Genomic DNA, 143703 nt, shown 5'->3' on the forward strand with positions numbered 1-143703 from the left:
GGGACAATGTGGTGTGGCAAGGGGTCAGACGTCAGCTGCATGCGAGGTGTGGTCCAGGAATCCTGTTGGAGAGGAAGCGGGCCCAGTGTGAGCAGCGTGTCCCCTCTGGTCCTCGCATGGACACTGTTGGCTCACAGGTGGGAGAGTGAGGCCTTGGGGAGGAGGCGACTTACCCACAGTCCCAGGTGCAAGTGTGAGCCGAGTCCCAAGGACTGAAGCCCCAGACCGTCCCATCACGATGCTCCCGTCACGATGCTCCAGGGCAGCACAGGGTGGTGAGGGCCACACGGACATCCTCAATCACCTCTGTGAGTTGGACAGTGAGGCTGATGCTTAGGGGGAGGGGAAGCCCTAGGGACTTGGGACAGAGGTGACCTGGGAACAGCCACAGCAGGGAGGTGGCAGGCCGGTGTGGGGTGCGGGGAGACCCCAGAGGCCGCACATCTCCTCTGTAAGTACCATGGGTGCGGGTCACAGGGCCATCTGCACAGCTCTGGGCATCCTGGTGCAGGAGGCCTGAGTGGTTGCTCTGGGGTCGGGGACACCTGAGACCAGGTCATTCACAAGTGCAGAATTTTAGTTCTCATGTTCGGGGGGCCAGGATGCTCAGGATCGAGGTGTCATTCTCCAGAGAGTGCTTCTGACTTCCTCCCCTGGCGGAGGCAGAAGATCCAGCCGGCACACCTGATGCTCCATCACACCTGATGCTGGCCCACCCCCTCCTCCCCTCAGGTCAGGGGCAGCCTCGAGCTCTGGAGGGACTCGTGAAGCCTCCGCGGCTGGGCACCTCTCGTGAGGACTGCAGAGCTCCCGGGGACTTCCTCACAGCTTCGCGTCCCCTCCTCCTCCCCGCTGTGGGATGGGAGCAGCCCCAGACAGTCCCGAGCCACTCCCACACCGACAGGTCCTGAGGCTCCTCTCTCGTTTCCCTCCCAGACGACTTTGGCAAAGCCATCGTCCCCCCAACCCCATTCCCTCTGTCCTCTCTTGGTGCCCCAGTGCCAGCCTCCCGCCACCTGCTCCTGCTCACTGATGAGCCTGTCTGCGGCAGCCACTGCTGTGCATGGAGCCCTGGCCATGGTTCATGGGTCTCTGAGATTGGGTGATGGTCACTCCCCTCCCTAACCCTCCTCCCATTTCTGAGGCCCTGGTGGGGTCTCCCCTCAGGTCCCCAGGCATTGCCTTGGGGATTGGCAAGTTCTGGGCCACACTGCTGTCTTAAATCCCCCTGACACGGGACTCTCTGTGGACCCTCCATTCCACAGCCATCTGAGTCACAGAGCCCTGACTTGATGAGCCTTGAGGGACCATCGCTAGGGACCACTGCTCTTCCCTGGTGCAGTGCTTTCCCCAGGGGGCAAAATACCTAAGGACAGTGGGAATCAGAGCCATCCACCTGTGTCTGCCTGGCGCCCAGCGAGGGGCTCAGAAAGTGGGGGTGGGGTGGGGAGGGGTGGGGGATGGCCCCCCCGGCTCATTCACACTTTGCCTCAGCGGCTCAGGAGCCCTGGCCCCTGACTGAGGATCCACAGCAGAGAAGCAGGACTAGTGGGCGGCCACCAAGGTGGATGGACTCTGGCCCACAGGATTGGTGGGAGGTAGGGGGCAGAGGAGCAGCCTGTCCACGTGCTCAGGATGGTCTCATGTAGCGCCTGTCACCTGGAAGGCAAGGCCTGTGATGTCGGCGTTCTTTGCTCTCAGAGAGGGGACAGGGGACAGCTGGGGTGGAAGAAGGCATCGCGAGGAGTCGGAGCCCTCCCCTGTTGGTCACTGGGCAGCACGCCTTCACCTGGATCCAACCCACGAGCCTCAGGCGAGCACACCATCCCCGGTGCGTGCAGCCCCCACACTCTGCAGCTGCGGGACCACCTCGTCCACATCCACATTTTGGGTTCTGGGTTGCATGTTCTGCACCTTGGATTGCAGGGTCAGCCACCACCCTTTCCAACCCCACAAGCTCAAGGTGCACAGTGGGCTTCTGGCTGGCCCAAACCCCTGCTTCTCCTCCCCTGAACTTCCAGAGCTGGTACGCCCCTCACAGACAACAGGCTCTCCCCCTGACTCTGGGCTCCAATGTCATTTGTGCTGACCTTGCCTCCCCAGGCTTGGCACCCCTGCAGGTGGATGGGCCCTCCGGGGACCCTTACTTCTTCCCCTTTGCTTTTCCTTCCTGACCATCCACATGACTGGCCATTTCTTCCCCTACCTAGACACGTTTAGACCAGCTGCCAGCCAGCTGAGGGTCCGTGTTTCAGACACTCCATCCTGGGGCCGATCGCTCCCCAGCATCGTCACCACAGGAGAGAGGTGCCGGGTGCTTGAAAGCCAGTCTGCCACGCAAGGGTGACACCAGTGGGCACGTGCTCCGGCTGCCTCCTCCTGACATAGGGATGCTTTGGTCAATGTCCAGCTGAGGGATTCTGTGGGACTGAAATGGCTGTTTTTTAATGTGTTGGTCTGCCTGAGGAGCTGTCCCAATGTAACTGTTATCCCAAAAAGTCCACCCTAAAAGTTCTTTCACAGAGAAACATATGGGGGCTGGGACATAGCTCAGTTGGTAGAGTGCCTGCCTCACATGCACAAGGCCCTGGGTTCCATCCTCAGCACCACCAAAAAAGTGAAATATACTTAGCCCGTGACCACACATGGTGCCTGTAGCCAGGCAAGGCCTGAAAGTGCTCCAAGGACACTCCACCCTGTCCCTCCTAGCCTGTGAGCTTCCCATCTCTCAAAGTTCTCAGACAGGTAACACACTGGGTAGAATATTCAAGAACAAAATCTTTAAAACTCAGCTTTATTTGTGCTACCTTATAAGCTTCGTAATACATTCTATCTGTATTTTTAAAATTAAATTTATTTTTAACTGATACATAAAAACAAAATCATGTACACATGCCTGAGAAAACCCAGACACAACGTGACACTTGTGAGATTGTGTGCCCCTGTGGCCTGAGCCACCTTCCTGGGTGCCAACATCAGTGTTCTCTCCCCTTGGTGGATGAGAAAACAGGCGCAGAGTTTACAGCTGCCAGCTGCGCGTGCCCACCTAGTGGAGCTTCTACCCAAACAAGGCGGCTCACATTGGGTCTGGATTTTCTCAGACAGTGAAAGCCTGCAAGGCCACAGTCCTGCTGACCGGGCACCCAGGGAGTCCCAGACTGCACCTGCCCCATCCAGTGGTCAGCGCTGCAGCAGGACATGGTCTCCACCCCCCGGAACTGGAAACTGTGAGGACAACAGGCTTTTGCCAAGGACAGTGCTCACGGAAGCCTTCTCGCTTCTGCGGCCTCCATCTGCTCCTGCTCGCCTCAGCCCGTGGCCAGAGCAGCTGGAGCAGGGCTCTTGTGGGTGACATGGCTCCAGGCCTTATTTTCACCATCTCCTTCTTCACCGACGACCATTAAAATAAAATCCTGTGCCAATCTGGAAAGTCCTCCTCCAGCTCCTCGTTCCTAATTTAGGGCCTACTCCGTGTCTTCAGGGAATATTTCCCTGCTAGCCAAGCAGGGCATTGCCCACAAGAGGAGGTGGGGGGTCAGCTCCTAATCAAAGTCCATATATTGAAAAGGCACTCGTCTCTAACCCAGTACATGGTCACTGTCTGTGTCCAGTTCAGCAATTAAATATGGCAATTTATTGTGGTTTTTTTTTTGGTGCTTAATCAGTTTATTCATCTTTATCAGTTCTTTTTAGTCATGCATAACATTTGGACTCACTGGGACATAATGATAAAATCATGGAATGGATTTTACTTTGATTCAGTCCGCAGTACTTTCCCTCCCCGTCTCTTCCTCCCACCTCTGTCCCCTTCCTGGACTCTGCTCATCTTCTGCCGTGTGTTTACAGTTTTAAAGTCAGTGTCCAGTGCCGCAGTCTGCCTGGGCACGAATATCCGAGCCGCCACAAAGCCTTGTAGGTTCAAACAGCAACTACTTTATTTCAACTCTTACCAGCACTGCACGCGTGCTTTTCCACCAACGCCACCCACATGGCCTTCTCCCAGGACACACCACACACCAACCGGAAATCCCTCCTCCAGAAATCCCTCCTCTGGCACTTCCCCAACCAATGGGAACTCTCCGGGTATCCCTGCAAGAACTCCAAAGTAGCAGGTGCCCGAGGCAGCAAGAGCCACCCCATTGCCCGACAGTAAAGGTCAAATATACAATACAATCAATCCAGCATCACAGCAATTATATATAGCTTAACTCAAATCATCATCTCAATGGTTTCCTGGTGTCACCTTTCAAACATTCCCTCTGGCAAATGCCAGGAGTCATTCTGACCAGCCATGGCTCTCAACATCTCCCCCCTTCTGTTTAAACAACAAGCAATGTGGCTTAGGAACCATGCCTGTTAGGTTGTCCAATACTACATATGGTCCTTACCCATCATCGAATGAGCTGACCTCAAGGCGTCAGCCTCCTGTCTTAGGTTGGTACCACTGCAATTGGATCATACCCGTCACTGACTACTGGTCCACAATACAGTCATACTTGTGGATAGGCCTTTGCACCAGTGGGGGGGGGGGTGAGGTTCTTTGCCTCACCTCTGTTGGCCCCCAAATTTGGCCTTGGTGCAAGTGGGGGGGTGAGGTTCTTTGCCTCACCTCTGTTGGCCCCCAATTTTAGACCATCACTAGCAGAAGGGAGGAGGATACAGAAATGCCAGGACACCAAGCCAATTGAAAGCTCCTTTGGAAAAATTGTACCACCGGTGACACCATCAGCAAAGATACTCCAGCACTACCACAATTCGCTGCACCAACAGATAGTTCACAATGCATACAAGTGATACATAGTCCAGGCAAGTTCTGCAAGCAGTTCAAAGCGGAGGAATCTATTAATATGTCCATTTCCTCCCAAAGTAAATCGACTCCTTGATTGAGCATTACTTGTTGAGTTATTATTCATTGATGCATCAGTTTATATAGTTTGTTGTGATAAATATCCAGAAGCTGTAGTTTGGTTTTATCTTTGTCTTCACCGGCACTGGGATGAAGATAGGAATTCTGGCAATGATGGCTAAAAAAAAATTATGTAACATTCCAACAGGCACTAAAAGAAAGCAATTTTCTAAACAATTTAGTATCCTGAATAGAATTAGATATAATGAAAAGGAAAGGTGAAAGTAAACAAACGGATCTGTTAACCTCCTTATTTGTTCATATATTAAAACAATCCTCAACTGCTGTTTACCCAATTTAAATTAAACCATTTAAATCACGTGAATAATAAAAATATTTGGATCCATTTTTTCATGAGCACTCTTCATATATGATATATGGACATACGCACATACAGACATACAACACAAAACACAAGTGTGCACACATAGCATACAACACATAAGACAACACAAAACACAAGTGTGTACACATAACATGCAACACATAAGACAATAGTAAAGGCCTTGTAGCTTTACACAGGTGAAATCTCCATTGCAATGTTTAAAAACTCCACAGTCAAAAAATAGAACTGATCAGAAAATCATTAACCTAGGTCTGTATGAGCTCAAAAAATAAAATAGAACTTCATGGCATGGGAAAAGGCAATAATAAAATAGATATTGAAAAAGGCATCCTGGTTACCACCTGGGTTTGATTCTTCTCCGGATATCACATCCTTTTTCCTGTAACTTCCATAATGGGTCTGACATACCCACAAGCAAGCCCCAGGTTTTTCACATTTGAAATAGGCTTTAATGGTGTTCATTATTCATTAGCCTCCAGGTGTGGGAGAACCACTGTTGCAGATGTAAGAATAGCCAAGCTGGAGCTCTGGATATCAGCAGTTATGGATTTGAGTCAAATCATCTTCTTTTTGGTCTGTAGAAGTCACTTTGGTTAGTCTCTCTGGAATCCAAATCCACTGCTGTTCTCCCTGTGGAAACACACAAACAGAACTCCGACTCCAATCACTGGGTCAGGACCTTTCCATTGTCCTGTTAGAATATCCTTCCAAAGTACCTTGGGTTTATGTACATTTTTTGGACACATATGCCTTTCCACAGCACTAAGCCCTGATGAATCCAAATTTAAAAAGGTTAGAGTAAAAAGGGTTATTTTAAGTTTATCTTTGGGGGATATATACCCCTTTCCAATTCCCTCTTTTTGCTTTAATAAGTACATTTTAATAGTTTGATGAGCTCTTTCAACTATACCTTGTCCCTGTGGGAAGGTGAGAGAATGGGTGACCATTTCAAAAAACAATGTGTTCTTGTTTTGATTTGTTTTGTTTTTGTTTCAAGCTGCCTATCCCTAGAACTTTCTCAGGCAAACTGGGAAAAATGATTGGCTCAAGGTTTGAAGTTGTTCGGCCCTGAAGAAGAGAGAGATAGACCACGAATATACATTTCAAAAAAATAGGAAAATTGATACAACAATTTTTTGTTGTTTTTGTTTCGTTTTGCTTCGGTTTTGTTTTGAGTTATCTGTTTGAGTTGCGTTATCCTTGTAGCAGAAATATGGGGTCAGAAATTAGCAAAAAAAACAAACCGAAAGAATGTTAAGTAAATTGTTAGAGGAAGGAGGCACCCAGTAAAACCAAAAAGAGTCAGGGCATACGTTGATACAATACAAAAATGCAGCCCATGGCTTTTTAAGGAGGAGTTGTTGACTATATCACAATGGGACCATCATGGTGAAGATTGAAGGGACAGGGAAAGGAAAAGCCCAGGAACTCTGCCAGTTGGCACATTGCCATTGTGGGTGATGATACGATTTGGTTTGCCTAGTCCAAACCTTTCAGTTCAGATTATGGTAGAAGACATACTAGATCAGGAAAAAGAGGAGGCCTCTCGAGATAGTCAGAAAGGGGAAGAAAGTTTAGAGCAGAAAAATCCATCAGGGGAAAAGTTACAACAGGAGGCTGCTACTAACAGTTTTATTTTTTGTCTGTGGAGTTTTTAAACATTGCAATGGAGATTTCACCTGTGTAAAGCTACAAGGCCTTTACTATTGTCTTATGTGTTGTATGTTATGTGTACACACTTGTGTTTTGTGTTGTATGTCTGTATGTGCATATATCCATAGATCATATATGAGGAGCACTCATGAAAAAATGGATCCAAATATTTTTATTATTCACGTGATTTAAATGGTTTAATTAAAATTGGGTAAACAGCTGTTGAGGATTGTTTTAATATGTGAACAAACAATGAGGTTAACAGATCTGTTTGTTTACTTTCACCTTTCCTTTTCATTATATTTAATTATTCTGTTCAGGATAATGTAAATTGTTCAGAAAATTGTTTCCTTAGTACCTGTTGGAATGTTACATATTTTTTTTTAGCCATCATTGCCAGAATTCCTATCTTCATCCCAGTGCCGGTGAAGACATAGATAAAACCAAACTACAGCTTCTTTAATAGCTATCACAGTAAACTGTATAAACTGATGCATCAATGAATAATAACTCAACAAGTAATGCTCAATCAAGGAGTCGATTTACTTTGGAAGGAAATGGACATATTGATAGATTCCTCTGCTTTGAACTGCTTGCAGAACTTGCCTGGACTATGTATCACTTGTATGCATTGTGAACTATCTGTTGGTGCAGCGAATTGTGGTAGTGCTGGAGTATCTTTGCTGATGGTGTCACCGGTGGTACAATTTTTCCAAAGGAGCTTTCAATTGGCTTGGTGTCCTGGCATTTCTGTATCCTCCTCCCTTCTGCTAGTGATGGTCTAAAATTGGGGGCCAACAGAGGTGAGGCAAAGAACCTCACTCCCCCACTGGTGCAAAGGCCTATCCACAAGTATGGCTGTATGCTGGACCGGTAGTCAGTGACGGGTATGATCCAATTGCAGTGGTACCAACCTAAGACAGGAGGCTGACGCCTTGAGGTCAGCTCATCCGATGAACAGTAAGGGCCATATGTAGTATTGGACAGCCTACCAGGCAGGGTCCCTAAGCCACATGCTTGGTGCTTAATTAAACAGAAGGCGGGAGATGCTAAGAGCCATAGTGGAGTCGGAATGAGGCATGGCATTTTTGGTTGAAAGGTGATGCCAGCAAGCCATTGAGATGATGATGATCATGTTAAGATCTGCATTCAATTGGGTATTAGACCCCTGCTCCTGGAGAGTTCCCATTGGTTGGGGAAGTGTGGGAGGAGGGATCTCCGGAGGAGGGATATCCGGTTGGTGTGGTGTGTCCCGGGAGAAGGCCACATGCTTGACATTCGCGGGAGTTTGGGAAATAAAGTTTGTTCCTGCTTGAGTGGCTCGTGATTTTGTGCCCAGCCAGACTGCGGCAAGGAAGGCTGGCAGCAGGCTCTGCAGAGGGTCCTGTTTCCAACCATGGAGCCACCCAGTGACTGTAGCGACCCATCCTTCAGCAGCCGCCCCAGGGAGAAGGGGCCCAGGGCCCTGGCTGGCCTCTGCTCTCCTCAACTCACCTCACAGAGTGAAGGGTCACATGCTCAGGGAATGGTCAGGGGCAGTGCAGTGGCTTTTCCATGCCCGTCAGGGACAGCCGGCCTCTGGCTCCCCACTGCCTGCGCTCTGCAGTTACCCTGACTCCCTCCCCTCCCCGGCCTCTCTCTGTTCTCACCGATCCTCGATTTCCTTAAGGCCCCCTCCTGACCCCACATGCACTCAGGTACTGTCTGCCCGCGTGTGGGGATGCACCACCCCTCAAGGTGAGTTTTATATGTGCGCCAGTCCTCAGGTTCTGTGGGTTCTGCAGCTGAGGTTGAACCAACTGCAGAGTGGAAATAATTTTAGAAATTGCATCTGTTCTGAAAAAATATAGACTTTTCTCTTGCCGTTTCCTAAGTAACATAGCACCTGTGATGTAATTCATATTGTAAATAACCCAGAGATGATTTAAAGCACATGGAGGGTGTGTGTAGGTCACATGCAACCACTGTGCCATTTTATTGAAGGGACTTGAGCATCTGTGGTTTGTTTGTTCTTCAAGGGGTCCTGGGCCCATCCCCTGTGGGTCTGAATGAGTTGGTTGGGTTTTCATCACTATGGTAAACCCTGAGGCCTATCGAGAGGAAAGGCCTATTCTGCTCACAGTTCACAGGCGTTGGCCTGCGGTCTGCCGGCTCCGTGCTTTGGGGCCTGTGACCAGGCAGCCCCAGCATGTAGCAGCACTTGGCAGACCCCTCGCCACCTCTCAGAAGGTGAAAGAGGAAGAGCACACGGGGACCAGGCCCTCCCGGAGGCCCTCTCCCAGGGTTCTACCCCCCACCCAGGGCGTCACCCCATCTTCAACACAAGCACCAAGAGACAACTGAGTGATCAGAGTGCACATCCTGTGTGTGCAGAGTTCAAAGGTAGACCTGGCTTTTTGCAAACCAGTAGGAAATGTTGTTTTCATAAGCTAATGTCTAAGGGCCCAGCATGGCTACCCCACATGGAGCACACTGACTCCAGAACTTACCACCTGTCAAACAGCTGGAAGGCACTTTGTTATGCGGAGCAGGGTTTTGTCTTGTTGGCTTTAATGGTAATTCCTAGTATAAGCTGATTTTAAAAAAAGTCCAGTTTTTTCAGCCAAACCTAAAGTGGGTTTCCAACCATGGGTCTGTTTGGACAGTTGTGTGACAAATGTCCTCGTCTTGGCTTGACATTTATTTGAAAAGAACAGGCAGGCCTCCATCCAGGGAAATTGCAGTAGAATTTTTTCCCCTTGAAAACTCAAGATAGCACATTATTTTTGAGTTATTTTAAATGGCATTACCAAAGTTCTGAAGATTATAATCATGTATGCACCGTGTATTTTAAGGTCAAAATAATTGCTGGCACCAAAACATTATATTTCATGTCCTCCTTCACATAAAAACACGTGTGTGTACTGAAAAAAATGAATAAGCATATATCTTATGATGAGATTTTCAAGATATTATTTCTTTCTTGTTTTGGGGTGGGATTCTACATGTTAGGGTAAAAATTGGTTGAATAGCAATTGCTTTTGTGTCTTCCGGGCATCCTGCAAAACAATAGAAAAGGTGACTGGACTTTGTTCTTAAACCAGGACGAAGAGTGGAGAGTCTCAAGAGGTGGCCCACTTCCCAGGCAGCCTGGGGCCAGGATGACAGCACTGCTCCAGCCCTGAGCAGCCTCCCAGGGGCCCCTGGCTGTGGCCATGTGGCCTGACAAGGGCACAGAACTGAGGGGAACGGGTCAGGCTGAGTGCGGTGGTTCTGGGGCATAAGCAAGGCTGGAGTTGGTAGCAGAGCTGGAGGGACTGGGCAGGAAGCTGCCTGGCCTGCCATCTCTACCTGCCACCCAGGTACATGGTGGAACTGCTTCCTGGTGGCAGAGGGTGCCATGGGGGGTGCCTGGAAGTGGTTTGTGAGCCCCATCTGACTAGCGCAGTTCTGACCACTGTCCCTAAGCAGAGACTAGAATGTCTTTCCCTTTACAAGTTCTAGGGTACTCCTAAAGTCCTGGGGCTCTCCGGGGTCATCTGGGGCAGCTAACATGACATTAGCTTCTGTCTCTGTTTTAGCCAACACTGTCACCGGGTTTCACGCACAGCGGTGGGTCTGTGGGTGGCTCCACTTCCCATCCAGGATGACGCTCCCAGTCTCATCCTTGACCTTGACCCTCCCCGTGGCGTACTTGGTCTCCTGGCAGCCATTGCAGTACACAGTCTTGACGGTGCCATCGGGGAACTCCCTCCTCTTGAACTGGGCTGTGTGGATTTCTTTCTGCCCGTTGCTGAACAGGATGGTTTTGTCGCCATTCCTGGTAGAGGAGAAACACCCCGGTAAGCTGGGCAGTGCCCTAGCCAAGGCCACAAGTGTGGTACCTGCAGGAGAGTGGTGGCAGACAGGGTCTGGACTCCTGGCTTCCTCCTCCAGGCCCTGGAGGCCAGGACACAGAGGCACAGGAAGATGCCAGGGGCCTGGGGCACTGACAGGAAGGTGGGGAGTGACGGGATGGGCCACGATGCAGGGGGGCAGATCTGTGGGCAGAGAGCCTGAGACCTGGGCTGACAGCCTGGGAGGGAGGTGAGAGGTGTTCACCCAGGGAGTATGGTGAGCACCAAGAAAAGTGCCCCAGGTGATGGGAGATGTCCACTGCAGCAGACCAAGAGAACCAACAGGAGAACAGCAGGACTCCTGCAGCCTTGTGGACGCCAGGTGGAGGACAGGGAAGAGTTAGGCCACTGGGTGGACAGGCCTCGTCTCTGCTCTCCGCATACACCAGCACCCAGAGAGCAGACCCCAGCTGCACGGCCTCGGTACCCAAACTGCTCATCTCCACGTGCTCTACACTAGACCTGGGCTGGGCAACGGGGTCTGATGGACACTTGCACCTGGGACTGGAACTGTCCTGTGATTACAATTCAAGCATGGCAGCTTCAGGGAATTAAATACAGTCCTGTGTCACTAACAATGGAGACATGTTCTGAGCAGTGTGTCGCTAGGAGGTTTAGACACCAACACACAAAGCTAGGGCATCCCTGGGCGCTGCAGTCCCATGAGACCATTGCAGACAGCATCATTATGTGGCACGGGACTGACCCTGAAAATTCCAGTTCAACATTTATTCTCTATGAAGGAATTTGATCAAGGTCACAGGCAATTTCTAGGGCCAAGGACTTGATTTTTCTACTGTTGCATTTAAATAAACACTTAAATTTTGCCAAAACCCTAAACTAACATGAAGACACTGTTGAATACACAAATCAAAGACTGGGGTGCTTTGGATTCACATGGCCTGACATGATCCTGACCTTTTCACGATGACCACTGTCCCATCTGGAAACACGATCTCCTCACGCCCACCCTTGAGCTGCGTCACTGTCCCATCAGGAAACACAGTTTCTTTGGAGCCATCAGGGTGGAATTTTTCTGCAGAATACATTTTTTAAAAATGCATGTTACATTGAATGTATTTAGAAACCATGTTACATGTAAATGATCTTTATACAAGGTATTGTTGAGGTTCATAGAAAAGATACTATTTCCTAATTATAGGTGTTGATAACTAGGGTCGGCAGATATACTACAAAATGCCCATTAAACTTGAATTTTAGATAACTGAATAACTTTTAGCATAAGTAGAACGGCTTGAGCTATCTTTTTTGATTCTATGGCGATGTGGAAGTGATCCTCCTTCACGTACGAGCTGCGTGTGAATTCTGAGTCTTGCTCTTTCTGCAGGCCAACTGTGCACAGCACGACCCTCTCCCCGTGCCGGGCAGAGGCAGGGGCTGCAGCTGCCAGTCAGCCTGGCCCCGGGGCTACATCTGCTGCCCCTACTCATGAAAACAGTTCAAGGACTTAAATATCATATGGGAATAATCAAGACTCTTCCCCTGACACCCCCGTGGTGGGAGCATGCTTGTCAAGTTCTCCGTTGTAGCCGGGGCGTGAACAATGGGCACACGTATGCTGGCCCTTCAGCACAGTATCTTCCTAAACCAGGACCTTCCCGAGTCACTCGGCGGCTCAAATCTATTTGACAGTGACTCATTTGCTATGGTCTGGATGTTTGGGTCTCCTCAAAATTCATGTGTTGAAACCCTCCCCCTCAGTGACAGTGTAGGAGGTGGGGTCTTTGGGGAGGATTTGATTTTGAGGAGTCCTCAGGAAGGATTAATGCCCTTAGAAGAGTGACCACAGAATGACCTCCCCTCCACGGGAAGCACAGACACCAGCCCTTGAACCTGTGGGCAGCCTCCAGAGCTGTGAGCAATGGTTTCCTGGCTTGTCAGCCCCTGGGTGAGGGTTGCAACCACCCAAGGGCACCAAGACACCTCCATGCAGGACTAGGACCAGCTTCCAGACCGGCTCTGCGGACCACTCCAGCACTTTCTATGCATGTTGGAGCATCGTGCTCCAGGCAGAGTGATCGCCCCAGTCTCACCCCAACACAAAATTCAGATTCTCCCAACTGTGCTCAGATAAGCCTCCTTTACACACACGCACCAGGGGAAAGAAAGACCAAGGAATGCGACAAAATGTTAGAACCAGTGACTCCCAGCACGGGACACGCAGGAGACCTCCGTGCCTTCCTGGAAACTTTCTGTAACTTTGAAATTACATTAAAGTGAACAGATAAAAAGAGTAAAAAAAAATCTAAAGTAAGCCTAAAGCAAAGAAGTGGAACCACAGAGAGTTGGATCTTGTACTAGAGTGCTGGGTGTTGGAGGCCACGCCCCTCTCAGCACGCCTGCGTTTGAAATAGTGCAATCCAGAGGAAATGGTATTGTGTGACCATGCTTCCGAATACAGCATATGCACTAATTACCAATAGGAAAAAATTAAATTAACAAAATTAAAATATTATGGGCGATTATATAAAGATTATCTTCCAGTATCACATATATTTGGTATCCTTCTGACCCACACTCTCTGAAATGTTGAGCCCCAGGGGTTTCTCTGCCCACCCACTCAGTATTTCTACAGAACACTAGCTGGGCTCTACAGACCCAATCTGGTTTGGTTATCCATGTTTCCTAGAGAGAAAAAAGCAACATCAATTGTAAGGAAACTAGCCCAGGAATGAGCTGGAGCCCAGTGCAGGCTATTTTTTTAACCAAATGTAAAATGCTTTTGTGGCTTAAAGTCATGCAAACAGAACAACGTGCCTTCTCTCTTTTTTTTTTTCCAATTTTTTATGAGCTCTAATCAGTTATACATGACAGTGGGAAGTTCTTCGATTCACTGTACACAAATAAAGCAGAAAACAACCCAATCAATAAATGGGCCAAGGAGCTGAACAGACTCTTCTCAGAAGAGGATCTACAATCAATCAACAAATATATATAAAAAAATGTTCAACTTCTCTAGTAATAGAGAAATGCAAATCAAAACTTATCTAAGAGTTCATCTCACTCCAGTCAGAATGGCAATCATCAAGAATACAAGCACCAATAAGTGTTGGTGAGGATGTGGGGAAAGGGCACACTCACACACTGCTGGTGGGGCTGCAGATTGGTGCAGCCAATATGGACAGCAGGATGGAGAGTCCTTAGAAAACTTGGAATGGAACAATGCGCCTTCTTAAACAAACACACTGGTGCACGGTCACCTGGTGGGCTGCTGCTGAGGACCTGTCTCCACAGCCCCTTCCCTGGGGACTGGAAACTGGCTCTGAAAGCAGTTTCAGGGCCGTCTGCAGAGCCTGGGAGGGTATTTGGTGGGACTGGGTAGGCAGGATCATGCACCCACAGATGAGCGCAGTGCGGGACGATTTTCAAACCAACCTTGAAGCAGGAAGTTTTGCTTTTCCTGAGCCAAGAGGCCTATTCAGCCATTCCTGTTACTGCAAATCAGGAAGAAAAGTACACACATACAGAATCCAGAGGGTCAGGACATTTGTCACAAAGAATGCTGGCAGCTGGGCAGAGAACATCAGAGGGAGGCTGCAGAGAGAGTGGCATTCACCCAAGTTCACTACCAAGTTCATATGGCATTAGCTGCAAAGCATTTTCCCCCAGCTTGTTGGGCTGCAAGCTTCCTGGGCTTCCTTGGCATTACAAGTGACAAAACTCACTGAAAATGCAAACCCCAGCCACTGCAGAGGGTGGGAAAGAAGGCAGTGCTCACAGTGAGGGTCTGGCAGGCAGGAAGCCGGCCTTGCCGCCCCAGACCTGGGAGGAGAACACGGGACCCCCAGTGCTCAGGATCAGCTTGGACGTGGACAGTAAGAATGACCCAAAGAGAGTGCCACCCCAGTGCCACACCTAGAAAGTCACATCAGACCTGATTCACAGGTAGTTTTGCTGGTAATCAAGTGACCCCTTTGTTGGACTTTCGAGGGCCCTCATCAGAAGTCAACAACAGGCCTCCCTGGTTATTGAGCCCTATGGATTTTCCCAAACCTCGTGCCAGGGACCGTGTTAACACACAGTCCCTGAGAAGAGGCACCCTGGCATGTTCAGCATGCATGGGGCAACATGATAGTGCCTTGCGTCCCTCGCCAAGAGGTGCTGACCCACAGACTATTAAAGACCCTAAGAACCTCAGGAAGATCAGCCTCACATGATCCATCACTTCCCAGATAAATTTGTCAAGCCACAGAACACGTGTGCTGTTGCTGTCCACAGACTGAGAATGATTTGGGGAAATATGGATGTAGATTACCCATCACTGTCACGCCACCACCTGGGGACCAGTACACGGCCCCTTGTAGAGACTTGTGCTGTCAGACCATCACCACCAACAACACCTTACCTGTTTGCAACCAGTGGTGTGTCAGACACTGCTGAGCACCTGCAGAACCCTCAGGAGCCCTGGGGTGCACTGAGTGAACCCCCATGGAGCCCTGGGGTATCTGAGTGAACCCCCAAGAGCCCTGGGGTACCCCCAAGGAAACCCACCACAGAGCCCTGGGGTGCCCCGAGTGAACTGGCTCATGGGGGCCTCAGCAATGGCCCATGGACTGGTCCTCTGACTCACTCGCTCTCCAGGATGAAATGGAGGCAGAGGCGGTGACCTTCCCCGGGTCACCCAGAGGGGCTCACGGTGGTCCTAACGGCAGAGCCTTGGGTCGGCTCTCTGAATCTATCTCCCGCACGGTGCTGCCCTGTCGGATCAACTGTCCCCACCAATGCTGCTACAGCAAAAAAAGCCGCATGCTCTTGTGTGCAAAGTCTGATGTTACATTTTTGTTTTTATTTTGCTTTACAATTATATGGCTAGACTTCTTAAAATAGAATAAGAAAACTAAGGAATGAAATCCAGACCAAAATATTTATTTTCCAGAAATCACGCCACCTGCTTGATTAAGGAGACTTCATAGGAACAGCCAAAAGGGCTCCACCTACTGGTCAGAATGTGTCTGACCCCAGCCCTCCCGGCCGCCCCCTGAGGACTAGCTACCAGCCTGTGGGTTTCCCACAGTGGGGCCGAGCGCCGTGGCTTTCTGTGTTAAAAGGGGCCCAGCAGCTTCCTCTCAGGGAAATGTCCACTGAAGGGCCTGCCCCACCTCCTGATCTAAACGCCGGCCTTTGTTTTGGGATCTGGGCACTCCCTACTGCCCCTGCTTGCTGGCACTGGGCTGGCAGAGGTCAGTGTGGGGAAAGGGACTGCTGGCTGGGCCCTTCCACTGCTTGGCCACTTGGGGAGACAGCTGGTCTGTCACCAGGAGGCCACTCACTGCCCTGGCACCACCTTTCAGCCCACTAGGCACTCAGCGTCCACACGGAGATGCCACCGAGGAAGACGGCGACCCTGGGACTCTCCCGCGTGGTGACAACCACAGGCACATGAAGAGGTCAGGAAGAACCCATCTTTATTAAGACTCCCAGAGAGTGCAAACCCCAGCCAGGTCCTGGAGGGCGGCGGCGAGTTGATGGTGCTGTTAGCACTGAGTGTCCTCTGGGAGGGAGACTATCGGCCAGTTTGCACCCCCGGAGAGCTGAGTTCTGGGAGAGGACATCCACATCACTATTTTTAAAAGTAGAGATTCAAATGAGAGTGGAATTAAGTTACAAGGAGGCAAAGCAATCTCACAGAGCAGAAAACGAGTCCCCGAGGTCGGGGTTTCAGGGTCCAGGTGCTTCCACGGAGAACTTGGCGGCTCCAGGCGCGCTGAGGCCAACCACCGGAACCCCGCCCTGCGGCCCCCTGGCGTCACAGCCTCTCATACTCAGCCAGGAAACTCACAGGAAACTGCAGTTGAAACCTGCCCACAGGTGGCCCTTGTGAAGCCACCCAGGACAGGACAGGCACACCTGTGTGCCCACACTGCCGCAGCAGCTCGGAGCCCTTGGGGAAGTCCAGGGAAATGCACGCTGGGTTTTTAATGAAGAAGCTTAAACTTCAGATCACCTGCCTGACGGTTGCATGAGAAGCCACCTGGGCCTCTTGGGGGGCCACGCCACTCACCTGTCTGCTTGTTGGGAAACTGCACAACTTCCACACCGTTGGGGTAGGTCGTGTGTGTCGTCTGAGCTTCCGCGTAGTAATAGATCTGTAAGCACCAGAGAGACCTGCGTTGGGAGGAAGTGTGCACTCACTGCGCCCCTGGATTTCAGCGGGAGGGTGGCCGAGGTTGCCTCCCCACAGTTGCAAGGGCCCAGCACAATGCACAGATCCACACAGCCATGAGTAGAAAGAGGAGCTGTCACCAAGGCCCCAGAAATGGTGACAGTGCCACAGGTTATGGGATGGGGGTAGCTCTCACTCCTGCCCCTCAGAGCTGAAGCCTGTGGCCTCCAGGCCCCAGCACCTGTGGGTGACAGGAGCCACGAGCCACATGCCTTGCGTGGTGAGCTCCCCAGCTCAGGCCAGGGCTGACGCAGCTGGAGGGGCAGATTCGCCCCTGTGTGTTAGATGTCCCCACCCTGTGCCCTGAACTGCCACAGATGGCGAGGTTTCAACAGTCCCGATGCCTGGTGGTTCCAGAGGAGGAGACAGAGCGGAGGGAGCGGGAAGGGCCTCCCACCCCAAAGCAGGGGCCCTCAGCCTTGGTGACGTGGAGGGCCAGAGACAAACAGCAGCCAACTCAGTCACCAGCCTTCACAGCCAGGAGGCAGGAGGAGGACATTTCCCTGCTGGCCCGAGAGTGCAGCAGCCACCTCACCTTGGTCACCTGCGGTAGCAGAGGGGGCACAGGACAGGGCGTTGCCACCCGCTGGAAAATGCAGTGCTGAGACCCCAGGGTGGTTTGCCCCTAACTTTGGTGGCGTTCTTCTCCTGCGGATGCTGCGTCCAAACGCCAGGCAGGGTCAGGGAACGCTCCTTTCTCCACACTGCTCTAAGTCTCCCCTGTTCCCTGGAAGACATGGCTGGGGACATGGAGCCCAGAGGCTCCCTGGTGAGTGTAAGCCCAGGCGCCTCCTTCCCAGGCCTGCTCTGGGGTCCCGCTGTCTCCTGCAATCCTGTCCTCATCTCAGGGACCTTAGATTGGTCACCCTCTCTGCACATCTCCACCCCAAGTCTGGCTACCTGTTACTCTAGGGCAAGGGGAACCCGGGGCTGTGGTCGGTGAGGACAGGGACGCCACCTCCCGCTGCTCCTGGCCAGGACGTGACAGAAACCCCCCTCGGTGCATCTCCAGGCCCACATTTCCCAGCACAAACAGGGGACATAGGCTCACAGCAGGACAATGCGGGGGCTGGCAGAAGACAGTCCACACCCAGGGGCTGACACCACCCCAGGAAGAGCCAGAAGCCTCAACAGGGGCCAAATTCAAGCAGCACAAGCAACTTGCTTCTCATAAAAATGTGAAGCAGGGACAGTGGCCCAGAGGAGGCTGCGTCACTAGCCTGAAGCCTGGTGGAATAGGAGCTGGCCGTCCAGACCAGTTTAGCAACAATGGTCGCCTGTTCTCCGCCTGCAGACCCTCCCCTGGTCCCCAGGCCTGACTCTCCAGGACAGAGCGCCAGCTTCCCGGGTTGCTCAGCCTGCTCCTCCTGGCGGTCTCCACCCTGGAGACCCTTCTCCACACCTGCCGGCCCGGCTTCCCCACCCAGGCTCCGCGGACAGAGCTGACCCAGGGTTTCAAGGCTCCCCAGCCCAGGCAGGGCCCAGGTCTGTGATCTCCTGCTTTCCTCCACATTCAGTCACGGCCGTCACCACTCAGAGCCATGGTGACCGGATGTCAGGGACGGAGCCCTGGAGAAGCACAAGAGCCGGCGGGGGTCTCCCCACCTCACCTCTGCCGACAGTGCGGCTGGGTGATTCTCCTGGGCTCTGGGGAGGTCCAGCAGCATCCCTGCCACCCCCAGTATTGACAGCCAAAAGGTCCCCAGACACAGCACGTGTGGAGGGTCACCCCACTTGAGAACCGATGCAGAAAGGGAAAGCTGCCCAGAAGGCATGGCTGGTCTGACAGGGCTTCCTGCCCCCCAGTGGGGTGGCTGCAGCCCAGCACCTCTTCCTCAGCTGTGTGAGAGCTGGGCCAGGGGGAGGACCGAGCCAGCCCTCTGGCCACCTGACCTCTAGCCTGCACTGGCCCTGCTCCTGCCTACCTGAGGGTGTGCTGAGGTGACACTCCAGCTCCAACTCACTCACCAGCGTCTGTGCCCTTGTGTTTCCAGACAGTACCGTGGGGGCCGCTGAGGAACACTTTTGTCTATTTAATCTTCAAAACCATCTAAGTTAGGTCTTAATTAGAAGCCACGTTGACAGAGCCTTAAAAACACTAAATGAGCACTGGGAACGGGGTGGGTGCTGGTGAGCAGCACCCAGGTGAAAATAAGAGGTCTCAGATCATGGGGGCTCTCACTGGTCAGGTGCCCACAGCTGCAGAGCAGCCCACAGCTGCGGAGCAGCGGGTCTGACTGCAGAGCCATGGCCTGACCTTTCCTTCTCTCGTCCCCCAACACCCAGGGAATAAAGGGCACCCATGTCCAAAACGCTTGCTAATAATCGGGCTGATTTGAGTTAAGAAAGCACAAGACACACACCACTGTCTGATCTGGCTTCACCTTCTTCACATCACCATTATAAAACCTGGTGGTGATGGTCTTCCTGTCTGCGCTGATCTCCTTCTTGGTGCCATTGGGGAAGGTGACGATTGTGCGGCCGTCACTGAGTGTCTGTTCCACCTTCACAGAAGCACAGCAGTTCCAGAATTAGAACCTGCAGTCACCATCAGGTGGCCCCATCGCTTTTCCTTCCATTCAAAACCCCCACACATCCACTGCCCACTGGGCATTTCCCCAACACTCGCCCAAACCCCCTCCCTGAATCGGGCTGTGAATAATAAATACTAGGGCTTGCTCTGCGACCTGCTCTCATGAGGTCACGTGCTTTGCCCTCCACCCACATGGTGTGACACCGTGCTTGGTGGGGCTCAGGGCCGTGCCAACTGCGGGATGGCCACGTAACACACCCTCCACACAAGTGAGTTTCCTTCCCATGCCATCCTGCCGACCCCCATGCTGATTCCAAAGAAGAATCGTTAAATCGGTAGTTTCCTAGGCATGGTACTAGGCTACTGTCTCTAAGTGTTGAAATTCAGGCACGAGTATCTTTGTCCTCAGATGGAAACTCCTACTCACTGGATGATCAGAATGAGGGAGAAGGCCACCCAATAGGGCCTGCAGACTTGACTCATGGCATTTCTGATCATGCCGCTTGGTAAACCTCAGTACAGCTCAACTACCTCTGAAAGGCCTCCTGGGACCCCCAGGAAACCTGCTGCGGGGCTCCACCCCGTGGGAGGCGTGAACCAGGACCCTGGGTGCCCAGGGCATCCCGGAGGGAGTGGAGCAGGAGGGCACGGTTCAGAACTAGAAGGCCAGCTCTCCACCAGCAGGGCAACCACAGCAACGTCAAAGGGCCAGCTGCCTCCAGGTACAGAGAAGCCTGTGTGATTCCGAGGTCTCCATGCGTCAGCGACAGGCACGGCAGCCCCTCACCCGCAGGGTTTCGGTCAGTGCTAGACACAGGCACAGCAGCCGAGAGGACTGATGGAGCTGGAGACGGCCCCTGCCCTGGTGGCCTTGTGCTCATGGCACTGCATGTGAGGACGGTGGCACTGGCCTGTGTGGTTGCTGTGCTGGACGTTGCCTCACTGTTGTCGAAGGGTCTCCTTGCACTTAGAGAAGAGCCCACTGTCACACACCTGCTGTCCCCAGGTCCTGACGGCATCAGGTGCTAGACGGAGCCCAGTGGGTGGGTGTGCGCTGCCATGAGCACCCTGAGGATAAGGACTGGCCAAGCGGCCCGGAGAAGACGTCACTGCCACCAAGTGATACGTGATTGTGTAGTTCTTTGTATTATACAAAAAATCAACTAAACAGAAGAATTGAGCACCTCCAGTGTAGGACGCACAGGACACAGTGGCAGAGATCAGAAGTAGCAAGCACGGGACAGCAGCAGGTGGTGGGGAGCCAGGGACCAGACAGCAGTCACCCAGTGTAGGGAGGAGTGGTGCGTGCTGGGCTGGAGGGGTGGCCCTGCCTCTTGCATGTCCGCCTTTATGTTTCCTAGTGCTGAGTCACGCACACCAGCCATGTCACCCTCTTGGGGCCTGAGCTACTGAGATGGGAGGACGAGGCACGCCAGTGGACTCTGGTCCCTGAGGCCCCCGAGCGAGCACGGTGCCAGAGAGGGGCTCTCAGTGACTCAGGCTCACGGCACCAGCACTCCCTGACCAGCCCACCAAACATTGTGTCCACTTGCAAGAGCAAATTCCACGTTTCTTTAGGCCAGAAAACATTCAAAGAAGTCAGAAGGAGAAAGACCCTGCTCCTAACAGGGCCAGGAAAGAGGCTCCGACCGCGTGGTACTGGGCTGACCAAGGAGCGGGTGGGCACCACTCCAAGGCTCTCTGCAGAGCCTACAGACTGCCATGCGGCCACGCAGCTCTCTCCTCTTGTGGCCCTTCTGGGGTCAACAACAATGTCCCTGAAAATGGATCCTTCTGGAATACAGGCAGCCCCCAAGGTGAGGATGTGGGCGCAGGAGAGAAGTCTGCTCTCAAGCACGTGTGGAGACGCACTGGCTGTCAGCCTTGCCTGACGCTGCCTGGTGGCCCTCGGGTCAGCCACAGGCCACGGGGATCAGAGCACGGGGTGTGGTTGGGAGCCTGGTGCTGGGACACCCACCTTGCCGTCCGGGTACTGCTTCTCCTCCACTTCCTGCTCTCCTCTCGTGGTGTCCGTGGGGTGTGCTGCTTCTCCAAAAGGTGCTGGCTTTTCAGGAAGACCCTGCAGAAGGAGCAGAGCCAATGTCTCCAGAGCGGCCCAGAAAACCGCAGGGCACCGGCTCGGGGCTGGGACTACACCTGCCTTCAGGACGGGTGTCCCCTGGGGCTTCTCAGCTGAGGGCCAGGACCACCATGGTGGCAGCTGCCACATCCCACAGCCGATCCTGGAAGGCAGGTCGCCGAGGCCTGGAGCCCAGCCGCCCGAACCCCGGACACTGAGACCCAGAGGAAAGCACCGCCCACTGGCTGGACGAAGGCCTCAGAAAGGGGGCTGGAGTGTGGGTTCTGGGCCCCACTCCCGTGCTTCCTCTCCAGGCTCCTACTTCAACCTCGCAAGCTCACAGTCTGGATTTGCTCCTTGGAGAGACTGTTTCATTCTTTTGACATTTCTTATTAAATAAAGCGGAGTGGACCACTAGCTACAGCTCACTGGTAATTTCGCTCTATTTACCTTTGATTCCATTTATTTCCATTGAGAATAGTAGAAAATAATGTAATGAAACTTTGTGTTGGGGAACAACTAAGTCATAAGAACATGGCTCGGGTTCGGACTGTGCTCCCTCCCGTGGGGTCCCTTGTTGGCAAGGCAGGGCCAGCTGGCCTCGGAGGCGTTGGCACGCCGGGCTCCTGCACTCCTGGGGAAGCTGGGACAGCCTCTGGCCACCACCTTCAAGTCCCTGGGACCCAGCGGCTGACTTCAGAGCTGGACTCAACCCACCTACCTGCGGCCCCTGGATGAAAGGGCAAGGATGAGGGAGGCCGCCAGCGTGGCCCGCGATGGGGAGCCCAACTTCCGGAGTATCTGCAGTGAGCAAGGGCACTTCTGAAAGAGCAGAGAAGGTGGGTTTCCAGCCCAGGAGCAGCACTGACCCAGCCTGACTTCACGTCCTGCTGAGCAGAGAGCGCTCTCTTCTCTCCAGAGTGCCACAGTCAGGTCAGGGAGGAGTGGCTGGTCCTGGGAGGTGTGCAGGCTGAGTGCGTTCAGACCTCAGCCACTGGACACGTGCATCCAGTGCAGCACTGACCAGATTAACCCGAGAGAACCAGCATCTGCCCTGAAGCTGCCTGTGACCAACAAGGAGGTGGACACAGGAAAACTGGCCTGCTGGATACATGGAAAGAGACCAGGCAGTGGGGAGGAGCTCTGCGGGCTTCCAGGAGAGCAGGGGGCTGTCCAGGAAGGCCCCATTGGCTGAGGCCAGCCTGCAGGTTGAGGGCAGCCTTCACAAGGGTGGAGGGATTCCACAGAAAGAGCAAAGGCACAAACAGTAAGTGGAAGTGGAAGGAGAGCCCCTCGGAGAGCCAGGAGGCCAGGCCTGCCTGGACCAGAAGGCAGGAGTCTGTGCTGCCACCCCGGGGGCCGAGGTGTCAGCCTTGTTCCTGGAGGAACCTGTGGAGGACCAGCAGTGGGCTGTGTGGGGGGAGACGGAGACGAGGAGGGGGCCAGAGGCATGCAGAGGACCCTGCACAGGGTCAGATGAGCCGTGGCCAGGAGTCAGGGAGCTCCAAGTGCCCTGCATGGCCACGGTGCTTACCCTGGTCCTCTCCGGCCACCGCCTTGGGGCCCTGGAACCCGACAGCAGAGGCGGGCGCTGGTAACTGCCTGCCCCTGGATTTTTGCAGAAGGTGGTGCATATCCTGGGCATGAAGACACAAAGCTGCGAGTCATTCCCCTAGTGCTGGCAGGAGCCCTGGTCCTGCACGCAGCCGTCTCCAGCTGCCAGGGCTCTCCAGCCACAGCCCAACACCCTAAGCATGGCACTGGGCACTGAGAGGGTTTTTTAAATATGAGAAGAAAATACCAGCTACAGAGAATGGTAGAGAATTTTTTTTTAACTCTATTGACTTAGTTCATCTTTCAAGCATGAAGACATGGTTGGAGAAATTCAAGGTTTTTTCTATGAAAAACATAATTATTTTAAATAAAATCACCAGGTCTATGAGTGACCCACAGGTGGAGAACTCCTTCCATCTACCTGGAGGCTCATCTACATCTGAGCTGTGAACACGGCCCCTGTAAACAGTGCGGGTTCTCAGGGTCACCTTCCCCACCTGCGAGGGTGCCTCTTCCAGGGGACCAGCGGCAGTCCTGTCTTGCAGACTCCCGTGAGGAGCTCTGGGTCTGTCTTCCTGTGTTGCTGTTTTCTCTGGGTTGGTTCTTCCTAGTTTTATGCTTATTGGCTAAAAGTAAAGGTGGGTATTTTGTGTTAATAGCAATCAGATCATCTGAATATCTGAGTCAGTTCACGGTGCTGGCTCTCGCAGAATCCACACGATGACAACCCTGTCTTCATGCCTGCACAGTGTACCTCCCCCTCCCACCTTACAGCTGCCCGTGTGACCCTGGAACTTGGGGCCACTGTGGTCCATAGTGTAGGGAAGGGTCGGCACCACAGTGAAAGAAAAGGCTTAGCACTGAGTTCACCAAGGACAAGGTCAGCGAGTGTCGGCCTCTGTGCTGTTCAAAGCTGCGGGCCATGGGGAGTGTCAGGCACAGGGGTGTGCTGTTCCCACTCAGTGGCCGGTTACCTCCGACACATGCTTGCACACTCGTAGGTAGCCAGCTCAGTGCTCCCGTCTTCCATTCAGTGTGGAAGCACAAGAATCTACGACAGCGGAAGCCAGGAACCCCATGGGGCCCCTCCTCGGCCTCAGACACGCAAACCCCGCCAGGAACACGCCCTTCCCTGCTTCAACAGACACTTGAGAGGAGATTTCAGGCCCTTCTTCAAGGAGGGGTGTCTTCTGTTCCACGCTCACCCTGGGGGGCATCGCAGGAGCACAGGGTCCTGGCCAGCCCCCACAGCCCACAATCAGGGCCTGGATGGGGACAAAGAGATGTGCCCCCGAGGGTGAGGATGGCCCTGGGAAAGGGGAGCGCACGTGCTGGCCACAGACGGTCCCAGGAGCTCTTCAGGTACTTGGATGGTGGTGACTCCGAGCACAGAACCTCGGTGCTGTGTGGGATGAGACGGGGCGGGAGGGATGGAGAGCAGGCCCAGGGTCAGCTCACTCTGGACAGCCGTTCCCTCAGCTCACGAAAGTCTCCTGAGGACAGAGCTCTTGACCAAGATCCCTGGGCTCCTTTCCCCCGCAGGGAGCAAATGCCTCCTGATGGAGGGTCTCCTGTTCCATTAACGGGTCCCCACAGGAGACCTGTGGCCATGGTCAGGATGTCCCCACCTAAATTAGTCCGAGGAGAAAACCATAAGGTCCTCAGCCGCCCAGGTCGGCAGGGCCCATGGCGACGGTGAGGCTCTCCAGCCCACGCCGGGCTTGGCCTCTGCACTCCCCTCTGGTTCTCACGCTGCTCTGCACGCACCATGGCTGCCCACCCAGCCAGCCCGGGCCCTGCCCCGTGGGGACAGACAGCACAGCCAGCGGCCTCTGTGCTCCCCACCCTGAGACTCGACTTTTGTCTCTATTTCCTTGTGTTGTCCTTTTGTGTCCTAAAACCAGGGATGAACCATGATGTAGCAACCCCACCAAGCCGGGTGCTTTAGTGTCTTCAAACTGGTATTCCTTAAATCTTTGTCAAACTCACGTGTCTACCAATTTACTTGGACTAAGTACTTCTGGGTGCATGCTGCAAAGTCCTTCCGTATTTTCTGTCATTGGCCACCTGTCCTGGGACACATGCCCTTTGCATAATGTTGTGCTGCAGTGACAGGCCCTGGAGATCAGGACTTCCCAGCCTGTGCCTGTGTGTGAGGGGAGGGAAGCTATGCACGTGCCCTCAGGGATCCCCCAGGGCACAGGCGTCCATCCTTCCCCATCTCCTCGGCTGAGCAGAACAGGGCCCTGGGAATAGCATCAGGCCCCACCACAGACACACACCAAGAGCTGCCTCACCGATGCTGAGCTTAGTTCTTGGGGTCCAGCTTTGGGGGAGTCTCGGTGTCCGTAGACACTGCTCAGCTGTGGGTTGCAGAAGAGCTCAGAGATGAGGTGGACAGTGCCCATCCAGGTGGAGAAGCAGATCAGAACCTCCAGGGTGAGGGGAGTGCGGGTCTGAGCCCCCAGGCACGGCCAGCTGCAGCTGGGAGCCACAGGACTGCTGGCTGGAGCGTGAGCCTCCTCACTTCCTTTGGAGGCTGAGGGCTGAGAAGGCCTGCAGAGGGGATTTCCGGGGGAGCGTCTGCCCTCTGCCTGCTCAGTCCTCCTGCTCCTCCTTCACTGTGAAGGACCTGTGCAGGCAGCCTCTCGGCATCTGTACCCAGAGCACCAAGCCATCTGGACCACCGGAGCAGACGGCCTGGAGGGCTCAAATCCTTAGAGAATTGACTAGAGATGGGCAACAGGCCTGACCGGTCAGTTCATGCAAATGGCCAACAGGCATACAAATGCTCCACACCACCAGTCGGGGAAACGCGAGTCAGAACCACCGTGAGCCCTCACCAGGCTCCAGTGAGAATGGCCATTGCCAAAAAGACTGAAGGTGACCGCTGGCGAGGAGGCGGAGGAAAGGGGCCCTTGCACTGTTGTGGGAGTGTAATCAGCACAGCCAGCGTGGAAAACCACACGGAGATTCCCTGAAACACCAGCAGTAGAACCAGCACGTGACCCAGCAATCCCACTGCCAGGCACACGTCCAGAGGAGAGGATCAGTGTGCTGAGGGACACCGGCTCTCCCTGGGTCATCGCAGCTCTAGTCACAGAAGGTCTGAGTGTCCGTCAGCTGAGGGTGGACAGAGAAGGGGCGGGCCATGTGCACTATGGAGCACGCGAGTCGGCCACAGAAGGACGATCCTGTCGTGTACAAGAAGATGGACCTGGAGACACTGTGCCAGGAGAACTAAGCCCAGCTCAGAAGGACAGGCACCGCGAGATCGTAGTCCAAGTGTAAACTGATGAGGTTGATCTCTCGGAGCTGAGACCCCAGCTGGTCACCTCAGACGAGCTCTAGACATTGTTCAGCCAGACGTGGGGGTGAGTCTGGGGGGGGCGGTCCTGCTGAATGACTGGCACTCTCCTTCCCGTGATCCGAGAGGCTCTGTGGGTCCCTTTTGTAGTTACCTGGATATTGCCCGGATCCTGGAAGTAGCAGAATATGTCCTCAGACATAGGCGCGCCGTCCTGCAGCCCCAGGGTCGAATCACTGTCGCCTGTCCTTGTAACCCTGCCCCTCCTGGTCTTTTTTGATGGAACTTTCTAAGGACGAGGGTCCCCCCAATAAAAGCCCACTTCCAAACGTGCTCACTCACTCTTGCCAGCCTCTCGTGACTTTCCTCGCTCCCATTTGGGGAGCTTGAGGTCGAGAGCGGAGGAGCCGTCCTGGAGCTCGATTTAAAGGTAAAGTGTGTGTCTGTGTTTTATTTGGGGTCCCAGGAAATTCACACGAGTGACCTTAAGTTCAGCTGCCCGCACTGGTCGGGGGCAGCATGGGTGTGCCGGAGTTAACATGTGCTCTGTCCTCCCGCCAAAAGACAAACTTACAACACGGGGCCGCGTATCAGGGAGTGTCTGAGGACCCTTCACCCTAAAACAGGGTCCTGCCAGACTGCACTTACCAGAGAAGCCATGGCTGCCGTTTGAAGTGAGATTCGGGGACTCTGTTCTGCATCTCCCCGCTCCTTCTAAGCTTCTGTTGACACCGCCTCCCGGGCCGGGTCTCTGCTCACCCTCATGCTGTCCCCAACACCGTCAGAGGCACGGAGAACGTGAGGTGAGTGTGATGACTTCAGCCCTCAAGAAGCCTAGAGTGGAAAGAGACCGTGGGTGGCAGCAGGAGGACGTGGGCAGGACCACTGGGCAGGACACAGAGCAGCCGAGGGCACGCAGGAGGGAAAGGGGTCTCTGCGGGGCCTGCCCATGTAACCCAGGAGCCTGGGCTGGGGTCGCCTGGGCTGACCACAGGACACTGCTCTCCGTGACGACCGCATATCTTGCCCGAGAAACTTAGCTGCTTAAAGGCTGAAAGAGAAGATGCAGTTTCCGACCACTTCTGGAATCCAGAGGACGAGTCGATGAGCATTTTAAATGAACTCTGGGGAATTCTGTGGATGAGAAGCACCTGCTTCGGGGCCCATGACCCTGAAACACTTGGCCCCTGCCAGGAAAGGCCACGTCTGCATCGGCCATGTCCACCCAGCTGCCGGCTTAGTGAGCTCCTCTGGCATCTTGCAGACCCTGTTCCTGGCACGGTCCCCACAGACTCCAGTGTGCGCACGGCCGGCGTCTGGACCCTTGCCTCCTCTTCACCTTTGCTCTGTTGCCTAGGTCTGTTGTTTGCCATGAGAAGACATCGATTGCTTGTTTTACCCACAACTGTCTCTAGATCTGGACTAACGACTCCTTCTGGCAAAGCTCGGATGGGAAAATCTCACAGGACTTGCCTCAAGCACACCGTCAATGCCCTCCCTGGGCCTGTCCTCCTGGGCGAGAGCAATGCAGAATGGGGATCAGCTGACCCAACTGTGCTGTGTCAGGGAGGCGGGAATCTGGACCATGAAGCAGCTTCATTTGTCCTTTGGCCTGGGACAGGTCAGGGGGCAGAGCAGGATCAGGAGGGATGTGGGAGGGCGGGCAGTGGTGGGGTGGGCTCCCCTCTAGGTGAGCAGCCCCCTTAGTTCCAGTTCTCCAATGGTCAGCACACCACACTTTAAAAGCGGAAGCATTGTGAGACTCGTGGTGGTGTTTGAGAGCTGAGTGGGCGTGCAGGAGGCCAGGGGACATTGGCTGGACCTCATGAGTGGATTGGCCTCCATGCCGCTGACCAAGCCTCCCTGAAGCAGGGGGTTCAGACAAAGGAGCCCTGGGGTCTGCAGCTTGCCCCAGGCTCGTGCCCCAGGGTGAGCTGGCTGCGGGTCTCTGCTCCTGGTTGTGAATCCTTCCTTCTTCTCCACCTGGGCCGCCGGGCCTGAGGGTAGGGCTGTGCAGCAGCTGATTTAAGCAAGACTCCCATGAAGCCACTTTGTCCCCAGGGCAGGGTTCTCCCTCCAGGTTAGATGGGACTCCCTTCGCAGTGACCTGGGTGCTGTGAGACCTGCCCTGCACCCTGCTGCAGGATTCCTGCTGAGTGTCTGTGGCTGTGGCCATCTGCCATGGGGCCGGGCTGTCCTCTGTTGGTTAATCCCGTGTGTGCTTGCCCAGGCTCATTTCAGAAAGTCCACCGAGAAGCCCCACAGCTGAGGTGTCCATAGTGGAGATTTACAATAACGACATTTTTGATCTCCTGGCCAAAGAGGTTCCTGGAGCAGTGGTTGGGGTCAAGCGCGACGTCGTGACGACCCAGGAAGGATGCACAGAGGTCCCGGGTCTGACCTGCACGTGAGTTCAGGACAGAGGTCCCCTGGCCCCCGAGGGACAGTTGCCTCCCAGGTGCCGATCGGCCATGGCCCAAGCAGAGCCAGCTGTGCAGAAGGATCGGGCTGGTGGTCAGCGGGACGGCCACATAGGGTTCAGTGTTCAGTGCATGTCGCCCAATTTTTAGTTTAAGAATTTTTCTTCCTTCCCTCCCTCCCTCCTCCTTTCCTCCCTCTCTCCCCCTTCCCTCCCTTCCCTCCTTCCTTTATCCCTCCCTCCCTCCCTCCCTCCTTCCTTCCCTCCTCCCTTTATCCCTCCCTTCCTTCCTTCCTTCCTCCCTCCTCCCTTTCTCCCTCCCTTCCTCCCTCCCTCCCTCCCTCCCTTCCCTCCTTCCTCCCTCCCTCCCTCCCTCCCTCCTTCCTTCCTCCCTCCCTCCCTCCCTCCCTCCTTCCTTCCTTCCTTCTTTCTCTCTCATGGTGCTGGGGATCAAGCAAGCCCAGGGCCTTATGTGTGCTAGGCAAGCGCTCCACCACTGGGGTACACCCCCAGCCCAAAGTGGCCTTTTTTACTGGGAACTGTGCAGCGGTGACAGATATGTTAATCAGCTGGAATGCTGTGACTATGTCACAGTGTGTGAGTCTGTCAAAACATCAAGGTGTTCAATAATTTTATATGTTGATAATATGTTAATAAAGCTGTTGAAAATAAAAAACGTGTAGAGCCGGGTGGTGGAATGCCAGCCTGTGCATGCAGGGCCCTGGGTTTAGTCCTCAGCCCAAGAGAAAGAAATAGAAAAGGCTTTTTAAAAGGTATATAATAAATGTCTCTTTAAAAGTCTTCATCAGAGTCCATGGGAGGGTGTCATCCTGTCACCAAAGGGGCCAGGAGGGGACAGGGACCTAACTCAGCTTTTGTTGGCTCTTGACATTTGTTGCAGAAAAATAATTTGGGGACCTGTCGGGAAGAGGTATAGCAGAGATTCATTTAGGAAGGCAAGGGGCACTCACGGGAGGGACAGAGCGCAGGCCATCTCAAGAATGAAACGGGCCTCGGGCTCTTCTCTTAAAGGAGACTGTAAACAGGGAGCCCAGGCTCCTTTAATCTCGGAGCTCAGGGCGGGGGCCTGGTTCTCTTCGGGATCTCCAGGCTGACATTGTTGGGTGTTTATGGATGACTTTTGCAACATTCCCACCTCATAAGTCACTAGCAACATTTTTTCCCTTGGCTTTATTTAGTCTAAAGAAAATAGGTTGTGCAAGCTAGCAATGTGTGGGGGCGCCGGCTCACTGGGCCCGACACTCTGAGGCCCTGGGCTGCTTAAGACTCAGACCTGGGGGCACAGGCTGGGGAGTGCAGGGCTGCTCGTGGGGCATCTTGGGGTGAAGTCACAGCCCGATCCTGCTGTACTCCCCTGTCCACTGTGCTTGTGTCTTCCATCCTCCTCAACCCCACCTTGAAGGAGAGGAAAAGCAGATGAAGGGACCTCACTGCCCACGGTCAGACGAGGACCGTGAACTTCCTCACACTTGAACATCAGCATGTTATAGAGCGCAGTGACGCAGCGTCTTGTGAAGGTGCACTCCTCACATGGCCTGGGTTCTCCAGTTATTGTGAAAGCCCTGTGTGGGTCAGCACCTGCCCCACCACCAGGGAGTGACAGGAGGAGTTCCCACCTGAGGCCACGGCGGGGCTGCCCAGCCGGGGAGGACTCAGACTCAGCAAGAGAAGGCTGTGCCGGCGGCTGGTCCTGTTTCCAGAAGCCTGAGGTGCCAGGCATTTGGTGGTGACATGTTTGCAGAAGTAACCCAGACTCTCAGCTGTTGGCTGACGGACTATGATCCAAATGCAGCCCTTCCCTGCGGAGCCTGAGCAACAGCCCCATCCACGGACATGGGCTCTTATCTCCTGAGTTTAATTTGATAGAATATTCTAAAAACGTGGGTCCGTGAGGGTGAAATGGATGGAGGAAGATGGGAACTGGGGGTTACTGACCTTGGATTTGGTGAAACCACTGGTTATTTGTAATTGCTTATGTTCTGTTTTGCCTAAATCAGCTTCAGTCTCCTCTGGAATTGCCGTACCCATGTCTGGGAGCGGTGTCTGTTAGCGGTGGCCCGCTGTGTTGGCCTGGGGACAGCTGGTGGTACTTGCTACCTGCCATTGGGTGCCCTCTAACACCTCTCCCCTGCCAGGGCCGTCGCCAGCGCCGCAGAGCTGGTGGCACTTGTCCACGGAGGTCTGCAGCTCAGAGCGAGGCACCCCACCTTGGTGCACATGGCTTCTTCCAGATCTCACCTGGTGGTGACGGTGACTCTGACCGTGGTGTCCCCTCAGACAGCACTGGTGAGCTGCTATTGGCGCCGGGTCAGTTCAAGTAACAGAAATCCACCAAGAGGAAAAATCCCGGGGTCACCCGGGGTCTGCAGCAGGAATTGCAGCCACACCCTCCAAGGACCTGGGATCTGGGACCTGAACACAGGAGGCCCTAGGGCACAGGCTGGGGAGAGAGAGGGAGGTGGGCGGGAGGAAGCATCTGCTAGGGACATGGGCAACAGGGCATGCAGCACCTGGGGGCGCGGGACAGTGTCCTGAGGGGACTGCACAGTGGGAGAGAGATCAACTCCCGGCTTGTCAGAAAGGCCATGTAATACCACAGAGGCCCACGGCGTCCAGAGCAGCAGCTCCTGGATTCCAGTCACAGAGGCCCACACCTGCCTGCGCACAGGTGCACGGCAGGGCGCCAGGGGGCAAGGCAAGGCTAGGCCCCGCGTGGAGTGTGGAAGTCCATGGTGCAGAGGGTGTGTCCTGCAGAGCCGGCTCTGGCCCCGCCCCCATGCAGCCCCAGGGAATCCCTGCAACCTGCTCCAGCTCATTTCCTTCTTGCCTGGAAGGCCAGTGTAGACAGATGTGGTGCATCTTGTCACAAGGACACTCCACACTGTGGTCCCCGACAAGGGAGGTCGGGGGACAGCATACTCACTCCTCGAGCCACTCCACCAGCCAGCACACTACTGCCCGGCACAGGACTGGGCTCAGGTAGGGCCCAGGTAGCGCCAGGCACTCTGCTGATCCTGTGAGTGCTGCCACAAGACACAGACACAGAGGTGGCCTCTGTGCAGGGGTTCTGGGCTCTCCTACGAAAATCTCTGTGTTTTCTGTTTTGGGGGATGAGCATAAGCTCTCGAGGTCTCGTGGAGTCTGTTCAGGAACTTCGCAGGGCGAGACTTCAGACCCATGGACACAGCACTTCTTCGGGCTTCTGTGAAGCTGATGGATGGATTTCCAGGAGGGCATGGGTTTTCCCAGTGTTCCAGTCACCGTCGTCACCCGGACTACTAGGAAGCATTATTTAGTTTTCTTGGGATGGACTGGGCGTTCCTTAGACTTCCCAATGTGAAGCATGCTACCCGCCTCCTTTTCTTGTTATAGTCCCCTACAGAACCCACCGACTGTCCCTGTGCCCAGTTTGTTTCTAAGAGGAAGAGAGAGGCAGAACCAGCTTCTCGCTGGTGGGTGAGTCCTGGAGGGTGGAGCTGCAAGAGGCCTCCGCACTGACTCCCTGCCCGTCTGTCCTCTGTCTTCCCCTCCCACAGGCCAGCAGCACCATCCAGCCCCCCTGCAGGGTCACGCTGGGGCAGGGAAGGGGTGGAGCACCTCTCCCCAGGCTCCGCCTCTCCAGCCCCTTCCTGTGGACCACACGGGTTCTGCGAGGCAAGCGCAGGCCAAGCTGCAGCTGGTGGACCTGGCCGGCAGTGAGTGTGCAGGTGAGCAGGAGCTGGCCCTCACCTGGGGGTGCCCACAGCCAGGCTTGACCGGCCACCAGGAAGCTCTGAGCCTGGCACCTCTGCTCAGGTGACTCGAAGCCCTGTCACATCGGGCCATCAGAGGTCTCCCCAGGGCCATCAGAGGTCACGTTCTTCCTCCTCAGTTTCCAGGAGCAGCTCTGGCCCCTGGAGGAGCCATGCTGGCGCGATGGCGGAGTCCACTGTAAGGACTCCCAGGAGGTGCCTCCCCACCAGCTGCCGAGAGGCCCTCCCCCCAGAGCCTCCTTACTCGTAGGCGCTTGGAAGTGCAGGGTGGCTGAGGGGGCTTCTGTGCCTTGCAGGTGCATCTGGGGTGACTGGCCTGGCACTAAGGGAGACCTCGTTCATCAACCGGAGCCTCGCAGCCCTGGCAGATGTCCTGGGTGCCCTGTCGGAGCGCCGTGGCCACGTGCCTTATCGGAACAGCAAGCTTACCCACCTGCTCCAGGACACCATCGGTTCGTCCCCCTCAGATGAACCCAGAATAGAGAACACTGTGAGCTCCGCCTGGGGGAGCTGTCCCTGGTCCAGATTGTCCTTGGGGCCTACCCAAGTCTGCTGGGCTTCTGGGAGGTCCCCTCTCCAACGTCCCTGGCACTTGGTGGCAACTGCACTTGTGCCCTCCACAGTCTTGGGTAGGGCTGGCTGGTGTGTGCCTTCAGGGGTGCACCCCTGGCCATCCAGCTAGGCTCAGGGCTCCCTCCACCACGCTGGACTCAGCAGCAGCCAGGGCCACCTGCTCCATGGGTCCCCAAGCTGTGGGAGCTGCAGCTCTGCTGAGTGGGGTGAGGGCACTTGGTGCAGCCTCAGGGCCTGTATCAGCCACCTTTTTGGGGACCGCACTCTGCTCCAAGTGCCAGTGGACTTTGTGTAGGCAGCTGGACCCCGTCCAGTGCTTTGGGACATGTAGATGCCATTTGTCATGACTCCTACTCAGCTCACATCTTGTTCCTTTTATTTAAGGGGGCGATGCAAAGCTCCTGGTGATCCTCTGTGTGTCCCCGGGGCAGAAGCACGTGGCAGAGACACTGCAGGGCCTGGGGTTTGGGGCCCGAGCTCGGCAGGCTGAGCGGGGACAGGCTGGGAAGAGGCCTTCCTGCGCCCAGGTGAGGAAGTCGTGCGTGGGCTCAGCATCTCGATGAGTCCTCTTCCCCGGAAGTGTGCTCTCTGTCCCTGTTTTCTAGGGTGGGTGCCTGAGGAGTAAATGTGTTTGGATTTGATGAGCCTGTGGTGCCCCAGGGACCTGTGGCTGGCTGGCCGGGAGATCCCCGCAGAGCTCAGGCCAAATCACCCGGCACAGGAGGCCCAGAGAGAGGACGGCTCGTCCAAGGAGCCTCCTCCCGGAGCAGATGGGCAGCAGGTGCTCAGGTGGGTGAGGAGCTGTGCTGTCTGTGCGGCAGGCCCGCGGCCCCCCAGGAGGCCCAGCTCTGCGTGCTGTGCCTCCTTAGACACAAACGAGGCCACAGACCCAGGAGCTCTGCGCACAGGCTTCGGAACTAGACAGACTTGGGCTCTGCCTCCTGCCGGCTTTGTGTCCCGGAGAGGGAAGGCCCCATTTCCTTGTCTGTGAGCTGGTGAAGATCAGGGTGGACAGTAGGGGCAGTGAGGCTTGGTGGAGCAGAACAGGTGCATTACTCACAGCACACTGCCCTGAGGTATCTGTACGTTGCTTCTCTGGCCAAGTGAGGGCCCAGGCTGGGCACAGTGGCAGGGGAGGTGACGAGACCTCCAGCTCTTGGCCAGGGGTCTATGAGTAGTCAGGGCTCTGGGCACCGAGGAGGAAACAGCCCATTTCATGTCCACCAGCCTCTGAACTCACGCAGCTCCATGTGTGGGAAACCAACCAGAGCATCTGGGGACTTGATGCCAGGGCAGTAGAAGGGCCTGGGGGGCTGGGGATCTGCCCGCTGCTGGTGTCCACGTGTGCTGGGAGCCACGTCGCAGGACCCAGTTGCAACCTGAGAGCTGCATTCCTTGTTTCTGACCTTCTGGGCAGAGCCCCGCTGTACCAGGCCGACAGAGAAGCGCAGGAGACCCTGCCCGCAGGCCTGTGGGGAATGGCTAGACCCGGAGGCCCATAGAGCAGTGGTCGGAAGAGCAGTTTGAAGTCACCTTGTGTTTTCCCCAACCCCTGGTGCTGGGGCTTAGGGCTCTGTGGGACAGGAGGGGGCAAGGGGGGCCCACCTGGTTCCTGATTGAACTTTCCACCCAAGTATGTGGAGAGTAGAGGCTAGCTGGGGCAGGAGGGTGGGCCACCATCTGGCCATCCATCGGGGGGGGCCCCTGCCCAGGAGGGACTCCTGCTGGGGAAGGCTGTGAGCAGGAACTGTATGCTCCACGGGGGAGGCCGCGGGGAGATTGGTAAAGGGGAGTGAGTCTCATAGTTCCCAGGACCCTCAAGTACCCCCCACACATGAAAGAACCAGGTCTGGTGGTGTCGGGAGTAGGCTGGCCCTCACTCAGCCAGGGTGGGAGGAGGTGTGACCTGAGACAGTGACAGCCCCCTGTGCCTCCCTTGACCCTGGACAGGCCTGACCTCAGGTGAGAAGCTCTCGGGACTGGTGCAAGGCTGAACTGGATCTGGGTCAGTGCAGACCCTGCTTAACACTGAATATGGAGTGTGGACAGGATGGGGGTGTCAGTCCTCGGACAGGGAGACTCAGGCCTCTCTGGATCTGCTGCCCATAGGTGACTCAGTGCCCAGCAGTGACTCGGGCAGCCCAGGAAAGCGGGGGTACAGTGTGTATCCCCAGCTTCAGCCCCTGACGCCCAGCAGCGGGCAGCTGCAGTGTGTCCCCAAACATCTCCGGGAGGGCAAGGAGCCCCTGTTCTGGGTGGCGACAGAGGGGCACACATCCCAAAGATAGCCTGCCCAGGGGAACGTAACATGGCCAGAGGCTGACCCCCAGCTCTGACCCCCTGTGGGCCCTCCGGGAGCTCCTTCATGCAAGGCCGGAGTTGCACCCCCCTCTCTTCAAACCTGTAGGAGGTCTAAGGTCCCTGGTTTTAAAGATGCTTTGTGCTGATTTGTTGGAAGAAAAGGATTCAGCAGCAGCTTAAGAAGCACGTAATGGCTGCGTTGAGGGATGGACCATGAGGGGAGGCAGAGACTTCCTGACCACTGAGTGACAGCGAGGACAGGACGTGGGTGTCAGGGCGTAGAGGGGTCCAGTGCCTCTGCTGGGGAGGTTCCCTGAGGACCTGGCTCCGAGCAGAGCGTGGAGGAGGTCAGCGACACTGGGGAGGACACGGGGGCTGAGTGGTGGGTGCTGTGCTGTCCCCTGGTGGTCACCCCATCCTATCTCATGCCCAAGCCTGTGAGGGATGATTTCCTACTACACAGAGTGTGTGGGCCACAGGCCTCAGAGCCAGAGGGAAACTGCTAACCTGGAGGGTGGACAGGGCTTTGTCAGCACAGGGTTGAAGCCAGGGGCCAGTGACCCTCAAAGGGGCCGTGTGCCTGTGTGTTCTGCGACTGGCAGGGTAAGACAGAGCCAGGCTCCAGCCCTGGTTTGTCAGCAGAAAGGGACGCGCTGTCTTGGGGAGAAAGAGGAAATGGATTCTGCCCCCCCCCGCCCATGTCACTGGGGGTGCCAGCAAGCTGTCTGCTCAGGACGAGGCCCAGCTGACCACTGCCTCATTGTGTCCCCTTGCTCCAGGACACGTGGCGTCTGCTGCAGTATCCAGTGAGCTGGGTGAGACGGCCTTAGTGAGCGCGGCCCTGGGGGGAGCGAGAGTGGGCATGTGGTCGGGCGAGTTGGCGTTGGACTGCAGCTGTGCCTTGGCAGGGCTTTGTCCCACTGCCAGCCTCCAGCCTCGGCCCCAGCTCTGGTGTGTAAAGAGCCACACGGTCAGCACACATCCATTCCCTGGATGCCTACTTCATGTCCAGCTGTGTTCTGGGCACTGGAGATGCCACAGAGGACACACGAAGCTCCTGCCCTGGGAGATTGCAGAGCTGGGCGGGAGAGCCACGTTCCCCCAGGCGTGTCCTGCCCCCAAGTGCAAAAATAGTCGATTATTCCACAAGCTGCAGATAAAATGTGTCCCCAAAGCTCTTCTTGCCAAGGTGACGAGGGCTGGGAGGCTGGGGTTTGGCAGGTGACTTGGTTAGGAGGTGGAGGGCCACGACAGGATTAATGATGTTATTAGAGATCCCAGGGGTCCTACCCCTTCTACTGTGTGAGGCCCTTGACCAGAGTCCAGTTGGCCTGGGCCTTGGGCCTGGGTGTCCAGTCCCCAGACGTGTCTCTGCCTGAACAATTTCTGTGCCCGTGATTTGCTGCAGGAGCCAAGCGAAGACTGCATGACAGCTGCCTCCCCAGAGACCAGGTGCCTGCAGGCCACCTCTCATGAGAAGCCATGTGCAAGGCAAGGCTGCAGCCGGGTGGCCACCGACCTCCAGGGCCCTGTCTCTGGACCAGGGGCATCGCTTCATGGACCTGTCACCACAAGGGGGATTGGTCTGGTCACAACCCCATCACACCTCCCAGAGTGGTGCCCATCCTGAGTCCCTTGTGGGTGGCCGAGGTCCGCCTGGGAGTCAGCTGGCCCTGCATGCTGGGTGATGCCCCTGCCCTGCTCCAGATGGCCTCTTCCTCCTGCTCCAGCACCACTCAGGCCTCGCGGCCTCTGGCACCCAGAAGACCAGGCCCCAGCACCAGGGAAATCATACCGTTCAGGACACTGCCCGTGGTCCCAGATGCTCTGTGATGGTGACGCCGGTTTCTACGGAGCCTGAACCCTTGGCTGCCTACTTCAGGTGCACATGGTGACAGTAGCAAAGGGCAGATGGGAGAAGCCACATGCTGCCCGCAGCCCCAGCAGGTCCACAGGAGTCGGGCACGGGCAGTGTTAGGTGCAGGCCAGCACCCAGGCCAAGGGCTGCTGGGGACGCTGGGGACACTGGGGAAGTGGCAAGCCATGGGGGCCATGGAGGCTTAGGCAGGTGAGGAGCCCAAAAGAGCTCCAGTCTGAGGCCTGTCCTGCAGCCAGGGGCCTCCATTCTCCAGCAGGAGGGCTGTGAGCTGAGAGCTGGGCATGACACATGTCCCTGGGAGTCAGCCCTGTGACCAGAGGGCCTGACATCAGCATCCCCAGCTTGAGCCTGACTCTGAGGCCGGAAACCTCCAGGTGGTCATGGGCACCCTCTGCCAGGAGGGTGGGATTAAGGCTGGGAAATCTGAAGTAGATCTGAAGGAAGTTCAGAGAAAAATTAAAAACCATCAAATCCCAACTTTCAAAAGCTGGAAAATAACACTAATAATCCCAAGATTTCGAGGCAGCACTTTTATGAACTGGTTGCCTGAGTAACGAGCCACACACAACCTGGGGCCTTTGCAGACGGTCCTGTGAACCACTCTCTGAACCACGTGGCTCTCCTGGCTTGGCAGGCCAGCTCCCAGCAGTGAGCCTGAGGCATGTCCCCTGCGCCGGGTAACTGGTGACATGATGAGGACCCAGGGCTGAGAAAGGGGCTGCGGGATTGGGAGGTGTTTCTGCTGCCCCCTGGTACTCTGCTTTGGGGAGGACATGCCCACCCTGTGACATGGCCTCTGCCCTGTGCTGTCCAGTCCCAGAAGTTTACCACCCCTGCAACCTGGCCTGAGCCCTGGATGCCTCCGGCCAGGCCCGAGTTAGATGGTCTGCAGCTGTGTCCCCAGGGCTGCACGAGTCTCCTGCATGCCTCAGGCCCCATGTGGTCAGCCATGATGAGGAGGGCGGTGGTGCCCAGTGGAAAAGGATGGGGTCCCAGCCCCCCACAGCTGCAAAGTCGCCTGCACATTTATGAAGCTGTAACTGCATGCGCACATTGCTGAGCCCACGGCTTAACCTGCTTCTGGGGCTGCTGCCTGAGCCCTGCTGCTTGGCGTGGAGGACCCTCTCTGGACCCTGGAAGGCAATGGAGGCCCGACTCCTCCTGTCTCCAGCCACAGAGCAGCCGTCCAGGCCGCATTGTCATGGAGTTGTGCAGGCTGTCCCAGAAGGCTGGACTCCAGCTGGCAGTCTCCATCCTCCAATGGGGGTGCTGACCAGGGCACAGAGGACGGGAACACAAGAGCAGGCTCTGGTCCCCAAGAAGCAGCATTTACAAAGTGAGTGTGCCAGCTAGGAGTCAGAGTGTGGAGCGTCCATGCTGCATCTGGGTGAGGCAGGAAGTGAGACCCTGGCCTGGGGCTGACCCGTCGACCTCTAAGTGTCCTCTCCACCCACCTCGCAGACCAGAGATTGCAGCCGCAGCAGGGCTGCCTGGTGGATGAGGTCACTTGGCTCAACTCTCCATGGGCCCCAGGCCCAGAGGAAGGACAGAAATAGAAGGCAGCCCCCTCTGCCTCCCATCGGGAAGGACCTAGGGTGCAGGTCCCAGCCTCCCTGTGACCTTCTGCTGCTGCCCACAGCTGTGCTGAGAAGCAGGACACACAGGGCAGGGCCAAGGGAACTGGCAGGGGACGTCTTGAAGAGAGGCTGTGACCGGCTCTGGGAGGGCTGGCAGAGACCAGCTAGGGCTCCCGGCCCATCCCAGACATGAGAAGTAGCCAGAACAAAAAGGTAACCCCACCGTGGGTGGGCGCTGGACAGGTCACCCTGGCTATTCAGGGAGGACTCACTGTGTGAGGCCCTGGTCCTGGCCACTGTCCTCACAGCAGGCACTGGGTCCCCACCCTCAGCCATGGCCTCATGGCCCATGGTGCCTGCTCACCCTCAGCAGAGGACTCAGGGACCCATGGGAGCCCTGGTGGTGACAATGACACTGATGATGTGGGAGACCCCGGCCTGACAGGTCAACCCTCGACCCCCAGCAGCCAGGGAAGAAGAGGAGACGCAGTGGCCGTGCCGTCCCTGTTGGTGAACGGGAACCCAAGCCCCGGCTGCCTCCACCTCGGCTGTGGGTGCTGTGCCGGGAGGGACGGCCCCGGGCCCTTTCTCCAGGAACACTTGCAGTGCCGGGAAGTCGAGGCCGGTGGCTGGGAGCTCGCCTGACCCCATGAGAGCCTCGCTGGCCTCGTCCTCTGCATTCCTGCGCCTGCCGTGGGGTGTGACTGCATGTGGGGTGCGCAGGCACATGTGAGGACTTCTCTGTGTGGGCAGGATCCTGTCCAGGCCCTCACCACGCCTGCTCCCTCAGTGGGCACGTTCCTGCCCTACGTGGGCTGGGCTTTTGCTCCTCGAGCTGAAGGGAGCTGGTCTGACCCTCCCCAGGCCAGGTGAACCCCTTCGCTACCCCTTCTTTCCCCGTCTTGGGGAAGGCAGCCTGTGCCAGCTGTGTGAGGCCTGGGGCGGGAGGGGCCTCAGCCTCAGGGCAGGGGTCTGTGCAGGGAGCCACCCTCTACCTGGTGGTGTGTCTGTGCAGGAGGTAACAGGGTCTCTGGGTGGGCCTGGGAGACAGCTGGGCCCAGAGTGCAGGAGAGGCCTGCATCTGCAGGACCCTGAACTTCTGAGCAGAATCACAAAAAGCAAGGTCCAGGAGAGGCCATGGCGCAGTGGTGCAGCGGTGAGCTGCAGCTTTGGGTTTAGGGCCCATGCGGGAGTGTAACTGCAGGAGGCCAGGCTCCCCCAGGGCCTGAGGCTGGCCAGACACCCTTCACATAGGCTGCTGCGCTGCCCCAGGGTCAACACCACTGACTCCTGGCTCTCCTGGACGCTGGATGTCCAGGCCCTGACTTATCATTTGGGGAAGGAGCTTATGGGCCACAGACAGGCACGAGGAGGACCCCGACACCCTGGGCTGATGTCCGAGCTGGCTGCACACCTCCCACAGGGGGAGACTGTTGGAAGCTGGCCAGGAAGTGGGGGTTGGAAGATAGAAGAGGCAAGGGCCAAGACCGCCCTGCCCCGGGCTGGCCACGGGGCAGTGGTGTGGGGTGAGCCACCCTCAGGCTGGCAGGCGCAGACGGAGGCACCTGTGGACAGTGTCTACACCACAAACTCCTGCAAGGACGCGCCCTCCCTGAGCAGGTCCAGGGAGAGACAGTTCATGGACCTCTTGCCACAGAGGGCAGCCCTGGCCTCCTGGGGCACCAGCAGCCCTGCCAGGGAGCAGCTGAAGGCACAGGTGTGAGAGGCAGGTGCAGGGCGAGGGGCTGGCTGGAGCTGATGCATGTGGTCCAGGCTGCGGCTGTGCAGGGCCTCCCTGTCGCTGGGCTCCACCTCCGGGACCTGCAGGGAGAAGCCACCCATGGCTCTTTACTCAGCAGTGGGCGCCAGGCCAGCTGCTGTCACAAGCCTGTGCTCCCTGCTGGGTGTGCTCTGCCTCTGGCAGGAGGACTGGACCCCTGCACGGCTCCCACTGCCTGGCTTGGCCTGAGGCCTACCTGCCCCCGCCCAGGGTGCTCTGCTCCAGGAGCTCGAGGCCCCTGACTCCAGCAGCAGCAGTTCTGCTTCAACCCTGCTGCGCCTCCCCACCCCACCACCCTCCGCCACCAGGTCCTCTGCTACCATCACACAGCCCCTGGCTGGCCTCTGCTGCGGCAATCAGGGGTGTGGGCCCAACCGACGGCTGTCCCACAGAGATCCCACTCGTGGCAGAGGGGGATGGAGGGAAGAATGCGGACAGTCACATTCATGGCCACCTGTGGGCCACACATGGGTCACATGCAGGCCCCACTGCCCAACCTGGACCTAGGGGGCCCTACCTTGTGTAGGACCTCGGTGCTCTGGCCTCTGGTCCTGGCCAGCGGGACCTGCACCACTGTGAAGGGCCCCGAGCAGGAGGCTGAGGAGGAGGAAGGGGCCTGAGCGGGGGTTGGCAGGGCCCGTCCTTCACCTGCAGCTGGGCTGCAGCTGCCCGCCCCAGTGCTGTGTCCTGGAGCCCCGACTCCTCGTGGCCTGCAGGCGAGGTGGTCTGTGACCTCACACAGTGTCCACTGCGAGGTGGTCCTGTGTGTCCCAGAGAGCCCAGGGCATCGGGTTCCACCTGACACAGGACCCCTCTCCTTGCCCACCTGGCTCCATCAGGGGAGGAAGGTGAGCTGCCCCAGGAGGCCCAGGACCTCCCCACAGAGCTGGGGCCACAGCCTGCCCAGCGCACGTCTGTGTTGAGGCTGGGAGAAGCCAGGCCTGGGCAGTGGTGGCCACTTTTCCCCAGCAGCCCTCCCTGTCCTGTGGCCGAGACACCCTGTCTGCTCCAATGTCAGAACAGACTTCTCCAGGCCAGCGGGGTGCTGTGGTCATTTCTACTGGGTCTAGACCAAAACTTGGTCCAGACATCAGAGGTGAAGGCCAGCAGTGGACACTGGTTAGTGACAGATCTGCCAACCCTGGGCAACCCCAGATGACTCTGGCTGGCCTTAGGTGACACCAGGTGGACCTGGGTGGTACATTCGGGCATGTTCCCAGAGAGGCACTGTGACACGCAGCCTGGCCTCTCCCAGCAGTCTGGCACTTGGGGCAGGCCAGGCTCTTTGCTGCCTCATTCTTCTCAGCCCACCTTTGCTGCCCCCGCTGTCCCTGAAGCTGATGGACGGCATCTTCCTGCAGAGGCCCTCAGCCTCTACGGGCTCATCCACAGACACCTCCCCAGATTCTGCATGCTGAGAGTCGGCCTCTGTGCCCAGTGTGTGGGCACTGCCGTGGCTGTCAGCAGAGCTGAGCGAGAGGCGGTGGTGGTGGTGCGGGCCAGTGTCCCTCTTGTGTCTGCTGGCCAGCTCTGGGTCCAGTTCCAGCGGGTTGCTGATGTAGGCCTCCTGGTAGTGCTTCTTCTCTGCAGGACGTGGGGGACAGATGTAGAGCTGGGTTTGGAGGAAGGCCTGGCCCCAGGACATGGCCCATAAGGCTATTCCTGGGGCTTCCTCGCTGTCTCAGGCTACAGGCTCATCCTGAGCATCCCTGATGTCATGGCCACCCAGGACAGGGCTGGGTGGGAGAGAATAGACTGTCAGCCTGTTCTGAGGGCAGGTGTTCCCTAGGGCTGCCTCGTTACACAGGGACAAACACATCTGTGCAAGCTCACCCCCCCATGCAGACACACATGTGCTCACACACGTGCTCACACACACGCCCACCCGTGCTCTGTGACTGCAGTGTGCACACGTGACTGTCTCCTGGTGCTCTCTAAGGACACAGTGAGAACAGCCCCCAGGTGAAGACTGGGAGAGTGAGACCAGGCCTGGCACAGCAGTGCAGCCAGGTCTTCACGTGGCCTTGATTCTGCACAAGGGACGATGTGAGGAGTCGGAAAGGGGGCTTCCGGAGCCCGGACAGAGCTGAGCAGCCCTCACCTTGACTGCACCCCGCCCCCATCTCTAGGCTTCTGCTCAGGTCACCACCACACTTCACCCGGAGCGCCTGGGGGACAGGAGCTGAAAGGCCACTGTCCATTACGGGAGAACCCTTTTGCTGAGCCCAGAGTGGGTGGCCCAGGTCCTGGGCAAGTTCTAGGGACAATCCGCTTCATCTCCACCCCTCAGAGGGGGTGAGTAGCTATCTGCTAGGTGCCCAGACCCCGGCGGGGAGGTGCCCACCTTCAGCCTCATCCAGCAGCTGCAGCCGCTGCAGCAGGGGCTTCACACTGAGGTAGAACTGGTGGCTGGAGCGGAGCAGCCGGAGCAGGTGCCGGGAGCGCCAGGGAAAACCCGTGTAGAAAACCAGCTTCCGGGATGGGGGCAGCCCAGCGGGCTGGATCTCCAGCTTCTTTCCCTGAGTAGACAGAAGGGACAATAGATGTGGCTTTATACATTGAAAAACCCTTCCAGCAATAGGAAAGACATCGCATGGCCCTCTAACTGGGCGATGGCCAAGGTCCCCTTTAAAGATTTGACTTCCGTGAGCAAACGGATCTCTTGGTCACAGTGATCAGGAGGCTGTCTGACCTTAGCCGTGAGAAGGCAGCCCTCTATGCAGACCCCTGCCTTGGCTGGGTGAGGGTGCAAGTGTCCAGGGTGGGACCTAAAGGGCTGAGTCTCCCTGTCCATTCTACCCAGTGGCCCTCACTCTCAGTCACAGGGGGCCCAGGGTAACAGCTCTGGAGCCGGATGAGAGGGGCACAGATGTGCCTCTAGGACCCACTCGGGAGCCAGGAGTCACATGGAATGAGAAGGGCATCAGGACCTCCCTTCACATCTCGGCTACTCGCCCCATCCCGGCAGGGCCATGCCAGCACAGCTGCGAGGGTGAGCATGTCCAGAGCCTCCGGGGCTGTCGGGAGCCAGGAGGAAGGGAGCCTGCACGTGCCCCGAAGGACGGAGATGCATCTGCCCCGGGGCTCTAGAGTGTTGAGGGCCCTTGCAGACACCCACCAGAAAGGCCAGCTTCCTGATGCAGGGCCAGGGCAAGTCATGCAGCAGCTGGGGAGCGTGGCTCACCTCCTGCAAGACAGAGGCACTGTGTCCACGAGGGCAGCCAGGGCGAGTCTCAGGGAGGGGCGAGTCCCTCTCTCACCTGATAGATATGCATTCCCTTGAGGGTGAGTCCCAGGAGGAAAGTGGGGTGCTCACGCTTCTTATCCTGAAAGGTGCAAGAGGTGGAGGCCCTGGGCCTGGGGTGGCCAGAGACCACCATGCCCCACCCAGCTCTGTCCTGGACCCTCCCCTGGCCCTCTGTGTGCTGGAGCTGTTCCTGCCAATTGCCCAGGCACTCCCTCAGTCTCCATTCCCCAAACGTGTCTGAACCCCTTAACCTGCCCCAAGAAACATCCACCCAGTCCTCTCCGCAAAGACTGAGCGCTGTGTCACCTGTGTGCCTGGCCGGGTGGACACAGAGTCCAGGCCCGAGGCCCCAGCACTAGACCCAAGTCAGAGCAACCGTGGCTGAGCCAGCAGGCTCGGGTCCCCAGTCCCTCGGGGTCCGCTGGAGCCCTGCGGAAGCGCTGCACACCACCTCTGGACAGCCACCAGGGAACACATTCCCTCCCTCACCACACCAGCCTGTCCTGAGGACCTCCGTCCCCAGGATGGTTGGTCACACCGTCACCTGTGGGGACTTGGTCCAGCTCTGCTCTGGGATCCAGGTTACAGTGTCCTCTGCAGGGGACTCTGCCTGCCCTGTCCTAGGGTCCCAGCACGCTGTCAGCACGGGGGCTCTGTCCCTCCCCTGTCCTGGGCCCCAGCGCTCTGGGCTCAACCTTATACAGCCTGAAGAAGTGGACAGGCACGTCCTCGAGCTGACAGGCGTCCCTGAGGAACCTCAGCACAGCTGCCTGGGGGCTCAGCTCCTGCTGCTCGCGGTGCACGGTGGGCACGTGCCGGAGGATATAGTCGACACCCCTCTTGGCAATGACCTGAGGACGGGCCCAGGTCAGCTCCACCCCTCCTTCCCTCCCCTCCCCTGAGTTGGCCTCCTTCTTGGGAAGCCTCCCAGCCTCCTGCCATTGCAGGGGACCTCCCCAGCTGCAGCTGTCCAGCGGGAGGACTGGGCCTGCTGTCCAAGCTGGGGACACAGAGATGAGTGTGTGGAGTTCCCCAAAGCACCCAAGGAAAGCCCCTCTCTTTCTGGGCCCCCCAGTGCCCACCACAGAGACCCAGAAACAAGCTGATTCCAGGTGGCAGTGTGCGCCCAACAAGCCACGACTCCCCGTACGGCTCCCAGCAGCCCAGGAGGAGGCTACGTCTGTGCATGGGGTGAAACCTGAGGGATGTGCATCTGAGGAGGGCCAGCCATGTCCAGAGGGACGGGGTACCTGGAGGACTGGACCCAGCCCTGGGCACAGTGACCAATGTGCAGAGCGGACAGTTTCCAGCTGCTTGGGGCAGACAAGGAACAAGGAGACGCCCACAGGGAGGGAAACTAGGACTCTGCCCAGGGCAGGGGCCACTGTCCCTGGAGGGACAACCCAGTGCTCAGTGCCCCCACGAAGTCAGGCACAGTGCCCGGGGCTGGGAACACAAGGTGGACTCCTCTGCTCCCTGACCCCCCCTCCAGGACACTGAAGGGCTGAAGCACGGACGTGAGTGGCCCCTAAAGGGCCCTGGGATACCTGGAGAGAAGGGGCAGGTGGGCTGTTCTTCACAGCTGGGCAGGTCCAGAGGCTCAGAGGAGGAGAGCCCCTGGCTCCAGGTCACACAGCTGGCCAAGTGTGCGCAGGAGCACCGGAGTCGGCCCTGGGCACTGGTCCACGCGGCCACACGCCTGCCTTGGGCTCCCCCAGGTTCCCCCCCTGCCCCTCCCAGCTCTGCAGCCTCCCCTCTGCATGGACCCCGTAGAGTCCTGTTGGGGACAGTGTCAGTGACCCCCCAGGAGGGTGCCAAGGGGTCCTTACCCACTGTGGGAAATAGGCCTGAGGCTCGAAGTACCGCCCGACGTGCAGCGGCTTGTGGTGGCTGCCCAGGTCTGCCTGCAGCGCGAGGGCGGCCAGCAGGAAGTAGGCCTCCTCCCTGTGTGCGCACTGGGACCGCAGCACCCGCTCCTTCAGGCTGCAGTAGTCCAGGTGCCGGGCCACCTGGTCGCTGGAAGGCAGCAGAGCTGGGTGGGGTCCAGTGGCTGGACCTGGGTGGGGTCTGCACAGCCGCCCGCCCCAGCCTGGTCCAGGGCACCCAGCCTCCCCTGTTCACAGCCTGATCTGACCCAGGGCAGTGCCGGGCGCACCCTTCTCCGTGAGCAGAGAGCTGCTGACCCAGCGGGGCCCAGCCAGGCCTGGCTGCAGCCTTCAGCAGCCTGGACCCCGGAGGGAAGGGCCTGCCCAAGGGCTCAGGCACAGCGGCACTGAACCCGGTTCCCTGAGCCCACTGCCCAATGCCGTCAGCCACACACAGCTCCAGGACAAGGCGGGCTGCCCAGGGGGCCTCCCCTAGATCTTCTAATACAGTCGGGCACTGCCCTCAGCCCACCTCCCGGTTCCCCAGAACCTGCACCCTCCCCTCCCCCTCTGGGATCAGCGACCACCTGCCTTCTCAGGGTCCCCAGCCCTCTCTCTGTCTTGCTGAACATCAGGGTTCCTGGTTGTCCTGCCAGCTCCGAGGTGGCCATCTGGGGGAGGCCACCACCCCTGTCCCGGGAACCCCTCCTGCCACGTCTGCACAGATGCTTCAGGTAAAGGCCCAGTCAGGCCCCACACTGCGCCAACATGGCTGTTCTGAGGCACAGGCAGATGGCTTGGCTTCTGGACTTGGGTATCCTTCCAGGCAAGGTCCTGGACACCAGGAGCAGTTACCTCATGACCCTCCCGTGCTCCACGTAGTACTGCACTCTGAGGGAGGTGACGAAGGGCGCGCGGGGCCTCCAGCCTCCCTGTTGGGAGAGGGTGAGGAAGAGCGGGCCTGGGGCACCTCCCGACGCCCGGCCTTCGCCAGGATCTTAGGAGCCGCGACACTCAGTATTTCATCCTACTTTTACGGGGAGAAGGGCCGAGTGGGGTGTGGCACCGAGGACGTGGGGACAGCAGTGTGCCTGCCAGACAAGCCCAGATGAGGCGGGGGCCCCAGCAGGGAGCCGCAGGCCCACACGGGCTCAGCCTGGCCTGCAGCCCACTTACTTGAGTTCCTCTCTTCCAGTCCTCTGAGAAGTACTTGCTGAGCCTGAGCTCCAAGTCCATGAACACGTGCTCATTGTCTAGAAAGGACGGGCTTCGTCAGCAACTCACCTTCACTCCCGAGGGCCTCGAGCCGGGCAGCTTCTTCTCTAGCTGACCTGGTGCGGGCTGCTCCCTTGGGCTGGCTGCGGGGACAGCCCTGTCAACCTCTGCTGGTTACCTGCATGGCCTTCCCAGGGAGGGCTGGCGCACTCTCAGCCTTCTGGGAGGCATGAGGATGAGCAGCGGGGCCCGCAGACCTTCCCTGCACCCCAGGCTCCCTGGCCAGCCACAGAACAAGAGGGACCCTATAGCCTGCCCACGCCAACAGATGCCGACCACCAAGTGCACCGTGGGCCCAGTGGCTGGGAGGGTGCTGGGGACGCTTCTGCTGAGGGAAGCCTTGCTGTGACACTGGGGCAGGACAGTGGTTTCCTGTAGAAGCTGGAGGGGGGAGGCTGGGGGCTCCCTCCACTGTCACAGGCTCCATGCCAAGGCCTGAGGTGCATAGCTCCAAGTGAACTGGGGAGGAAACGTCCCTCAGGAGCCACCGAGGAGCTGCTGGGCCACGGTGAGGACAGTGTGCTGCAGGCCAGTGTCACCGGCTGTCCCTGGCAGTTTTAACCTGTTCTGCCCACTGAGCACATCCCAGTCCAGCTGCCACCTTCAGACACCCGGCTGGACATGGCACTGGGACCAGCAGTCCTGCCCAGGTAGAGAGAGGCCTGGAAATGCCCGGAGGCTCCACGGGGTCCAGGGCTGGGGGCCCAGGCCTCCCGACTCTGCCTGGCCTGCCTCTGTCTCCCCCAGAGCCCCACGGACCTGACAGACAGCGGGCTGGGGTCCAGCTGAGTTCCCAGGCTCACCAGGGCCAGGAGTTAGGGGCTGAGCTGTGTCCCCAATGTCAGAGCCCTGACCCCCGGGCCTCAGGGACTGCTCAACTTAAGTGAGCCTCCAGGGTGTCCTGATCCACCAGGAACGGGACTGGACATGCAGCCCAGAGGGACAGCAATGCGAAGACACCGGGAAGGAGGCAGAGAGGACACAGGCGGGAGAGGACCCCAGAACCTCCAGGGTCACGTGTATCTCTCCCAATTCTGTCCCTAACACATCAGACTTTGAACCCTGTGGCCCGGCTGGCGGCCGAGAGCCCATCTGCTCTGAACGACCTCGGCCTTCCGCTCCTCCCCCACAGCCTAAGTCTGGCCAGCCCTGACCCTGGTCCCTGGCTCTCTGGGAAGATGGTCTCTGCCTTGGGGTCAGACAGCCCTGCCTCCCTGACCAGGTCATCTCCTGAGTCAGGCCATAATTTCTTGCTTGAAGGAAGCAAACTGTCCTTTGTACGAGATGTCCTTTGGCAGGTGACTAGGAAAGCCTGTGGCACATCCAGAGAGTGGAGGGTCAGTCACTGATGACAAGGACTCAGCCCCAGCTGTGGAGGGCTTGGCGCCGACGTGACTGCTTGTCACCAAGGGAGAGCCGTCTGGAGGGGCAGCACTGTGGACAGGGCAGGGACTCAGCAGAGGACCCGCGGTGGTGGGGGTGGGTAGGGAGGGCTTCAGGGCCATGGCACTGCTGGGTGACACCGAGGGCACTGCACAGTGTCTGACACCAGGGGTGAGCCTCATGTCACCATGGACTCTGGTGACACGGATGTGTCCCTGTAGGTTCCTGCTGGGATGTGGACACTGGGTGGGACGTACATGAGAAATACTTTTTCCTTCTGCTCAGTTTTGCTGTCACCTCAACCTGCTCCAAAAAATGACATGTTAAAGTCCTGAAGCCCCTTCCAAGTGTGACTCCAGCCTCCTGAGGCAGGAGAGCCCTCAACAAGCCTGCAGCTCACTCGGGCCCAAAGGTTTTTCCTGCCTTTACCCTTTTCCTGTCTTTGGCTCCCTGGTCTAACTTGGTCTGTGGCTCCCTCCGCAGGTGCAGTGTCAAGCACCTGAAGCAGGACACGCACTTGAGGGGCAGAGCCCGCAGGGGAGGTCTGGGGACTGAGAAGGGGGGACAGAGGTGTCCCCGTAAGTTCGATTTGGCGCCCTCCAAAGAAAGTAAGGCGGGAGCAGAGCCTGAACGCTAAGAATGAGAGTAGCTCAGACTACACCTACCAGCCTTAAGAAGCCCAGGAGCAGGGCAGGACCCGGCAGCTGTGGGAGCCTGTCAAGTCCGAGGCCCCGCCCCCCGCAGCGCCCAATTCTGGCGTTTGGCTGTAGCTCCGCCTATTCGTCCCCATCCTCCCTCCCCCTCCCTCCAAAGCGCACGTCCTCCTGCTGCCCGGGCCCTGGTGTCCCAGGGAAATCATGGGAACATCGTTCAGATTAGAATCATCGGAACACCGTTCAGATTACGATGGTGGCACTGGGGACCTACACCAAGCCATCTCGCTGTCTTCTGCCATCTCGCTCCCTCGCATCCTCCTGCCCTTACTTTTTTGTCTCTTTTCCGCTCCCTGGGCCCCCTCGGTCCCGCCGCTCCCACCGCAGCTGCAGGATCCAGAACCTGCTGAGATGAACTGTGACCCAGAATCCGCAGGAGAAGCCTGGGGAATAAGGTGGGGACAGCGGTGTCCCCATAAGTTGGATCCCGCAACTCACCGTCTGGCACCGCCCAAAGAAAGTCAGGCTGGAGTAGAGCCTCGATGATAAGAATCAGAGTAGCGCAGACTACTCTGGCCATAGTTAAGGAGCTCTTGATCCCGTGGGACGTTGGCCGCGGTGAGAGCTTTTAAAGTCCCAGGGCCCGCCCCCAGCAATGCCCGCCTCCTGCGTTGGCACATCCCTCCGCCTACTCCTCTTCCCCTCCCCCGTGCCCTCCGGATGCCCAGGACACAGTACTGTTTCAGAATCGCTGCTGTGGATGGATCTGGTGGTCGTTCCGCTTCCTTGGTGACACTGGGGACCTATACCAGGCTATCTCGCTCCCTCCCATCTGCCTGCCCTAACTTTTTCCTCTCTTTTCCGCTCCCTGGGCTACCTTGGTCCCGGGGCTCCAACCGCAGGCTCAGAGTGGAGAACCTGCTGTGGACCAGAGGGACAAAGCCCTCAGGGAAAGTCTGGGGAGTGAGGAGAGGATGGAGGTGTCCCCATATGTTGGATCCCTCCACTCACCGGCCCGCACAGACCAAAGAAATTAAGGCGGGAACAGAGCCTGGATGATGTGAATGAGAATAGCGGGTTCTGCACCTGCCATCCTTAAGGAGCTCCGGAGCGCCGCTGTACCTGGGCAGCGATCAGAGCCTTCAATGGTCGAGTCCCGACACCCGCCCTCACCCCCGCCGGTAGCACTCTGCCTCCCGCATCTGGCCGTAGTTTCGCCCCCTCGTATTCCCCCGCCCGGTCAAGTGACTTACAGAATCATCCTTCGGATCGTCTCTGTGGCTGGACCCTGCACGCGTCCCACTTCTTGTATGGAGGTGGCACTGGGGATTTACAATAAGCCATCTGTATCTCTCCTGCCACCTCGCCCCCTCCCATCCTCCTGCCCTAACTTTTTCCTTTCTTTTCTGCTCCCTGGGCTACCTGGGTCCCCTGGCTCCCAGCGCAGACGCAGGGTGGAGAACCTGCTGCGGGGACGAGAACCGGCGGCACCTAACCCGCAGGGGAAGTCTGGGGAGTGTGGAGGGGACGAAGGTGTCCTCATAAGTTCGACCTTCCAACTCTACAGCCGGCACCCGCTCAAAGAAAACAAGGTTAGAATGGACGCTAAGAATGAGAGTAAGTAGGCCTGCACTGGCCAGGGTCACTGTGCTGGAGATCATTGGGAGACCTCCTCCAGCATAAGAGCCTTTGAAACCTAAGGCCCCGCCCCCTGTACCACTCCCCTTGCGTCCCCTGCGTCTGATCGCAGCTCCGCCCCTCGATCTTTTGGAAGCTGCTTGGCTCAGGGTGTCCTCATCGTCATCGGGATCGCTGTGGAGGTAGGAATTGGCCCTCGTTTCGCTTTCTGCGATGGTGCAGAGCGCGCGCCCAGGGACTCTGGTTGCCTCCCAGCCACTGGCTTCCGACCTCCTCCTCTCACTCTCGCGCGGACCTGGCTATTACCCGGAGAAGGTGGAGGTAAAGCAAAGGGTAAAGTTGGGACCTGTGGCCTTATCCTTTTTCCTGCCTCCTCTAGGGACTTCTTGGGCCTGGGTGTTTAGCTCCTTGAATTCCAGCCCCCAGATTCATCCCTTTTATTCTAAAAGACCAAAGAATTTCTTTACCCCCCAAGAGTCCGGTCTGAAATCAACATTGCTGAAGGCAGTTGTTAGGTAGTCTACCATCAGGGATAGTTTTCAGTAGACTCTGAGTCCCTTGATCCCAAAACCTTCAGGAAAAACTCTCCGAAAGCAAAAGCAAAAGCAACTTCTCTTTTAGGAGTTGTGACATTCAGACAGGAAATGCTTTCTCTACTCTGCCCTTGAGGCTTGCAGAAAAGATCTTTCTTTCTGTTTTGAGGTACTAGGGATCGAATCCAGGGGTTCTGTACCACTGGCTTCTTGATGAGTGGCTCCTGATCTGCCACTACACATTCCTATCAATAGGTTACTGTTTTCCCCCACCAGCCCTGCACATCCTCATGTAAAATATTTGCAGTGGTTCATTATACTTACATATAAGAATGGGATGTGTGCCATATCATCCATGCACATAGCACAATCTGGTAGATTTTGTTACCCAGTACTTCCCTATCCCCTCCCTTCATTCCTCCCTCTCCAGCCCTTTTCTTTACTCCATTGTTTGCCCTTTCCCTCTATTTTCATGAGATTCCCCCCTTTATCTTTAAATTCTTTTTCTTTTTTCCCTTTCTAACTATGAGAGGGAAAACATTCAACCTTTAGCTTTCAGAGTCTGTCTTATTTCACTTAGCATGATGTTCTCCAGGTCCATCCATTTATTTACCAGCAAATGATATAATTCCATTCTTCTTTGTGATTGAATTAAACCTCACTGTGTAAGTTTAGCACATTTTCTTTATCCATTCAATGTCGATGAGTCCCTGGGTGGTTCCATAACTGAACTATTGTGAATTGTGCTGCTCGAAACATTAGTATGCACACATCATTATAGTATCCTGATTTTAGTTCTTTTGGATAAATACCAAGGAGTGTAATAGCTGGGTCATGTGGTGGTTTGATTCCAAGTCTTCTGAGGAATCTCCATACTGCTTTCAAAAGTGGTTATAGCAATTTGCAGCCCCATGAACAATGCTTGATTGTTCCTTTCCCTCTCATCCTCATCAGCAATTTTTGGTATTTGTAGTTTTCATGATTGTCATTCTAACTGGGTTGAGATGAAATCTCAGTATAGTTTTGATTTGCACTTTGGTAATTGCTAAGGATGTAAACATGTTTTCATATGTTTCTTGGCCATTTGTGTTTCTTCTCTTGAAAAATGTTTGTTTACTTCTTTTGTCCACTTGTTGATTGTGTTATTTGGGTGCCTTTTTTTTTTCACCCTTTTGGTGAGAAATTTTTTGAGTTCTTTATGTATTCTGGATATTAATCCCTTGTCAGAGGAAAGCTGACAGATTTTCCCCCCTTAATGTATGCTCTCTCTTCATGTTCTCAATTATTTCCCTTGCTGTGTAGAAGCTTTTTATTTGGATGGCATCCCACTTATTTAATCTTGGTTTTATTTCTTGTACTTTGGGCATCTTGTGAAGGATGTTGGTTCCTGTATCTATATGCTCTGAGTGTTGACCTATGCTTTCTTCTAGCAGTTTCAAGGGTTCTGATCTAAATCCTGAGACTTTCAACCATTTTGATATGTCTTTTGTGCAGGTTGACAGACAGGCTAGTTTCATTTCCTACATATGGATATCCAGTTTTCCCAGCACCAATAAAAAGGCTGACTTTTCTCCAACATATCTTTCTTGCACCTTTGTCAAAAATTAGATAACTAAATCTAGGTGGGTTTGTCTTTGTGGTTTCTATTCTATTCTATTGATCTTCATATTCCCTCCCCCCAATACCATGTGTTCCCCCCCCATACCTCTGTAGTATAATTTGAGATCAGGTCACATGCCTCCCGCATCGCTGTTCTTACTCATAATTGCTTTGGCTACTCTGGTTCTTTTATTCTTCCACATGAACACAAGCAATAAAGGTGTTGGTGAGGATGTGGAGGGGAAAGGTACACTCATACACTGCTGGTGGGACTGCAAATTGGTGCAGCCAATATGGAAAGCAGTGTGGAGATTTCTTGACAAATTGGGAATGGAACCACCATTTGACCCAGCTATTCCTCTCCTCGGTCTATATCCAAAGGACTTAAAAACAACATACTACAGGAACACAGCCACATCAATGTTCATAGCATCACAATTCACAATAGCTAAATTGTGGAACCAAGATGCCTTCAACAGATGAATGAATAAAGAAACTGTGGTATATATACAGAATGGAATATTACTCAGCATTAAAAGAGAATTAAATCATGGTATTTGAAAGTAAATGGATGGAAATGGAGAATATCATGCTAAGTGAAGTAAGACAATCCCAAAAAACCAAAGGCTGAATGTTTTCTCTGATACATGGATGCTGATCCATAATGGTGATGGGCGGGGGAAGAAAGGGAGGAATGGAGGAACTTTAAATAGGGCAAAGGGAAGGGAGGGGAAGGAAAGGGGTATGGGTAGGAAAGTTGGTGGAATGAGATGGACATCATTACGCTAAGCGCATGTATGAAGTCACAAATGGTGTGTACAGAGACAAAAAATTGTGCTCTATATGTGTACTATGTATAACACATTATAATAATAAAAATTTTGAAAAAAACCTCTGCCATAAAATATCTCATAATATCTGATTAATGAAGCTGAAAGTATGACTAGTGTTAAAGCCTATGATTAACATGTGCTTCCGATGACTGAAAAGGAGTGTATGTTTTATTAAAATAACTATCATAATTATAGTAAATGTTTTTTTGAAATCTATAAAATCCTGGAGGTCAAAGTGTACTTAATGTAGTTCGAGAATTCACTTTGTTTAAAAGCTAAATTGTTTTTACTGAAAAAAAAAATAATTATTTTTCCCTGTGCCAACATGAAGATGGTGCTGCATGGAAATATGATTTTCAGAATTGACAGGTTGGTAAGATGACTCATGCAGAAGTAATACCATGCATCTCTTTTTACTTCTGTAGCCTGGGAATATGCCTCAAAAGTTGAAAAATGCCTACATATTCTAACATACTTCCAAAGATAAGGAGGAGTGTTAGCTCAATGAATTTGGTTTTTATAAAAGAGAGGCGAAGATATGACCAGTAGTAGCTGAATAAAAGTGAAACATTACATTTGTCGTATCTATGACGGCACCTATGAAAAAAAGAGAAACAAATTAAACCTCCCCATATCCATGAGACCATGACTGGCAACGAAGTAGACTGTAAAACTCAGCAGAGTTCACAAACCAGCACAGCCTTCTAGCTCCCTTCCCAGATGGCCCTGAGAAACAAGTAAGAAGCAAGCACAGCAACAGATTCCTGGACAGCCACCCTGGTCACATGGGGACAAAGGAATATTATTTCTAAAGCATTGTGGAAAAGAACTTTATATCCAGTCAAGTTCTCATTTAAATGGGAAGGAGTTGGTATTCATTTTTTATTGCAGTCATGACAAATTATCCCAAACCTAGCTGCTCAAATCAACACATTTATTATCTTACAATTCATTAGGTCAGAAATCTGAGTTGGCTCAACTGATGTCTCCACTTTGGATTTCAAAAGGTCAAAATCAAGATGTTGAAGAGCTGAACTGTGACGCAAAAGCTTTGAAAAAGATGTGCTTCCAAGGGCATTCAGATTGTTGGCAGAATCCACTTCCTTGCTGGCTGTGAGCAGGGCACTCCTTCACTTTAAGAGGCCTCTCTCTGGTCCACACACCTCAGATCCAGCAACAGCACATCTAATCCTTCTCTTGCTTACAGTCAAACTTCTCCTTCTGCTTCCTCCTTCTTGCCTCCAGCCTGAGAAAGTCCTCTGATTTTAAGAGCTCATCTGATGGCCCTGGGCCCCCTCAGGTAACCTGGAAAGGCTTTTCTATTGGAGGGTCAACTGCTTTATAATTTCAGCTACAAAACCCTCTCAGAGCTGGGTCTAGATTAGTGTTTGAATAACCAAGGACAGAAACTTAAGAAGAAAACTTTAGAATTTCTCTGCTAAGTATGTTAAAAATATATTGAAGATAGAAAGCCTACAGGATATTTGTCCCTTAAAGACTAAAGTTGACAATAGAGAAGGGGGAATCAAGAGAATGGGACGAGAGAAGGCGATAGGGTATGAAATTGTGTTATGTCCATGGATAAATGGACCACACTGAATCCCACTTATATAGAGAATTATAATATTCTAATTAAAATAATAACAATAACAGAAGGGAGCTTAGTCGAGTAAGCAAGTGGGTCAGGAGGAAGTTACTGGCCACCAAACTCAAACCAGATCCCAAATGGAGATGGAATCAGCTCCAGAGTTGGCTAAAAGAGTGTGAGTTGTAGATTGTATTTTCAGAAATAGAAGTCATGACATTTTGACTGATGAGTGTTGCACTCCTTTTTTAAACACTTTCCTGCATCAATTTCCACTTCTGTCAGTTAGTGGTCTCTGGTGGAATGAAGGTCAAGGAAGAGATTATGCAAGTGCCCTGCACTTAGACAAGCTGATCCCTCACCAGGGCTTTCCTAACTCAGTAGTTACTTTCCCCCTCTTTGATGCCACAGGCCTGAGGTCCAGACCATGAGATGGGGCTCTGTGTCTGAACCTGGATGGCAGAATAAGAGATCTCAGGCCAGGGGCCACTCATCAAGAAGCCAGAGTGGTCTTAGATTCAGGTGATCATTTCACTCATCCCCCCACTGGCCTGAAATGTGTATTTGAAGTTATTTAAATGGTGCTTACCTAGTGGTTGAATGGATGTTTAAATGATTGGATCCCCAGATAACAATAAAAGTGACCAAAGGAAACCCTAAGAGGTTAATCATAGCCAGGTGCTGCTGCACATGCCTGTGATCCCAGCTTCTTGGAGGTGAAGCAGAACTATGGGAAGTTCCAGGCCGGCCTAGGCGATTTAGGGACATGCTGTCCAAAATTTAAAATTTTTAGAGGAGCAGAGGATTTAGCTCCATGGTGGAGTGTGCCTGGATTCAATCCTCACTACCTCTAAACAAAAAGGGAAAAAATGATTCTTTCTGCTTCAAAATGGCAGCAGAGCTGGGCATTTCCTGTTTTGCTGTCAGAACTTTTCATAAAGGAGAAGTTGCTTTTTACTTGTGCTTTCAGAGTTTTTCCTGAAGGTTTAGGCTCCAGGGCACAGAATCTACCCAGAACTACACTTGATGGTGGTCTAGCTGACTTCCACCACGTTGATTTTAGATGGGAGCTTACTGGGTGACCGAAATTCTTTGGTCTTTTCAGAGTCCGAAGGTGGGAAAGAGGATGAAACTGGAGGCCCCAACTTTATCCTTTGATTTGGGTTCACCTTCTCTGGGTCTCAGCCAGGGTGGTGCAGGGAGTGAGGCTGGAAGGGCAGAAGCCAGAGGCCAAGCCGCCAGAGTCGCTGGGGAGTGTCTGGCCTGCATGCTCCCAGGAACTGGGACCCAGGCGACAGCAGCAGAGGGGAAGTAGGGCACTGGGCACCAGGATGGAGGGGCCTTGGGCTTTAAAGGCCTGGCACCAGGAGGCAGGTCTCCAGGGCTCCAGAGCTGGGACCCATGGCAGGTACGGTCCACCCCCTGCTCATTCCTGGCTCTGCTCCTGCCTTCAGTCCCTAGGCTTCCCCTGGTCTGCGTCCCCGTGGGGGGTTCTGCACCTTGCTCCAGCGGTGGGAGCCTGGGGACCCAGGTAGCCCAGGGAGCAGGAAAGAGAGGGAAAAGTTAGGGCAGGGGCTGGGATTAGAGCTCAGGGGTAGAGCCATTGCCTCGCACTGGGTAGAGCCTCAGCAGCCCATAAAACTCAATAAAGATATTGTGTTCATCTTTTAAAAATAAAATTAAATTAAAATAAGGGCAGGAGGATGCGAGGAAGCAAGAAGACTTGGTAAGGGTCCCCAGTGCCACTTTCGTTTTCAGAAGTGGGGAAGAGTCTCTCTCTCCAGAGACCCAAGAGCATGACAGAAAATGCTTTAAGTTTTCCCGCTGTGGTGGCATTCAATTCTGCACTCCAGGGGCGGTGTTGTGCCTTTCCAGGGAGGAATTGCCATGAACTCCACCTGGCACCTTTGCCCAGCACAGATGTCTCTATCAAAGGTTGTTCTGAGTCACAGTGGCAGGTCCAGTTGCTTCCAAGTTCATGTGATGTCTACTTTTTAGAATTCTTTTTTAAAGGAAAAGAAAGGCGGGGTGTCTCATGAAAAATCAAAGGGAGATCAGTAGAGTAGAGGAAAAAGACCCACCAGAGGGAGGAGGAGAGGAGAGAATGGAAATACAGGGGAATTATATTGGCTAAATTCTGTTGCTATATTGTGCTTGAACGACTATGTAACAACAAATACGAACATTACCACAACTATACTGCACCAAGAATAAGAGGGAATTAAATTAAAATTAAAAATATCAAAACGAAATTTCTTACATTTGAAATATCCCTTTTTCAATCACTAAGAAATTGTTAACTAAATTTTGGTAAATCCTTCTACTAGAAAACTATTCAATTGTTACAAAGAAAGTATTCTGAAATGCATCTGTATTTTTGAAAAATAAAAACAGTTAAATGCAAAAAAAAGAATTTTCAAAAAAATATTTTGGGGGTTTTTAAAAATTAGTGCATTATAATTATACACAATAGGACTCAGTGATAGGGCTGCACTCACCAGACCCTGGGTTAAAGGAAGACCTTAGAAGATGAGTAGGCAGACTTAATATTGTCAAAATGACCATTTTGTCAAAAATGGTTTACAGATTTGATGTGATCACCATTAAAATGAGAATGACAACCTTCACAAAACTACCTATTATTGCTTGTGTTCATAATAGCTGCCATTCTGAGGGGAGTGAGATAAAATCTTAGAATAGGTTTGATTTGCATTTCTCTAATTGCTAGCGATGATGAACATTTTTTCATATATTTGTTGATTGATGTATATCATCTTCTGAGAAGTGTCTGTTCAGGTTCTTGGCCCATTTATTGTGTTATTTGTTTTTTGGTGTTTAGCTTTTTGAGTTCTTTATATACCCTAGAGATTAGTGCTCCATCTGATGTGTGAGGGGTAAATATTTATTCCCAGAATGTAGGCTCTCTATTGACCTGACAGATTGTTTCTTTTGCCAAGAAGAAACTTTTTAATTTGAGTCCATCCCACTTATTGATTTTTGATTTTAATTCTTGCACCAAAGAAGTTTTATTAAGAAAGTTGGGGCCTAATCCCACATGGTGGATATTAGGGTCTATTTTTTCTTCTATTAGACACAGGGTTTCTGGTTTAATTCCTAGGTCCTTGATCCACTTTGAATTGAGTTTTGTGCATAGTGAGATATAGAGGTTTAATTTAATTTTGCAGCATATGTATTTCCAGTTTTCCCAGCACCATTTGTTGAAGAGTCTATCTTTTCTCCAATGTATGTTTTTGGCACTTTTGTCTAATATAAGATAATTGCAATTTTGTGGGTTAGTCTCTGTGCCCTCTATTCTGTACAATTGGTGTACCAGTCTGTTTTGGTGCCAATACCATGCTGTTTTTACTATGCTCTGTAGTATATTTTAAGATCTGGTACAGTGATGCCACTTGCTTCACTTTTCCTGCTAAACATGGCTTTAGCTATTCTGGGTGTCTTATGTTTTCAGATGATTTTTATGATTGCTTTTTCTATTTCTATGAGGAATGCCACTGGGATTTTGATTGAAATTGCATTAAATCTGTATAGTTTTTTTAGAGAGAATTTTAATATTTATTTTTTAGTTTTTGGCGGACACAACATCTTTGTTTGAATGTGGTGCTGAGGATCGAACCCCGGCCGCACGTATGCCAGGCGAGTGCGCTATCGCTTGAGCCACATCCCCAGCCCCTGTATAGTTCTTTTGGTAGTATGATTTTGATAATATTAATTCTGCCTATCCAGGAGAAGTTAGGTCTTTCCATCTTCTAAGGTCTTTCTTGATTTCTTTCTTTAGGGTTCTGTAGTTTTTATTGAAGAGGTCTTTCACCTCTTTTGTTAAATTGATTCTCAAATATTTTAGTTTATTTTTTTGAGGCTATTGTAAATGGGGTAGTTTTCCTCATTTTCCTTTCTGAGGATTTGTTGCTGATATACAGAAATGCCTTTGATTTATGGGTGTTGATTTTATATCCTGCTACTTTGCTGAATTCATTTACTAATTCTAGAAAATTCTTGAAAAGTACTTGGTGGTATATCCACCCTCAGGATGGTGAAGGTTATTAGGGGGGAGGGTTGGTCTTGAGGGCAGAGCTCCTGGAAGTGGGGTACAGCACTTACTAGTCCCTCTTGCGAGACTGAACCCTGCTGTTCTCCTTTGGGGCCTGCTCGGGTTATGTGGGCACCTGGTCTTATCTCCTTATATCACCTCTAGATCTAACAATTCCTAGTCTCTAATTTCGTCTTTCAACTGTATCTCATTCACCCTCTCCCTTTCTACTTCCCAATTAGGAACCTCTTTCTCTGGAGGTCTTGTAGGCTGTGCTCTGGGGGATATGCACCTGTTATGGAGAGCTATTCTCTATTGGGCAGTCCAGGGCCAGGCTTTGTGAGGTATGGACCAGCTGCATAGCCACAAGCACTGTGCCGCTTTAGTGGCTGCGGGGGAGAGGTGGGTGTTGGGAAGTATAGGTCCTTGTTGTTGCTTCAGGGCCCCCAGCCAGTGTCCCAAGCTGGGAATTGCCCCAACTAAGGATGGCTACAAAGTGTTCAAAGATAGAGGTGGTTGCTTTTAGAGATGGGATTTCAGGTCAAGTTGGGCTGGGTGGTGGCACTGGGTGGATTGTTCAGAGATGCAGCTGAGTCGCATGCAGTGCTGTGGCTGGTGGCTGTCTCCAGACCCTGTCCTGTGTCATCAGGTGGTGGCTACCACGTATAGGGAACTATGGCAGTGGTTACAGTGTCCCAAGATGGAGGCAATCGGGGAGTTCTACGTTGGCAGATGAGGGTGCACATGAGAATGGTGGCCAGAGGTTCTGCGTGTGGGCAGCTCCCTGGTATCCTGCATGGATAGGATGTCAGGATGCCTGTGCAGGTGGGTGGCCACGGTTCCTGTGCGGGTGCTGAGGCCTGGAGACCTGCATGGGCACAGTGGCCAGGATTCCTGTATGGGAGCAGCTGTCGGGGTCCTCTAGTAACTCACAGAGAAACAGTATTCCCACTACTAGAATCCCTGATCATGGAGCAATACAGAATGCAGCCTCTCTCCAGCCCGCCATCTTGGATCCTCCTAACAGAAGTTTAAGGCATAAATCATAAATGTATGTAAATATTGTTAATATTAGACTTAGATTTGTGTGAATGATAGTAACATATTTTCTTTGAAAAGAAATCATCAATTCTGGATTTTACATACAGAATAGCACCAAAGAAAACATGTAAAAAGTCAGGAGAATTATACTTTTAAGAGTACAAATGGGCTGGGCATGGTGGTGTTCCCGGGAATAAGGGAGGCTGAGACAGGGGGATCTCGAGTCCAAAGCCAGCCTCATAAACAGAGTCACTAAGCAACTCAGTGAGAAACTGTCTCTAAATAAATACAGAATAGGGCTAGGGATGTAGCTCAGTGATCAAGTGACCCTGAGTTCAATCCCCAGTACCAGAAAAAAAAAATAATAAAAGAGTACAAATGAGCAAGGAAATACTTATTCCTTGAGCCACCTCATGGGATGCCTCAATATTTACCACCATGTGAGTATTTTTCTGCCTAGAAAGAACATAGCCAACTGTTTAGCTCTGGTTGACAGACACAATGTGACCTAGCACAGTGGACAGGAAATGTTCCCACTAGAAGCAAACTTATTTAAAATCTTCTTCTTATTTATTTATTTTCTTTATTTGTTCTTTTTAGTTATACATGACAGTAGAGTGTGGTTTGACATATTTATACAAACATGGAGTACATCATATTCTAATTAGGATCCCAGCATGTGGTTGTACAGATGTAGAGATTCTCTGTGGTGTATTTCAGATCTCCTTTTCTAATCATTTAGTCTAAGGTCCCTCCTCCCCAACAAACTAACAAACAAGCAACAAAGATGAATAACATTGAAGCCTCTGATGCTTGCACTACTGGATGCAAATTAAAAATAGAGTGAATTAATATTGATTTATCTAAAAAAGGGTGTGTGAACACAAAACGAGAAGCCAACAACATGCATTTCTCATGAGAATATTTTGCTTTGTTAGGCATGTGAGAAATATTGAATTTGAGCTTGACGTAAGCAGATAATTACTTTTATTTTCCTTTTTCTAATTTTTTATGCAGAAGATATTTTTTCTTTATTTTCCCACGATATTAAAAGATTGCTCCTTTCAAAGGATGCTATCCATTTTTGTTACGGTCAGAATATTTCTTATCTCTTTATATCAGTAATCCTTATCTCAAAGGAATATGCTTGCCTTCTGTATGATTTCAGCTTGTAGAACTTCCTTACCAAGTACTATTTGAACTCTATCTTTCTCTGCTCTTATTTTGCAGGAATTCTTTCTTACAATAGTTTTGGTCTCCACTCTTGGTCAAAAGATGCATCTTCCTGGTTATAACATGGAGTGTCCCTGTCATTAGTGTTCCATGGCTGAGTCCGAGTGCACTGCAAGCAATGCCTATTTTTTCACAGATCCCGGGTTCATCATTTGTTGGCAGCCCTTGGTGGGAAGAGGATGGCTTGGGCTCTGAGAGGAAGTAGAGATGTGGCCTGTGGTGAGTACGTGTTGAAATCATCAGAATTAAATAAAAATATCAGTTAAAATATTTTGAGTTAAAGAAAAATATTTACAAATTATTTTTACCATTTTAATGTTGTTACTAGAAAGTTTTAAATTTCATTTGTGACATGCACTAGAGTTTTGTTAGAATTCTGATCTAACAAACTATAGTTTCTGTATATTTTCTGTTTCTATTTTACATTTCTGCTGGTTCTCATTCATATTGTTATATATGCTTGATTATCATGGTCTCTGTGAGGTATATGCTGTATTAAAAGTTGCCATTGAAAGAATTTGAAGTTTATGCATTTCCTTCCTCCAGAACCACTCTAATTTGCTTCAAGACCATAAGTCCAGAATTACTTATTTCCATTTCAGGAGTTAAGATATTTGGGGCCATGCAGAAACCTTGCAGCTGGACTGCAGTCTGTCTGAAGACTGGTTTTCCTCCAGTTCACCCTTCCTCTGAGGATCAAGTCCTTCAGCAAGGAATTTATTTCGGTCCCTGCTTTTGGCAGGTCGTGAACTTCAATATCTTCTTGCTTTGCCCCAGAAAGCTATCCAAACCTGCATGAGTCACTAAGGGAGGTGTCCCTTTGCTGATCAAAAGACTGCTGACATCATAACCACACCAATCTATCACAACTAGGAAGCCATTATGTTAGGCTAGGAAACCACGATAATCAGTATCTCACCACAATAGCCACAGCTCTATTGCTGGCTCTGGAATCACACTGCGCCTGTAAGCATCTGTACCCTCAGAATGGATACCACAGGCCTGCTCTCATTCCTTTCAAGCCAGAGACCACAGCCCAGGACCTCTGTTAATCGGATAGCAACGAAACCATTGTGGCAGATGTCTGGCCTCTGCTCCAGTTCTGCCACATTTGATTGACAGAATCTAAAGGCACCTCCAGGAGTTAGGTCACAAAGGAGTCTGGGAAATGTAGCCTCTAGCTCTTATGGTTCCTGTGGTAGAGAAGGTACAGTAGAAAGAAGAAACAATGGGTGTCCTGCTCCTGTTCCCCCTGTCTACTCTGCAGTTGAAATGCCATTTTAGTTATTGTTTGAAAATCTACAAAAATAATGTTATATCTTGCTTGTTGATTCATAATATATACCTAGGTACAGTATATCCATACAGCTTTACCTGTATATCTCCATACACCGTCACCAAAAAAGATAGTAAGATCAGTAGTGATTCGAAACATGGGTTCCAGACTCAGCCTGGTGTTCAAGACCTGTGTTTGTGTGTGATGTGGGTGCCCATGTTTCCTCAATCTCTCTCCCAGATATTTTATTTCCCTATTTATAAAATAGGTGTAAGTAGAGTCTACCTTGAAATACTGTTGCACATTTCAATTAAAATAGTGCATACAGTAGTCTAAGTGTAGTGCCTGGCTCATCATCCAAGAAGTAAACTGCAGCAGAAGATCTAGATGGTAAAACCCAAAGCATATCATCTTGACAAGTCACTTAATTTTCTTTGGGTCATTTTTTGTTCTATTAAAAGACAATTTATTTCATTAATCTGGGCAAGACAAATTAGGACCACAAGGAGAAAACACTGAGAATCACTAGATTGGCAAAATATGCCGAAATTGGGCCCTATTAAGTGCTGGCAAAGTCTGTGCTAGAAGAACAAAAACTCATATAATACAGAAGCAAATGCCATTAATAAATGTACCTTGGAAGACAATTTAGATTTTCTTTCAATAAAATGAAATGCACATATCTTTCAACTTCAGTTACACTTCTAGTTACCTATGTAGGAGAAATTTCTATGGAGAAAAATATTCTATATTTTTAAGTTATGTGCAGTAGTTATTTATCTTATGTTTTTATTTCTGATTAATGTTATTCTGAAAAATGTTATATTCATTTGGTACACAATTAAATTATCATAATGAAATAAGACACATTCCCAAAAGTTTTCAAAAAGAATTCTTACCATAGTATTTATGCAGTATATTAAAAAAATTGTTTGATTCAGAATTGAGACTATTTCCAGTTGACATGGGGACTGGAGATGAAGCTCAATGGCACAGCACTGGCCTAGCATGCACCAGTACTATAGTTTGGATCTAGAATGTACCTCAAAGTCGCTGGGTTAAAGACTTGGCCCTAGTGTGGCACTGTTAGGACTTGGTGGAAACTTTAAGATGGGGGGATCCACGGGGGAGCTACTGAGAGTTCTGTACTCCCACCATGGTGCGCTGCCTTGCCCCACAGGCCCCAAAAGCAATGAAACCTCCTAAACTGGGATTCTTATATATTAATTCTCTTAATATTTTGTCTCAGTGACGGAAAGATGAAAAGCTGACTAAGAGAGTAAGGGAACAGGTTTGATGTGCACAAAACCAAAAACAAGCAAAAAACCTGACCTGTATGGCACAAGCAGACAGTTTCAATTATGTAGATGACTTGTCTTGCTCCTCTCACTGACCAAGTCTGACCAAAAGGTGAAAGGCAAGAAGGTAACTGGTACTAATTCTTCTTCTTTTTCAAGAGTCCCTATCTACAAGCTTATAGTAAAATGCTTTTCCTAAAATTATTTCTAGGTGGTTGTGGGAATTTGTAGATCTTCCACTATAGTTTTCACTACTCTTTTGCCTATTATTCAAGTTTGTGGTTTAATGATGATGAAATTTTGCTCTGGTTCCTCACACATTTTAAGCTTTCAAAATGACTAACAGCAACAAGTAAGAAATTAAATATTTACATGAAAATACCTATTGTTGGTACCAATGCAAAAAATTTTATGAGCAAAAACCAAAATATTAATCTAAAAATCTTTCTTTTTTTGGTGGGGGTGCTACTAGGGATTGAATTCAGGGGCACTTGACCACTGAGTCATATCCCCAGTCCTATTTTGTATTTATTTAGAAATAGGGTATCACTGAGTTGCTTAGCATCTTGCTATAGTTGAAGCTGGCTTTGAACCCCTGATCTCCTATCTCAGCCTCCTGAGCCCACTTGGCCCAGCCTAATCTGAAAATCTTGATCTTGGCATTTTAGATTTGACTGAGTACTCAACAAATAGCATTACATACATTAATTAAATCATTATCCTTTAGTATTTGCATAGATCATTAATGTTTTATATCTTTAAGTAATTTACAAATGTCATTTCTAATGAAAAAATATTTAAAATATTCTGAAACAGAAAATTCCAGTTCAAGTACAAAGCGATTAGATGAGCATATAGTCAGTCCTGCATACCTGTGGGTTCAGCATCCACAGATTCAATCACCTGTAGATAGGAAGTATAGGGTGAGGGGTTCCCAGGAAGTTCTTTAAATCCCAACTTTAATTTGCCTCACACTGAGCAGTAAGTGAATCCATGTGAATGAAGTGACTTGTAGTCCTTCTGCCATTTCAGAGATCCTCGGTCTCTCCAGCACCTTGAGCCTTGTTCATGTGCTATGCAGTTAGGCCTTTAATGGTTCTGTCCTGAACTTGTAGATATTTGTTTTTTCTTAACATCAGAACAGGGAGGTCATCTTAAAAGCTTCAGTAACAAACTGAAACAGCTTCTCCACCCTCAAAATAGAAGCCCTCAGGCCCATTGAGGGCCTTGACTAACTGACAGGATCTCAGACCAGCTGAATACAGAATCAAAAATAGATAAATAGCTGGGTTGCAGTGGTACTCGCCTATAATCCCAGTGACTGGGAAGGCTGAGTCAGGAGGATCACAAGTTCAGCCTCAGGAACTTAAGCAAGACCCTAAGCAATGTGTGAGAATCTGTCTTAAAATGCAGAAATAAATAAAATAAGAGATGTAGCTCAGTGGTCAAGTGCCTCTGGGTTCAATCCCCAGCACCAAAACCAAACAAACAAAAACTACCAAAAAGACTACACGTGCCTAAAAATCATTCAATCAATCACCAATCACCTTATTTTACAGGAGTAAGAATTATGTTTCAGTTAGGCATAGTGGCAGATGCTTCGGGAGGCTGAGGTAGGAGGATTGTGAGTTCATTGTCAGCCTCAGTAACCTCTTGAGGCCCCAAGCAACACAGAGAGACTCTGTCTCAAAATGAGTAATTTTAAAAAATGGCTGCAGATGCAGCTCCGTGGTTTTGGGCCCCTGGATTCAAACCCTGGTTTTTTAAAAAAAATTATTTTAGTTTTTAATAAAAGAATCTTTACACATGTCCACTTAATTTTTTATATAATCAAAGGAGTATATGATCAATGCTGTGCCTGTGACCAAGTGTAATCCTGTTATAAGAGATAGAGGAATCAAACTTCAGCTGGGTTCAGTAATCTTTTCAACATATGCTATATGGATTCCAAAAATAATGCCCCAATTTTTATTTGCTCCTTGAATCTACAACTTTTTCCAATGTGAGTTTGCAACCTCTTCCATCAAAAAAAGCAATCTATGTCTCCAGTCTGTGAATCTGAGCTGGCCTCATGACTACCTTCCGCCAAGGGAAAGTGGTAGAAGTGACAGTGCCCCAGTTGGGAGGCTAGACCTCAAGAGACCTCGAGGGCTTCTGCTCATTTGCTTGCATTTCTTTCTCCTTCAGAGAGCAAGTCTGGGTTAGCTCTCATTAGATAGGATCTTGCACCTTTGAAAGTATATGCTTCCTCAGCCAGGCGCAGTGGTGCAGCCTATAATCCCAGTGGCTGGGGAGGGGGAGACAGGAGGATGAGGAGTTCAAAGCCAGCCTCAGCTAAAGTGAGGCCCTAAGCAACTCAACGAGACCCTGTCTGTAAATAAAATACAAACTAGGGCTGGGGGTGTGGCTCAGTGTCTAGTGCTCCTGAGTTCAATTCCGGGACTGACCTCCCCCCACCCCAGGAAACAAAGTCTATGCTCCCTCCCAGCCAGGGCTCTACCACTGGTGTCCAGTGACCATGTCCTCGCCAGTGACCAGGTGCTGCCAGTGGTGCTCTGGGCCTCCTCATTGATGAAGACGACTTGGCCGCCCCTAGTGACCTGGACAGGGAGCAGATGCACTCCAGTTAAGATCCTCCGCCCTGTCTGATCCCCAGCCACTGCCTCTGGAGCCTTCTCCTCTGCCACTGGCCTGCAAAGGGAGGCGAGTGAGAGCTGCCCCACCGCCAGCCACGCAGCCTGGCCGCGTCTGGCCCTGTCTTAGTGCCTTGACCTCTTTGGGTCTTGATTTCTTGGTCTTTCAAATGAGGTAGTTTGCCTCGATAATCTGTAAGGTGAAGGCCTGAGCTGACAGTCTCCATGTACTTTCATGGAGAAAGTGAGGATTGGAAGAAGGTACTTACTCGGCATTTTCTGGTCACAGGGGTTAGGGTTAGGGTTTGAGCTCTGACCTGATGCCACAAGTGGAAAATTCCACACTGGCCTCTTGTGATGGGTTGCAGCCAAAACGACGACTCCTTAAAATATTTTATATAGCCATGCTTAGACCATGCATATAAGGTGTATATGAAACACATGCATTTGGTGTTTAGACTTGGGTCCCAGCCCCAAGCTCCCATTTTGTATAAGAAGTCTAAACAAACCCCAAATCTGAAATGCTTCAGGCACCAGCCTTTAAAATGAGGAATATTCAGCTCTATTATTACCATTTTTTTGTGAAGCTGCATTATTATCTTTTTTTTTGTGAAATTCTATAATTTTAATTTATCTTTAGATGTTGCCTGAGTGAAACATGTTAAAATTTCCATATTGAAACATTTGAAATCAAAAATGGCCAATGACTTTGATTGCTAAAATCAAGATGGAACAACAGAAGGCGCTCCAGTCAAAGAATGAGGTGGAGGAAGGAAGATCTAGTAGCCTGTTTTTTTTGCTAGGGCGAGAAAAGTCTGACTGCTTAGGCTTGGAGGTGAAAGTGGTAGGACGTTTATCTTCCATGAAAAATCAGTAGAAAAAATGTTGATTAATTCAATCTTCAGCTTCCTGGATGTGCACATCTTGGGAGAACAATTTTGTAGTTTTGTTGTGCTTAATGGGTCACAACAATAAAACAAAAACACATAACAAAAGTAAACATCTTTACTTTTGCTGTGGCTTCTTATGCAATGGGAAGTGTGTCCAGCATTCTAATGTTTCATGAATGAGAAAATGCCATGTTTCTAGCCTGCCAAGATTCTAGGCTTTCGCAGACCTTAGTGGAGAGACCCTCTGGAAATGAATTAAGTTTGTGGCAGTATATACACAGTGACTGCAGTCAATATTATTTGCTGTTATATTACATACTTGTTCTTCAATTGAACTAGTTTTAATTCTCAAAGATAAGCAACTTCACAGAAGAGACATTAATGCACATCAAATTCTGTATGGTTCTTAAATTATCTCTCAATATTTGTTTATATGATAAGGGTTTATATTCTGTTATATACTCTTTTTTCCCAGTTAGCATATTCTAAGGGAACAAATAAATGACATTTTATAATACAATAAATTGCCTGAGGGTTAAAAATAATGGAATTCTAGGCAAATAAAGCCTCCCAGATAACAGAAGTTTCCATTAACTGCTGCTCTCCATCTTGATCTCAGCACTGCAGGTTTAGAAAATTAGAACTTCTGGGCTTGGAGGTGGGGAGCTCAAGAACAGAGTGCCACACTGCCTGCTTATCCTTGGGTTTGATTCTCAGCCCGGATGCAGGGTGTAGGTGGAAGGAACACAATAAAATTAGAAATTCTTATTAGCTGTAACTGTAGCTGACATGAGCAGAAAGAGAAATGGACATCCCAACTTGGACATACGAAAATTCCAAAAATGGAGCAGATACCTATGTAGTACATCAGGTAGTTCCTTAGAAGGAAGGACTTTAGCCCAACTGTAACAATTTAGTTGGTTGCCAATAGCTATCAAAGGATATGCTTTCCCAGAGCAGTGGACATAGACTTGCTTAGTGATTAGTAAATGATGGGACAGGATGGGGGTCGCACCATGGAAGAAGGCGGCGGGGTGCTGCCCTGGGCACCTCGCGGGGCCTGAGCTTGCCAGTGCATAGTCCCAGTGTTTTGATGTCAACGTTCAGACTTTTCATTTACCCAGCTGAGGCTGCTTTCCCTTGGCTTCTCCTCCACCCAAGTTTCTAGCCCTCACCCATTTCTTTTTCATAAAAACTGGTTTTATCTAAAACATGTTTTGCAAGTCTTTTTTCCCAGTTGAGTTTTGCTGTTTTTTCTCTTCTTCTTAAATGTGTGTTCAAAAAATGCATGGCAGTTTTGTGTCTAGTGGTAACGTCCTGCCAGGCAACTGTTGCTGTACTCCGTGGGGAGGTGGGTGAGAAGCAGGCTTGCTCAAGGACCCTGGAACCTGGATCAGGAGCTGAGGCAGAGAAGTGCACTTATCCAGGTCCTGTGCCCTCCATGCTGTTTGGTATAAAAGCCAGCAACTCCTTCAAGATTCCGGGCTGGCACAGTGTGTGTGTGTGTGTGTGTGTGTGTGTGTGTGTGTCTGCAACAAGAGGTTTATTTAAACAAGATGCTTGACTTGAAGGGAAAACTAGAAATTTTTTAGGGGGGAAGGGATGTGGGTACCAGGGAGTGAACTCAGGGGCGCTCCACCACTGAGTCACAGCCCCAGCCCTGTTTTGTATTTTATTTAGAGTCAGGGTTGCTTAGCATCTCTCCATCTCGCCATTGCTGAAGCTGGCTTTGAACTCTCTATCCTCCTGTCTCATCCTCCATTGCTGCTGGGATTACATACAGGCTTGTGCCACTGCCTGGATAGTAATTTTTTTTAAAAGAGTAATTTACTCCTTCTTAAAGACAGATTGCCTTACATGTAACAGCTATGTACAAAAAAGTTAAGAATTGTCTTTGGTTTTATAATGATAAATGAAAAACATTAAAATTCTCCAATTGAACAAGGTATGCACATATTTTTATGTTCTCTGGGTCTTTTGTTTGTTTGTTTTTTGTTAAAACAGTGAGAGCAAAATAACTTATTGGAGTATAAAGATAAGAGTTGAATGAGCACGCCATTAACAGAGAAAGAGAATATTTTCACAGAACCAGTATTTCCCCATCCATCTCCATTGGATGTCAATCAAATCATATCATTGGCCATTTAGTTTCTTAAAAATGCAATTTGCTTGTGCACAGACACCAGTTACATTATGTACAATAAAGGAATGGAGAAGCAGAAAATGAAAGAATAGAGACGACTATACTGTAGTAGTCAGGATGAGCTGGAACTAAATTGCAGTTTTGCAATTGAGAATGTGTTCTTGGTCTGTAAGAACAGAGCTCTGGAGTAAAATAGCAGGTTCCCTTTTTAGTAGACACCTCCGGTCTGCTGCTGGAACACATCAATTGCATCTTCATCCTCCCTTTCCAACTGTGCAGATGTGTGTGTTACTTTAATTGGCTGCTCATCAAATTGGAATCTGATCTGCCTCATTGACACACCCTGCCATTCACAATAGGCTTTCATTAGGTTATTAAGAGGCTCTTAGTCTTAAACTGCACCACAGAAACATCCTGCCCTGCCACCTTCAAGTTAGTATGATGGTTGTTCTCAGTCTTGACTCCTTCCTTGGGCTTTTCGACCGCCATGGTGACTGCCAGAGTCTCCTCAACTGCCTCTTCACAAAATAGGTACCATGTGTGCACCTAAGGAGCACCTCCAGGAGCTATGGAAGGGAGCAGAAGTGGTGGACAAGGAGGAGGGCATCCTCATGGGCTCCCTCGCCCCACCCTGCATGCTGGGACTGTGTTCTTGTTCTGACTATACATTTGGTTGATTGACACTGCATCATCACTGAAGTTGATGATTAATACTTGTGACCTTCAAATATATTTCCTTTTCCTACAAACAGGCAAACTTGGACTAGGTTATGGAAACACTGTCCTCGCTAGGAAAAGGAGACCTGTGTCAATGTATTAATGATTATCTTCAAAGCAAATATGAACCCATGTAACCTGCTCTCTCAGTTTATGACTTTTCTTTTTCAAGAAAAAAAAAACTACAGAAATTTGTATTTTTGTATTGATACACAAATACTGTTCTCATAAAGACAAAGTCCCCTGAGAAGGCTTAGAACAATAATGCAATGCAGAGTACTTTTTATGGTGTTTACTTGTGGTCTGCTGATTTGTTTCTCGTGAGCCTTGTAGGATTAATTTTTGTTTCTGGATATTTCAGCACATAGTCTCTATAAGGTTGAGTAAGAGAGACTAAAAAATTTTCCCTGAAGGAGGCAGCCTGCCCTGAGGCAGAGAAGGGCCTGGAACATTGGCCAGAGGTCAAGGTCTCCAGAATTGAGGTGGCAGTCTCTGGGCTTCTCCTCTTGAGCCTTTTCCTCCCTTCTCCTGTGCTTGACCTCTGCTAGCAGGTTCCTTTTTCCTGCTCAGTCTCATCCCTCAGGCCTTCTCTCCTTTACTGGATGTTGCTCTGCATTGGCACTGCATTGGCCTCACTCTCCTGACCTTTGGCTTCGGTGTCTTCTCCCGTGTCTTTATACCTGTTGGACCTGAGCTGGCCTCTCCAGTGGCCAGTGAGGGTGTTGGCTCCTGACCTGCATTTTCATGATATAGTTGTGATGGGCTGAGTGTGTGTGGGGGAATTATCATGATGCACACATTCACACTTCCTGTTAGGTCTCATTGCCTCCCCTCTTGCAGACAAATGATTCTTTAAGAAGGGACATTGAGGTAGAGATTAAATTACCTGTGATTAAACCTGCTTCAGTAGGAACATGACTTTTGATCTATATGCTGGTGCTGTCTTGTGGCTTTGTTTCTTAGCTCTGAGCCACAGCCCTTGTTGGTCTGAAGACTCAACTGATAGTTCAGGACAGCACACATGCAAGAGGCACGTACACTGTATTGTGATTTCCACATTGCTCCAAGGGCAAGGATGTACAGCTTCATTAAAGAAAGGTGGAGAATATAAGGAACAGTTCTTGGGAAGAGTAATTTTATTACCTCATTGTGGCAGGCTGGATATCAGTTCACCATGCTTTATAAAATGCAATTATTTATATCTACACTTGTGACTTTAAGGGCGAGTTCATTATCTTTCCATTCCCAATGCAAATGCCATCATGGTTTTCATTGTCGTGTGTCTGTGATGGATACCTTGATTAACATATTTGATCATACTATTCATTATTAGTTGTTTTCTTCACTTCCATTTCTTGTAGACATTATGATCTAATCTCTTGCAGCTGCCTCAAATTTAATACAAATTCTAACAAATAGAAAATATAAATGAAATAAAGTGTTCAGTTTATATCTTAAAATCTTCTTGAAGGTCCTCCTAGAGTAGCGCATTATACAGGTAATTTTCTTTTTAGCTCTGCATAGCAATCTATGGAATGACTGTCAGATTTATATGCAACCAGCTGTCTATAAAGATGGTCTCCAGTTAGTTACTTTAACAAATGAGAAAGTTGCAATAACCATACATATATAAACCTCTATACAATTTCCTAGAATGAATTGCTGTGCAAATTGATACAGTTTAAAAGTGTATCATTTCATCAAGGGTAACATTTTGTAAAAAATTGTAATTGTTAAGTGGAGCATTGACAAGAGAAGTTGAAACTGTTACTATGTGGTGGCACCCCCCCTTTCTCCACAGAGGGATCTTGGCTGAGCTTCTTCAGAAATCTTCCCAGTGGCTGATTTTAGGACTGTCAGCCAAAGAGTCTCTGCAGGGGAGTTCAGTGTGGGTGGACTACCCATTTTCCTGTCGCCCTGTTTTGCTTGGCCGCTGGCAGCACAGGGGAGAGGGGGCAGGGTACCAGCACTCCAGGTGTTGGACACCCCGTTACTAGTTTTTCACAAATATATCCAGTGTGGTGCTTTGTGGAAATGTGCAAACAAGGCCTCTGGCCTTGAGCTGGGCTTCACAGAGATGTCTACATTTTTCAGATAAGTTGCAATTGGGCTCCCTGGTGGAAGCTGGCAGGGGGAGGAAAGAAAAGGGAGAAGAAGCTCTCCCTTTCTTGGGTGTTGTCCTTGGGGGTTGGTTTGCCCAAGGCAGTGAAAGGGAAGGCTGTTTTTATGTGAACTTCTGAGCCCCTCCCCTTACACGCTGGGTGTAAAATTCTGAGGCAGCCTGGACTCAGGGTTCAGGGGATTGATTGATTGTAGCAAAAGCTGTGCCCTCTGAACCTGGCTGCAGCCAAATAAAACTGTTTCCTGCTGTCTTTGGTGCTTTGCCTCGTTTATCCCTACAACAACTATAGAAGGAATGCAAACTGGTACAACTTTTCTCAACAAGAATGTGACAGTATTCATTGTGAGTTTAAAAGTAAGAGAATTTCCAGTGGAGAATACATTCCCAATACATGTGTTGAAATTGTGTTAAGACTCCTGGGAGGATAACAAATAATCTCATAAAATGTTTTATCTTGAGTGTGTGGCTATTACCAGAGGATGCAGGCTTTCATGGGGGAGACAATTTATGCAGTCCATAGGCTATATTTTTAATTGTTTGTTAAATGTGAATATAGAGTTGGGAGCTGCCACATAGGAGCTGAGCGCCCCCTAGCTTTGAGAGATGGAAATGTGGAGACAGCTTCTCTGACCAGGAGGCAGGTGGATCCCTATTTCCACTCAGCAGAGGAGCACAGCTTTGGGAGTGGGCTGCCCCTTGTAACATTACCCCTCTGCCTTATATGGGTGGAATGTTCTTTTGCAGACATTATGATCTAATCTCCCCCCATAAAACCCAGGTTTGAGATGTGCTCCTTCTCTTTCTTGCCTGCCTTGTTCTGTTTGTGGGAGCTGGGACAGAGGAGCCATCACAGAACCCTAAGAAAAAGGTATTTTCTCTGTCTTTGTGTGATTATTTCATGCCAGGCCAATACACCTGGAGTGATCCTGACTGGTTTAATCATATGTTGTGGGGAGAAAAAAAAAAAAAAATATATATATATATATATATATATATATATATATATATATATATATATATATAAATTTAGGGGGATTGGTGGGTGGATGGTAGCAGGGATTGAACTCAGGGGTGCTTAACCACTGAGCAACATACCAAGTCCTTTTTATATTTTATGTAGCCACAGAGTCTCACTAAGTTGCTTACTTAGGGCCTCACTAAATTGCTGAAGCTGGCTTTGAACTTGCAATCCTCCTGCTTTAGCCTCCAAGCCTGCTGGGATTACAGGCATGCGCTATCAGACCTGGCTCTCTCTTATTTCTAATTGAGGCTTTAATTTTTACAAAATCGACAGATAATATTGTGTGCATTCGTCATGGACACTATAATGCTTGAAATATGTATATTTATTTTAGTCTTCCTAGTTAACTTTATCCTGTGAAGTTTTCCAAGTTATCCTGTTCATAAAGTCCCATCAGACTATCTGGATTGGTCTCTCTGCTACAGCTGTTGGACCATTAGTTCCATGCCCAGGATTGCCACAGCTGCCCTACACAGGTCAGAATTTTACAGTGTTCCCTGAGCCAGAGCATAGGGCAACCACCAAGATCTGCACATCTTTTGCTGTGAGCTTCTCTTGGTTTCTTTATAGTTGCTCCAGTTGATCCACTTGTGCAAGTGCTCTCTGTTTTTTTTGTAGGGTAAGACAGAGGTCTGCCTCTTGTGAAGGGCTCCAGAATGGTGGTGAAGCTGAATGTCCACCTCCGCCTCATACTTTCTACTGTAGAAACCCTTGTATATAGGGGTATGTGCTGTGTGTAGTTTCGTGTCTATTGGGGTAAAGGACAACATGGGAAAAGCAAACTATTTCTCTTACTGTTTGATACCTGCTTTTCTTTTCTTTCTGTTTTTAAGGTTTCGGATTCAATAGTTTATTTTATTTATTTGTTCTAATCAGTTATAGATGTCAATAGAATGCTCTTTGATTCATTGTAAACAAATGGATCACAATTTTGTATTCTCTTATTGTACACAAAGTAGGGTCCCATCATTTGTGCATCCTACATGTACCTAGGGTAGTGATGTCGGTCTCATTCCAGCATCTTTCCTATTCCCATGCCTTGCCCCCCACTCTTATATTCCTCCACTCATCCCATGCCCACCCCGTCCCCCATTGTGGATTCTTATCCACTTATCAGAGAAAACTTTTGACCTTTAGTTTTTTGGGGATTGGCTTACTTCGCTTAGCATGATATTCTCTAAATCAATCCATTTACTCCCAATGCCATAATTTTATTCTCTTTTATTGATGAGCAATATTCCATTGTGTATATATACCACAGTTTCTTTATCCATTTGTCTACTGAAGGGCCTCTAGATTGGTTCCACAGTTTGACTATTGTGAATTGTGCTGCTATAAACTTTGATGTGGCTGTATCACTGTAGTATGCTGTTTTTAAGTCCTTTGGGTATAGACCAAGGGTGGGATAGCTGGGTCAAATGGTGGTTCCATTCCAAGTTTTTAAAGGAATCTTCATGCTATTTTCCAGATTGGTTGCAAAAATCTGGAGTCCGACTAGCGATGTATAAGTGTGCCTTTCCCCCACAACCTCACCAACATTTATTGTTGTTTGTATTCTTGATAACTGCTATTGTGATTGGAGTGAGATGCGATTGTAGTTTTGATTTACATTTCTCTAATTACTAGCGATGTTAAGCATTTTTCATATATTTGTTAATCAGTTGCATATCTTCTTCTGAGAAGTGTCCGTTCAGTCTCCTAACCCATTTATTGATTGGGTTTTTTTTTTTTGTTTTTTTTTTTTTTTGGTGTTCAGTTTTTTGAGTTCTTTATATATCCTGAAGATTAATGTTCTATCTGATGTGTGTGTGGTAAAAATTTGCTCCCATATGGTAGGCTTTCTCTTTACTTCATTGATTGTTTCTTTTGCTGAGAAGGAGCTTTTAAGTGAATCCATCCCATTAATTGATTCTTAGTTTTGTTTCTCGTGCTTAGGAGTCTTGTTAAGGAAGTCGGGGCCTAATCTGACGTGATAAAGATTTGGACCTACCTTTCTTCTCATAGGCATAGGGTCTCTGATCTAATTCCTAGGTTCTTAATCACTCTGAGTTGAATTTTGTGCAAAGAGAGAGCTAAGGGCTCAATTTCATTTTGGTGCATGTGAATATCCAGTTTCCCCAGCACCATTTGTTGAAAAGGCCATCTTTTCTTCGATGTGTGTTTTGGGCACCTTTGTCAATTGTATTTATGTGGGTTAGTCCCTGTGGCCTCTATTCTGTACCATCAGTCAACATGTCTGTTTTGGTGTCTATACCATGCTGTTTTTGTTACTGTGGCTTGTAGTATAGTTTAAGGTCTGGTGTTGTGATGCCTCCTGCTTTACTCTTCTTGCTAAGAATTGATTTGGTTATTCTGGGTCTCTTATTTTTCCAAGTTTATTTCATGATTGCTTTTTTAAATTTCTATGAGGTATGACATGGGATTATTTTTTTTTGTAGATGGACACAATACCTTTACATTACTTATTTATTTTTATGTGGTGCTGAGGATTGAACACAGTGCCTCATGCATGCTAGACTTGTGCTCTACCACTGTGCCTCAATCCTAGCCCAAGACGTTGAGATTTTAATTGATATCATATTGAATCTGTGTAGTGCTTTTGGTAATATGGTTATTAATTCTGCCTATCTAAGAGCATGGGAGATCTTTCCATCTTCTAAGGTCTTCTTCAATTTCTTTCTTTAATGTTATGTAGTTTTCCCTGTAGAAGTCTTTCATTTCTTTTGTTAAATTGATACCCAAGTTTTTTTGTTTTGTTTTGTTTTTGAGGCTACTATGAATGGGGTGGTTTTCTTCGTTTCTCTTTCAGAGGTGAATCCTGCTTTTGTTGATTCAAATATTTGTCTTGGCTCACTTCTAAGTTTTGGAAGTATCCAGGGTAGTGTTCTTGTCTGTGGATATTTGCAGGGTGAATTTGTATGGGAGAGGCTGGATGAAGCTGAAGTGCTCCTACTTGGCTACCTTCCTGATGTCATCCACAATAATTATCTTTAAGTTGTTAATGTACATGTAAGTTAATTTTGTTATTTATATTTTATTACTTTTCAAATAGTGTGTGATCAGTATGAATTAATTTTACAGTCAGAAATTACAATAATTGCTTATAAATCATCCATTTAGCGTCTGGTCCTTTCTATTTTTTTTTTTTTTTTCTGAATATCCATTGCTTCCCACTGGGTCACTCTTGTATTGCCATTCACGTTTGACAGTTTAAAGCACTGAATGCTTTTATTAACTTTACTTTGGATAAGAATAATGGTTTTCAGCCAAGAGGAGTGAATCTTGGAGTTAGAGGAAGAGAATAGACCTGCTAAGAGGAAAATGGGAGTGTCCGGGCTGTGGGAGGAGCCAGGATAATGAGAGTCCTGGCTGTTCTTAGTTTGTTCCATTCCTGGGCTATGATGAACATGTACACAATAAGACAGACCACTGTTGAAATTGTGTTATGAGTGTGGGTAATGGAAATGTGTTCACCAAATGGAAATTGGTACTGGCCAGACCAAATTCTGTGAAGATTCTTACTCTGATCATGACTGTCATTTTGGCCAGATAGTTCTTAGCCATGGTCAGTTGCCCTGTGCTACGTAGATTGGTTGGAGCTGCAAACCTGGTTCACTGGATGAATAACATCCTTAACCAGTTGTAATAGTCAAATTTGCCTTCAGAAAGTGCCAAATGTTCCACTGATGGACAAAATCCTCTGTAGTTGAGAAGTGCTGGTTTAGAGGAGAGTTATAGAAGGACTAACCAAGTCTTCTTGATATGAGACCCAGAAAAAATTCTTTTTTTTTAACAAAGAATCTTGAATCAGTTTTTCAAGACCAATTTAGAAAACTCCAAGAGAAAAGAAGAGTGATCCTCAGGCTCCTGAATCAGCATCCTGGGGCAATAACATTTATCTGTTCAGGTGATCTCATGTGTGGTGTACTAATCTTATAAAAAATATTGGATAATGTCTAATTACATGGTTTTACTTTTAAAAATTATTTTATTGCATTTTTATGTGATGCTAATAATCAAACACAGGGCTTTGCACATGCTAGGCAAGCTCTTTGCCACCAAGCTGCAGCCCCAGTCCACGATTTTACTTTTTTTTTAATATGATTTTTGAGTTGTATATGGACATAATACCTTTATTTTATTTATTTTTATGTGGTGCTAAGTAACAAACGAATTGCCTTCAGCATCCTAGGCAAGGGCTCTACCACTGAGCTACAACTCCATGGTTTTACTTTTTATTAATTTCTTTTTTGATACTGGGAACTGAACCCATGGGCACTCTATCACTGAGCTACACTGCTAGTCCTATAAAAATATTTATTTATTTTTGAGACAAGGTCATACTAACTTCCTTAACTCACTAAGTTGCTGAGGCTGGTCTTGAACTTGTGATCCTCCTACCTCACCTTCCCAAATCACTGAGCTTACAGGTGTGCACAACTATGCTTGACTTACTGACAGTTTTAGGGAAGACTGAGAAGTATGCATTGGGAAGGGGTATCTGTGTGGTGAGTTACTCACTGGCTGTGCCAAAAGAATACAGAATAATGGTTTGGAGAGCAGTGGTGTCAGCCTACGTCCAATCAGGAGACTCAAACCACAGAGGAATGGCAATGTTTATATGAGGAAGTAGAGGCAATCAGTGTTTAGGAAGAGGAATTATTAACACTAACAGTGATTATCTGTTGGGAGGAAAAGAGCTCTAAAGATTCATAGGTGGTGTGTCTGGGGAACAGCCCTTATCTCTAATGCTGAGGCAGAGCGCTTAAGGAAGGAATAAGTCTAGAAAAGTTCCTGCCCCCTCCAGGGATTGAGATCCATTCCTCCTTGGGGAGAATATGCCTTGTCCTTCTGGAAGATCACTAAGGTGCCACATCTGCTGAACTCACCAGGGGCAACTCTCTGCAGCACACAGGAACTCCCACCCCAGGAGATAGATCAGGGAGAATCCTGAACAAAGTCTAAAAGCAGAAGGAGGCAATGACAGGGCTTTCTGAGAATGGCACATTTTCTTCTGGTTTTCTTCAGCTTGTGGGGCAATGTCAGATGGCAGAGAGCTAAGGTTTGTTGTGGGGTGGATTATTCATGCTGAGTGTATAACAAGGGTCAAGGGTCATTGTGGGGAGCCAATCCAAATGCAGGCATCTTTAAGTCCTGATGCACCATGGGGAGGTGACAGATCACTGTAGTCTGGTGCAGCAATGCCATGACTCCTGACTTGGGCTTTTCCCTCACTGGGATAACAAGGCCTAGCCCTAGGAGTAGGCTGCACCCAGAAGGGTTGAGCCACACCACCTGTTCCTTTGTAATCTTACTCCTTTGCCCTTTTTGGGATAGAATGTTCCATGAACCTCCCCTTGTGTGTTCCCTACATAAGAATGAAGAATTCCTGTGGCTCTCTCTCTTTCTAAGGACACTTAAGGTCACAGAGCTGTTTCCCGGATTATTGAAAATGTAATTCTGTGTGGCTGTGTGCTTTCTTTGTCATTTTCTTGAATTATTGGAGTAGTCAGATATTGTGAACCCAGCATTAGGTTGCCAGCAAGGATAATTGGTGATAGGTCATTACTATAGTGCACTGATCTGTTCTTATACTATTCTGGCTGTCCTGGTGTTAATAACTCAACCTGCAGAACAACAGATGGTAAAGTACCATTATCGTTCCCCTTTTGATGAGGAGGAAACAAGGATGTAATAAGCTTAAATGATTTGGCAGTGGTGGACTCTGGGATATGAACCTATGTGGTTGAACTCCTCAGTCTGAGCTCTGAAATGCATGGTGTACTGAAAATACTTCCCACTATCCCCCACCACCCATCACTTCCAGATCCTGCAGCTTTGACCTCTGCCATTGGGATTGGCACCCACACTACATTCACTAGAGCCTCTACCCAGGGAATTTTTGACTGGGATGGAATTGCTGATGCCACTCTGTAAGTGCCTGGAACTGACATTATATATAAGCTTGGTCTCTGTGGGAAGGTGGTGGGTATGGAGCAGGGAGAATGCTATCTCTACAAGATAGAGTGAAGTGAAGGGCTGAGGTGAGAGGTAGGTAGGTAAGGGGAGGAGGTAGAGACACTGGCTAACAAGCCAATGAGATTCCTGCATGTGCTCAATGGCCTTTATGTCCTTGGCTGCCAGGACATACCCTGTATCATTAGCAAATAGCCTCTCACCTGCATCAAAACGTCTTTAAACATATGGAGGTGTTTCTTTGTCTTCAAGCCAAAGAAACATGAGTGAGAGGAATGGGGAGGATGCAGGGGCAGGGAAGAAATGGAAAAGCCCCACAGAGAAACCTGAGACTGGGAGGTTCTTGTCAGGACACTGGGGTCATTCAAAGGAGCATTTGGGGGAAGAACAGCTGGGCCTTGTGAAGCTGGAGAGTCGTCTTGGGGCTCCGCTCTCCCTGTGTCCTTCTCTCTGGACTCCTGCCCCTCTCTGGTGTCATTATCTCTGACAGCTGTTGTTTTTTTTCCTTTCTGTGGCCCACTTCTCTGCTCCATCATGTGCCTGGCCTTTCATTATAAAGCATGCCCTTAAAGGTAACTCTGTCCCTTTTGCACCAGACTTCTCTGTGCACTTGGTCTTTTCCATTTTCCAAGACCCTAGGAAGTCATCCATCTCACTAGGTTCACACTGGCAATACGTTTACCCCTTGTCACTTTAGTAGTGACTTGGGGGTGTAGGGAGTGCCACCTGAGGCCTCAGGGTAGTGGGGATGGAGGCTCCTGGAAAGAGCCATGGACTTGGTGAAGTCCTTGGAGTACTGACCACATGGCTGGGGACACTGGAGAGAGAGATTCAACTTCAGCCTGTGGTCGGATAGGACTCTGTCCAAGCTTTTCTCACTGGGATTTTTATTTCAGAAGGAGGCATGGATTAGAGTCCTGTAGACTCTGAGTAGAATTCCTCAACTGATTTTTGACCTTGGGATAACCCATCCTTTATCTCTAGGTCTTAGTCTTTTCACCTGCAAAATGGGAAGCCTGGAATAGAAATAAAATCCTGCTGGGATGATGATGGTGATGATGAAGATGATAAACAATTACTGAGTATTTGCTGTAAGCAAGGCATATGTCTCAGCACTTCCACACATTAAATTAGGTAACTCATAGTATTTATCACCAAGGTGACCTCCATTGCTAACTTTTTACAACTTGTTTAGTCCCATATACCTCTCTACCCTACCCAGCTATATTAAATAAACCCAAATGATCCCATCCTTCCAGGTGAGAATCCTGATCTTTTTATTCTCAGAGGGAAGCTCTCCTACCTGTTGATTAGAACTATGGTTCTCAGCTTTAAACATACAGTAGATTTTATTTTTCCAGATTTTATGGAAGATGGAAAAGATTAGAATGTTAAGGTTAGAAATTTGTTATCCTTGAACAGGAGACATGATCAATGCACTTCTCTCCTCACACCCACATTAGCAAGGCTGGGAGAGTGTGTGGGGTTGGAGAGTCTTGCCCTCTGCCAGTCAGGCCTCAGGACACAGGACCAGCTGAGCAGAGCCCTTCCTCTCCCCTCCTCCTGCAGCTTCTCCTTGTCCTGCTCTTGCTTCTCCAGCACCGGGGACCAGTCTTCCTCCTTCACCAGCTGGACACTGCAGCAGGTGAGAGCTAGGATGGCCAGCATGTTTCTGGGGCCCTGGGAGCAGCAGGTGCTCAGGGAGCAGCTTTGTGAAGTCAGGTCTGACTCACAGTGTGGACAGGACGATGGTCCCCAACAGGACACCTTCTCCTGCTGACAGCCTTACAAATCCAGTCCTTCATGCACAGCCACAGGATATTCAGTGAAGACCTAGAGTAGGGGGTGCACTGGGAAGGCTGGGGCAATGCAGGTGGTCAGGGTGGCAGTGATGAGAGTCAGAAGATGAATTCCTACACCCTGTCTAAAACCAGGTGGCAGTAGGTTAGGGCAGTAGGGGAAAGACATTGTCACAAGCAGGGAGTTGGGGGTTGGGGCTAAAGTCTGCTCTCCCCTGTCCAAACTCCCAAATCCTGGGGACATGTTTAGCTCCATCCCTCCCCATTGAGACTATTCTTCTCAGGTCCTGGATGAGGTTTTATCACCAGGGTTCAATCTATCAAATCTATATTTTATTATACGTATTTAAATATATAATTAAAATTTATTCAGTATTTATAAAGTTGAATAGAATAAAAGATTAAATCCCCCTTTCCACACCCAATTTATACCACAGAAGTAGCTACTACATCATTTCCATACAAGTGAGAGTAAACTGCACCCAATGCCTGAGAATGATAGCAGGTGTGGCACTGGGCTGTCCTCCCTGCTGCCCTCCATCTCCTCTGAGCAGAAGCACAGGCACCAGTCCCCTTCCCCACAAATCCTCTTGCACAGTCAGGGATGCTGATCTTAGGGGTTACTGCCCATATAGAAACACTGTGACTATTAAAAAAGAAAGAGCTCCACAAATTTGGACTCAATGTGTATGATGGATGAGTGACACTTAATTGTTCACATTCATGCTATTGGGTAACCTGGTTATTGTAAAGTTTGTGGACACCTTGAGAAGACTTTTAAACTACAGGTTAGGGCTGAGGTTGTGACTCAGTGTTAGAGCACTTGCCTCGAAAGTCTGAGATACTGGGTTCGATCCTCAGCACCACATAAAAAGAAACATCTACAGCTAAAAAATATATAAAACAAACAAACAAAAAACCCACAGATTAAAAGTGCTACTCAGAACCAACCCGACTCATGCTCTGTGATTTGAATCCTTCATGCTGCTTCTGTGCACCTAAGGAAGCTGCAGGTATGCGAAGGTGTCTACCTTGCCAGTGGAAGAATCCTCAGCTCCAGTGGCACACTCTGATCATAGTCCTCAGCTAAGAGCAGGCTCCCTCTGCAGTCCTTGTCACTCAAAGTTATTCATGTCCTTATCTCCACAATTTGAATAGAGTAGTGAGTTGGGGTCCTTAACTTTGTTTTGTAAGGTGTTCAATTTCTAGTCTCTTCTACTCTCTGCTCTGGACCCAAAATAAATGGATGCAATTCTGTGGGAGGTTTCCACTCCTGTGCACTTGTGTGGTGGAGGTGGTGAAGGTGCTGGTGGTTGTAATGGAATCCTGATGGACATCTGAGCACATGGCAGGGATCTTTTCTAAAGGCAGAGCAGTGGTTTCTGCATCTAAATGTGATATAGTGAAGGTGGTTTGTTATGGTTTGGATCTTGAATGTTCCTCCAAAAGTCGTGTGTTAATGGCTTGGTCCCCAAACAGCAGTGTGCAGAAGCAGGGCCTTTGGGAGATGATTGGTTCATAAGGACTCTGACCTCCTTAATGGATTAATCCATTTATGGATTGTTTTAATCAGCTTTCTCATTTCTCTGACTAAAAGGCCCAGTCAGAACAATTGTAGAGGAGGAAAATTTTATTTGGGGGCTCATAGTTTCAGGATGGCTCACACAAGGCTGGCTCCATTTCTCAAGCCTGGAGATGAGGCTAAACATCATGGCAGAAGAATGTGACAGAGGGAAGCAGCTCACATAATGACCAGGAAGCAGAAAGAGACTCCACTCACCAGATAAAAATATATACCCCAAAGCTGTGCCTCCAATGCCCCACCTCCTCCATTTACCAATCATTTAATTCCTTCAGATGATTAATTCACTGATTAGGTTAAGGCTCTCACAACCAGATCATTTCTTCTCTGAACTTTCTTAAATTGTCTTATCTGTGAGATTTTGGGGGACACCTCACATCTACACCATAACATTCTATCCCTGGACCCCAAAAGCTTACACTCATCTGATAATGCAAAATACATTTAATCCACTCCCAAGAGTCCCCATAATCTCAAGAGTTCTGATATTTGGTCAAAATTCATGTCCAAAGTCTTCTCTGAGGTTCAAGGTGATCTCACTTTGTGAGCGCCTATAAAATTAAAATCGATTTACAAATATTCAATATATAAAGGCACTGAGTAAACATTTTTCATTTACAAAAATCGGGCATAGAAAGAAGGAATGGGACCAAAGCAAGACCAAAATTCTGGGCAAATATGTTCTGTAATTCAGTGTCCAGCATCTGGGGCCCATGGCATGATGTCCCCTCCAAAGGGCTTGTGTAGCTCCAACGCTGTGGCCTTGTTGATCGCAGCCCAAGTGGCCTTTCTGTTGGCTCATCTCTGCTCAATTCCTGCAGCTTTCCTAGGAAATGTCCCTGTTACTGTCATTTCTTAATCTCAGGGTTCTCCATGGCAGCTTTGATGTCCACTCAAGTCTCTAAGCTCTCTCAGGGGCTGCCCGCAGAGACTGACTATGCTGCACTTTTCCTGGCCTCTCAGGCCTTCCTTTGAAATCTTGGTGGAAACCTCCTGTCCCCTGAGCCCCAGCATCCTGCATTCCTGCCGAACCAGCACCAAGTGGTTGATGCCAAGGTCTTCAGCCATCTCAAGCAGTAGCCAAGCTTTCAAGTACCCTGGCTGAAGCAGCTTCTGAGCATCTGGGTGGCTGAGCAACTTGAAAAAACCCCCTTATCCAAGAAGGATGCCCCACTGGTCTCTTCTCAAGAGAATTTTGACTTTTATTCCTTAGAGCCTGAGATGGGTGTGGTCTTGCCAGCTCCTGAGATGCCCTCAAGCCATCTTTCTCATTATCTCAGGCAAGATCTTTAGCATTTCTTTAGTGGCAGTGCCGGCTTTGTCTTTAATGTTTGCAACTTCATTAGCTGCAGTTTTGCTCCCAACTTTTAAGTCCAAGTTCTTAAAATCTTTCTGCTCTGCTTTCTGCTCCTAATTATCACAATCAATATGGCTAAAAGCCACCAGTAATATCCATGCCATCACCTGAATGCTATGTTGCCTAGACATTTCTTCCACCAGAATAAGAAGTCCATCCCTTTTAAATTAGCCTCACAGAGAGTCTCAGGACATGGGCATAATGCAGACTTCTCAGCCAGAACATAACAGGAATGGCCTTTAGTCCCGACGTATCAGGGGCCCACTTTGTGCTTTGAACACAGCCCTTGCTGCTCTGCCACTGCAAATGATTTTTAAAATGGGACATATTTTTTTCTCTTCCTCTCTTCCTGCTTCTCCTTAATCTCCCCCTGCCTAATTTCAGCGAAAATAGGATTGCCTTACTTCCCCATTCTAGGCAGAGTTATCTGTCCCTGAGTATATACCCACCATAGGCCCCAGACTTTGGGGATGGTCGCAGCAGAGCTCAGAAATGACTGTCTTCCAAATTAATAAGTGAATTGCAACTCCAACAGAGAACACCCTTGACTAGCCTCTTTAAAAGCCCCCTGTTCCTGTGGATGGGCAGAATCACAAACTCTGAAGCTGGAGTCCCCCGTGTTTCTCCTTTTCGAGCAAAGCAATAAACCTTTTTCCTTTTTCTCAAATTGTGTTCTTATTATTGGATTGGCATTGGGGGAAAAGGACTGAGATTTCAGCAACAAATTTGGCTTCCCAGATGGGACCCAAGAACAGCCCCTGCTATAGCTTCCTTGGGCAGGCCTGGCTCTGCAAGGAACCCCACTTCCATGCTGAGGATGCAAGGTTGCTGGGGAACTTGCTGAAAACCAAGTGCAGGAGAGATAGGAGTCAAGTGCGTTTGCCTCCAATCAAACCAGAGGAGCTCTTCTGTGAGTATAGGAGGAGACTGAGGGACCATCTCAGCAGCTGCTGAAGCTTCTTTTTTTCAGGGAATTCCCACCTTCTCTCCCTGAACCTGAATAGTGCAGGTTGCTCCATCTTGGTCCACTTCAAGAAAAAGGAAATAGAACTAAGTGAAGTTGCAACACCGTGATTGTTTGGTAAGTCCCCAGTGGGCAGGCCGAGACCCTTTATTACAGATATTGGATTCCTCTTCATGGGAACTACTGGTCCCTTTTGGTGTGGACATCTGTAGCACTATTGGTGTAGAAGTCACCGTTAAGTGGAACTCTGGAACCTCGGGATATTTACTGTCTTCTGATCTGTTCTAGGGTCTGATCTGCTTGTTGGCTGTGGGCTTGGGAATTCCCTATGGTCATCTGTTTTGTTTTATCTGTTACTGCTCCTCTTAAGACAGGGCCATATTGAACCTATGACACAAATAAAAGACCCTTGACTCCAATTTTAAATCAAATCATCAAAGCAAGTTTATATTGTGTACACAAGAGAGCTGATCAGCGACCACCTCATCCAAATGCAGGGCCAGAGGACAGTGACTGGTCTAAGAGCAGGAAGGTTTTTATAATACAAAAATTTAGAAAAGTGGGTGTCTTGGAAGCTTACAGTTGACAGGGTTCTGGCAAGCATGATACAAGGGCAGAAAGCAGGTTAATGATCTACATGGCTTAATAGCTCAAGGTAGGAAGTAAATTGAGATTCCAATATCAAAGTTAATGAGGAAAAGCTGAGATTTCAGGGAGGGTTGTTAACTGGTCAGGGAAAGTCAGTTCAAAGTATGGGCAGGAGTTCCAAGCAAGTTTAAAACATCAAAGTGTGGTCAGGCCAAATAGAAATCTTAGGACTTTACAGTAAAACAGAAATGGTGCTTCGATGACCTTGTGACGAGATTGCTCCCAATCTTAAGATGGAATTATGCTGGGTTCTTCACCCAATACTGCATCGATCCTATAGGTATCTCTAGGGAAACATATTGAAGAAATCTGTACATGCATGTTTGTCTGTTTTAAAGGTTCTTGTCTCTCATCCCTGGTTTTGGTGATCCTGTCTTCATTTTTTTTTTTTTTTGTATTTGTTATTGGCCCTATAAGACGTGGGCCTTCATGCATTGATCTTACTAGTAGTCTTTGGAGCCCAGAGAGCTTGGATGAATGTGCCATGCATGGGTATAAATCTGTCTAAGAGAAGGACAGTTTACTGTAACACAATCTTACCTTTGAATGGTTTTTCTGGATTATTATACAATTTGGAAGTTGAAGTAGGCCTGTCAGGGGTAAAGTATATGAAGGATCCTGTATGGATGGGCACTTATGAAGTTGCAAGATCAGGGTTCTCAACCATCAGGAACTAAGCGGAAGGTGCCAAAGGCGTTGCTGCTGGTGTGCAAGGAGAGCAAGACACCAGAGGAAAGGGTCAAAAGTTTTCAGTCTTTAAACCCAGAGCTGGCACTCCTAGCACTGTTCCTCATCATGGCCCCTGTCAGCTGCAGGTCATCTCACTGTGGGTCATGGACACCAGCCCTAAACCTGGGGGGAAATCACAGAAAACTGCCTGGGCTCTAGAACAATAGCCTAAGAGAGGCTGGCCTCTGTCCTGCCTTTCTGCCCCTTTTTTCTGGTGTGTGTCGGGGGGTGGAGGTGGCTGGCTACAAAAGATGTGATAGTAGGTCCCAGAACTGTCAGTTTATGACCTGGGGACAGGAAGTCTCCACTGTTAAGATCTGACAGGACACTCCATTTGGCCAGGGGATATTCATCACTGGGACAAAGCAGCGCTCTTGCTATAACACTATCCCATAAACTAAAAGTCTGGGAAGACTGACAGGACAAATAACTACATCCAGAAAAGAAAAAGACAGAAACTAAGGACAACCTGTGTTTCATAGGCAGCCTCTGCAAAGGGCTCTTCAAAAGAACTCCTAAAGAGAAAAATGGAAAGGGCTTCTTGCATTGCATATCAGTCTGCTAGTATAAGAAAAGGCCCAAAAGGAGCCTCTGGGTACAAGTGACAGTGGGGAACTCACTTAAAGTTGATGGCATTGTGACAGTGTTCATGGAGACAGGTCAGGCTCAAAAATGCCATTGAAAGCAACACAGGAGAAAAAAGATTAAATCACAGTTTTTGTATGTGCTGGATTGTCCAACCCTCTCCTGGGATGAAATTTGTTGTGTAAATTAAATGCACAGATAACATTCATAGGGATTGTTTCAGAATATGAATTTTAAAAAGGTTTCAAAACTTGAAAAGATAAAAGAACTTTACAGGTATAGAAATATATTTTAATATGGAAAATTAGAAGGTAAAAGAAATGTTTCTGAATGAGAAAGTGTTTTGTCTGGTAAAGCAGTATTATTGTGCCAATGTCCAAGATGAATGAGGACAAAACTAAGGAGTTTAAGTTGTGAATGTCTAAGTAAGTTGCACAAAATTTGGGGAAGGTATATCTCAAATATTTTTTTGTGTGATTAAATTGGATATAATTTATCTATCAAGATAATTTTCTTCATTTTTTGGGCTTTATTACTTGTGGAAACTAAGTCTTAAAGTTTTAGGGTTTGCATCTGTTTGAAAGTCTGAAAAGATTACTTTGTAACTGATTAAACAAACAACTGTTATTTAAACCTAGAAATATAGATGACACCCTAAGTATATGTGACTAGGTAAATGTATGCATCTGAGAACTATAGCTGTCTAAGCTTTGTCTAAGTATTATGTAAAAGTTTATAAAATGAGTGGCTGGGGTTGTAGTTTAGCAGTAGAGCACTTGCCTAGCATGTGTGAGGCCCTGGGTTCGATCCTGAGCACCATAAATAAATAAATAAATAAATAAATAAATAAAAGTATTGTGTCTAAATACAACTGAAAAATAAATATTTTTTTAAAAAAAGTTTTTAAAATGAAAGTGTGTGTAAGTTTACTGGCAGATAACCACTAAGTGCTCTCTTTTATACATTGTATCTGACATTGAAGGGCCATGCTCTCAACTGAAGACATGTGCTATATATGTTTGCTTTGAGTAAGTCAATTTCTTATCATTAACCCTGTTTCCTAAATGTATAAGAGATTTAAGGCTATTAATTTTGTTAATCCATGCAGATTACTGTGATTACTGTCACTATACACTCTGAATTCTAAATTGCACTTTAAAAGCTAAACTTAGTTAAATGCAAAGCTTTGCCAAGTTGATGTTCTCCAAACTAAAATTATGTGTAGCAAAATCTCTGATTTGTATAAAAATAACAAATTTACTTGGTACTTATTCGTGTCATTTGTGGTTTTATAGCTGTTTCAAGTAACCTGTTGTCAATAAATTACAATTTGGTGTTAATCTTCCCACTGGATTTGGAATTTAAATGCATTTTGGAAGGTTATAGGAGAGCCTGATCTGTTTAAAGGTAAAATTCTAAAACATGGAAGCATTTTGCCACTTTTTCCACACACACACACACAAAATGTTAAAAGCTCTCTTAGGCTTTGTTTGATTCATGTTTCAGATGTAATGTTGTATTGTGGCATTTGTCAGGACCTCCACCTTACCCAAGATCAAACTCTGCCTCCTACCTTACTACATGTTAGAATGACTCCAAAATAGGCTAGACTTGAGCTCATTTAGGGTTATGATAGGTGGGGTTGTCTGGAGTTTGATGATAGCTTCAGTCCGGTGGGTCCTGGACTGGTTGGCTGGCAAATTGCTAGCAAGGTGCCTTCACACCCTCTTCCAACCTTCTGACCCAATGTAGCCAGCCCCATCTGTCCCCATGTCCTGCCCACATCCCGGCCAGTTGATTGAAATCAATTGCTCTTGGTGGAATGACTGGATGCAGAATAAAAGCTAAGAAAGAGAAAGCAGTGATAAAACCACAGGACAGAGAAAGTAATTTTGAAAAGCAGGGTCGGGATGTGCTAGCTGATCTTAGGGATCAATCTTCCACACTAACATGAGCAAGATGAAGCCTGTGCTTGCTTTATTTATATCAGGGGACATCAAAGGTTTTCCATGGAATGTTCTTTGCCAAATAAGGTAGGAGGTGGTTGTCCAGTTCCCAACAGGTTATGCCCAACTCCAGAGCTATGAAAGGGGTCTCCCTGGTTGAGAGGAGATAGAGGTCATGTGCCTTGGGCAATCTAATGCACTGGGGGATATGGTGGGGGGAGTTTGTATAGTTTCCAAGGAAAAACCTAAATCTCCATGGCTTGACACCAAATGAAGACCCTCAAGTAATTTGCAGGTGGCTCCCTGCACCCTCATATTTCAGAACTAGTGGAGCTGGGGAGCCCGGCACTCTCTAGCATCTACAATGAATGCTTCCCCCAGGCAAAATACCCCCAGTGTGAATGTTCACAGGATTGCCTGGCCATGAATAACCCATGCAGACCCACTCACTATCTGCCAGATAAGGATGTAAGATACCCCAGGCTCAGCTATGTTGCAGTCCCAGGATCTCAATGCCATTTTACCTTGCAGAGAGACCATGAGACATGTGCTCAAAGGAGTGACCCTGCAAAGAAGCAGCAAGATTGTGGCCACCAGCACTCTAAGCAGGAGAACCTTAGGGCAGCCAAACCCTGGGCACCCTGTCACTGGACCTGCAGGCCCTGGCTGGTGTTCTCAGGCAGAATTGGCTACACTGTGAGATGGTGGAAGCAGCAACCTGCAAGCACCCTGGCCCACAAGGCCCTGGCCACTGTCCCAAGATGGAGATGGCTGTGTGCAACCAACCCTGCAGGCAACTTGGCAAGGGACCTCTTGGTGACAGTGTTGGCAGTGGCACCCTGAGAGTCCCCACTGCTTCTTATCACTCTTACTACTACTGTGCAACACAATTTCCAAGGGAAACTCTGGAATCCTTGAAGGGCTCTGCCATTACTCTAATCCTGAGACCAGACCTCAGAGAGGGAACTGCAGTTCCTAAATTGGGACACCAAAAGGCAATGGGAGTCATTTGATGGCACTCAAGCTGCAGAGCAAAGGGGGCTACTGTAATGGGCAGGAGAGTCAAAACAGCAGACAGAATAGTCTGACTCCTGCAGCCCGAGGATGTGAGTTCATGGTGTTCCTGGAAGTGAAAATATGAGAGGTTTGCTAAATCCTCACTGGATCTGAGTAAACAGAAGAGTTCAAGACCAAGGGGGAAGGTCTAACTGGAATAATAAAAACAGCTGTATTACCTCAATCAATTCGAAGACCTAAACCAGATTAGAAACCCAGATCGATCTGAATAAAGAGGAGGTGTGTTGCAATGAGTAAAAACTTGGAACACAAGTGCAAAATTATATCTTAGTCCCAACATCCTCTACAGAGATGTCTTACTATCTTGGTAAGCATACCCTAGGAAAAATGAAATAACCAGAACTCTTTCTGGCTACATACCACACTGCAATAAACAACTATATATTTAAATGCTATATGAACACATTTGGAAGCCCAGAAATAATGCTGGGATTGTTGTGAAGTTGCATGAGCACATTGTTAACCATACAGGTTATTTTTTTTAATCTTTTTTTAAAAACTTTGTTTTATTTATTTATTTCTATGTGGTGTTGAGGATTGAACCCAGGGCCTCGCATGTGCTAGGCGGGCACTCTACCGTTGAGCCACAACCCCAACCCTACCATACACAATATTATCCAGTTACAAATCAAAGGATTGATTCAATTTGTGCTCTGACCAACAAGTATGATAGCTATGTTGATCCTTTTCCTATTCCCCACTTTGTACAGTTATATTCAAGAAGTTGTCAATTTGATGGTTGTAATAATTGCCCATTGTGCTTTTAATCTTGCTCCTGATTATGTCATATTGTAGAATCTTGGTGCAGGATTATATGCTGTGAATTGCTCATAGCATATGCCCATGTGTTGAAAGAAGTAACTTTTGGTACATATTCTTCATATATTTTGGATATTAATCCTATCCTTGAATAAGTAACAACTTTTCAAAGTAGAGAGTGTTCTGCTGTTTGAATGTAAAGATTTGATTTATTTCTACTGGGGGAAGGAAGAGAATAAATAGAACCGTTTTTTAATTTTCTCTCCACTATGTACACCCATTCCCTCATGCATACAACTTACTTCTAATTGAAGGTGAGGTCAGGTTGAGGAATAACAGTAACAACAACAAAATCACTATCAAGTGTGCTGGGGTAAAACCAGGAAAAATTTCATCCCTTAAGCACATTTGTTTTGAGCCAGCAAAATGTTTTGAGATTGCCATCTAGACTACCTGTTAGTTTAGGAATGATCTTTAAATTCTACTTACATAAACTAATGTAGCAGAGTCACTGGTTTTATTTACTCTACAATGTGAAGGAAGCACAAAATGTCACTCATTCGCTAGTAAGTTTTATTGGTCAGGGTTCTCCAGGGAAACAGAACCAAGAGACTTACAATAGAAATTGGTCTATGGATTATAGAACCAAGAAATTCCAGTGTTTGTGTGCAGGCTGGGGAATCAGGAAAGTAAGGGGTATAATTCAGATTGAACCAAAGACATGGGACTGAGGGCTGCTCTGAAGTCTGTGATGGCTTGCCAAGTCAGTGATGGCTTGTCATATCCCAGAACCAGGGAAGATGGACACCTCAGATCACGCAGAGGAATCTCACAAAGAATCTTGCTTTGGGTTTTGCTGGGGGCCCTGAAAGGATTGGATGATCCCTGCTCACACTAGGGAAGGAGATTTGTTTTCTCAGGCTACTGCTTTCAGAGCAAATCTTTGCCAAATACACCTTCAGAGAAACACCCAGAAATAATGTTTTTTGTTTTTGTTTTTTACCAGCTATCTGGGTATCCCTGAGGCAGTGGGTTGTCACATAAAATTAACCACCACATTGATTGATTACATAAAAAAACTCCAAACTATTAAGATTTTTTTAAAAACAGAGATGTTTATTTAAATATAACAAAACAAACAGAGTCCCTGAAGTTAATAGTGAAGTCTGCCATGGTATTTTAGAGACATATTGCACCATCTCAAGGCAGGGTTAGTCAGCTTTTCATCATTGTGACATCATTGTGACAAAACATCTGAAGACAGCCACCTAGAGGAGAAAATATTAGTTTTTGGCTCACTGTTTCAGAAGTTTTAGTCCAAGTTTGGCTGACCGCATTGCTTTTTGGCCTGAGATAAGGCAGAATATCCTGGCAGTAGGAGCGGTGGCAGAAGATATCACTCACATTGTGGTAGCAATGATAAACAATCTATTCTTTTTAAAAAGAGAGGGAGAGAGGGAGGAAGATGCCTGGGACATAAAGAGCCCTTCAAAGAGATACCCAACTCCTCACCTCCTAAAGTTTTCTTCACCTCTCAATAGCACCAGAGTCAACACATAGATCACATAGATCTTTGGGGGACATTCCAGATCCAGTCTATACAAAGGTCAACTCAAGGTGCAGAGAAGTATTTGATTACACAGGACCAGGATGGAAACACCTTGTTGAGATTTCCTGTTCCAGCAGCCAGAGGCTAAGTGTACAATTCCATAGGTTAGCAAAGGACTTGGCCTAACATGTTAACAAAGAGTGCAGAATTGGATTATCACAAAACAGAATAAAGGGCTCAAAGTTGAAGCTGAAGTCACAGTATCTTCATGGGGGTCATCAGATCCTGGGGTAGCGGGGGTCATCAGATCCTGGGGTAGCAGGGGCCAGTGGGTGGCAAAGGAAAGATATGTGTGGCTGCTATAATGGATGGGAAAGTGAAAGCAGCCATCAGAACAGTCCAACTCTTGCAGAAGTTGATTATGGCTTGTGGTGTTCCTAGAAGGGACAAACACAACTTTCTTCTAAATCTTACTAGATCTGAATAAGTAGAGGAGCTCTAGGTTACATGAGAAAGTCTGACATGTTTGAGGCCTGTGGGTTTGTACTTCAATCTTCATCTGCTCTATGGAGGAAGAGCAGGTAGTAGACTGGCAGAAGACCAGTAAGGACAGTTATTTAACTGAATCACATTTTCAGAAGCTTCTTGGGAGCATCTTCAACCTTTAGAGAAGAAACATGTTACTTCAACTCTCTGAAGAAATCCTACCTCAGTTCTCCTGGGTGCTTACCTTGGGTCATGTGTTCCCCTCCACCCTCAACCCAAGGGTCCTGCAGCCTCTACCACCCTCCTCCCTTCTTTCTCACAGGCCAGAGTCAGCCCCAGCCCTGCTGTAGGCCTTGGTGTCTCAGGACTGAAGTTTTAATGACTGGATCTGCTCCCTGACTGGGAGCCTGCTCCTCCTCCAGATAGGAGGGGCCATAGGACCTGGGGATGGGGAGAACCCTGTCGAAAGAGGGGTTCTTAGAACCTGGTTCTCAGAACTTGGATGGGGTTACAGACACACATCTTTCTTCCCCCTTCCCCCTCAACCTCTCCTTACCTGGGAGCAGCACAGCTCTAAAAGTGACTGGCCCTGCCTACTCCCTCCACTCTGGTTAAGTCAGCTGGAGCATCAGACTCCAGCAGCTGCTCAGCCCCACCAGTCTCTGCAGAGGCTCTGCTCAAGGCAGAGGCTGCTGAGCTGGCTCAGGATCTGGAGTCTGCAGGAGGCTGGGTTCCAGGGCCACAGCCCAAGGGTCAATCCTGGAGTCCTAGGAGTCCCCAGAGAGCTGGCATCCTCTGCCTTCATCCTGGACAGACTCTATTCCAAGTTTTCCCTTCAACTGCTAGAAATGAGCCTCCTATGGGAAGGCAGCCCTAAACTCCAGTCTTCGGAAAGGCCTTTCCTGCTCCCTATCCTGGCATTAGCCGTACGACCTCTCTTTCTGACTGTGGGTATGGAGTTCCTTCCTCTGTACACAATGAATGGAGCTACCATGCTGCCATCACCAAGGATGGGATATTTGCCTTCCTGTGTTTCTGTTATCTCTTCGCCACGCACCACTGGGCCCCTTTTTTTGTAGAAATCTGGTCTGAGTCAGACCTGCATAAGCTAAAACCCTTTAGAATCCACAGGTTGCCTTGGTATGGCCCCTCCTCTTTCCCATGGACCCTGGCAGAGAGGATTTCTCAGGACTCAGGGCTCAGAATGGCCAAGCTATTTCTATCAGTGACAGGAGGCCTGATTCTTCTGTCTCAGAATGAGAAGGACCAGTCAAAGTGCAGTCTGGGGCCTTGGAATTTACTTTCCTGTCCTCATTGCTCACACAGCTGCCCCATGTTTCTCTGTCCATTATTCCCACAGCACCTGTCAGGAAGATCTGGAGGCCTAGGTGGATAAAGTAGGTGAGGATCCAGAGCAGGGCCCAGGGAATCAGCACGCTGGCTGCGGACTCCTGGAAGACTCTGTCTGGGTTGGCGATTGAAGGTCCTGAAGTGGAAACACAAGACAGTTAGCCCTTGTTCAGAGCAAAATCTGTGGAGATGCCTGCTCAGCTCCTGCTGCCCCACATCATTCAGGCAGGCACATAGTTCCTAGACCTCTGCTATGTGGCAGCTGCTGTGACAGGTCATGAAGACTAAGGGAGACAGGAGAAGGGTCCGGATCTTAAGAATCTCATATAGATAAAGGGAGAAGCCTGGGTGACAATAAAAATCAACCTTCCTGGTGGCAGAATATGAGGTGACCCATGAGGATGGTGGTGGAGAAGGGTCTCAGGAGCTTACATGTGAAGTGATTCACAAGAATTTCCAAAAAGAGACGAGCAAATGCCAGACCAAAGCATGTGCATTGAGGAAGAGGCATTAGGAGGTGAGAAGGGAAATGATGGGAAGACTATACCTTTGGCTGTTAACTCAGGTCTGAGTCAAGGTGGATGATGGGTCTCACACACACACACACACACACACACACACACACACACACGTAGCAGCATCTCATGTGAAAGCAGCTCCCACTTCCTCCCCCTCCTGCCAGTTACCTGTTGGCTCCAGCTCTGCCTCCCATTCCTTCAAGTTCTCAAGCCAGGTTCTACAGTCACCCATTGAGGTCTTGTGTAAGAACTTGGTCATTTCTCTGTCATTTTCCCACTTTTCTTTCATCCAGTTGGACCCAGAATGAACTACTGTCCACCTTTTGTTGTCTGAGTCAAAGCGAAGCCACATCTGTCCATTGAAGCCAAACTGCCAGGAGCCGCTGGTGCATCCACTGGATTTAAGCCGACAACACATCCTGCCCTCCAGAATGTGGAGACCTGCCCTCATCAGAGAAAGATCAGCCTCCTTGCTTAACAAATCCTTCGTCCAACCCAGTCCCACCTTCCCTGGTCTCCTTCTAATCTGGCTGTGTTCTTTCTCCAAACCAGCCCTGTCTGGGTTTTTTTTGAACAACCAACACCCATTTTTTTTTTCATGGACACAATGATATCACTAAACCCAGTATCAGCTCTCTCATGTCCCTGGAACATCCTTACTTACCTTTGGCCATGTCATTTTCTGCTTTAGTGTCAGCCAGTTGCTGTTTTAGCATATCCCCCATAACTCTCAGCATGGCTTTTTGCTCTTCCCAGGTGACTGTGGCACTCACTTTCCCTCCCAGGGCACTCAAGGATTTGACCTTGTCCAGGCCACAGTCATAGGAGAGAAAATTCTTGTGGTCTACCTGGGCTTGGATCGTACACCATTGCTGTCCAGGTGCTGGCTTAGAATTGATGGTGAAGTCATAGCAAAGGGAGTGAGTCCCTGTGAGGGAAAAGGGCGAGTAAGGGTTGGAGTGGTGAGAAAGGACCCTTTAGGCACCCCCTCCCCATCCCTCTGAAGGGCTGAGCTCGCAGAGCAAGAATGACCCTTCCTAAGCTGTGTGCTCCACCTGTTTATGGTGGACATGTTTCCTTGTTTCAGGCAGATGGGGACACTACTTGGCAAGCAACCTCATTCCCAGGACATGGCCCATTTCCCCTCTGCCCATGAACAATGCCTACACCCAGCAGCACAGGACCTTGCAAGGGCAGTGCCAGGCCTGCTATGAGGGAAGGGCCTGCATGGCAGAGGATGTGGAGAAGCAGTGCCCTGGACTGCAGGGAGGGGGCAGTGTGTATGCTGAGTCATGGTGGGCCCAGTGATCATGGGATCACAGCTGCATGAGGAAGAGTTTATAATTATGGTTCATAGCTTGTAGCTTGACTGTTCAGAGACAGCACTTGTGTGCCAGGAAATTGCCTTCTTTTAGGATAGAAGGTGATATCCTACCATGAATGAAATGGAAAAATCCATAAGTTCAAAGAACGGTAGTAGAGGAGGAATCAAAACTATCTGCTTTAGAGGATCCAAAAGTGTTTATGCCAGGTTAGATGTAATAGGAAAGGCAGAAATATGCCTAGTCTGCTGCACTTTGTAAGAAAGCCTGGCAGACTTTTGTTTATCAAGTGTATTAGAAAATATCAGGTACTAGGCTGGGGCTTGGGCTCAGTGGTAGAGTGCTTGCCTCATATGAGAGAGGTACTGGGTTCGATCCTTAGCACCACATAAAAATAAAGGTGTTGTGTCCAACTACAACTTGAAAAAATTAATAAAAAATATCAAGTACCCAAAACCAGAACCAAAATTAGAGAAAAGGGAGAAATAATATCAGAGCATAGCATAAATAAATAAATTAGTGGCTAAAAAACAGCAAAAAAGATGAATGAAATAAGGAGTTGGTCCTTCAAGAGATAAACAGAAGTGATAAACCCTTTGCTAGCCTAACTAGGTAAAGGAGAGAGAAGACTCAAATAAATTCACACAAGAAAAGGAAGACTTTGCAACTGATATCACGGAAACACAAAGGTTCATTACAGATTGTTAGGAACAAAGATATCCATGTTTGTTGTTATTTGTAAAAATTTGGCAACCTAAAAGAAGTGGACAAATTCCTGAACACTTACACATACATACCTTACCAAGATTGAATCAAAAGAAATAAAAAAGCTGAGCAGACCAATAAGAAGTAACAAGATTGAATCAGTTGTAATAGCCTCCCATCAAGAAAATCCCCTGATCATAGAGCTGTACTGCTGAGCTATACCAAGCATTTAAATAAAAACAGTTTCTAGTTCTCCTTAAGTTATTCCAAACAATAGAAGTGAAAGAAATTCTTCCAAATATATTTGATAAAGCCAGAATTACCATGATACCCAAACCTGACAAGAACACAGCCAATATTCTTGGTGAATAAAGATGAAAAAATCCTGAACAAAGTATTAGCACACTGAATTCAACTGCCTACTGAAAAGAGTATTCATCTCAGGGATGCAACCATGGTTCAACACTAGCTTCAATAAATGTAATACCCCACATTAATAGAATGAAGATGAAGAAAAGGCATTTGATAAAATCTATATCTCTTCATAATAAAAATGCCAAACCACCTAGGCAAAAAGGAATATATCTCATCAGAATAAAGGACATATGAAATAAGCCATCACCTAACATCATAACAAGTGGGTAAGCACTGAATGTTTTCTCTCTCCAATCTGAAACAAGAGAAGGATGCTCACTTTTACCACTTTTAATGAACTTCTGGAAGTGCTAGGTAGAGCAATCAGGCAAGAGAAAGAATAGAGTATCTAAACTCAAAAAAAAAAAAAAAAGAAATTAAATACTCACTGTTTGCAGATGAGCTGATGAGCTGACCTTACATATAGAAAACTCCAAAGACTTCACCAAATACTATTAGTGGTGATAGATGAATTTAGCAAAGTTGCAGAATACAAAAAATAAAATTATTAGAGTTATTATATACCAATAGCAAATAATCTGAAATAGAAATCAAGAAAACATTACTATTTACAGTAACTGCAAAATATACAATAGCTTGGAATGAATTTAAACAAAGAGGTAAAATATCTCTACAGTGAAAGCTATAAAGTACTGAGGAAAGAAATTAAAAACTACACACACACACACACACACACACACAAATCATAGGAGAAGATCACCATGTTCATGTTTTGGAAGATCCAATATTGTTCAAATGTCTATTCCACCCATCAAGATCTGCAGATTCAATGTAATCCCTATCAAAACATCAAGGGCATTCTTCACAGAAATAGAAAAGACAGTTCTATAATTTCCAGGGAACCACAAAATTGCTGAAGAGTCAAAGCTATCTTGTAGGAAAAGAACAAAGCAAGAGGAGTTACATGAACTGACTTCAAAATACACAACCAAGCTGGAGTAATCAAACAGCATGCTGCTGGGTTACAAACAGAAGCATGGACCAATGGAACAGAACAGAGAGCATAGAATTCGACCCACACACCTACAGCAGCCTATTATTGAAAAAGGTGACAAGAATGTGCAGTAGAAAAATGACAATATTTTCTATATTTGGTGTTGGAAAAACAGGGGAGGGAATCCACAAGAAAAAGAATAAAACTAGACCCCTGTAGCTCTTCACTTAGAAAAATCAACTTAAAGTGTATTAAATGGGCTGGGGGTGAAGCTCAGGGGTAAAATGCTTGTTTACCATGCAGGAGACTATGGAATTAACTCCCAGTACTTGAAAAAATAAACAAATAAACCAAAAAACTGAAGACTTAAATGTAAGTTTTGAAGCTATGAAGCTACTACAAGAATATGTAGTGAAAATGTTTCAGGACATTGGAATGGGAAAAGATATTTTGGACAAGTCTCTAAAAGCACAGAACACAAAATCAAAAACAGACAAATAGAAGAGTCAAATTAAAAAATCCTCCGCACATCAAAGGCAACAATTTTGGGAGTGGAGAGAACCTACAGAATGTCAGAAAATATTTGCATATTGTACATCAGATAATAGGTTGATATCCAGAATGCATATGGAACTCAAAGAACTTAATACTTAGAAAACAAATAAGCTGATTAGAAAATGGAGAAAAATCTGAAAAGACATTTCTCAAAAGAGACAAGTAAAATGGCCAATAGGCATACAAAAAAGTACTCAGTATCACCAGTCATCACTGAAATGCAAATCACAACCACAAGAAGACATTATCTCACTCCAGTAAGAATGGTTGTTAACAATAATACAAAAGAAAATAAGTGCCTGCAAGAGAATCCTGCATATTGTTAGCTGGATGTAGATTCATATTGGGGGAGAGGTAAGGGGGCTTAGGCAACCAGGGCAAGATGGCAAGTGAGGAGGTTGGGCAGGGTCAGAACACAGGAGCATGGGGAGGGTCTTCTGATGAGGTCAACTTCCTGCTTGGTGGACACAAACAGGAGACCCAGTCAGACAGACACTTCCATACTAGTGCTCCCAAGCAAGAGATCCAATAGGAAAACTAAAACAGATGCATGGGCAGAGGGGGCACCATTCAATAATAGTGAGGAGAGCATGAACAGGGGAGCAGATAAGGAAAGGAGGAATTCCAGAGACCATCAAAAGAACAGGCACAAACTCCCCCACCAGATTCCCAGGTCTGAGGCCCTTTTTCTCAGAGAAGTCTTCTCTATATCTTTTTCACATTTGCAATAAATCTACTTCTTACTTTCTATCTTGGTGTCTTGTTCTTAGATTTTTTGCTGAATGGAGTCAATGATTCTAGTACCTCTAGGTGGTAATAATAGGGATACTAGGAAAAACAGTATTGAGGTCCTCAAAAATTGAAAAAATTGAACTTGCATATGATCCAGGAATTCCTCTACTGGGTAATAGCCAAAGTATATAAATACAGTCTGTCAAAGACATCTGCACTCCCATGTTCATTTTAGCACTGTTCACAAAGGCAAAGAAACAGAAACAACCTAGGTGTCCATCAAGTGATGAACAGATAAAGACAATGTGGTACCTACACACACTGGAATACTATTTATCCATAAAAAGAACAAAATTATGTTCTCTCCAACACAATTGATGGAAATGGAGATCATCATGTTAAGGGAAGTAAGCCAGGCACAGAAAGACAAGCACCAAATGATCTCACTTGCATGTGGAATCCACAAAAGTTGACCTCAGAAGTTGAAATTAAATGGTGTGTACAGTAAGAGGGATGGAGGGATGAGAAAATGTTGATAGAAGGGAACTAACAGATAATAGTGAAATTTCTGTTGTGTTCTGGCACAGTAGAGAGACTATAGAAAACTGTAACATTCTGTTTATCTCAAGAAGCTGGAAGAAAGAATTTTGAGAGAGAGGATGGCAGAATAGAGGAAGGGCACAATTTCCCATAGTTCCTTAGCAGCAGACTTAAAACACAAGAAGAGTGCTCCTTAGAGAGATGGGTAGGTAACTAGGGGAACTGTAAAAGAAACTGCAGCGACACAGAAAGTCAGAAACTTTGAATATAATAAAAGAAATAATATGTTTAGAATTGTGCCAGTTTGGCTGGCAGCAGTAACTGTGGTTGCTGAGGGGAGGGGGGGAGGGACAGCGGCAGATTAAAATATACATGTCTGTGAGAACCTGTGGAACAGAGAGGGAGGCTGAACTCAATGGACCCAGAGTTGGTAGGGAAGCAATTGACTGCAAAGCAATGAAAATATCTCAGCCCACAGGCTGATAGTTCGTGGGAACTGGGTTGCCAGCATAGGAGCTACTGCTAGGTGCTGTGCAGCAGTGAGCAGACTGGAGATCAGAAACTCAGAAAGGAAGGTGAAGTGAACCCAGAAGATGCCCATCATGATCTCCAGAGTGTGCTTGGACCAGAGTGACTGAACTAGGCTCAAAGAAACCTGTGCCTGCAGCATATGGCCTCCAAATACCAAAGAGAGTGAGAGAGTGCCCATTGATGATATTTTAAATTTCAATTTCATTTCATAGTTTTATTGGCGTATTATAGTTGTCATCACGGGTGACATTTGTTGTCACATTCGTACACGCACAATATAGCAACAGAATTTGACCAATATAATTCCCCAGTATTTCCTTTCTCTCCTCTCCTCCCTCCCCCTGGTCTCTTTCCTCTGCTGATCTCCCTTTGATTTTCATGAGGCACCTTTCTTTACCTTTAAAAGAAAATTCTAAAAAGTAGATATCACATGAACTTGGAAGCGACTGGGCTGTCATTACGACTTAGGACGACCTGTGATAGAGACATCTGTGCTAGGCAAAGGGGCCCGGAGGAGTTGACGGCAATTCCTCACTGAAAACGCACAACACAGCCAGTAAATGCCACCCGCAGCGGGAAAACGCACACCCTTTCACAGTGACTCATTCTTGCTCCTGGGCTCTTGGAGAAAGAGGCTCTGATTCCCGCTTTCTGAAGACGGGGGTGGCACTGGTGACCATTACCAAGCCATCTAGCTCTCCCCTGTCATCTCGCTCCCTCGCATCCTCCTACCCTTATTTTTTCGTCTCTTTTCAGCTCCCGCGGCTCCTTCCCAGGCGCAGGGTGCATAACCTGCTGCGGAGACGTGGACCGGTGGGACGGAACATGTAGGGGAAGTCTGGGGACTGAGAAGGGGACGGAGGTGTCCCGTAAGTTCGATCCCGCAACTCACCGGCCAGCGACGCCCAAAGAAAGTGGGGCGCGAGCTGAGCCAGGACACCAAGAAAGAGCGCCGCGCGGACAGACCCGGCCATGAGTCCGGCACTCAGGAGAACTGGGAGACGCGCGGCGGCGCTCAGAGGCTTTAAAGCCGGAAACCCCCCGCCCCGCCCCCCGGGGAATCCGCTCCGCCGCGTCCTTCCTCCTGCTGATTGGTTCCGGCTGTTGCCCCGCCCCGACTTTCTAAGCCACTCCACTAAGTTGGCCTTTGGGCATTGTCGTTTTCCCTCGGGTGCCCCTGGCCACCGTGCCCTTACAGAGGCGTCGGCTGAATCACCGCCCGGTGCAGGACCCCGCCTGGGTCCCCTTCCTGCGACGGCGCGGGACCGGGACGCGTCCCCAGCGCCTCCCGCTGCCTCCTCGCCGCCGGCTTCCGCCCTCCTTTCGCACTCGTCCCGCCGCCCTGGCTGTTACCGGAGAAGACGAACCCAAAGCCAAGGGTAAAGTTGGGGCCTCCGGCCAGGGCAGATGGCGACCCAAGTCGGAGCAGAAGAACAATCTGCCTTTTACAAAACATCAGCTGCCGCCCCGCTGACTGGCCCCCGGGACTGGCCGCTTTCCACTGACTGCCCCAGATCCCTGCGCTGCGTAACCATTCTGATATGTCGCCTTCCTCACCTCGTTCTTTTCCTGTCTCCTCTCCGGACTTCTTGGGCCCGAGTGTTTAACCATTTGCATCCCCACCTTCCGACTCATCCTTTTTATTATTAAAATACCAAAAAATTTCGGGCTCCTAATAAAGTCCCGTCTGAAATCAACGTGGTTGAAGGCAGTTGTTAGCTAGCCTGCCATCAGCGATAGTTTTCAGTAGATTCTGTGCCCCGACCCCGAAAACTTTCAGGAAAGACTCTAAAAGCAAAAGCAACTTCTCCTTTGGGAAAAGTTCGGACAGTCTGGAAGAAAATGCCTAGATCAGCTGCCACCTGGAGGCTTGCAGAAACAATTTTTTTCTTTTTCTTTTGAGGTACTGAGGATTCAATCCAGCAGGAGCGCTCTGCTACTGAGCCACGTCCCCTGCTCATTTAAAAATTGTTATTTTGAGACAGGATGTCGCTAAATCATCCAGGCCATCCTCCAACTTGCAATACTCCTACCTCAGCCTCCAAGAAGCTGGAATCACAGGCATGTGCTGCAGCGCCTGGCTATAATTAACCTTTCAAAGTTTCCTTTGGTCAATTTCATTGTTATCTCGAGATCCAATCACGCAACCACCATTTAAATACCATTTAAATAGCTTCAAATACACATTTCAGGCCAGTGTAGGCATGAATGAAGCGATCACCTGAGTCTGAGAAGACTCCAGCTTCTCGATGAGTGGGTCCTGGTCTGAGATCTCTCACACTGCCATTCAGAGGTCAGACACAGGAACTACACACAGGGCCCCATCTCATAGCCTGGACCTCAGGAGCCTGTAGAATCATGATGACTGAGACAGGGATGCTGCCAGGGTACGCCTTTGAGGACAGAGACCATGGTGAAGAACTGAGGGGAGATGCAGATGCAGCTGTGGATTGAGGTATTGTTTTGTCCCAAATGATTGTATGGGAAAGGGACCCTCAAACACAAGAAGGAAGAGAGGGCCCTGGTGAGTCATAAGTTTGGCTAAGTGCAGGGCACTTACATAATCTTGTCATTTGCCCCTTTTATTCCACCAGAGAGCATTAACTGACAGAAGTGGAATTGATTCAGGAAAACGTTAAAAAAAAAAAAAAGAGTACAACACTCATCAGTCAAAATGTCATGACTTCTATTTCTGAAAGTACAATCTACAACCCATACTCTTTCAGTCAACTCTGGAGCTCATTCATCCCCATTTGGGATCTGGTTTGAGGTTGGCAGCCAGGAATCTGCACCAGGCAAGGGGCAGGAGTGCCCAGATATGCTCTCCATCTCCTTCTCACCTGGCCATCCTTCCTATGTCTCTACTGCAGCCTTCTATTCCTTCTGTTCTCCAGGTTACCTGCCTGGTTCACCCAGACTCATGAGTTAGGAGTGCCAAGCCTTCCCAGCTGCCTCCTCCCAGGGATTACCCAAGGCTCCTGTCCCCAGATGTATGCATGGGAGCCACCAAGTACAGTTCCTCCCAAGTCTGTGTACTGCCCACCCCTTGTGTTTCTGTTGTCCTGTAGCCCACCTTCCACATGGTCCTCTTGAGTAGAGATGTTAGTGAATCAGGCCAAAATCTTCTCTGCTTCTTTGTACCTAAGGAAATCTGTTTGCAATCATCCTGTGCCCCTGCCCTGAGGCAGCAGCGTCAGGCTCTGTGCTTGGTTCAGTAGTCCTCTACTTTACCACAGCCTGAGGATCATGTGATTTATTATCAGTAGGGGCCTATCCTCCCCACTGATGGCTGTGGGGGGTAGGACATCTTGTTCATGTGTCCATTTAATGGGGAGAAGACTCAGTGGGTGGGGTCAGAGTGGGATTCAGGTTCTCTCTCCGGTCTCAGCCCAGGTTGCTCTCCACAGCTGCCAGAAGCCACTGGCTCTTACTTCCCTCTCACTTCTGCCCATGACCTGCTGGCCTTATGATAACTGAGACAGGAATGCTGTCAGGGTACGCCTTTGAAGACGACTATAGTGACCATAGTGATGAACTCAGGTGCTGGGAGCCATGCCAAGCAGGTATGACAATCTCCTTGCCAGCTTACTCCCATGCTGTCTAGTGGAAGGACTTCTGAAAGGTGACCTTGCTCAAGGACCAGGGTGGTTTAGCATAATAGGAGAGTAGGGTGTTCCCCCTTTAGAATAGGGCAGTTTAGCATAATAGGAGAGTAGGGTGTTCCCCCTTTAGAATAGGGCAGTTTAGCATAATAGGAGATTAGGGTGTTCCCCCTTTAGAATAGGGTGTATCCTGCTGCTGAGTTCCTCTTGAGTTCTTAGGGTCAGACAGTATATTTGGGGAGACAGAAGCCCATGTGGAGTGGATTTGGGCAGAGTAGTGGATTAGGGCAGAGTGTGGATTTGGGCAGAGAACGTGGATTCCCCCAGAGCGTGTTTGTAGACGGCCGGTGTGAGTTCGGGAATAAAGAATTGCTGTTTGAATCTACAAACTGTGTGGAGACTCGTGATTTGTGCCCAGCCAGAGACTGCGGCACTCAGGGGAGATGCAGATGCAGCTGTGGATTGAGGTATTGTTGTCCCAGATGACTGTATGGGAAAGGGACCCTCAAACACAAGAAGAACACTCTCTTAGCTCCTGCTTCCCATGGAAATATGATTTATCACATAACCAGAGGGCCATACTTTCCCAGTAGGTCCTTTAAAAATTTTGATTAAACAAAAGATATAAAGGGATATGTATATTCTCAAATACCTCATTCCTTGAAATGTATAAACAATCATCACAATGTGAGATACTCTTACTGTGAACTCAAGGACTAGAGAACACAGGAGAGAATTATTTATTTATCCTGGGAGGATGAGAAAGAGATGGCAGGTGATATTTGTGTCCACCCATGAAGGATGACTGGCTCTTGGCTGGGGGAAGCAGATACTCCAGGTAGAGGAATGTGCCAGACAGAAAGCCAGGAGGCAGGACAGCAGGGGCTGGTGGGTAGACAAGGGACGCTCAACCATGGGGAATTGGGAAGGAAGAGATGGTGGTGGTGAAACAGGGCAGGGAGGGGGTCTGGGAGATCCCAGGGCAGTTGTGAGCCTGGGAGAAAATTTATGAGAGAAACAAGCTCTCTGTGCCTCAGTGGTGCATGCAGGTCCACACGGTGCATGCCTGACACACTCGCTCAAATATGCACACTCAGAGTGAGGAGAGCTGAGGTTACCTCAGATATGCCGCCAACTCGTTTTCTGTCCTTTGGTCCCTGTCATCTCTGAATTTTCTTGGAAGGAGTCAGGAGCCTTTTCCAGTTTGTTTTTGTTCCCATGATCCTCCCTTGAGAGCTTCCAGAAACACAGCCCATCCTCCCGTGCTCTCCCATTTCCCCTCTATTCCTGAAGTATGGTTTGGCCCAGGATGAGAGAACCACTCTCCATGGGGGGCACTGTGTTGTGGCATTCTCTTCTTGGCCTGGGAGCCAGGAGAAACTTCCCCCCTCATCCGAATTCCTGACACACCCTTGTCACCCACGAGTTTCCAAGTCTTCCAGACCCCACTTTATGGTATTTACCTGTCCTCTCATATCTTACATGTCCCTTGTGCCAACCAGTGAGAACAGGTGTGGGCAGCTAAGTGGATTCTCTGTTTTAACATAAACACAAACACTCCTCATCCATCTGTCACATGAACACCGTCCTCCGTCCTCCTCACACATTCGTCCACCTTCCTTTGTCTTGCATTTTAGCCTTTATGATTCCAATAATCAGCAGTTCCAACAATTATACTTTCAATTGTGGTCTCAAATCTCCTTTTTAAACATAGAAATATTTAATATTGTGGGGCAGGGGGGAGACATGGGTTGTGCCAGCAGCTCGTGAACAACTATGAGGGACTTAACTCTTTTTTGGGAAGAGCTAGGGGTTAAATCCAGAGCCTCCAGAGTCTGCCATTGAGCTAAAGCCCCAGCCCAAGGACCTTAACTCTTAAAGAGGTGCTGCTGAGTCTTATTTTATCTATCTATCTATCCGTCCATTCATTCATAGAAGGTATTGAACCCAAGGGCACTTTTCCACTGTGCAACATCCCCAGCCCACCCCCACACACTTTTTAAATAGTTTATTTAAAGATGGGGTCTTGCTGAGTTGCTTAGTGTTTTGCTAAGTTGCTGAGGCTGGTTTTGAACTTGCCATCCTCCTGCCTCAGTCTCGCAAGCTGCTGGGATTGCAAGTGTGGATCACCCAGCATTGTTGAGCCTTATGAATTAGCATCCAGTGGAATCCTGGAAGGACAGTTGCTTAACAGCGAGTGGAATTTGCCACACCTCAGCAATTTCAAAATCAGCAGTTATGACTTTAAGAAACAAGGTTCTGAGAGGAGAACACGGGGACGGGTGCGGAGGGAACACTCCTGTGACCTCCTCAGCTACGCTGGCAGAGAGAGACTTCAGAACGACTGGATGATGCCTGCTCAGGAACGTCCAGCAATGTTGGGCTGAGGTGGAACATAAGTGAGCTGTTTGAGCTTCTCAGAGGCCGCAGCGGGCTCAGGCGCGGGTGAATCAAAAATAGACCATATATTGTGCCATAGGGCAACTCTTAGAAATTATAAAGGAGTGGAGATAATACTACACATCTTATCTGATTATAATGGAATGAAACTGTAAATCAATGATAAACGAAGGAAGGAAAAATCCTACATCACTTGGAGAATGAACAATATATTACTGAATGATCAGTGGGTTACAGAAGACATAAAGGAGGAAATCAAAAAATTCTTAGAGATGAATGAAAACACAAACACAACATATCGGAATCTATGTGACACAATGAAAGCAGTTCTAAGAGGAAAATTTATTGCTTGGAGTTCATTCCTCAAAAAAAGAAAAAACCAACAAATAAATGATCTCACACTCCATCTCAAAACCCTAGAAAAAGAAGAGCAAAACAACAGCAAATGTAGTAGAAGGCAAGAAATAATTAAAATCAGAGCTGAAATCAATGAAATTGAAACAAAAGAAACAATTGAAAAAATTGACAAAATTAAAAGTTGGTTCTTTGAAAAAATAAATAAGATCAACAGACCCTTAACCATGCTAATGAAGAGAAGAGAGAGAACTCAAATTACTAGCATACAGGATGAAAAAGGCAATATCACAACCAACACTACAGAAATACAGAAGATAATTAGAAATTATTTTGAAACCCTATATTCCAATAAAATAGAAAATAGTGAAGACATCGATAAACTTCTTAAGTCATATGATTTGCACAGATTGAGTCAGGAGAATACACACAACTTAAACAGACCAATATCAATGGAGGAAATAGAAGAATCCATCAAAAGGCTACCAACCAAGAAAAGCCCAGGACCGGATGGGTATATAGCAGAGTTTTACAAAACCTGTAAAGAAGAACTAATACCAATATTTTTCAAGCTATTTCAGGAAATAGAAAAAGAGGGAGCTCTTCCAAATTCATTCTATGAGGCCAACATAACCCTGATCCCGAAACCAGACAAAGACACTTCAAAGAAAGAAAATTACAGACAAAGACACTTCAAAGAAAGAAAATTACAGACCAATATCTCTAATGAACCTAAATGCAAAAATCCTCAATAAAATTCTGGCAAGTCGGATACAAAAACATATCAAAAAGATTGTGCACCATGATCAAGTAGGATTCATCCCTGGGATGCAAGGCTGGTTCAATATACGGAAATCAATAAATGTTATTCACCACATCCATAGACTTAAGATAAGAACCGTATGATCATCTCAATAGACGCAGAAAAAGCATTCAACAAAGTACAGAATCCCTTTATGTTCAAAACACTAGAAAAACTAGGGATAACAGGAATTACCTTAAAATTGTAAAAGCTATCTATGCTAAGCCTCAGGCTAGCATCATTCTAAACGGAGAAAAATTGAAGTCATTCCCTCTAAAATCTGGAACAAGACAGGGGTGCCCTCTCTCACCACTTCTATTCAACATAGTTCTCAAAACACTGGCCAGAGATATTAGACAGACAAAAGAAATTAAAGGCATAAAGATAGGAAAAGAAGAATTTAAATTATCACTATTTGCGGATGACATGAACCTATACTTAGAAGACCCAAAAGGTTCTACCAAGAAACTTCTAGAGCTAGTAAATGAATTCAGCAAAGTGGCAGGATGTAAAATCAACACGCATAAATCAAAGGCATTCCTGTATATCAGTGACAAATCCTTTGAAATGGAAATGAAAACAACTACCCCATTCACAATATCCTCAAAAAAAAAAAAATACTTGGGAATCAACTTAACAAAAGAGGTGAAAGACCTATACAATGAAAACTACGGAATCTTAAAGAGAGAAATAGAAGAAGATCTTAGAAGATGGAAAGATATACCCTGTTCATGGAAGGCAGAACTAACATCATTAAAATGGTGATATTACCAAAAGTACTCTATAGGTTTAACGCAATGCCAATCCAAATCTCAACGGCATTTCTTGCAGAAATAGAAAAAGCAATCATGAAATTCATCTGGAAAAATAAAAGACCCACAATAGCAAAAGCAATTCTAAGCAGGAAGAGTGTAACAGGCGGTGTAGTGATACCAGATTTTAAACTATACTACAGAGCAATAGTAACGAAAACAGCATGGCACTGGTACTAACAGGTGGGTAGACCAAAGGTACAGAATAGAGGACACAGAGACCAATCCACAAAATTACAACTACCTTATATTAGAAAAGGTGCTAAAAGCATGCAATGGAGAAAGGATAGCATCTTCAACAAATGGTGCTGGGAGAACTGGAAATCCATATGCAACAAAATGAAACTGAATCCCTTTCTTTCACCATGCACAAAAATGAACTCAAAATGGATTAAGGAACTAGAGATCAAACCAGAAACTCTGCAACTGATAGAAGAAAAAGGTGGCTCTAATCTCCATCTCGTGGGGTTGGGCTCCAAATTCCTTAATAGGACACCTATAGCACAAGAGTTAAAATCAAGAATCAACAAATGGGATGTACTCAAACTAAAAAGTTTTTTCTCAGCAAGAGGAAAAATAAGAGAGGTAAATAGGGAGCCTACATCCTGGGAACAAATTTTTACCCCTTACACTTCACATAGAGTTCTAATCTCCAGAGTATACAAAGAACTCAAAAAATTAAACAATAAGAAAACAAATAACCCAATCAACAAATGGGCCAAGGATCTGAACAGACACTTCTCAGAGAAGGATATACAATCAATCAACAAATGCACAAAAAAATGCTCACCATCCCTAGCAGTCAGAGAAATGCAAATTAAAACTACTCTAAGATACCATCTCACTCCAGTAAGAATGGCAGCCATTATGAAGTCAAACAACAACAAGTGCTGGCGGAGATGTGGGGAAAAGGGTACACTTGTACATTGCTGGTGGGGCTGCAAATTGGTGCGGCCAATTTGGAAAGCAGTATGGAGATTCCTTGTAAAGCTGGGAATGGAACCATCATTCGACCCAGCTATTCCCCTTCTCTGACTATTCCCCAAAGATCTAAAAAGAGCATACTACAGGGATACAGATACATCAATGTTCATAGCAGCACAATTCACAGTAGCTCTACTGTGGAACCAACCTAGATGTCTGTCAATAGATGAATGGGTAAAAAAAATGTAGCATTTATACACAATGGAATATTACTCAGCACTAAAAAATAACAAAATCATGGCATTTGCAGGGAAATGGATGGCATTAGAGCAGGTTATACTAAGTGAATTATCCAATCCCTAAAAAACAAATGCCAAATGTCTTCTTTCATATAAGGAGGGTGACTCAAAACAGAGCAGGGAGGAAGAGCATGAGAAGAAGATTACCATTAAGCAGGGACGAGAGGTGGGAGGGAATGGGAAAGAGAAGGGGAATTCCACGGAAGATGGGAGGAGATCCTCATTTTTATACAAAATTACATATAAGAGGATGTGAGAGGAAAGGGGGAAAGGAGAGAAATGAGTTACAGTGGATGGGGTAGAGAGAGATGATGGGCGGGGAGGCGAGGGGAGGGGGGATAGGAAGGGAATAGGAAAGGCAGCAGAATACAACAGACACTAGTATGGCAGTATGTATAAACGTGGATGTATAACCAATGTGATCCTGCAATCTGTACACATGGTAAAAATAAGAATTCATACCCCATTTGAATCAAATGTATGATATGTGATATGTCAAGATCATTGTAATGTTTTGAGCAACTAATAAAAAAAAGAAACAAGGTTCTAATTGTTGTCCTTTATTTTAATGTGCAGAGCCTTCTTGCCACCCCAAGTTGAATATATAGCATAAATAAATATTCTTTTAAAAATAATTTAAAAGATTTGTGATAAAAATATAACAAAATTATCGTTACAACCATTTTTAAGTGTATAATAAATGTTTTCAGTCTCTGAAATTTTGGTGTTTACTTCTCCAGTCAAACCTGGCTTGTCTTAACTGATACACTACTTTTAAAATTTTTATTTTTTTTCTTTTCCTGTTCAGGGTATCTTGTAAAACAATGCATATTGTTAGAGTTTTCAAAAATTCAACCTGAGCATTTCAGGTCTTTCATTGCTGAGGTTAGTGATTTAGGTGGGTTGCATATTTGGACTTTCTGTTAAATATTTGGACTTTGTCATCTGTTAAATATTTGGACTTTGTCATCATATTTTCCATTTGTTGTGCATTTTGGGAATTTATTTCTTTCTCCGTTTGTGTGTCCTGGCTACTATACTGAATTTTCTTCTGCTGGTTCATGAGTTACATATTCTGATTTTCTTGTCCTGTTACTCTTCACTTATGACAAACTCTAAAGTTTATTTGCATTTGTCATTAATTTTGCTTTGCCCCCTAATAAAAATTATCTGGCATATTTTCTCATCTCTTCTGTGTGCTACCTCCTGCCCTATTGCTCTGAGACTGCTCTGAATTATGTATCTGGGTTATTTATAAGTATACTTCTTATTTTCTGTTTTCAGTTTTTCCTTCCTCCTCTTTGTTTTTCCACAGTCATAATCTTTAATACATTACACGTATAATTTAACACATTGCTCTCTTCTCTTCTTTTTTTTACCCCCCCCCCCCCATAGTTGGGGTGCTTTCTGCAAAACAGTACTTTCAACTTGAATCTTTTAAACAAAGTATTGGTGCATTATAATTATACATAATAGTGTGATTCATTGTGACACATTCGTACATGCACAAAATGTTATTTGATCAATCTCCTTCCCCAGCCCTTTCCTATCCCTCCTCTGATCCTTTTCTTGACCCACTTGCTCTACTCAACTAATCTCCCTAATGTTATTGTTATTATCTTAATTAAAATATTATATAAAATGGAAACAAACAAACAAACAAAAAAATATTATATAAGCGGGATCAACTGTGGTCTGCCCATACATGGACATAGCATGATTTGGTAAATCTTGTTCCCTATGTCCTCCCTGCCTCCCTGTCTCTCCATCCCCTTCCTTTATTGCCAACTTGGATCTTTAAGAGGAAAATATTCTTTAGGCTTTCTATTTCAAAATATTCATAGCACATATTGCAGACAAATTCTAAAGCTCTCTTCTCAAGTTCTTGTCCCTTGGTTAGTCAAACACTAATCTAGACACTGCTCTGAAAGGGTTTTGTAGTTAAAATTATCAATCAGTTGAAGCCCAAATAAAAAGATCTTTCCAGGTTACCTGAGTGGGCCCAGTGTCATCAGATGAACCCTTAAAATCAGAGGACTTTCTCAGGATGGAGGCAAGAAGGATAAAGAAGAAGGAAAAGTTACTCTAAGCAAGAGAAGAATTAGATGTGCTGTTGATAGATCTGAGATGTATGGACCAGAGAGAGGTCTCTTAAAGTGAAGGAGTGCCCTGCTCACAGCCAGCAAGGAAGTGGATTCTGCCAACAATCTGAATGCCCTTGGAAGCACATTGTTTTCAAAGCTTCTGCATAAAAGTTCAGCTGTTGAACATCTTTATTTTACTTTGTGAAATCCAAAGTGGAGACATCAGTTGAGCCAACTCAGATTTCTGACCTATAGAACTGTAAGATAATAAATGTATTGATTTAAACAGCTAGGTTTGGGGTAATTTGTCATGACTGTGATAGAAAATGAATACCAACCCCTTCCCATTTAAATGAGAATGTGCTTCGATATAAAATTCTTTTCTTCAATGCTTTAGAAATAATATTCCTTTGTCCCCATGTGACCAGGGTGGCTGTCCAGGAGTCTGTTGCTGTGCTTGCTTCTTATTTGTTTCTCAGGGCCATCTGGAAGGGAGCCAGAAGGCTGTGCTGGTTTGTCACCTCTGCTGAGTTTTGCAGTCTACTTGGCTGCCAGTCATGGTCTCTTGGAGGTGGGGAGGTTTAATTCCTTTCCCTGCTTCTTCTTAGGTGCACTGGTAGATACGACAAATTCATTGCTTTTGTTTTATTCAGCTGCTACTAGTCTCATCTTCCCCTCACTTTTATAAAAATCAAGTTCATTGAGGTAATTTAGGACAACACTTCTTTTTGAATTTAAAGTCCCTTATCTTGGGGAGTATGTTAGAAATATGTGGGCATTTGTCTAATTTATACAGCATATTACCAGGCTACAGACATAAAAAGAGATGTATGGTATGATGTATGGTATGACTTCTGCTGTGAGTCATCAACAAACTGAAAAACAAGCAACACCAGCAACAATGATGAATAGCATTGAAGCCTCTGATTCCTGCACTACTGGATGAGAATTAAAAATAGAGGTGAATTAATATTTATTTATCTTTAAAAATGGTGTTTGAAGATAAAATGAGAGGCCAACAATGTGCATTTCTCATGAGAGTATTTTGCTTTGTGAGGCATGTGCCAAATATTGAATTTGACCTTGAAAAAAACTGATAGTAGCTTTTTCCCCTTGTTTTCTGATTTTTTATCCATAAGACATTTTCTTTTTTTCTTCCACATTATTAAAAAATTGCTCCTTTCAAAGGATGCTATCCATTTTTGTTACTGTCATAATATTTCATACCTCTTTATATCCGTAATCCTTATCTCAAAGGAATATACTTGCCTTCTATATGATTTCAGCTTGTAGAATGTTCTTACCAAGTACTATTTGAACTCTTTCTTTCCCCTCTCTTATTTTGTAACAATTCTTCCGTAAATTGTTTTGGTCTCTAAAAGATGCGTTTTCCTGGTTATAACATGGAGAGTCCCTGTCATTAGTGTTCCATGGCTGAGTCCAAGTGCACGGCAAGCAATGCCTATTTTTTCACAGATGCTGGATTCATCATTTGTTGGCAGCCCTTGGTGGGAAGAGGATGGCTTGGGCTCTGAGAGTCAAAGAAGTGGAGATGTGGCCTTTGGTGAGTACGTGTTGAAATCATCAGGATTAAGCAAAAATTATCAGTTGAAATACATTGAGTTAAAGGAAAATATTTACAAATTATTTTTACCTTTTTAACGTTGTTATTAGAAAGTTTTAAATCATATTTGTGACATGCACTAGACTTCTTTTAGAATTTTGAGCTATAACTTCTGCTTATTTTCTGTTTCTATTGTAGGTTCTGCTGTTTCTCATTCTCATTGTCATAGCTGCTTGATTATCATAGGCAACATGTGGGATATGCTGTTTTAAAAGTTGCCATTCAAAAAATTTGAAGTTTAGGATATTTCCTTCCTCCAGAAGAACTTTCATTAACTTGTACCACACTTGGTAACCGTAAGTCCAGAATTACTTATTTCCATTTCAGGAGTTAAGATATTTTGGGCCATGCAGAAGCCTTGAGGCTGGACTGAAGTGGGTCTGAAGACTGGTTTTTCTCCAGTTTACCCTTCCTCTGAGGGTCCAGTCCTTTAGGATCACTCCACAAAGGGCAGGGAATTTATCAGGGTCCTGCTTTCGGCTGGGCCTGGACTTCAATATCTTCTTGCTTTGCTCCAGGAAGCTATCCAAACCTGCATGAGTCACTAGGGGAAGTGTCCCATTCTTGATCAAAATACTGCTGACATCATCGCCATACCACTCTATCACAACTAGGATGCCATCAAATAAGGCTAGGAAACCACCATAATCAGTATCTCACCACAATAGCCACAGCTCTATTGCTGGCTCTGGAATCACACTGTGCCTGTAAGCATCTGTACCCTCAGAGTGGATGCCACAGGCCCTCCTCTCAACTTTCCAAGCCAGTGACCACAGCCCAGAACCTCTGTTAATGGTGCAGCAAAGAAAATACATGTCTTCACAACCAGTGTGGCATCAAGAACAACAGATGCCTGGCCTCTGTTTCAGTTCTGCCACATTTGATTGACAGAATCTAAAGCACCTCCAGGAGTTAGGTTGCAAAGGAGTCTGGGAAATGTAGCATTTAGCTTTTGTGATTTCTGTGGTGTAGAAGGTAGAAGAAAGAAGAAACAATGGATGTCCTGCTCCTGTTTCCCCTGTCCACCCTGCAGTTGAAATGCAATTTAGTTACAGTTTGAAAACCTGCAAAAATAATGTATATCTTGATATATACCTAGCTACAGTATATCTATACACCTTTACCTGTATATCTCCATACACAGTTACCAAAAAGGCAGCAAGATCAGTAGTGATTTGAAGCATGGGTTCCAGATTCAGCTGGTGTTCAAATCTGTGTTTGTGTGTGACGTGGGTACCTATGTTTCCTCAACCTCTCTCCCAGATATTTTATTTCCCTATCTCTAAAGTAAGTGGAAGGACAATCTACCTTGAAATAGTGTTGTCAGACTCAAATAAAATAATACATGCAGTCATCTAAGTGTAGTGCCTAGCTCATGATTCCATGAAGTAAACTGCAGTTCTTATGAGTAGGAGAAGATCGAGGTGGTGAAACGAACTGATATCATCTTTACAAGTCACTTAATTTTCTTTAGGTCATTATGTTGTGGTCTTTCAGATAAGGAAGTTGTCCTCAACAATCTAAAACATGAATATCCGAGCTAACAATCTCCAAGTCCTTTCATGGAGAAAGTGAGAAGTGGAAGAAGTTACTTACTCAGCATTTACAGTAAGCAGGAGGAGTGCCTGAGCACTGATCTGATGTCACAAGTGGAAAATTCCACACCTGGCCTCCTGTGATGGGTTGCAGCCACTATAAAGACTTGTTAAAAATATTTTATAAAATTATTTTTAGGCCATGCATATAAGGTATATATGAAACAAACATACATGAATTTTTTGTTTAGACTTGGTTACCAGCCCCAAGCTCTCATTTTGTATAAGAAATTGAAACAGGGCTGGGGATGTGGCTCAAGTGGTAGCGCTCTCGCCTGGCATGCGTGCGGCCTGGGTTCGATCCTCAGCACCACATACAAAGAAAGATGTTGTGTTCGTCAAAAACTAAAAAATAAAATATTAAAATTCTCTCTCTCTCTCCCTCTCTCACTCTCTCTTAAAAAAAAAAAAAAAAGAAAAGAAATTGAAACAAACCCCAAATCTGAAATGCTTCTGGTTCCAAGCGTTTAAGATAAGGGATATTCTTGGGGCTGTGGTTGTAGCTCAGTGCAGAGTGCGCCTAGCATGTGTTAAGGCACTGGTTCCATCCTCAACACCACATTAAAAAACATGTTTTTTTTTTTAAAGATAAGGTATATTCAGGTGTATTATTATCACTTTTTATGAAGTCCTATAATTTAATTTATCTGTAGATGTTGCCTGAGAGTAACATGATAAAACTTCCATTGAGGCATTTGAATCAGAGGGCACTTGAATTTGCTAAAAACCAGAGGGCACTTCAGTCCAAGAATGAGGTGGAGGAAGCAAAGTGACTAGGTAGGTTTTTCCGGGGTGGGAGGAAATGTCTGAGTGCAGAGGCCTGGCAGTGGAAGTGGTAGAACATTTGCTTCCATGATAAACAAGTGAGAAAAGGTTGTTAATTCAATCATCAGCTACCTGGTTGTGTACGCCTTGGGAGAGCAATTGCGTAGTTTTGTTATCCTCAGGAGGATTGTTGTTATAAAGTTTTTAAACTTTTATTTATAAAAGTTTAAATAAAACAAACACATAACCAAATTGAAAATCTTTACTTTTGCTGGGGCTGCTTATGCAGTAGAAGGTGTGCCCAGCATTCCAGTGTTTGATGAATGAATAATGCCCATGTTTCCAGCCTTTCAAGATTCTAGGCTTTCACAGTACTTAGTGGGAAAAAACCCCTAGAAATGAACTAAGCTTGTGTCAGTACAGGTACAGTGGCTGCAGTCAATATTAGTTGATATTATATATTATATTACATATTACATTGTTCAATTGAACCAGTTTTAATTCTCAAATATAAGCAACTTCCCAGAAAAGGAACTTACGAACATAAAATTCTATACAGGGTTCTTGAATCATCTCTCAATATTTGTTTATATGACAAGGATTTGTATTCTGTTGTATACTCTTTTTTTCCCAATTAACATATTCTCAGGGAAAAAATAAAGATCTTGGGCAAATGACCTTTTATAACAAAATAAACTTCCAGAAGGTTAAAAAATAATGGAAATCTAGGCAAATAAATCCTCTCACAGATAACAGAAGTTTCCATTAACTGCTGCTCTCCTTCTTGATCTCAGCACTGCGGTTTAGAAAATTAGAATTTCTGGGGGCTGGGGTTGTGGCTCAGTAGTAGAGTGCTTGCCTAGCATGTGCGAGGCCCTGGGTTCAATCCTCAACACCATATAAAATAAAGAGATTGTGTCCATCTACAACTGAAAATAAAGTATTTAAAAAAAGAAAAGAAAATTAGAATTTCTGGGCTTGTGGGTGGGAATACTGTGCCACAATGTTTGCTTAGCCTTGGGCTTGATTCTCAGCACTGGTGGGGGAGTGGGTGGGGGTGACAAGAGAGAAGAGAAAATAAAAGGAAATCAGAAATTCCTAATAGCTATAACTGTCACTGACATGAGCATTAAGAGAACTGGCCATCCCAGTTTGGGCATATGTGAAAATTCCAAAAACTGAGCAGATACATATATACTACACTAAGTAGTTCCATAGAAGGAACTATAACAATATACTTGGTTGCCAATAGCTATCAAAGGAAGCCTGCTTTCCCAAAGCAGTTGACAATAGACTTGCTTAGTGATTAGTAAATGATGGGATCATGTTTCATATTTAAAGCAAATTTCTAGTCATAGAGTGTTAATTTGCAGATCCATAGTATACTGGTTGTTTGGCATGAAGGAGCTGTGTTTCTTTTGGCACATACAAATGTAAAAATCATTATTTTTCATTGTCATCTTCATAATACTCATTATCAAATTTGGATGTGACTTCATAGCTTTGTTCTTTGAGACTCAGTGAAGGCCTGTAAGATGTGGGTCAGAGATGGACAAGGTGTGTAAGTCTCTGAATCTAGCCTGCATGCACCTTTTGGTTCTCTGCTGAGTGACAAGAGTGCAGGAAAGCACAGGGTGAGCTGGGACATTGGTTAGAAGAATCCATTTGAGTCAAAAATTTGCAGAGGAGAAACTCATTTCAAGCTAGTGTCCTTGTTTCTATTAAAACAAATTCAGCTATATTATGGAGTAAAATGCAAAACTGTTCATGAATTTTTTCCAGCAAGAATCAAGAACTTCAAAAAAATTTCTCTCTTGCAGAGGGCTTTGAAATGAATTTCTTGGTCCTTAAGTGTAAAACAAATGCTCACTCATGCTCTTTAAACATTTGCAGACCAGATCCTTGCTTAACAATCTCATTCAACATAAAAAAAAGCACAAAGAGAAAACCTGATTTGTGAATGTAATTTGGCTTTATACGCCTTCCATCTTCAAGTTAACCTTGGATACTTGTTCTTGGCCAATTAGAAAATTCAGAGAAGGCATGTTTGGGTGGCTTATGGAAGAATCTAAGATGGTCCATGATATTAGTCCCTGCTGTGCCACTAACCATTGTGTGACTTAAGCAAGAGATTTAGTCTCAGTCCCTCAGCAGTAGAAATATGTATTTAAAAAGAAAGAAGGAAATCTGAATACTCATCCCACTTGCTGTGGAAACAGATAACAGATGGGAGTGAAGTCTGAAGTGCTGAATGAGGAAATGGAGCCCAAAGTCTTGAGTCCAGCAGTTGAAAGCACTTTGCTAACTGAGAAGGGAGGGGGCTTGCCTTCAACAAGTTCATTTCAAGCCGGTGTCCTTGGCTGCTGCTTCATCTTCATGGCCTGTGGTCGGTGATTCACCAAACTACTTCCACTGCTAAACTTTGCTTTATTCCTTGGCTGTGGGCTTCCTTCTAATTCTGGCCCTTGGATGCTAAAGGCATACTCCAGACTCCTGGAAGAATCAGTGTTAGCAGGAAGGAATCTCCTTAAATCCACCCACCATGGCTGGGAAATGGCCCCACCAGAGGGTGAGCTCCTTGAGTGCTCTGCAAGTGTCAGCTGTTGTTCTTGCCATTTGCTCCCTAATCCTCTCAGGAGCGCCAATAAGGATGACATCAAGAATGTCACATCCATGCCCTCTTCTTTCTTACTAGATAAAGACATCAAAACTTCAAGAAGTGCTTTAATATGTGTCAATCCATATGAATATTTCCTCATCCTTCTCTCCTTCTCTTGGTGGGCTCCTGTGTCCTGTGCTTATGACCCCAGCTTTGGGTCACCTGTCTCAATGGGTCCCCCGTCAGGAACTCCGTCCTGGGTGCTCCTCTGATGTGGCTACATAGTTTCCTCTTTTTTCTCCAATGTTTGTGCCTCCATGTCCCTTGATGGACTAAGAGCATCACAAGGGCCAAGGGCAAAGGATGTTCATATCATCTCTGTGTCACTGTCACCTAGAACTGTCCAGGACATGGAATGTTATGAAATCCATGAACAATAGGGTATATGGATGCATGAGTAAAAAAAATAAATAGCACTTAAAAATAGTAAGTTCTCAAATGAAAAGTTCACCCTGGTTTATGTTTCCCTAGAAGTTCTTATTAAGTCTCCTCCTCTAGAGCCTTGGCCCCTTTTCAGCAGGTCGGGGTTCAAATATCCCTAACACAACACTTAGAAAAAGGAATTTCTTTGATCCTGCTGGTTTCAGGCCAATTGACCCTTTGGAAATTGTTGCTGAGCCTTGTGCTAGAAATGTCCTTGGTGGCCAGTGTCTTGTGAAGAAAATACACAGTTTCAGCAGGATTAGGTGAGTTTAAACCAGTTCTTCTGGTGGCAACTGCCTTCAGCCCTCCCACAATTAATTCATACTAATGAATTCTGAGTGTTCTTTAGAAAGTTGGCTAATACTCTTTCTGTAAGCTGGGCTGACCTTAGAGAAGATTTTGATGGCCCTCAAGTTTATCTCCTTGTGTGGGATAAAATGGCTGAGCTTTGAAGGGGGCCTCCCCTTGAAAGGCTGCTAAGCACTCTTACACATGAGGCTTGGTTTTCAAGGTCAGTTAGGGCAATTATGTGGCTTCTCTCTCACTACTGTGATAGAAGAGAACAGCACAGCTGTGCCTCTGAGACCTTAGCTGCTAACCCTGGCCTGAGAGAGGGACATGGTGGGGAAAAAGAGCCACTTGAATGTTTTTGAGCTGTGGGCTCCCTCTAACCTCAAACCTGCACTGTTTCTCTGCCAGCTGTTATTTTATTACCTGTGTCATGGCTTCATCTATGTCAGGATAAGAGGCTGAGTACCAGTAGCTAAATGACTGGGATGCAAGTTCACCATGGTCAGCTAGAAGGTCACACAGAGCCAATTCTAAGTATCCCCAAAGAGCTCACCCAGGGGGTCTTTTAGATTTGGTGGGATGTTTGTCCTTCTCTTCTGACCAGTGTCTACTTTGTCATAAGGCTGGGCCATAGAGCTGCCTCCCTCATTCTACAAACACCTGTGGGGTATCCAGGGATGTTCAGAGGTGAAATGATGAAATTAGGAGAGGTGTAACCTAATCAGTAGATGAGTCCATTTGATGGATTAATGATTTGACTGGATTACTGGGTGAGAACTTCAGACAGGTGGGGCATAGCTGGAGGAGGTAGTAGGTCACTGGGTTGTGCTCTTGGGGACGCTATATCTTGTCCCTGGCTCCTCTATTATTCTTTGCTTCTTATCCATTTTGAGCTGATCCTCTTTCCTCTGCCATGTCCTTTGGCAATGATGTTTTGCCTTACCTTAGGCCCAGAGCCATGGAGCCTGCTGACCACGGACTGACCCTCTAAAACCATGAGCCATAATAAACTTTTTTCTCCTGTAAGTTTTTTTCGTCAGGTGTTTTGGTCACAGTGATCAAAAGCTGACTAACACACGGAACACTGTCCCATGCCAGGCTCTGGCATGTCTTTGTCTTTGTCTCATATGGGTAGATTGACCTCATGGTTCCAAGCAAGGGTGGAAGCCTCCAAGTCTTCCCTGATGCCCTACTCAAGGTTGCAGTTCCCTGTCCTAAGGCTGTACCTTACCTTACACTAGCCATGAGCTCCACAAGGTGGGGACCACGTCAGTCCTGCTCATCACTGTGTTCCAGCACTAAGCACAGTGACTAGCACATCCTAGGTGCTCAGTGTACAAACGTGGAATGGTTGGGCTGCTGTGGAAAGCTTTACAGAGGCGGTGCCACTTGAAGAGGGTCTTGAAAAGTCACAGGAGTTGGCCAGGAGAGGAGATGATACAGTAATTTGTAAAACAAATGTGTATGATTAGGTTAATGTCCCTTCTGGCTAGCACAGGGAAATCCCTGATGTTTATAAGTAGTTTAAATGGCAGCATGGAAGTCAGGCCAGTGACGTGCCTCTTGATTCTTATTTCTCAAAGTATTGGTGACCCTTCCTTTCCACATACCTGGGTCTCGCCAGCTGCCTGCACTGATGAGATAAGCTGGGTTCAAAAGAGCTGGCTGCAACATTAAGCTAAGAAAAATGGTGAGAAATCACACAATACAGAAGTAGTTTTCATGTCAAGGGTAGGACAGCTCTGAGACCTTAAGGGTCAACTGGGAAAGAGAGTGTACACCTGGAGTCTATTTATTTTTATAAGAGGGACTCACAAAGAAGATTCGATGGAATATTCTTCACCAAATAAGGCAGGGGATAAGGTTTCAAAGGTAGAGTCTTGTTTTGTGATGTCAGCAAATTTACTGACATCTTGGCAAGTCACACCCATCTCAGGTGCAGTGATCACAGGCAGAGTTAGAGAGGCGCATTTGTATTGCACAGCCCAATCAAAGTGCAATGGCTCCAATGCACATAGCTCACACACAGAGCCCATGGATGGCTGGCGACACCTGGGAAACCCATCTTGTAGTGAGAATGGTTTGGTGAGCGTCGAGTTCCAGGACAGGATGGACCACAGAATCTGCCTTTCTTGCTTTCCTCTATCTTCCTGTGAAAGAGAGCCACCACCCCCTCTATATTGGGTGCTTTGTTGTGCATGTGCACCTCCAAATTCTTACAAACTCAGTCCCCAATGGAATGGTGTTGTCAGGCAAGACCTTGAACAGATGAGTCAATCATGAAGGTGGAGCCCTCCTGAGTGAATTCAGGTCCATTATACAAATGCCTGAGTCTATGAGCTTAAGTTTTTTTATGCTTCATGTCCTCATATTATTCTGTCTTGGGATGAAGTAGTAAGCAAGACCTCATCAGATATGGTATCCTTTAAACTTGGACTTCCCAGGCCCCAGAACTGTACTAAATAATTTTTTAAAAAAATAATGACCCAATCTCAAGTATTTTGTTATAGCAGCACTGGACTAAAATACAATGTGACTGTGAAGAATTAAAATTTGAAACAAACTTCTGAAAAGTTATTATTCCTTTCGTTAGTATTTCTTATTTATCTCAACTTTCTAAGTGGGGCAAATACATTGGTGATAGGGCATTTACCAGTTACAGTCTAAATCGGGAATCTGAATTCATGATACAGTGAAATTCAACAAATATTTAGTGAGCACCCATAGCATCAAAGACACTGTGTGAATGCAAAAAAGAAGTGCAAGGTGAGGGAGCCAAAGGCCCTTCTTCAAGATTATTTTTAGTAGATGAACAACCAGAGTGCAAACCAAACATAAATGCTTAGAGAAACTGCATCCGAGTGTGAGAAATGCTGTAAGTGGGAGAGAGACCTGCAGCCCAAGTTGGACGTCTGGGCGATGGTGGTGGCAGTGGCACCCTAAGAGTCCCCACTGCTTCTTACCACTGTCACCATTACTGTGCCAAACAATTTACAAGGGAAACTCTGGAATCTTCGAAGGGCTCTGTCATTACTCTAATCTTGAGACCAGACCCTGAATTGGGACATTAAAATGCAATGGGAGTCATTTGATGACACTCAAGCTGCAGAGCAAAGGGGGCTACTGTAATGGGCAGGAGAGTCAAAACAGCAAACAGAACAGTCTGACTCCTGCAGCCCGAGGATGTGAGTTCATGGTGTTCCTGGAAGTGAAAGGTATGAAAGGTTTACTAAATCCTCACTGGATCTGAGTAAACAGAGCTGTTTAGACCAAAGGGGAAGATCTAACTGGAATAATAAAAACAGCTATATTACCTCAATCAATTCCAAGACCTAAGCCAAATTACAAACCCAGAATGATCTGCATGAAGAGGAGGGGTGTTGCAATGAGTAAACTTGGAACCCAAGTGCAAAAGTATACTTTTAATGTTAGTCCCAACATTCTCCACAGAGATGTAAGGCCTATTACCTTGGTAAACACACCTATATGTTAAAGGGACAAAGATTTTTTAAAACATTAATTTACCCATAACATTGTATTTATTAAGTTTTGTTTTTTTAGAGCAAGTAATCTTGAAGAAATTAAACAACAACTGTTAGACATCGTACTATGTTGTTTCTTTAAAGGCTAAACTTGGTTAATATAAAAACATCAATGCAATTGTGGTGCTATTACTCTTCTTTGGATATTAAATGTGTTAATATCTTCCAGGTAAGCAAGTCTTTAAGGTAAAAGCTTTAAAAGAGCATTATATCAAGCTGGTGTTCTCCAAACTAAAGTTTTATGGTAAATTTAGGCTTATAAGAATAACATATTGAAGATTTATTTATATTGTTTAATGTTCTATAACTGGACTTATTTTCAATAAGATATATAAAGTTTTATGTATTTTTAAGTTAATGAGAGCCTAATCTATGTAAAGATTAATATTGTAAAACACAAAAGCATTTTGCTACTTTTCCACAAATGTTTAAAAGCTCTCAGTCTTTTTTAAATTCATGTTTTAAATGTAATATCATGCTGTGTTAGCTAATATTCATGTGACCTTGAGCAACATATGTAAATTTTGTAATATGATATTTAAAAAGCAAAGGTCAGCTTCAGAACTAGAACACTTTACTTAAGATTTATAAAAATTTATGAAGTCCTGTCTTACCTGAGATAAGGCTCTGCCTCCCATCTTACTACATGTCAGAATCACTCCAAAGTAGGCCAGACTTCAGTTCATTGAACATTATGTTCAAAAGATTGATTTTTGTTGTTAAGATTACCAGGATCTCAAACGAGGGGTATAATGTATAACTCAGTCAAAATTCAAGATAATGATTACACAAACTAAGTATGTTTTTACTCTTGTTCATTTTATATTGTATTTTCCTTATAAATGGTCTAAATGTTGCCTGTTAATGTTTTGCAGAGGTATTGCTTTAAGAACACACAACCTGGGTTAATTTAAGATAATAAGCCATCACCTATAGGACAGATAGGATAGTGCAGAACCCAATTAATAAAAAGGGTAAATGACTATAAGGTTATAGACATTAAAGTTAAAGTCCAGTACTCTTAATTTACATCTGATGAGACTGATTTGCTAGATGTTTAAGATCATGACTTAAAATTTTAAGTTAAATTAAAAGGGCCAAGAAAACCAATATTTGGCTCTTGCCCTCAGAGTCAGTCTGAATCAGGGAACAGGAAACTTCTCTAAAGGCTTTGCAACTCTGCGCCACATAACCTCCTGATCAGGGAGATTAATGAGACTCCTGGAGAACAGAAAGCCAAAATCAATCAGTGCACTTGCTATGAAGGAGAAGATCATTGGAAAAGGGAGACATCCCTGATGCTTTCAGGGAAGCTCCATGGTCAAGTAAGACCTGGACCATCCTAGCGCAAATGGCACTAGCAGAACTAAGAAGCTGTTCTCAAGTTCCCCAAGAGTGATTTTTATTGGAATTCAGCTGACTCTTAACAACAGATAGAAACAAAAGTCAGTTTGAGCTGCTTCATCTTAAACACCTAGCAAAAACAGTTAAAACCAAAACACAGCCATTCCTGGGCATTTAAAAAATAATAGTTAAATGTAACTTAAGATATACATTTGTGTTAGCCTCCCAAAATAAGTAAGACTAGTTGCTACAAAAGAGAGATTCTTAGGAAGGAATGCCTAATAACTATCAAGTGAAACGGCCAAGTCAGAAGTTTTTAGTCAGTTTAAGGGTACAGATCTTTCTAACCCACACAGGTAGGCCTGATGTTCTCTAGTATGATTATCTAGCCCTAAATACCAGAAACAATGGGTTCTCTACTAGACACAGAGATCATATCAGTAGAAAGGTTTTATAAGATCAGATGACATAAAGTAGCTTAAGTACATCTTATGGGGATTGACATTTGTAACATTAAAAGTTAAATGTTGTGTTTCCATTCCTGGTAACTCTGGGGGATATTAAAGATTTACATTCCCAAATAAAGGCTTTGTACACTCTGGCCTTATTATGGAAACAACTTCTCAGCCCTCACACCTCCTGGTAAGAGATTATTGACTGCTATTATCTGCATGGAATACATTGACATGTCCCAAATCCTGCAACATTTATTCAGTACTCATATTTTTGTTTCTCTCTCATAGATGCACCCATCCCCAAATGACTTTACAACCCATTCTTCCACAACTGGACTGACCCTGATTTCTAAAAGGGAACTCCAAAGTTGCTTGCCCCACCTCATATTGTCCCCTCTCAGCTTTGAAGCAGCCAGAGCAGTAATTGCCCATTCTCCTTACAGCAATAAGGAGTTCCTAAATTTAGAGGGGGGAATGAAACCAGAATTAGATGGGCAGTCAGCATAAATGGTTAAAGTGAGTCAGGTCTAATCAAGGATGCCAATTTTGAGTGAATCCCCCAAAGTGGGAGACTGTCCCCTAAAGGACTGAAATGTTAATTTCTTCAGAGCCCTTCCTCCACCCTTATCAAGAACCTGCCCCTGCTCCAACCTGTTGCTAAGGTAATTTGTCCCAGGATTGGCCCCTCCCTACAGGAAGCTATAAGGTTGTTAATGTGTTGTTGGCAGCACCATCCTGCCCTTCTGCCTTAAGCCTATCTGTTTCCCAACTTTTGGTCATCCCACTGAGCATTTTCTAGGCCTTCATGTATGCAGGAAGGAGAGAGAAAAGGTCAGAACAAAGAAAGGCTAGGACCTATAAAAGGGCAGAACACCTCATTTCTGGGGATACTAGGATACCAGCTATGGCCCCCTTCTCCCTCCCAGGAGAAGTCTATGTTACCCCTTTTTAAATAAACTTGCTTTATATGCTTGCCTTAGTGAGCTTCTCTAATGTTCAAACTTCAACATGTGAGGAAGCAGGATTCATCACCTATAACCAGCAGTATTACCTACCCCCTGCCTCCTGCCCTATTTGGGTTCCCTCTTCCCACCCTATCTCTTCCTCATCATCTAACATTCCCTCCCCCCTTGAGTAAATGCAGTGATACATTCTCCCAAATGCCAGTGAACTGGCCTCAAAGCAAGTAATGGTATTTTTCCTGCTGCCCTTTGTCTGGGCTGACTGACCCTCTTGCCTATTGTTCTGCTGCTTGTCCCATTTCCAAAAGCTGGAGCTCAGTGAGGCACCAGAGGCTGGGACAGTGACCAGGGAAAATGCACATGCCTGGGGGATTTGTAATTCATTAATTAGCAAGACACCAGACCAGTTCCAACACCTAAGGCTTAGCCAGTGACTCAGCAATGACAAGATTCAAGGCCATGGGTAGAGCAAGCATCCCAATTGTAAAATACTTCCCCATTGATACATTTGGCACCCTCCTTCCTTTGGGTTTTAGGTTTTTGGTTTTTCCCATGGTGAGGTAGGGATGGTTTGGTCGTGGATCCCTCTCATTCCTTCCTCCTCTCTGGTATGGGTTGAAACTTTGCTGGGATGCAGCCCTAGGGGAGCCATAAGGCTAGACCCTCCTAAGAGGCTCTCCCTTCCTCCCCCTTACTCTCTCTCCAAATGGTTGCCAGGTGGGGTAACTTTGTGATGAGGAAACAGCTGTTATCTGGACCTTGTAGACAGGCTCACAATTCTTCTTGGGGGACAGTCATTGGGTTCCCAAGGCTTGGGTATCGAAGAAACAGCATATCACCAATTATATCACTTGGTAATAAAAAAATAAATAAAAATGATCATGATCAGTATATGTAAAAACTTTGTGATAGCATCAAGAGAACAAACCCGAGAATAATTGGTATAGAAAAGAATATGGAGATACAGGGTATCTCATTCCCTATATCAGAAATGAGATAAACAATTACATACAGAAGATGTATAGGACCCCAAGTAGACAAGGATTAGCACAGAAATTCTCAAAGACACATCATAGTCAAAATACCTAACACAGAAAATAAGGAAAGAATATTAAAAGCTTCTGAAAGAGAAAAATATTAAGTTTCATTTAAAGCCAATAAGGCTCACTTCAAATAAGATCCTAAAACTAAGGAGGGACTGAAATGAGATTTTCTAAGTTCTAAAAGAAAGCTATTTCCAGACAAGACTGCTGTATCCATCAAAGCTTTATTTCAAAATCAATGGGGAAATGAAATCTTTCCATGACAAAAATAAAATAAAAATATTTATGTAGAAGTCATGACCACTAAGCCATCACTACAAAAAATACTCCAAGTTAAACTGCACAGAGAGGAACCCCTCCCCACCACTCACACAAAAAAGACTCCCTAATAGAAGAAGATCATTAGAAGAGCAACAACCAAATGAGAATCAAGACAGAATTAAATATAGCAAAAAAAGCCAAATGCCAGGAATCTACAAATACATATCCATAATAACACTGAATGCAAATGGTCTCAATTTCCTAATTCAAAGACATAGATTGGTTAAATAGATCTATAAATAAGATCTAGCTATTTACTATTTGCACTAGATACATCTCATAGAAAAGACACCAGACTGAATGTAAAAGGATGGAAAAATTATTTCATGCAAATGGAGCCCCAAAACAAGCAGGAGCAGCTATTCTCATCTGATAAATCAGATTTCAAGCACAATTAATGAGAAGAGACAAAGAATGCCACCACATAGATAAATGGAGCAATTCAACAAGAAGATATAACAATAATAACGTACATATCCCAAATATCAGTAGAGCTAATTACATAAAAAGAATAACTTCTTGACGTTCAATTCCTCATACACCCTAACAATAATACTGATTCCAACACACTCTTATCATCAATAGAGAGGTCATACAAATGTGAAGTCAATAAAGATATCTTCAATCTAAATAACAGCATAAATCAAATGGATCTAATAGGAATCTACAGAATATTTCACCCCCAAACAACTGAATTTACCTTCTCCTTAGAAGTTCATGGAACCTTATCCAAAATAGATAATATTCTAGCTCACAATGCACATCTTGGTAAATACAAAAAAATTATCATAATGGCATGCATCCTATAAGATTATAATGGAATGAAACTAGAATTCAGCAGCAAGAAAAATGATGGACACCACATAAACTCATGGAGATTGAACAATACTCTTAAATGAATAATGGGTCATGGAAGAAATTAGTGAGAAATCACGAAGTTCTTAGAAACAAATGGGAAGTGAGATACAATATATCAAAACCTCTGGGGTATGAATTTTTCTAAGGGAATGTATGACAACCTTAAAAAAAATGGAGAGATCCTAAATAATTAGTTTTAGAAAAGGAAGAACAAACTAATCCCCAAATCAGTAGAAGACAGAAAATAATTAAGGCCAGAGCTCAAAATAATGAAATTGAGAATTAAAAAAATACACAGGATCCATATACAACAAAGTGTTGCTTCTTTGAAAAGATACATAAGATTGATAAACCCTTAGCCAAAATAACAAAAAGAAGAGAGAAGACTCAAAAAATAAAACAAAACAAAAAACAAAAACAAATTAGAGGTGAAAAAAAAGAGAAGAGATGTTATCATAGACATTGCTGAAATCTAGAGGATCATTGAAACTATTTTGAATATATAAACTCCAATAAATTGGAAAACCTAGAAAATATTGGCTAATTTCTAGATATATACAACCACCCAAATTGAACCAGGAAGACATAGAAAACCTATATAAACTAATAACAAATAATAAAATTTAAATGGCAATTAAAAGTCTTCCAACAAAGAAAAGCCCAGGACCAGATGAATTCTCAGCTGAGTTCTACCAGACCTTTAAAGAAGAACTAACACCAGTCTTTCTCATATAATTCCACAAAATTAAAGGGGAGGGAACACTCACAAATCCATTCTAGGAATTCAGTGTAACCCTGATACCAAAACCAGAAAAAGATACATTAAGGGGAGAAAACTGCAGACCAATCTCCCTGATGAACATAGATGCAAAAATCCTTAATAAAATGTTAGCAAACCACAAAACAAATATTTTAATGCACCATGATCAAGTGGGATTCATCCCAGGAATGTAAGGTCTATTCAAAAATGTAGAAATCAATGAATGCAATTCTTAGCGAGGCGTGGTGGCCCACACAGCCTCCTGTGTCACCTCCCCAGTGACACGGGAGGCTGAGATGGGAGGATCACAAGTTCAAAGCCAGCCTCAGCCTGGTGAGGCACTAAGCAGCTCAGTGAGACTCTCTTTGTCGCCCAAATCCAGCACCAGCAATAGAATCGGGATCACTCCGTGGGGCGTGGACTGGGGCGAAACGACCACACAGAGACTGAGGTAATTTTATTACAAAGCGGGGGGTTGCAGAGGGCTCTGGGACCTCAAGGGTCCTATTCCTCACTGGAAGGCAAGAGAGGGCAGGAGAGCTAGCATACCGGGATCCTTTCATTTATAGGGAAAGGGAGAAATGGACTTTCAATAGAGTATTCTACCCCAAATTAGTCAGGGGATCAGGTTTCACAGGGGGCGACAGGGATTAGTGGGGGTGGGATGGGGTGTTTCTCGACCGCATTGGGTAATGCTCAGGTCCAGGGCTGAAGCAAGATTCTTCACCCAGTGAAGGTAAGGGCACTTGCTTGGTGGCGTGTGGAGCGCATGTGCCAAGCCAATCACTCAAGGCTGAGACAGCAAGCTTAGCTCAGGGGCCAGGGGCCCCCAATCCTGACTCTAAAATACAAAATAATGACTGGTGGTGCGGATCAGTGGTTGAGTGCCCCTGGGTTCAACCCCCAATACCTGAAAAATAAAATAAAATAAATGCAATTCTCCACATAAATAGAATTAAGGACAAGAATCATGTGATCATCTCAATAGATGAAAAAAGACCTTTGATAAGAAACAGCATCCATTCATGTTAATCCTGAAAAGAATAGGTATAGAGGAACTATACCACAACATTATAAAGACTACATAACAAACCAAAAGCCAATATCATACTAAATGGAGAGAAATTAAAAGATTTCTCTCTAAAATCAGGTAATATGTCAAGGATGTCTATTTTTACCACTTCTATTCAATTTAGTTTTTGAAACTCTAGCCAGAGCAAGTAGACAAGGGCAGGAAATTAAAGGGATATGGATAGGAAAAGAAAAAGTCAAACTATTTCTGTTTGCTAATGACATGATCCTACATATAGAGACCCCAAAAAAATTCACCAGAAGACTTTCTAAAGATGATAAATGAAATCATCAAATTAGCAGGATATTAGAAAACATTCGTAAGTAAATGGCTTTCCTATACTCCAACAGTTATACAGCTGACAAGATAAGGAAAATCACTTTATTCAAAATAACCTCAACAAACAAAACCCCAAAACAATAACCAAACCCCAAACAAAACAAAACAAAACAAAAAACAACCGAAGCCTTTGGAATTAATCTAACCAAGGAGATAAAGATCTCTACAATGAAAACTATAGCACTCTTAATACAAATCCATTCTAGGAAGAATTTCTAGAAAGAATTTCTAGAAAGCAATCCATTGTTTCTTAAAAAATGAATTGAAGAAGATCTTAGAAGATGTATGGCACAAGATATATGTAGCATGGTAATATATTTATGTTAAAGTATGACCCTTTTATACCTTCTTTACATAGGGTTTTTATCATGAAGAGATGTTGAATTTTATCAAAGACTTTCCTTGTTCATGTTCCTCTATGTGTTGAGGTGATCATGCGAATTTTATCCTTAATTCTATGTATGTGGTATATTAAATTTACTGATTTGCAATGTTGACCCAACCTTGTATCTCTGAAATAAAACTAACTTGATCATGGTGTGTGAATTTTTAATGTGAAGTTGAATTCAATTTACAGCTATTTCACTGATAATTTTTGAATTTATGTTCATCAAGTATATCAGTCTATAGTTTTTTTTTTAAATTTAGTTGTATATGGACACATTATCTTTATATTTATTTTTAAGTGGTACTGGGATCAAACCCAGTGCCTCACACATTTGAAGCAAGCACCCTACCACTGAACTACAACCCCTGCCCCTCTAATTTCTTTTATATGTCCTTACTATGTTGTAGTAGCAGGCTAATACTGGCCTGATAGAATGAGTTTGGAAGCATTCCTTCCTTTCTATTTTATGGAATAGTTTAAGGAGCACTGGTACTTGTCTTTAAAATGTGGAAGAACTCAGTTGTGAATCCCTGTGGTCCTGGGAGTTTCTTTGTTGGGAGAATTTCTGTTACTGCTTTAATCTCATTGTCTTGTTATGGTCATTGATCAATTTTTTTTTAATATTTATCTTTTTAGTTATCGGTGGACACAACATCTTTGTATGTGGTGCTGGGGATCGAACCCGGGCCGCACGCATGCCAGGCGAGCGCGCTACCACTTGAGCCACATCCCCAGCCCCGATCAATTTGTTTTTAAAAATATCTCCTTGGAAAAGTTTTGGACAAACTAGAAGTTTGTCCATTTCTTCTAGATTTTCCAATTTATTGTTACATAATATTTCAAAATATTCCCTAATGATCCCCTGATTTCAGTAGCACCTATTGGAATATCCTCTTTTCATCTCTAATTTTATTCATTTGCATCTTCTCTTTCTTTTGGTTAGTTTGACTAAGAGTTTGTCAATTTTGCTTATGTTTTCAAAAAACCAATTCTTCATTGCATTAATTCTCTGTATTGTTCTTTCAGTCTCTGTCCCATTTATTTCTGTTCTGATTATTATTACTTCTATCCTTCTACTGATTTGGGGGCTAATTTGTTTTTCTAAGGCCTTGAGATACATCATTAGGTTGCTTTTTTTTAGATCTTTCTGTTTCTAACGTAGGCACTAATGAGTATAAATTTCCATCATGTATCTGCTTTTTTTTTTAAAGGAGGGAGAGAGAGAAAGAGAGAAAGAGAGATTTTTAACATTTATTTTTCAGTTCTCGGCGGACACAACATCTTTGTTTGTATGTGGTGCTGAGGATCGAACCCTGGCCGCACGCATGCCAGGAGAGCGCGCTACCACTTGAGCCACATCCCCAGCCCATGTATCTGCTTTTACTGTTGCAAAGATTCTGGGTTTCTCTTTTCATTTGACTTTACAAATTTTTTAATTTCCTTCTTGATTTCTTGAAAGATTGACTGCTTAGTCAAAAATGTATTGTTCACCATCTGAGAGTTGACAACATTGCCAAAAAGATATGTTGGAGAAAAGACATCCTTTTAACAAATGGTGTAGGGAAAACTGGATATCCTATGTAGAAGAATGAAATTAGATCTGTATCTCTCACTTTGCACAAAAGTTAAATAAAAACATCAAAGACTTAGGAATTAGACCAGAAAACTTGCAAGTGCTAGAAGAAAACTTAGGGCCAATACTTTAATATATAGGTGCAGTATATAGGTGCATTTCCTTAACAAGACCCCCAAGGCTCAAAAAATAAAACCAAGAACAAGTAACTAGGATGCCATTCAATTAAAAATCTTCTGCACAGCAAGGGAAGCAGGAGCATAAAGAGAGTCTGCACAATGGGAGAAAATCTTTAACACTGTTCCTCTGACAGAAGATTAACATCCAGAATATATAAAGACCTCAAAAAACTTATCACCCCAAACCCAAAAAACCAAATTAATACATGGGCAAAAGAATTAAACAGACATTTCTCACAAAACGAAACACAAATGGGCAACAAATGCATGAATAAAATGTTCAACATCTCTAGCATCAGAGAAATACATCAGAGAAATGCAAAACTACATCAAGATTTCATCTCATTCCATTCAAAAGGACAACTATCAAGAATACAGATAATTTGTTATTATCAAGAATAATAACAAATGCTAGTGAGCATGTGGAGGGAAAGGTACACTTATTCGTTGTTGGTGGGATTGCAGATGAGTACAACCACTCCAAAAAGCAGTACAAAGATTCCTCCAAAAATGAGAAATAGAACCTCCATACAACTCAGCTATCCCACTCCTTGATGTTTATTTAAATAAAGAATTAAAATCAGCATACTATAAAGATACAACCTCTTCAATGTGTATAGCACCACAATTCACAATAGCCAGTTTAGTGTCCCCTTTCATCCTGCCCCACAAGGCTATCTGCCTGTTCACATTGGTCTCTGTGCACAAAGAAACAGAAAACATTCAGACATTCATCCTGGAGACAGTGTGAGTTGATCTCATATTCAGGCATCTGAAGCATCACCATGGCCCCCTGGTACTGACAAGGTGCATGAGGGGCCAGGAATGAATAGACTTATCCCTGGTTCTGCTAATAGGGGTCATTTCAAATTCCCTGTATTTGTAATAGAAATGAATAATCATGGGCTTAGTGAATCACTTGTGGAATCAGAGCTACCCTAGTAGGGACAACCAAGTACAATCTTCTCATACTCCTTCCCCCATTCCCCAGACACTATGATAAAAGTAATATTTCATCCTGGAGAACACATGGAAATTTGTACCAATCTCAAACCTTGAGGGATGCACGTAGGTCAACTCCATCCTCTCCTGTTATTCCCAGCCTGGGCCCTGGAATTTTCTGTAAAGGGATTACTATTATATATTTTAGGCATTGCAGTCTTTATTACAACCACTCAACTCTGTTCTTGTAGCTTATAAGCAGCCATATTAACCCACGTGTCTTCAAATTTTGCATGTTTTCCCCTTTCCTGCCCCTGCATATTTTTACCAGCTCTAATTGTAATTTTTAACCTTGATGCTTGCCATTGTAGCTGGAGATGAAATTTTCGTGTGGTTTTTTATGTATTTGTTGCTATCTGTACTTCTTTAGAGAAACATGTTTAGTTCCTTTGCCCTCTTATTGATTGGGTTATTGTACATCAACTTTTAAAAATCACCTACTTTGGAAGTTAGGAATGAAACTACCATATGATCCAGCTATCCCACTCTTTGGTATTTATCTGAAAGAATTGAAATCAGCATACTATAGAGATAAAGGTATAGCCATGTTTATAGCTGCACTATTGACCATAGCCAAGTTATAGACCCAGCCTAGTTGATTGTGGACAGATGAATAGGTAAAGTAAATGTATATATACACAATGGAGTTTTATTTAGCCCTAAAGAAGAACAAAATTATATTGTTTGCAGGAAAACAGATGAAGTTAAACAGGATCATGTTAAGTTAAATAAACCAGACTCAGAAAGTTAAGGGTCATATTTTTTTCTCATATGTGGAGGTCAAAGAGAAAAAACAAAACAAAACAAAAATAAGAAAATAGAAGGGAGATGACTAGGGTAGAGAAATAGGATCAAGGGGTGAAAGGAAGGGAGGAAAGGGGAGGTACTGGGAAATGAAATTGTTCAAATTATGTTATACATATGCATGTGTGAAATGAATATGTCATAATAAATCCTACTATCATTTTTAAATTAAATTTATTTTTTTTTTAGCGATGCTGGGGCTCAATCTCAGGGCCTTGCAAATTCTGGGCAAGCACTCTACCACCCAGCTATGCTCCTAATCCTACTATGTATAAGACACAATTAAAAGAGGAGAAAAAACAAATATGTGTAAAATATTTTCAGTGGTTCATTATAATTTTACGTAATAGTGAGATGTGTGTCATATTCATCCATGCACATAGCACTGTCTGGTAGATTTTGTAACCCAGTACTTCCCAATACTGTCTCCTCATTTCTCCTTCTCCAGTCCCTTCCTTTGTTCTATTGTTTTCCCTTTTCCTCTATTTCCAGGAGATTGTCCCTTTATTGTTAAATTCTTTTTCCTTTTTCTTTTTCTAACTATGAGACAGAAAACATTCAGCCTTTGACTTTCTCAGTCTGTCTTATTTCACTTAGCATGATGTTCTCCAGTTCCATCCGTTTAGCAGCAACTGATGTAGTTTCATTCTTCTTTATGCCCGAATTAAATTCCACTGTGTAAACAGAGCACATTTTCTTTATCCATTCAATGCTGATGAGCACCTAGACTGGTTCCATAACTTAATTATTATGAATTGCACTGCCATAAACACTAGTATGCACATATCATCATAGTATCCTGATTTTATTTCTTTTGGATAAATAATAAGGAGTGGAATAGCTGAGTCAGTTCCATTCCTAGTGTTTTGAGGAATCTCCACACTGCTTTCCAAAGTGGCTATAACAATTTGTGGCCCCATGAACAGTGCATGAAAGTACCTTTTCCCCCACATCCTCATCAGAAATTGTTAGCATATGTAATTTTGGTGATTGTTATTCTAACTGGGGTGAGATGAAATCTCAATGTAGTTTTGATTTGCACTTCCTTGATTGCTAACAATGTTAAACATTTTTCACATATTTGTTGACCATTTGTGTCTCTTCTTTTGAGAAATGTCTGTTTAGTTCTTTGGCCCATTTGTTGATTGGGTTGTCTGTTTATTTGTTTTGGGTGATAATTTTTTTGAGTTCTTTATATATTCTGGATAAAAATCCCTTGTCAGAGGAACAGCTGGCAAAGGTTTGCTCCCATCACGTAGGCTCTCTCTTCATGTTCTTAAATGTTGTCCTTGTTGTGCAGAAGTTTTGAATTTGATGCATCACACTTATTCATTTTGGTCTTATTTCTTGTACATTAAGTGTCTTCTGAAGGAAGTTGGTGCCTGCACCTATGTGCTGGAGTGTTGACCCTCTGTTTTCTTCTAGCAGTTTTAAGATTTAATTCCTGAGTCTTTGATCCATTTTGATTTAAGTCTTGTGCAGGCTAGTTTCACTTCCTATATATAGATATCCAGTTTTCGCAGCACCACTAAAAAGGCTGTCTTCTCTCCAATATATCTTTTTGGCACTTTTGTCAAGGCTCAGATGACTGGATCTAAGTGGGTTTGTCTCTGATTTCTGTTCTATTCTATTCTATTGGTCTTCATATCTTTTTCCTCCCAATACCATGTAGGTTTTATTTTATTTTTGTCTTCTATAGCTCTGTAGTATAATTTGAGATCAGATCAGGGACTGTCACATGCCTCTAGCATTGCTCTTCTTACTCAGAATTGCTATGGCTATTCTGGTTCTTTTATTCTTCCAGATGAATTTTATGACTGGTTTTTCTCCCCTGTAGTTTTATGAGGGCTGTTATTAATATTTCAATAGGGGATTGCATCAAATCTGTAGATCACTGTGGCAATATTAATTATGACTATCCATCTTATAAGGTATTCATTGAACCCAGGGTCAGGTGCATGCAACCCTACCACTGAGCTACATCCTGGGTCCTATTGTGTATAATTATAATGCACCAATTAAAAAAGAGAAAATATTTTCTAAAGAAAAGTCTTTTTTTTTTGCACTTGGCTCTTTTTTAATCTAAAATATAGATGCATTTCAGATGTACATTCTTTATAACAACTGCCTAATTCTCTAGTAGAAGGATTTACCATACTTTAGTTAACAATTTTAACTAACGATTGAAATAGTGATATTTCAAATGAAGGGAAATTCTTTTTGATATTTTAAATTTTAATTTCATTCCAGTTTTATTGGTGCATTACAGTTGTCTGAAATGTTGCCATTTGTTGTTTCATATTCGTTCACGCACAATACAGCAACAGAATTTGGCCAATATGATTCCCCAGAGTTTCCTTTCTCTCCTCTCCTCCCTCCCCCTGGTCTCTTTCCTCTACTGATCCCCCTTTGATTTTTCATGAGACACCTCCCCCCACCTTTCTTTCCCTTTAAAAGAAAAATTCTAAAAAGTAGATATCCCATGAACTTGGAAGGGACTGGGCCTGCCTCTGTGACTCAGGACGTGGGGTTCAGGGCAATTCCTCCCTGGAAACGCACGACACCGCCCCTGGAGTCCAGAATGAAAGCCACCGGCAGCGGGAAAACTCAAAACCTTTCACTGTGGATCTTTCATGCTCCTGGGCCTCTGGAGAGAGCAGCTCTGTCCCCACTTCTGAGGACAGAGGTGGCACTGGGGACCCGCACTCGCTCTCTCCTGCCACCTCGCGTCCTCCCGTCCTCCCGCACTTACCTATTTGTCTCTTTTCAGCTCCTTCGGTTCCCTCTGCGGGCGAAGGACGGAGAACCTTCCATGGGCACGCGGATCAGCGGGACAGAGCACGCTGGGAAAGTGTGGGGACTGAGGAGGGACGGAGGTGTCCCGGTAAGTTCGGTCCCGCCCCTCAGCGGTCTGCGCGCCCAAATAAATTACCGCGGGAGCTGAGCCAGGGCGCCAAGCACAGCCTGGCCCTGGGTCCTGGAGACCTTAAAGCCCGAGGCTCCTCCGCTCCCGTGCCCGGGGCAGAGACGTCGCCGGCCAGGTGCCAGACCACGCCTTGGTCCCCCTTCCTGAGATGGCGCGGGACAGGACCCGTCCCCAGTGACACCTGCTGCCTCCTCTCCACTGGCTTCTGTCCTCTGGGTCGCACTTGCCGCGCCTCCCTGGCTGTCACCTTATAAGGTGGACCCAAAGCAAAGGGTAAGTTGGAGCCTCCAGCCTCATCCTCTTCCCTGCCTCCTCTCTGGACTTCTTGGGTTGGGGGTTTAACCGTTTGCATTTCCACCTTTGGTCTCATCACTTTCATTCTGAAAAGAGAAAAGAATTTCGGGCCCCTAATGAAAGTCCCTTCTGAAATCAACTTGGTTGAGGGCAGTTGTCAGCTAGACTGCCATCAAGGATAGTTTTGAGTGGATATTGTGCCCCTGGAGCCTAAATCTTCAGAGAAAACTCTTGAGAACAAAAGCGAAAGCAAAATGTTCCAAGGTCAGATAGACAGTGTCCAGCTCTGCCGCCTGCATGAGGCAGAAAGAATCTTTCTTTCTATTTCTTTTGAGATGCTGAAGATTGAATACAGGGACGCTCTATCAGGAGCTACATCCTCTGCTCCTTTAATTTTTTTTTTTTTTTTAATTTTGTGACTGCACATTGCTAAATGGTCCAGGCAGACCTCGATTTGCAATCCTCCTGCTTTAGCCTTTAAGAAGCTGGGATCACAGGCATGTGTCCAGCACCTGACTATGATTAACATCTTAAAGTTTCCTTTGGTCACGTCCATCATTATCTCGAGATCCAATCACTTGAACATCTATCCAGCCACCAGGTAAGCATCATTTCAATAACTTCAAATACCCACTCAAACCAGTGTGGGGATTAGTGTTGATCACCTGAGCCTGAGAAGACTCCACCTTATTGATGAGTGGCTCCTGGTCTACCACCTCTGACACAGCCATTCAGAGGTTCAGACACAGGAAGAACACACAGGACCCCATTTCATGGCCTGGGCCTCAGGCCTGTGGCATCAGAAAGGGGGGAACTAACTGCTTAGTTAGGAAAGCCCTGGCTAGGGATCAGCTTGTCTAAGTGCAGGACTCTTGCATAATCTCTTTATTGACCTCTTTCCTTCCACCAGAGAGCACTGACCAGAAGTGCAAATTGATGCAGGAAAATGTTTTAAAAAAATGAGTGCAATAGTCATCAGTCAAAAAATGTCATGACATCTATTTCAGAAAGTACAATCTACAACTCACACTCTTTCAGTCAACTCTAGAGCTGATTCCATCTCCATTTGGTATCTGGTTTGAGTTTGGCAGCCAGAAACCTCCTCCTGACTCACTTGCTCTACTTGACTAATCTCCCTGGAACCTAAACCTTCAGAAAAAACTCTGAGAACAAAAGCAAAATCAAAATGTTCCAAGGTCAGATAGGGAGTGTCCTATTTTAATTAGAATATTATATGTATATATATATAATATATATATATATATGTAAGAGGGATTCATTATGGTCCATTCCCATATGGACATAGCATGATTTGGTAGACTTTGTTCCCTATGTCCTTCCCTCCTCCCTCCCTCCCAATCTCCTTCTTCTACTCTATTGCCAACTTGGACCTTTAAGGAGCAAATATTCTTTATAGGCTTTCTGTGTTCAAAATATTTTTAGCATACTTTGTAAACAATTCCAAAGTCCTCTTATCAAGTTCCCGTTACTTGTTTATTCTTTCAGTAATCTAGACACTGCTCTGAAAGTGTTTTGTAGTTGTAATTATCAGTCAGTTGGCCCTCCAATAGAAATATCTTTCCAGGTAACCTGAGTGGGCCCAGTGCCATTAGATGAGCCCTTAAAATCTAAGAAATTTCTCGGGCTGGAGTCAAGAAGGATGAAGCAGAAAGAAAAGTTAGACTCCAAGCAGGAGAAGGATTAAATGCACTATTACTGGATCTGAAATGTGTGGACCAGAGAGAGGCCTCTTAAAGTTAAGGAGTGCCCTGCTCACAGCCAGCAAGGAAGTGGATTCTGCCAACCATCTGAATGCCCTTGGAAGCACATCTTTTCAAGAGCTTCCACATCACAGTTTAGCTGTTTAACATCTTGATTTTGACCTTGTGATACCCAAAGTGGAGACATCAGTTGAACCAACTCATATTTCTGACCCATAGAACTGTAAGATAATAAATATGTTGATTTGAGCAGCTAGGTTTGGGGTCATTTGTCATGACTGCAATAGAAAATGAATACGAACTCCTTCAAACTTAAATGAGAATTTGACTGGATATAAAATTCTTTTCTTCAATGCTTTAAAAATAATATTTCTTTATTTGCACATGACCAGGGTGGCTGTCCAGGAGTCTGTTGCTCTATATCTTTCTTACTTGTTTCTCAAGGCATTCTGGGAAAGAAGGATGTGGGTTTGTCACCTCTGCTGAGTTTTGCAGTTTACTTGGCTGCTGGTCGTGGTCTCTTGGAGGGGGGGAGGTTTAATTTCTTTCTCTACTTCTTCTGAGGTGCAGTCATAGATATGACAAACTCATTGTTCTTGTTTTATTCAGCTACTGCTAGTCTCATATTCCCCTCTCTTTTACAAAAATCAGAATCGTTGAGATAATTTAAGACAACACTCCTTTTTGTATCTAAAGTCTCTTATCTTGGGGAGTATGTTAGAAATATGTAGGCTTTGGCTAATTTATGTGGCATATTCTCAGGGCTACAGAATTAAAAAGAGGTGCATGGTATTACTTCTGCCATGAGTCATCTTACCAACGTGTAAATTTTGAAAATCTTATTTCCATGCAGAACCCTCTTCAGGTTTACAGAGGGGAAAAGAAAACCAATTTTTTTTCAATAAAAACATATAAACTTTTAAACAAAATGAATGCTGGAATTACTTTGACTTCCAGGATTTTATAGATTTCATAAAACCAGTCCATGTTATCCTAGATTTATTGTAATTATAATAGGTATTTTAATAAAACATCATCCTTTTCAGTCAAGGAAGCATGTGTTAATCATAGGCTTTAACACTAGGCATACTGTTAGCTTCATTCATCAGATATTTTGAGATATTAAACAGAAGTTTAATGACTAAATTATAAATATATGTAAATATTTTGAAAGATCAGACTTGTTCTTTGTGAAGTATACTAACATTTTGCTTTTGAAAAGAAAACATCATTTATGGATTTCACATATAGAATGGCACACTGGAAATCATGTAAAGTCAAGAGAATTGTACATTTAGAGTACAAATGAGCATGGAAATACTTATTACTGGAGCCACTTCATGGGATACCTCTATATTTACTGCCATGTGAGCATTTTTCTGCTTAGAAATGGCATGACCCTGTCAGCTCTGGCTGACAGACACCAGGTGACCTAGCAACAGTGGAACAGGAACTTATTTCAAATCTTCTTATTTATTTATTTATTTTATTTGTTCTTTTTAGTTATACATGACAGTAGAATGGGATTTGACATATTTATACAGACATGGAGTACATCTTACTCTAATTAGGATACTAGCATGTGGTTGTACAGATGTGGTGATTCACTGTGGTGTATTGCAGATCTCCTTTTGCAAAGCGTTTTGTCCAAGATCCCTCCTCCCCAACAAACTAGCAAACAAGCAATACCAGCAACAATAATGAACAGCATTGAAGTCTCTGATGCTTGCACTATGGGATGGGAATTAAAACTGGAGTGGATTAATATTTATTTACTTTTAAAAATGGTGCATGGACATAAAATGAGAAGCCAAAAACGTGCATTTCTCATGAGACTATTTTGCTTTGTTAGGCATGTGCCAAATATTGAATTTGACCTTGAGAAAAGCAGATAATTGCTTTTGTTTTCCTTTTTCTAATTTTTTAACCGATAAGACATTTTCTCTGTTTTACTCCCACAATATGAAAAAATTGCTTTTCAAAGGATGCTATCTATTTTTGTTACTGTCAGAATATTTCTGATATTACTGATATATTCTTTATATCAGTAATCCTCATCTCAAAGGAATATTCTTGCCTTCTGTATGATTTCAGCTTGTAGAACTTCCTTACCAAGTACTGTTTGAACTCTAGCTTTCTCTTATTTTTCAGGAATTCTTTTTTACAATAGTTTTGGTCTCCGCTCTTGGTCAAAAGATGCATTTTCTTGGTTATAACATGGACTGTCCCTGTCATTAGTGTTCCATGGCTGAGTCCAAGTGCACTGCAAGCAATGCCTATTTTTTCACAGATCCTGGATTCATCATTTGTTTGGCAGCCCTTGGTGGGAAGAGGATGGCTGGGTTCTGAGAGGAAGTGGAGATGTGGCCTGTGGTGAGTACGTGTTGAAACAATAGTGGTTAAGTAAAAATATAAGTTGACATACACTGAGTTATAGGAAAATATTCACAAACTATTTTGACCTTTTTAATGTTGTTACTAGAAAGTTTTAAATTGCATTTGTAACATGCAGTAGACTTCTGTTAGAATTCTGATCTACAGCTTCTGTATATTTTCTTTTTTCTATTGTACGTTCTGCTGGTTCTCATTTTTATTATCCTAATGCTTGATTATCATGGTCTCTGTGAGATATGCTGTTTTAAAAGTTTCCATTGAAAGAATTTGGTGCTTAAGATATTTCCCTCCTCTAGTATTATTCTCATTTGCTTGTACCACACTTGGTAGCCACAGTCCAGAATTACTTATTTCCATTTCCGGAGTTAAGATATTTCAGGCCATGCAGAAGCCTTGAGGCTGGACTGCAGTGGGTCTGAAGACTGGTTTTCCTCCAGGTCACCCTTCCTCTGAGGGTCCGGTCCATCAGGATCACTCCCCAAAGGGCAGGGAATTTATCAAGGTCCTTGCTTTTGGCAGGTCGTGAACTTCAATATCTTCTTGCTTTGCCCAAGGAAGTTATCCAAACCTGCATGAGTCACTGGGGGGGGGGGGGGTGCCATATCACTCTAGCACAACTAGGAAGCCATCAAGTTAGGGTAGGAAACCACCATAGTGGTTACCACAATAGCCACAATGACATTGCTGGCTATGGAATCACACTGTGCCCATAAGCTTCTGTACTCTTAGAATGGATGCCATAGGCCCTGCCCTCTGCCCTCCAAGCCAGTGACCACAGCCGAGAACCTCTGTTAATGGTACAGCAAAGAAACCACATGTCTTCATAACCATTGTGGCATCAGGAGCAACAGATGCCTGGCCTCTGCTCCAGTTCTGTTACATTTGATTGACAGAATCTAAAGCACCTGTAGGAGTTAGATTGCAAAGGATTCTGGGAAGTGTAACATTTAGCTTTTATGGTTTCTGTGGTATAGAAGGTACAGTAGAAAGAAGAAACAATGGATGTCCTATTCCTGTATCCCCTGTCCACCCTTCAGTTGAAATGCAATTTAGTTATTGTTTGAAAATCTGCAAAAAATAATGTTATATCTTGCTTATTAATTTTTGATATATACCTAAATACAGTATATCCATATAGCTTTACCTATATATCTCCATACACAGTTACCATAAAGGCAATAAGATGAGTAGTTATTTCAAGCCTGGGTTCCAGATTCAGCCTGGTGTTCAAAACCTGTGTTTGTGTGTGATGTGGATGCCCATGTTTCCTCAACCTTTCTCCCAGATATTTTACTTCCCAGTATTCTTTTGTTGTGTTCTATTTGATGCTTGAACTTGAGAAGAATTTGTTTGATGAACGTAGATGCTTCATTGTTTGGGGCATTATATATTTATAATTGTTATGCCTTGTTGATATATGGTTCCCTTAAGCAGTATGAAATATTCTTCTTTATCCCTTTTGGTTAGCTTTTGTTTGAAATCTACTTTATTTGATATGAGGATGAATACCTCTGCTTGCTTACACAGCCCATGTGAGCACTATGTTCTTTCCCTAACTTTTCACCTTTAGTCTGTGGATGTCTTTTCCTATGAGATGAGTCTCTTGAAGGCAGCATATTGTATCTTTTTAAAAAATCCAGTCTTCCAGTCTATGTCTTTTTTTTAATAACTTTATTTTTTATTTATTTATACATGGTGCTGGGGATTGAACCCAGGGCTTTGCATGTGCAAGGTCAGCACTCTACCTCTGAGCCATAACCCCAGCCCCAGTCTATGTCTTATGATTGAAGAGTTTAGGCCATTAATATTCAGGATTACTATTGAAACATGATTTATATTCCTATTCATTTTTGTTTATTTTTGGTTTTGAACTTGACTTAGTTTCTCCTTTGATTGGTTTTTCCTTTAGTGTAATACTTCCCTTTGTTGATTTTCATTGTTGTTTTAAATTTCTTCTTCATGGAACATTTGCCGAGGATGTTCTGTAGTGCAGGATTTCTAGTTATAAATTTTTAAATTTTTGTTTATCATGAAAGGTTTTTATTTTGTTATCAAACCTAAAGTTTGATTTTGCTGGATATAAAATTCTTGTTTGGCATCCATTTCCTTTCAGAACTTGGTATATATATATTATTCCAGTTCTTCTAGTTTGAGGGTCTGGGTTGAGAAATCTATAGAAATCTTAATTGATTTCCCTCTATATGTAATCTGATTTCTTTCTCTTGTGGCTTTTAAAATTC

General features: G+C 46.7%; 2 protein-coding genes, 1 long non-coding RNA gene and 1 pseudogene across 4 annotated transcripts; 2 read left to right on the forward strand and 2 right to left on the reverse strand.

The window, feature by feature from the left end:
• Positions 1-28909: 28909 nt before the first annotated feature.
• Positions 28910-39613, forward strand: LOC143387744 (kinesin-like protein KIF25). Its single transcript, XM_077109714.1, has 6 exons — positions 28910-28974; positions 31014-31164; positions 32501-32585; positions 32927-33082; positions 33588-33730; positions 39425-39613. Exons 1-6 carry the CDS (start codon positions 28910-28912, stop codon positions 39611-39613), a joined length of 789 nt encoding a protein of 262 aa, XP_076965829.1.
• Positions 39614-41062: 1449 nt separating this feature from the next.
• On the reverse strand, positions 41063-49758 carry LOC143401797 (FERM domain-containing protein 1-like). Its single transcript, XM_076859424.2, has 11 exons — positions 49662-49758; positions 47029-47105; positions 46708-46784; positions 45817-46003; positions 44683-44838; positions 44001-44066; positions 43859-43927; positions 43085-43259; positions 42052-42324; positions 41258-41337; positions 41063-41194 (listed from the first exon to the last, which is right to left on the reverse strand). The coding sequence occupies exons 1-11, from the start codon at positions 49741-49743 to the stop codon at positions 41063-41065; spliced, it is 1374 nt and encodes a 457-aa protein (XP_076715539.2). The 5' UTR covers positions 49744-49758.
• A 1198-nt stretch (positions 49759-50956) lies between these two features.
• On the forward strand, positions 50957-113686 carry LOC143401104 (uncharacterized). 2 transcript variants are annotated; one of them, XR_013091600.2, is made up of 3 exons: positions 50957-51122; positions 61810-61892; positions 113606-113686. It is a non-coding gene; the product is annotated as an uncharacterized LOC143401104 (long non-coding RNA). The 2 variants fall into 2 exon arrangements; XR_013091599.2 differs by lacking the exon at positions 113606-113686 and adding an exon at positions 101609-104807.
• Positions 70122-70402, reverse strand: LOC143402253 (small ubiquitin-related modifier 2 pseudogene; annotated as a pseudogene).
• Positions 113687-143703: the final 30017 nt, after the last annotated feature.

Source organism: Callospermophilus lateralis, chromosome 6, assembly GCF_048772815.1.
Source record: "Callospermophilus lateralis isolate mCalLat2 chromosome 6, mCalLat2.hap1, whole genome shotgun sequence".
NCBI classification, from domain to species: Eukaryota; Metazoa; Chordata; class Mammalia; order Rodentia; family Sciuridae; genus Callospermophilus; species Callospermophilus lateralis.

Excerpts from the sequence above, each read along its gene's own strand:
- LOC143401797 (XM_076859424.2), bottom strand. The coding sequence starts at position 49,743 with ATGGCCAGAGTAGTCTGCGCTACTCTGATTCTTATCATCGAGGCTCTA. Across the intron at positions 44,067-44,682 it reads ACTTCTTCAGGCTGTATAAG|GATAAGAAGCGTGAGCACCC; the intron begins GTTGAGCCCAGA and ends TGCACCTTTCAG. Across the intron at positions 41,195-41,257 it reads GCACCGAGGTCCTACACAAG|GTGGCCATGAATGTGACTGT; the intron begins GTAGGGCCCCCT and ends TGTGGCCCACAG.
- LOC143387744 (XM_077109714.1), top strand. The coding sequence starts at position 28,910 with ATGGCCCAAGCAGAGCCAGCTGTGCAGAAGGATCGGGCTGGTGGTCAG. Across the intron at positions 28,975-31,013 it reads CAGCGGGACGGCCACATAGG|GGCCGTCGCCAGCGCCGCAG; the intron begins GTTCAGTGTTCA and ends CTCCCCTGCCAG. Across the intron at positions 32,586-32,926 it reads GGCCGGCAGTGAGTGTGCAG|GTGCATCTGGGGTGACTGGC; the intron begins GTGAGCAGGAGC and ends TGTGCCTTGCAG.